General features: G+C 39.6%; 1 protein-coding gene and 3 non-coding genes across 15 annotated transcripts; all 4 read left to right on the top strand.

The window, feature by feature from the left end:
* The first annotated feature begins 23,747 nt into the window (after positions 1-23,747).
* PUM1 (pumilio RNA binding family member 1) lies at positions 23,748-138,799 on the top strand. Of its 12 annotated transcripts, none has more exons than XM_037498692.2 (22): positions 23,750-23,956; positions 28,115-28,488; positions 56,263-56,331; positions 75,096-75,204; positions 76,173-76,351; positions 85,413-85,579; positions 87,564-87,834; positions 98,245-98,338; positions 99,369-99,470; positions 103,147-103,298; positions 108,461-108,599; positions 110,274-110,417; positions 111,225-111,521; positions 112,591-112,827; positions 122,453-122,720; positions 124,003-124,132; positions 125,968-126,096; positions 129,237-129,374; positions 132,326-132,451; positions 133,559-133,680; positions 135,632-135,824; positions 138,290-138,799. In XM_037498692.2, the coding sequence occupies exons 2-22, from the start codon at positions 28,126-28,128 to the stop codon at positions 138,419-138,421; spliced, it is 3,561 nt and encodes a 1,186-aa protein (XP_037354589.1). In that variant the 5' UTR covers positions 23,750-23,956; positions 28,115-28,125; the 3' UTR covers positions 138,422-138,799. The 12 variants fall into 12 exon arrangements, with proteins under 12 accessions (XP_037354593.1, XP_054547320.1, XP_037354594.1 ...); XM_037498691.2 differs by having other exon boundaries at positions 125,968-126,102; XM_037498698.2 differs by having other exon boundaries at positions 99,366-99,470; positions 111,306-111,521; positions 125,968-126,102.
* On the top strand, positions 108,714-108,790 carry LOC119237339 (small nucleolar RNA SNORD103/SNORD85). Its single transcript, XR_005123277.1, has one exon. It is a non-coding gene; the product is annotated as a small nucleolar RNA SNORD103/SNORD85 (small nucleolar RNA).
* LOC119237338 (small nucleolar RNA SNORD103/SNORD85) lies at positions 127,099-127,175 on the top strand. The gene has a single exon (XR_005123276.1). It is a non-coding gene; the product is annotated as a small nucleolar RNA SNORD103/SNORD85 (small nucleolar RNA).
* Positions 136,632-136,708, top strand: LOC119237337 (small nucleolar RNA SNORD103/SNORD85). The gene has a single exon (XR_005123275.1). It is a non-coding gene; the product is annotated as a small nucleolar RNA SNORD103/SNORD85 (small nucleolar RNA).
* Positions 138,800-144,179: the final 5,380 nt, after the last annotated feature.

Here is a 144,179-nt window from a genome sequence, read left to right as displayed (position 1 = left end):
ATGGGCCTGACTAACCACGGATGGCTCTGTCCTAAATCACGTTGGACGCCAAATCTGTTATAGGACAGGGAGAGGGGCAGCCCAAACCCCGCAAACCTGCCTATTTTACATGGGTTCTGCCATCCACCACATCAACACAAAATATATGAGACTTTAATGGGAAGGATCTTTAATAAAACTAGGAAACAATACAGGAAAGGCAAAGAGTCTAGTTTCTAAGTGAAGCACCCAAAGTTACCCGTCCCCTCGTGGGTAAAAGTCCATCCATATGGGATTGGCCCAGAGCAAGGCCCCAAAGCCTGCCACAAGTCTAAAGCATCTTCCAGTGGGGACCCACAGAAAAGAGTCAGAAACAACCAAACAAGCCCAGAAGGAAAAGAGCAAAATCAACATCAAGATAAAAGCTGCCATGGTCACCTCCCCACGGGTCTCACCCACATCTGTGTCACCCAGTCCACGACCAAAAGACAAGCACAATTTCTTCACGTGTCTCTAGGCTCCATGCGCCTCCTCCAGGTCTCCTGGCTCCATCCTGCTTCCTTCCTCAGTCTCTTCTGCAGCTTCTCCTCTTCCTGCTCAGCTCCACCCTCCCTTGGGTGGGGCAGGGAACCTCCCCCTTTCCTGGGGACCACCCTGTTACACCCACACCTCTGGCCTACACCCCAGTTCTTCTATAAATAAATAAACAAATCTTTAAAAAAAAACCCACATATTTATGTGCCCCTATTGTTAGGGGGAAATGATGTCCTGAGCTAATTCCATACAGGCTTTGTGGACCCCACCCCCACTCCAGACTAAAGCCATCAAGACATTGGGAAAGACAAATCCTGTCACCACCAAAGGGAGGGTGGCTGGGACCTGAGGGTGGAGTTGGGTAGCCAGGTTGGATATAAAAACCAAATACGTGGGCCTTGGGCTCTCTCTCTGGCTTGCTATCGCTCGCCTCCTGGCTTCACGGCTCCTGGCTCGCGGCCAGCTCTCAGAGCGCCATTTTGGGATTCCTAATCAGCGGATCAGGTAGTGTAACAGGGTGGTCCCCAGGAAAGGGGGAGGTTCCCTGCCCCACCCAAGGGAGGGTGGAGCTGAGCAGGAAGAGGAGAAGCTGCAGTAGAGACTGAGGAAAGAAGCAGGATGGAGCCAGGAGACCTGGAGGAGGCGCATGGAGCCTAGAGACATGTGAAGAAACTGCGCTTGTCTTTTGGTCGTGGACTGGGTGACACAGTTGTGGGTGAGACCCGTGGGGAGGTGACAATGGCAGCTTTTATCTTGATGTTGATTTTGCTCTTTTCCTTCTGGGCTTGTCTGATTGTTTCTGACCCTTTGCTGTGGGTCCCCACTGGAAGGTGCTTTAGACTCATGGCAGGCTTTGGGGCCTTGCTCTGGGCCAATCCCATTTGGATGGAGTTTTACCCACGAGGGGACGGGTCACTTTGGGTGCTTCACTTAGAAACTAGACTCTTTGCCTTACCTGTATTGTTTCCTAGTTTTATTTTTTTTTTTTTTTTTTTTTTTTTATTTATTTATTTTTTTTTTAATAGAGGCATGCTTTATTTATTTGTTTGCTGGTTTGTTTGTTTGTTTGTTTTGTTTATACATGCACTGGGTACAGTCAGAAGTGCGGGAGGGTGAGAGAATTCACCAGAGCCAGAGCGGGGAGCAGAGCAGGCAGAGGGACCGAAGTACACTGCTGAGGGGAGCAGCGGGCGGCAGGAGAGGTCTGCGCACCATGTGGGACCCTCCTCCGGTGGCCGGGGAGCAGCCGGGGATCGAACCGGCGCCGCAGAGGCTGCGGGCAGCCTCGCAACCCAGCGCTCAACCGCTGCGCCACCGGGGAGGCCCTGTTTCCTAGTTTTATTAAAGTTCCTTCCCATTAAAGTCTCATATGTTTTGTGTTGATGCGGCGGATGGCAGAACCCATTCAGAGCAGGCAGGTTTGCGGGGTTTGGGCTGCCCCTCTCCCTGTCCTATAACAGTAGGACTCATTTAAAACTTTGTCTCCCACTTTTCTCCCTGAGCTGTACATTTCCTCATTTCCCCTTCCCTTGTAAATAAACCTTTTATTAACCTTTCGTGCGTGCCTGCAGTAGAGCATTGATAAGTCCTTTTAAGCGCACGGGTGAGGACCCACAGTCAGGCACCCCGTTTTGTATCGGGGCTGCCCTGTAATACTATGACCATAGCAGCATTTTTTACAATAGCCAAGACTCAGAATCAACCTAAATGCCCATCAGCAGTGAAAGGTTCGGCGCGGTAAAGGAGAGGAGAGCCAGGCTACATTTCTCAAAGGGAGGGAAAGTTTATTGCGCCCCGGGCGGACCTCACAGACCCAAGGCGGGGGTCAGTGGAGTCGCGCACGTTGTTAGGGGGAAGCAGGGTTTTATAGGGTGAGGAGAGGTCAGGTGGGTAGTTGGGCTCGTACAGCGGGAAAAGTTTGTGGGGCAGGTAGAGGTTCTTTGTCTGAGATGAGACTCATAAGGGGAGGGGGGAGGCTCATTGTCTGAGTCCCCCAGGCAGGTATCCGCATTCCTGCCCCCCAGGTGGGCTTCCTGGTAGGCTTTTGCATTCTGGCCTGCTGCATGGACCTTTCAAGCAGATGATTGGATAAAGAAGTTTTGAGCTATATACTCAATGGAATACTACTCAGCTTTTAAAAAAGACAAAATATTGCCTTTTGTGACAACATGAATGGAACATGAGGTGATTATGTTAAGTGAAATAAGCTGAAAGACTTTGGTTCCACTCCTGTACCCAATATAATAACCAAAGCGAACAAATTGGCAAAACACAACAAAAATAACTTTTAGACTCTGGCAAATATGGTGGTTACCAGAGGGGAAGTGAAAGGGGGTGGTTTAAGGGGCAGAAGGATCAATTTGATAAGTGGGAGGGCACAAGAATTTTGATGGTTGGTGAAAAAAGCAAATGGTTAATCAATAAAATTTGATTTAAAATGTGTTCAATTGGGCCTCCCCGGTAGCACAGCGGTTGAGCGCTGGGTTGCGAAGCTGCCCGCAGCCTCTGCAGCGCCGGTTTGATCCCCGGCTGCTCCCCGGCTGCTCCCCGGCCACCGGAGGAGGGTCCCGCATGGCGCGCAGACCTCTCCTGCGCCCGCTGCTCCCCTCAGCAGTGTACTTCCGTCCTTCTGTTAGGGGGAAGTGATGTCCTGAGTTAATCCCATACAGGATTAACTGTGGACTCCACCCCCACTCCAGACTAAAGCCATCAAGACTCTGGGAAAGACAAATCCCATCACCACCAAGGGAGGGTGGCTGGGACCTGAGGGTGGAGTTGGGCAGCCAGGTTGGATATAAAAAAACCAAACACGTGGGCCTTGGTCTCTCTGGCTCGTGATCGCTCGCCTCCTGGCTTCACCGCTCCTGGCTGGCGGCCAGCTCTCAGAGCGCCATTTTGGGATTCTTGATCGGCGGATCGGGTAGGACTCATTTAAAACTTTGTCCCCCACTTTTCTAACTGTTGTAGAGCAACCCCGATACAAAACGGGGTGCCTGACTGTGGGTCCTCACCCGTGCGCTTAAAAGGACTTATCAATGCTCTACTGCAGGCACACGCGAAAGGTTAATAAAAGGTTTATTTACAAGGGAAGGGGAAATGAGGAAATGTACAGCTCAGGGAGAAAAATGGGGGACAAAGTTTTAAATGAGTCCTACCCGATCCGCCGATCAAGAATCCCAAAATGGCGCTCTGAGAGCTGGCCGCCAGCCAGGAGCGGTGAAGCCAGGAGGCGAGCGATCACGAGCCAGAGAGACCAAGGCCCACGTGTTTGGTTTTTTATATCCAACCTGGCTGCCCAACTCCACCCTCAGGTCCCAGCCACCCTCCCTTGGTGGTGATGGGATTTGTCTTTCCCAGAGTCTTGATGGCTTTAGTCTGGAGTGGGGGTGGAGTCCACAAAGTTAATCCTGTATGGGATTAACTCAGGACATCACTTCCCCCTAACACTTCTGCCTGCTCTGCTCCCCGCTCTGGCTCTGGTGAATTCTCTCACCCTCCCGAGCTTCTGACTGTACCCAGTGCATGTATAAACCAAACAAACAAACAAGCAAATAAATAAATAAATAAGACATGCCTCTAGAAAATTTAAATAAATAAATAAATAAAATGTGTTCAATTGCTTATTCATGAGAAACTGCCCGACCTCCTCCCTGGGCAGGCCCCGAGGCCTCCAGGTGTGGAGGCCCAGGTTCTGGCCCTTCTGGAGCCCTCAGCCGTGAGGAGACGTGGAGCAGAATCTCTGCAATGTGGTGTGCTTGACCCCTTTGAAAAAGAACACTATATCATAGCATTTTTATTTAGAAAATACAAAATAAACCTTTTTTTTTTCTTAATACTTACTGTGGAAAGTAAAATGGGGAAAAATCTGGTCAAGAAATCTGGTCTGGGCTTATCTAAATTTCATCTTATCAGTGATTCCAAACCTGTCAGAGAAGGAGGCAGGGCTTTGCCCTTTTCCAAAGTCAGTCAGGAATGGGTTGTTTTTATTTACCAGAGTGTGAATGTGTTGAAAAGGCTGACATCTAAAAGACAGGGAAGGCAGATGTATAGAAGGGAGAAGTAGGGCATGCCTGAATAGGAAACAGAGCATCGGGCCCTGGAGTCAAAGGGAGAGATTAGCAAATTCAGGACCACACAAGGAGCTAGAGCAGGGAGGTGGCCAGAGGGTCAGCAGCAAGAGATGAAGCTGAGAGACTGGCAAGGACAGGGATTCCCATTACACAGGTGAGGATCTGGAGACCTGGGACAGTTGTGTGACTTGTTTAAATTTAGTGAGTGGTGGAGCCAAAATTCGAACATAAGCAGCATGGCTCCAGAACTCACACCCAGAAGCCCTGCCTTATGAAGCTGGTTCTCATACCAATTGGTCCAGCATTTATTTCTTTTCTTCTTTTTTAAAAATTTATTTTTTAATTTATTCATGCATTCAAGAACTGGGGTGTAAGCCAGAGTTGTAGGGGGTGAGAGGATTCACCAGAGACAGAGTGAGGAGCAGAACAGGAGGATCTACTGAAATACACTGCTGAGGGGAACAGCGGGTAAGACAGGAGAGGTCTGCTGCACCATGTGGGTAGCTCCCTGGCTGGGGATCAAATTCATGCTGCAGTTGCTGGTGATAGCTTCATAGTGCTGAGACTTAACCCCTTGCACCTCCAGGGAGGCCCAATCCGGCATTTATTTCTTTATATCTTCTCTCAAGATTAAAATTCCTTAGAGACAGAGCTTGACTAGTCCAAGATGGGACACGTGCCTACCTGGGGGTGATTGGCAGGGCCTACTGTTGGGATTGTAGATCCCATTACAGCCTAGAGGGAAGATGACACTGAGACCAGAAGAGCTCATGAGTAGACAAAGCACCTAGATCCCTGCCATGCAGGGGAGAGGGAAGGAGGGAACTGATGGCATTAGATTTGGATTCAAGGAAGACCACTCTGGCTACCTGGTGGAGGTTGCATTAAAGGGTCCAAGACTGGGGCCCAGGATCCCCTCTCAGAAGCCTGGGCCAGTCATCCTGCAGCAGATGTTGATGACTTTAGTGAGGATGGTGCCAGGAGGTATGTGGAGAAGGGGATGGATTTGGAAGATACAGAAGAGATGACTAATGTGAAGGAGGAGCAGGGAAGTTCAAGTGGAGAGGAATCAAGAATAACTTTAAAACTCACACTTGAGCAACTGGGTTGATGGGGTGCCAGAAGGAGCAGGTATGGGGGAGGTGATGTGTCGTGCTGAATTCAAGATGTCTGAGGCCACCAAGGTGAGAGGCTTGGGAGGCAGTGAGGTGCTTGCTCTGGAGATCTGGAAGGAACTTGGACTCCAGTCTCTGCAGGACTGCCCTGAGCTCAGAGAGCTCCTTTTATAGCAAGGGGTTGGCAATTTTTCCATAAAGGGCCAGATAATACTTAATTTAGGCTTTGTAGACCATATGGTCTCTGTGAAACTATTCAACTCTGCTGTTGAAGCATGAGCACAGTCACAGACAATACTTGAACAAATGGGTGTGACTGTGTTCCAACAAAATTTTATTTATGGACTTTGAAATTTGAATTTCATATCACTCTTACATGTGAAGAAATAGTATTCTTCTTTTGATTTTTTTTAAAGCTATGTAAAAATGTTAAAAAACATTCTTAACTTTCAGGATCCTATAAAAACAGGAAACAGGGCCTCCCCGGTGGCGCAGCGGTTGAGCGCTGGGTTGCGAAGGTGCCCGCGGCCTCTGCAGCGCCGGTTCGATCCCCGGCTGCTCCCTGGCCACCGGAGGAGGGTCCCACATGGCGCGCAGACCTCTCCTGCCGCCCGCTGCTCCCCTCAGCAGTGTACTTCGGTCCTTCTGCCTGCTCTGCTCCCCGCTCTGGCTCTGGTGAATTCTCTCACCCTCCTGCGCTTCTGACTGTACCCAGTGCTTGTATAAATAAATAAATAAATAAATAAATAATAAATGAATAAATAAATCTTTAAAAAAATAAATAAATAAAAAAATAAAAACAGGAAACAGGTTGAAAATTTGACCCTGGGCTGCACTTTGCTGATCCCTGTTTTGGAGAATTTGAAAAAGTTGTCCCATCCTCCAGTAAGACATTATACAGGTCAGTTCATTGTTTCTCAATAATAGAAGTATGAGAAATACGAAGTCATTCTGTAAAAATTATACAAATCAAATATTGAACATAAAATAACAGAAAGTTATCGTCCTTGCAAATATACTTCTTCAGGGTTAGTCATACCAGGTTTTTGAAAGAGACAGGGTTTTGGTTCTAGATATAGTCATGTGCCATGAAAATCACTTCTCTGTAGCCAGTTGATTTCAACTGTAAATTTTACAGAATGTCTACTATGTTGACCATAGTTCTTTAAATGACACATGTTTTCTGGATCAGAACACTTTGAAAAGGTCATGATAGCCTCCAATATCATACATCTTTCTTTGGAGACCCCTATCTTTGGGTCCAGTAGAGAAAAATAAAGTAAATAATACTAAAAATTAATTTTGGATCTTGGAAATCACAATGAATTGAATTTTCCTCTTTTTTATTTTCATTTTCTACAGAGGTTATAGTAGCAACATTGAAATTCTAATATTTGGCTACATGAACTTATTTTTCATAAATTTTCTTCTTTTTAAACAGAGCAGCTTAATTTTTTCAATATTTTTGAAGTCTTTATAGATAATGAATTTTGGTTCCTATACGATTTATTAATGATTTTACCTAAACACTATTTCATAATAGCTGTGAGCAAATGCATTTAAAAGTTCAACTTTGCTAGTGTATCCTTTGCATTCTAGGATCTATTTCTTTACTAATATAATTATCAGTTCCTAAAATGGGCTTTGCAGCCTGTCTTTTGAGATTTTAGTAACATGATGGCATCACTCACTTGACTTTGTCTTTGTGGGTTCAACACTAACTTACAACTTTTGACATTTGAAAATTTATGTTTGAAAACATGTTCAGAACACTCCCACACTCAAACATTTCAACATTTAATGAAACTTTGCTGGGTAGTTCCTAGAAAATATTAAAAAAATTCAGTGATCTCAAAATAATTTTTCACCATATCACTCATTATCAAGTTTAAAGACTACACAAAGCAAAGAAAACATATTTCCTAAAAATTATTTTTTAAGGATCTTCTGTTGTAGTACATTGCAGTTTTCCAATTTTTTTTTTTTTTTTGTATTATCATATTCCCAGCCCTTGGGGTTATTTTTGTCTAGATTCAGTTTTCCAAAGTAGTCTATTGAGAATGTAAAATCCTTCCTTAGTCTAGTCATCTGCTAAACAAAATTGCCCAAGATGTTCACATATAGATAGATTTGCATTTTGGAAATCAAGAAAACTAAAATAATTATGTATTCTACATAGCTTATTTCTGGAGTTATATCTAAAATAATAGAGTAATGTATAACATTTCTTGCTTTATTCAACATTATCTTACTCATTGCTTCTATGCTCTTAATTATTTAGTTTTGTCTTATTCCCTAAACAATGTGTAATATTATTTTGTGTCAATGTTTATGTTCTGCGTAAATGTTCTGTCATAATTTTATCAAATGTTGTGATGATTCCTGCCAAATAAAGAACGTTTCCCATTATCACACTCATTAACTTTCTTGGATGGGCTTAGATATTCCCTCACCAAAAAGTGAATCATAAGTATCATATGTTCGACAACAACATCAATTTTCCCCTCATTTTCACATGGATATAACATATTTTTGGAATCAGATTTCAGTTTGGTTGGTGTGCATTTTAGTTTCTTCATGTTTGTTAGGAACAGGCAGTAAAGACTGCCAGTCTTTGTATTCATTCTCATTCTAGTGTTGATTGGATTTTTTTCCTCCCCAAAGACTTTACAAAGTAGACAAAATATATAATCCTTTCTTTTTCTTCTTTTTTAAAAACTGGGGTACAGGCCAGAGGTGCAGGGGGTGAGAGCATTCACCAGAGACAGAGCGGGGAGCAAACAAGCAGACTGACTGAAATACACTGCTGAGGGGAGCAGCAGGCGAGACAGGAGAGGTCTGCTGCGCCATGTGGGTCAGCCCTCTGGCCGGGGATTGAACTCATGCTTCAGTGGCTGTGGATAGCTTCATAGTGCTGAGACTTATCTCCTTGTGCCATCAGGGAGGACCCACAGGTTAACTTTTTAATTCTTTGCCACACACTTAATGGTGGATTAGAGGGTGGGTAACCTGAGGTTTCTAGAATGAATGGATGAAAAGGGGAGAAGTCTAATGTAATTTCTTCTTGGCAAATGGATGAAGAGTGGTGCCACTTATAGACATGGGGATAACCAGTAGGTTTAGGGAGGAGGAGCAAGATGATGTATGAAAGTCTAGACAAACTAGGTTTTTAATATCTGGGATATCCATGTAGAAGAGTCTAATAAACCATTGATGGCTATGGAAAACTGTATAGCACCAAACATTAAACTTGAGCATAATCTGCATGTAAGTTGTAGTTGCCTGGGTAGAATCACCCAATTTATCAAGAAAAGAGAATCCAGGATTTAAAACATAGATAACAGCAACATATAAAATACAGCCCACATCTCCTAAAATTCTTTTAATTGTAAATACTAGGGAACATAAATGAAATTGAATTTAAGCAAAATCAAAACAAAAAAAGAATGTTCTGTCTCAGAGGGAAGGACTAATTTTGGGATATGATTAGAGCCATGGCCTCAGTGAGTCAGGTCACTGTACCTTGGCTTTGTTTTCCTCTGGGCTAACTTTCTTAGAAGACAGCAAAGAAGGCAACCAGCAGCTCCACATTGATCTCTGTTTCTTAGTAGTTCTAACAATAACTCCGGGATGATGTTCAGTGGTCTTTGTTGAGTCATTAGACTCTCTGAACTATGAACAGTTGACCAGGCCTGGTTCATAAGTGTATCCCTGAATTTGGGGTGAGATTGGCATCCTCTGAACCATGATGGGTGGTAGGAAATAGAGCTGCTCTTAGTGTTGGAAGAGAGTGGAAGCTGGATATGCAAAATATGCCATGTCCATTACATAGATGTTGACATAAGCCCAGCAAGGAGGTTTAAAATAAGGGGGGGAGTGACTCAAGGGTTAGAAAGCATACCCCAAAAGAGAGTGTTGTAACTGGAAGCAAGGAAAGCGAGAGTTTCAAGTAGGGCATAGTCATCAGGATCAAATGAAAGATCAGGGAAAAAGAGGACAGAGTCATGTTTATGGGGTTTAGCATTAAGAGGTTTATTTTTTTTTTAAAGATTTATTTATGCATACAAGAGCTGGGGTATAGGCCAGAGATGTGGGGGGTGAGAGGATTCACCAGAGACAGAGTGGGGAACAGAACAGGCAGACTGACGGAAGTACACTGCTGAGGGGAGCAGCGGGCGAGACAGGAGAGGTCTGCTGCGCCATATGGGTTTCTTCCTGGCCGGCCGGGGATCGAACTTGTGCTGCAGAGGCTGCGGATTGCTTCATAGTGCGGTGCTTAACCCCTTGCGCCACCAGGGAGGCCCAGCATTAAGAGGTTTTAGCTGGACTGGTGAGAGTGAAGCAAGATTTCACTTGAAGAGTGAAGGAAGGCAAAGAAGTAAAATCTTTGTGTTTATGTAGACAACTGCTTTATGCACTTAGGCAATGAAGAGGAAGAGAGAGAGAGGCTGCAGGCTAATGGGGAGAGGATTGAGCCTTTTGAAAATAAAGATCTAGAAATAAAATTATTAGATTATTGAGCACTTACTAAGTGTCCAACATTTTGCTATGTTTGAACGTAGAGGTTTGGACCATAAGTTTCAAAAATGGAGATTTGGTCAAGAAATAATCAAGCAAACGATGAGAACTTTAAGATCTGCACCCATATATATATGCCTTCCCACCCAGCTACCTAAATGAACTGTCTTTGTTTCTATCTGAAGCCGATCTCTCTTTGGAGCCACCAGACTCAAGGACAGTGACATCCTCTCTGTCCTAGGTCATCAAGTTTTGCTCCCTACTGGGTCATTTATACCCATTTGCAAACATTCTATTTCTCCCATTTTTCAATTAAATTATTTATTTATGCATATAAGAACTGGGGTGTAGGCCAGACGTGTGGGGTGTGAGAGGACACACCAGAGACAGAGCAGGGAGCAGAGAGGAGCAGCAAGTGAAACAGAAGAGGTCTGCCATGCCATGTGGGGTGGCTCACTGGCAGGGGATTGAACTCATGCCACAGTGGCTGGCAATAGTTTGACAGCACTGACTTTAACCCCTGCGCCACCAGGGAGGCCCCTATTTCTCCCATGTTAAACGAAAACTAGCTTCACTCCACTGTCCCCCCAGTTATAGCTTCTTTGAAGACAATCTCCTCCACAGAGTTGTGTCTATTCACTATCTCTAATTCCTCTTCTTTCGGTCTCTTTTAATCCTATTCCAATCTGGTTCTCCCTCTCCTCTGCCCCCCAGCATTCCCTTGGCGCTGCTATGGCCAAGGTCACCAATGACCTCAACTATGTTAAATGCAGTGGTTTATTCTTGCTCTTCCTCTATTTTGATACATTGCTCACACCTCCGTGATGCACTTTCTTTTCTCAGTTTCCAGGACACCGTCATCTACCTGTTTCCTTGCCTTCTCCCAGTCCTTTTTTTTTTTTTTTTTAATAGAGGCATGTTTTATTTATTTAATTTTTTTTTTTTTATTTATTTTTTTTTTTTGTTTATACATGCACTGGGTACAGTCAGAAGCACGGGAGGGTGAGAGAATTCACCAGAGCCAGAGCGGGGGGGCAGAGCAGGCAGAAGGACCGAAGTACACTGCTGAGGGGAGCAGCGGGCGGCAGGAGAGGTCTGCGCGCCATGTGGGACCCTCCTCCGGTGGCCGGGGAGCAGCCGGGGATCGAACCGGCGCCGCAGAGGCTGCGGGCTGCTTCGCAACCCAGCGCTCAACCGCTGCGTCACCGGGGAGGCCCTCTCCCAGTCCTTTTAATGTAGGAGTACTTCATGGTTTGAGTTTTGATGTTATTCTCTTGTCTGTCTACCTTCACTCCCTTGTTAATCCCACCCAGTCTCATAGTTTAACTTTCATTGGTATGCCAGGAACTTTCAAATTTATATTTTTTGCCAGACTTCTTTCCTGAACTCAGACTTGTTTTGTCTGTAATATTGCTTGACTCTCCTTGAATATTGAATAGCTATTTCAAATTTAAAGTATTTAAAAGTGAACTCCTAGGGCCTCCCCGGTGACACAGCGGTTGAGCGCTGGGTTGCGAAGCTGCCCGCGGCCTCTGCGGCGCCGGTTCGATCTCCGGCTGCTCCCCGGCCACCGGAGGAGGGTCCCACATGGCGCGCAGACCTCTCCTGCCACCCGCTGCTCCCCTCAGCAGTGTACTTTGGTCCTTCTGCCTGCTCTGCTCCCTGCTCTGGCTCTGGTGAATTCTCTCACCCTCCTGTGCTTCTGACTGTACCCAGTGCATGTATTAACAAACAAACAAATAAATAAATGAATAAAATACATGCCTCTTAAAATAAATAAATAAATAAAAGTGAACTCCTAATCTCTCCTTCTCCACCATCACCCCCAGACTTTGTCCCTCTGTAACCTTCAACAAAATTGAGGACAATTTTCTAGGACTCAGGCCCTCAAATCCTCGAGTCAGCTTAGTGACATACCAAGACTGGAAGTGGTCTGCCAACATGGGGAACAAGCTCTTATAACTTTTTAGACATTATTTGAAATGGTGGTGCATGATAACAACCCAACCCAACACCCAGTCCATTTTATTATCCTTTTAAAATTCTCTGCAGATGGTGCGCATCCTATTCCTTGCTGACTAAACCCAGAGAGAACCATCATATCACCATGACCACCCCTTTTGTATGCTCCTAATTTCTCTTTTATTTTACCCTCCTCTATCCCATTTTATCATTTAAGAAACCCTATTAGCTCTGTCTTCAAAAAACATCCATTATCCAGTCTCTTCCTACCTCCTCCACTGATGCCATTTGTGTCTGAGTTGCCATCATATCAGAGGCTCATTCTTAAGGTTTATTGTAAAAGGCCTCACCTTCCCACCCCAGAGCCTATTTCTTTTTTGTGTTTTTTTAAGATTTATTTATTTATACAAGAACTGGGGTACAGGCCAGAGGCTCGGAGGGTGAGAGAATTTACCAGAGACAGAGTAGGGAGCAGAACAGACAGACGGACTGAAAATACTGCTGAGGGGAGCAGCGGGTGAGGCAGGAGAAGTCTGCTGTGCCATGAGGCAGGAGAGATCTGTGGGTATCTCCCTGGCCAGCCAGGAATCGAACCCACGCTGCAGAGGCTGCAGACAGCTTTACAGCGCTGCACTCAACCCACTCTGCCACCGGGGAGGCCCAGAGATTTTTTTATTTATGCATACAAGAACTGGGGTACAGGCAGAGGTGCGGGGGGTGGTGGTGAGAGGATTCACCAGAGACAGAGTGGGGAGCAGAACAGGTGGGTCTCCTGAAATACACTGCTGAGGGGAGCAGTGGGCAAGGCAGGAGAGATCTGCTGTGCCATGCGGGTCAGCTCCCTGGCTGGGGATCCTAACTCGTGCTACAGAGGCAGCAGATAGCTTCCTAGTGCTGTGCTTAACCCTTTGCGCCACCAGGGAGGCCCCAGAGCCTATTTCTGACACAACAGCCAAAGCTATTTTTTAGAAACATAAGTCATATTGTGTGAAGTCTTGTTTTTTCTTTTCTTTAGCCCATTTGTTCTCTAATGTACTACATAATTTACTAATATGCTTACAATTTATTTTCTTTCTCTCCAGACTCCAAAAGAACCTCCTTGAGGGCCAGGATCTTGGTTCATTCACTGATGTATTCTGGAGGTATGTGACCATGTGTTTATCCTCCCTACTAGGAGTGAAAGGAGATGCTATTTTCTGGAATAAGTTTTCTTTTGTAAAAGATTTATTTTGTGCCTCCCCGGTGGCGCAGCAGGTTGAGCGCAGCACAGTGAAGCTGTCCGTAGCCTCTGCAGCACAGGTTCTACTCCTGGCTGGCCAGGGAGATACCCTGTATAAAATTAAAATAAATCCTAAAAAAAAAGATTTATTTTATTTATTTATGCATACAAGGACTGGGGTGTAGGCCAGAGGTGCGGGGGGTGAGAGACTCACCAGAGATGAGTGGGGAAGCAGAACAGATAGATCTACTGAAACATACTGCTAAAGGGAGCAGCGGGTGAGACAAGAGAGGTCTGCTGCACCATGTGGGTTAGCTCACTGGTATTAATAGCTTGATAGCACTGAGACTAACCCCTATGCCACTAGGGAAGCCCAGAAGCCAAGACTTTTCCCCAGCAAACTGTCATGTAGTCATTCTACCCAATGAAATTGTCATTATATTTTTTTTAAAAAGATTTTATTTGATTTATTTATACAAGCACTAGGTACAATCAGAAGCGCGGGAGGGTGAGAGGATTCACCAGAGCCAGAGTGGAGAGCAGAGCAGAGCAGGCAGACTGACGAAGTACACTGCTGAGGGGAGCAGCGGGCGGCAGGAGAGGTCTGCATGCCATGTGGGACCCTCACCCAGTGACCGGGGATCGAACCGGAGTGCAGAGGCTGCGGGCAGCTTCGCAACCCAGCGCTAAACTGCTGCGCCTCTGGGGAGGCCTGAAATTGTCGTTATACTTTGATGATATCATTATTTTTGTAAAATATCTTAAGCAGTAAAAAACACAAAAGAATGTACAGACAAGTTATTAGGGTAACAGAAGTACAGCAATGTGGCTGGCTATAAGGTCAGTATATAAAAGTTAATTACAATCTATACATCAGGGGCCTCCCCGGTGGCGCAGAGGTTGAGCGCTGGGTTGCCAAGCTGCCTGCAGCCTCCGCAGCGCAGGTTCAATCCCCGGCTGCTCCCCGGCCCTCAGCGAGGGTCCCACATGGCGCGCAGACCTCTCCTGCCGCCCGCTGCTCCCCTCAGCAGTGTACTTCGGTCCTTCTGCCTGCTCTGCTCCCTGCTCTGGCTCTGGTGAATTCTCTCACCCTCCCGCGCTTCTGACTGTACCCAGTGCATGTATAAACAAAGCAAACAAACAAACAAATAAATAAAAACATGCCTCTATTAAAAAAAAAAACAATCTATACATCAGTAACGATCACATAATGTAGTTATACAAGGAAGGCATTCAAATGGCAGCAAAATTGTAACATACTCAGGAATAAATCTAACCAAAGAGGTGTAAGATTGATACATGGGAAACTGAAAACTTTATTCAAAGATATCAAATAAAACCTTCCACATTATGAAGACAATATCAGAAAAATATAATACTCTGTAAATTGATCTATAGATTCAATGCATTTTCAATGAAAATCAGATAATATTGGATTACAAATCTGATTCTGAAATGTATATAACCAAAATTAAATTTTATCATATTATTTTTTATTATTCAAGAATTAATTTTATTTTTCTTTCTGATGAGGAACTCTTTTTTTAATTGAGGTGAGATTGATTGATACATTTTTATTTTCTAACTTATGTATATTTGAAAATTTCTACAATAAAAGGATTTTTAAAATGCTCGTGTTGGTCTTTTAGTTTTACTATAGCACAATAAAATTCCCATATATTTGTGACTCTAGTTCAGTAATTATCAGTTTCTGTATAATTTTGCTTCTTCATTTATACCCTCTTCCACACACCCCACCCCACATTATTTTGAATCCTCTTCCAGACATTACATCATTTCATCCCCAAAAGGGAACTTGCTTTAAATGTTTTGACAACACAGCTGCAAGAGGAGTGTTTTGTTCTCCAATTAAGTCACTCATGCATCATAATATAATAAACAGAAGTGGAAGTTCCCCTTAAATACATTTTCAAATTTCTTTTTTTATTATTTATTTATTTTTTTGAGAACAGAAAATGTTGATTGTTAATATACCCTGCAAGGGAACAAGACCAGAAGGTCTATGCCCAAATTTCTTCCTTTCTTCTTTTTTTTTTTTTTGACAAAAGTTTATAACAAGTTTAATAACACAAATAAAATTTACAAATAAATGCAAAGAAAGATGGCATTAGGTGCTTTGCTTACAAACAATCCAGAAGAAAATGGTTAACTGAGATACCTCAGGCAAATGGATTGTGGGAGTGATTGATATTTTTTCAGACATATGTGTTGGATACTAGCCTCAAATTTTGCTAAATGCTAAGTCATAGAAGATTTTTATGAATTTTCAACTCCTGGACATGTTAGATTTTGTTACAATGCATGTAGATTATTCTTCATTTACAAAATGACACACACACACCAAATGTAATTTAGCATACAATGTTAGGTTTTCCTAAGCACTATCTACACCAAGTAGTCAGGGATGGGTCACCTAAAATGATACTGGGTTGGGCCTCCCTGGTGGTGCAAGGGGTTAAATCTCAGCATTATCAAGCTATCGCCAGCCACTGCAGTATGAGTTCCACCCCTGGCCAGGGCGCTGAAATACATGGCACAGCACACCTCTCCAGTCTTGCCCGCTGCTCACCTCACCAGTGTATTTCACTAGATCTACCTGTTCTGCTCCCCACTCAGTCTGTGGTAAATTTTTTCACACCCCCTTCCCCGCACCTCTGGCCTACACCCCAGTTTTTATATGCATAAATAAAAAAAATAAATAAATAAAATGATACTGGGTACTAGGTCAAATTAAAGGAAGACTTGAAAGTTTCGTCACTTCCATGGTAGCAACTTTATTCCTGTGATGATGATGATAGAAGTCATTGGAAATTCTGAGAGTGCAGGCCATGTTTTAATAGTGACACCAGTCATTTCCTTCCAGTTGATGACCATAAGCCAGCAGTGTGGGGCCACTGACAAAGTTAATGGTCTCGGAAATGTCTCGTCCAAATGTGTGATCAAATGGAGAAATATTCTACTTTAATTTTTAAGCCTACACATTAGCAAATAGAGCCCTAAATATATATATATATATATATATATATTTTTTTTTGCTTAGAAGAACTGGGGTATAGGCCAGAAGTGGAGGGGATGGGAGGATTCACTAGAGACAAAGTGGGGAGCAAAATAGGAAGATTTACTGAAATTCACTGCTAAGGGGGGCAGCAGGCGAGAGAGGAGAGGTCTGCTGCACCATATGTGGGTCAGTTCCCGGGCCAGGGATCAAACTCAGGAACTCAGGCCAGCAGTGATAGTGTTGAGACTTAACCCCAAAGGCCACCTGGGAGGCACTTCACTGAAACTTTCGTAAGTCCTGATTTGACCCCGTGTCTTTTGAGAATGGGTAAAAGGAGAATCGCTACCCCTTCAACCCTCACCCACATACTGGCCTTAATTTTCCTGAGATTTCTTGCTTAGATTTCAGTTTCTTGGATCTGTGTCTTTATGTTTTCATTAGTTTTGGAAAATTAGCCCGTTCAAATACTTCTTCTGTCTCATTCTCTGCTTCCTGACTTCCAGTTTTCCAACTACCTGTATGTTGAACTGTGTCACTATAACTCCTATAACTCTTTTACTTTCTCTCTTTTTAATCATTTTGCCTCTTTATGTTTCACTCTGGATATTTTCTTCCAACTCTAAACTTACAAATTCTCCCTTCAACAGTGTTTAACCTGCTGTTAATTCTAATCCATTGGCATTAATTTCTGTTATATTTTTCAGTTATAGAATTTCCATTTGGTTATTTTGCATACTTTTTACTTTCCCATCAAGAATGTTGCAGTTGTCTTTTTGAACATAACAAATAAGTTGATGGTTATAACATCTGGGGTTCTTTTGGTCTTTTTCAGTTGTCTTTTGTTTCTGCTGTTTTTGTTCATGTTATTTTGTCTTATTTTTGTTTGTGGACTGATTACTGTATTTGCGTAATTATTCATAGGGCTAATATGAGGCCTAGAAGGATGATATCTTCAACCAGAAAGGAGTCACTGTTTTCTGCTAGGTACTTAAAGGGACTAACACTCTGAGATCAACTTAACATGATTTAAAAGTTTAAGACGGTTTGAAGCTGAGTTTGATCCCTGAAAGGGTGTGTCTACTCTATTCACCTTTTCCCCCCAATACAGTTCTTTGGGATCTCAATCCACAGTGGCAGTTGTTTATTAGGAGCTTTCTCTCTGAGCAGGTTCTGCAATCAGTCTCCCTTTCCCTAACTAGTCCATTAAAAACATCATCTAGTTTCTTACTTACCTCTCAGGAAATGCTCCCCCTGGAAAAATAGTCCTAAGTGTGGGGCATACAGTCCCTCACTTCTCTCCTTTCCTACATCCTGGCTTAGGAATTCTTTACTAAGTTGAGTTTCCAATGACTTCTAGAAGAGATTTTAGACTTTTCCAGTTTTGCTAGTTTTCTTCAATGAAAGACTTGGTGAGAACAACCTGGTCATCAGTATTGGATGCCCAAGCCCTCCCTTACTTGTACCTTCCTGTGGGAAAAGCACTTAGATAACCCATATTTGCTAAGAAACAAAATGACAATGGAAAGGCTAACATAACTATTATTCAAGCAGCAAAACAATCAACAAAGGTGGCATCCAAGGGGGAATCTGCAAATAAAATAACACAAGTGCAACACAGTTAAAAACAAACAAACTCAAATGGACACTGTTAATAAAATATCTTCTCCCCCTAAGTGGAAGAACCAGACTTGTTCAAGATTGCTTTACTTTCCATTTACCAATAGCATGTAACAGTAAAGTTTACTAGCCAATAGCAATTGACTGTAAAGAGAATGAAAGTCTGTGGAATGGAATAGGATTTGTCTATTTTGGGGTTTATTCTCAGCTGTCAACATGGCTAGGCTGGTTGGCTTGCCAGTGAGCCTTGGATCATACTTTGAAAAACACTACTCTATGCAAGAAGAGATAACATTAGAAATTCTTGAACTAAGACTTTCTGGAATGGCACTAAATGCTTCGGTCTTGAGATCACTGTCTTTCTCCGATTAGGTTACAATGGGATGGATGGGGATTTCTCCTGATTAAATGAAAAATATCCTTTACAAATCTGCCCTAATCCTCACTACAAGGTAGCTTGATTAGATTTTTGGCTTATGAAAACACTCAAAGATTGTTTATATTATCTATTCTGTATGGGTGAGTGTGTTGAACTGTGAAGATTTCCAAGTTTTAGGGATGATTTTGGCATCCTTCTCATGGGGTTACTTTTAGCAAGTAGCCTTAGACAACATATATGGGTAAATGCTAATCTGGTTTCTTAACCTCTCCAACTCTTAGTTTTCTCATTTTAAAATGGGAATAATAATTTTGTTCATGTCATAGGTACGTGGGGGAGTTTCATATAAAAATGAAGACAAAATTAGCACAGGGCATGGCACACAGATGAACATTTGATAACAGGATTTCTTATGAGTTTGTTGGAGGCAAAACTCTGATAGGGTTATTTTGGGATTAGGCAAGGGGATCAGGTCTCTTGAGAGCATTTCCTTACAGGAAACTAGGGATGAGTGACAAGTATTTCCCTGGGATTGCAGCATTTGACTGGGGAGGGGTGTGAATGAGGTGTGCTACCACTGGCTGTGGCAAAACTGACATTAAAACCTCTCTATGCTTGAGTAATAAAAGCTAAAGCTTTAACTAAGGAGTTAGTCATAGTGGCAGTGAAATCTGCAGAGTAAACTCCTAGAACATAGAGCCCTGTAAGATCTGGAAACTTTGTAACTTTCTCATGTCTGCTGTGTTTCCTCTTGCATGTTTTCTTTCCCATTATGGCTACTCAGCACTTTCCAGTGTTCTGGCCTCACTGGGCAAAATACTTTATCTGCAGGGCTAAATGCCTTATATCATTTAGTGCTGTTATGAAGTTATGTTCCATGGGAGAAAATGGAGGCTCAGAGAAGTTAAATAATTTCTAGTGTGACCTAAGAACTGGGTCTCTCTCTCTCTCTTTAAAGATTTATTTATTTATTTATTTTTTTAAAGATCTATTTGTTTATTTATACAAGCACAGGGTACAGTGAGAAGCAGGGAGGGTGAGAGAATTCACCAGAGCCAGAGCGGGGAGCAGAACAGGCAGAAGGACCGAAGTACACTGCTGAGGGGAGCAGCGGGCGGGCAGCAGGAGAGGTCTGCACGCCATGTGGGACCCTCGCTGGTGGCAGGGGATTGAACCGGCGCTGCAGAGGCTGCGGACTGCTTCGCAGCCCAGCGCTCAACAGCTGCGCCACCAGGGGAGGCCCGATTTATTTATTTTTGTACACAAGAACTGGGTACAGGCCAGAGGTGCGGGAGGGTGAGAGGATTCACCAGAGACAGAATGGGAGCAAAACAGGCAGACTGACCAAAAACGCTGCTGAGGGGAGCATCAAGCGATACAGGAGAGGTCTGCGGCACCATGTGGGCATCTCCCTGGAGGGCTGGGAATCAAACCTGCGCTGCAGAGTCTGTGGACAGCTTCACAGCACTGTGCTCAACCTGCTGCGCCACCAGAGAAGCCCAAGAACTGGATTTCTTGATACAACATATCACTTTTAGGGTTGTCGAATTTGAGAGTTGATACTGTAAATGAGTGTTGAATTCATTCATTTAAAAAGCAATTGTAGGGTCTCCCTGGTGGCGCAGCGGTTGAGCGCTGGGTTGCGAAGCTGCCCGCGGCCTCTGCAGCGCCGGTTCGATCCCCGGCTGCTCCCCGGCCACTGGAGGAGGGTCCCACATGGCGCGCAGACCTCTCCTACCGCCCGCTGCTCCCCTCAGCAGTGTACTTCGGTCCTTCTGCCTGTTCTGCTCCCTGCTCTGGCTCTGGTGAATTCTCTCACCCTCCCGCGCTTCTGACTGTACTCAGTGCTTGTATAAATAAATAAATAAATCTTAAAAAAAAAATAAAATAAAAAGCAATTGTAGTATGTCCTGCACTGTATAGGTCTCTGGGGATTTAGAAATGCATACAAGACCACAACTACAACAAAACAGCTACATTTATTAAGTGTTAATTCTCTGCCTGAAACTTTGTATGTATTAGTTCATTTAACACGTGTAACTCTCTGGTGAGAAGAGTGTTCCTATCTTTATTTTACAGAGGAGGGAGTTGAGACTCTGGCACTTACCAAGATCATATAGTCAGCAAAGAGCAGAGTTCAGGACCATTAGCTTCCAAGTCTCCTCTTCTTTTTCAGAAATGAAAATCTAACTTTTTCATTTTTAAAATAAAAAATATTCTTTACAATATAAATATATATATATATACTCAAGAAATACACTGAAAGAATTTAAGCACTAGACTTGCTGGTTTTCTCACAAAACTTGCCAAAATAGGGTTAATAATCATTAACATTTTTGTCAGTAATTAACAGATGAAAATAATATTGCAAAGTTGCTCTTGTTTTCTCACTTTGCGCAGCTTTATTGACATACAGTTCATATATCATAACATTCATCTATTTATAGTTAAATGGTTTTTAGTATATTTTCAGTTGTGCAACCATTTTTACAATTTAATTTTAAAACTTTTCAACATTCCTCCCCCCAAAAAAAACCCCCATGCTCAGTAGCAGCCCTCATTTCCCCAGGTTCCTTCCCAGAGCCCCAAGTATCTATCTTTTGTCTGTTTATTGGTCATCAGTGATTTTATGTGTCTATTTTGAACTACTTATTTTTTTATTTATTTATTTTTTTTTTTTAATTTTCTAGAGGCATGTCTTATTTATTTATTTATTTATTGTTTGTTTGTTTGATACATGCACTGGGTACAGTCAGAAGCGTGGGAGGGTGAGAGAATTCACCAGAGCCAGAGCGGGGAGCAGAGCAGGCAGAAGGACCGAAGTACACTGCTGAGGGGAGCAGCGGGCGGCAGGAGAGGTCTGCGCGCCATGTGGGACCCTCCTCTGGTGGCCGGGGAGCAGCCGGGGATCGAACCGGCTGCAGAGGCTGCAGGCAGCTTCGCAACCCAGCGCTCAACCGCTGCGCCACCGGGGAGGCCCTACTTATTTTTTTAAAGCATAGAACAGATTTCTTTACTTACAATCAAGTTGGGCAACATATTTAAATAAATAAAAGATGTCCCCAGGCCTGTGAATTCCACCTTCCTTTAACCTTAAACCCCTAGTCAAGAAGGCAGCCCTGGAAGGGAGATGAGGCCAGGGGAGGAGAGGCAGCCTCTCATTGGGAAAAGTGCACTTCGTCCCCTTCTCCTGCGCTGGCACTCACACCCACAACCATATAGGAGGAAGTTAAGAAAGAAAAAAAAAAGTACAAATCAAAAAGTGATAAAAACATTGCTGTTTCAGTCACTCAAATAATTAAAAATTTAAACACAGGTATAACTACGTGTAGGGTAAATAATTTTCAGGCTTTTCTGCCCGCCAGCCATTAGGATTGCCTTGCCTGATGGGGCACCTGCATTTGTTCCATTGTTGTAAGCTCTGTTGTTTACTTCTGTGGGCCTTGGCTCAGTATTGAGATACTGGCCAGGAGAAGCAAAGGCAGAAGAGAGGCAGGAGGAAGAACGCCAGAGAAGCCCAGAGTAGCCCAGAGTGAAGACTTGCCCCGGGCTGGGAGGTCTGTTGGCCTCCTGCCCACACCTCCATCCTTGTCTGCCCTGTACCTGGTTGCTGCACTCACTACATGTAAAAGTTCAATAAAAGCCTGAGAAAGCCACCGAGGGCTCCAGGACTCTCCTTTACCTAGTCTGCTCAAATCATAGAGAACCAGCCCTGTGCCCATCCTGCCCCTACACTATGTTTATAAAATCACTAATAAACACAGGTAAAGCTAAATGTTAAAAAAAAAAAAAACACAACAAAAAAACACAGGCCAGTTTCCCCTGCCTTGACCACAAGCCCTGAAATCTAAATGTGATAGACATCCTCAGCTTCCTGGAACAAGTGGGTGTCTGGAACTGAAGCACGGAGGGCCACTGAGCGCAGGCTGGGCGGGGACATGACCGCAGTTCCCACTCCAGGGCAGTCAGGCCTCGAACCCCTTGTCACTGCAGCAGAGATTTAGACACAAGTCTGGAAAGTAGGTGTCCTGACCCCACCCTGGGACTTGGGGTCGGGGTGGAGGGCCAGGGAGGGAACAGCCTTTCCACTCCTGCAGCTCTCCCAAGCTTTTGCGCTCCTTCCTCAAAAAAATGTTTTTATACCAAATTGAGACTCTATTTTTCTTTTTGTGGGACCCTCGCCGGCGGCCGGGGAACGAACCGGCGCTGCAGCCTCGCAGCCCAGCGCTCAACTACTGTGCCACCAGGGAAGGCCCCCAAATTGAGATTTTAAAAGAAACAGATGTATAGACCTGTTGGCGAAAGGGAGCAGGAATGCTGAAGAATGGCTATTGTCCCAAGCACCGTGAGGAGAGCTAAGGAGTCCCCGCATGGAATTTTTAAATTGAATCGTGAAATTCAGTATTTATCATGACGCTTAAGCATGTGTCTACCATGCATATCGCAATATTTTTAGCAATTCTTTCATTTGTTCTACTTTATGAACGGCATATATTTTTAATCTTTAAAAAACGACAGACGGATACATACTTATAAACTCCCCTAGGGCCCATCTTCATTTGGTCTTTTATAGTATTGTGATTTGCCTAATTTTTCTACCTCTCTTGGGCTTAATTTTTGATAGAATATATCTTATCAAACGCTACTGCTTTGAAAACTTACTCTATTCAGACAGCCACATTTCTATTCATTTTCAAAACTGGACAGAATGACAACATCTACTTATTGATTCCAAGCAGAGTGGACTTCATGCTTTTGGTTTAAAGTTCTGCCATCACCGCCTTGAAATTCAAAGCCACTGGGATCAAGGGGTCCCGCGCTTACACCTCGCAAATCTGTAGGGGTCCTGCTTACAAGTCCCAGGCTCGGTGTACAGAACACTTCATCCTGATCCTCACGGCGAATCTGCCTAGTGATTCTTCTCCTTTCCCCTCCATTTTACGAATGGCCCAGTGGGGGCAGGAACATGAAACAAGGCCACAGGGCCAGGAAGCTTCAGCAGCGGGCTTTGAACTCAGCACCTGTTACGCCAGAGGCCCCCGAGTAAGCGTCCACTTCTACTGTAGGCTCTTCCAATCTGGGGGTGAAACCGGGAGGGGGTGCAGGGAGGCGCCCCGAGTATGGTCCTCACGCACGTCGCCGGCGTCAGCGCCCCAGCCGGGCGCGCCCAGCCGGGGTGCCGCGCGCCTCTCGGGCGCCCCACTGCCGGCTCGCGGGCCTCCGCTTTCTGTCGGCGGCGGCGCGCGCTCGCCTAGCGGGCGCGCACTCGCGCGCGCAGCGGTTGTGTCGCTTGTGAGTTTCCCAAGTTCACACAGGCCCTGGGTTGGCATGGCAACCAGGCAACCTGTTCCAGAGCCGCCTGCTTTCTCGGCACATGCTGCTGCCACCGCCGAGGCCGGGGCCAGAGCCTATCCCATGATGCACCGCGCCAGCCTAGTCCCCAGTGGGCCGCCATGTTGTCGGAGTGAAAGGTAAGGGGGAGCGAGAGCGCCGGAGAGAGAAGATCGGGGCGCTAAAATCCATCTTCATCCTACCGCTCCGCCCGTGAGTATCCGCACCCCGCTGCCCCCAAACGCTGCTCCGGACCCCTAGCGAGCAGATTGTCCCTTTGTATTGGTGTTTGAGAGCGGTTGGGGGGGTGAGAAGGGCTTTGGAAAAGCCGCCGGGGCCCTAGCTGAGGCTTCTCACTCGCTGTTCTCGTACATGTTTTGGAGTCAGCAGCAAGGCCCCTATTGTTATCAAAGGAGGGAGGGGGTGGGGAGCGGGGTCGAAACGAGGAAAATGCCGGGGGTTTAGGCCCAGGCTCAGGGCATAGACATGCCTCTACATTTCTGCTCGGCCCTGTTGGAGCCCCCGAAGATTGATGTTGCCATTCGGGTTGCTTTTTTTCATGGATTTGCGAAGCCCCGAGTCTTCTGTGGCCATGAAGTGTAATTTTGAGCCTTTCTGGATTTCTTCGACTTCTTGGGCTTCCGTGGCAGCGCCGAAGGAGGAGGAACAATAAATCGCTTTAGAAGCAGCGGTGGCCCTTGTCTGCAGGCGAACCCACTGTGGGGGAACTTTGGGAACCTTAAATGTGGAGAAGTGGCGATCAGGAAGTTTCAGATCGCTTTTAGGCTCCTGGGTGTTTGTGGCCTTTTGTTTCCGAGTGAGCTTGTGTTTTGGGGTTCTTGCTCTTTGAGCCTCTTTCTATAGGTGCGTGTCTGTCTGAACTGAAAGAGGGGTTCACTCCTTGGTAGTAGGAAACCACATACACAATACTAGGTAGTTTTAGTATCACAAACGTTCCTGGTAAACATCATTTGTTAGACTTGTCGGCACCACTCCCACGTCAAGTGGGGAACACGCTCCTCTGACTCCCCCTCTCAGTACTTTCCCCCTCCCGCGAAGGAATCCCTCCCCCCCCCCCCGCCTTTCCCGTCGGTACCAGGGAAGGTTTTTTAATCATCCCCATAACTTGAGGTTTTGGTACTCTTCATTGTCTAGTAAAGAAAACTGTTCTTAGCTGTCGATCTCAATTCGTTCACTTCCTACTCTCCCTGGGATTAGTAGTTTATAAGGCTTTATTGTTATTATTTTGTTATGTCTTATTAAAGTCAGTTACTTCTGAAACAATGGGTTTGTAGCTTTAGCTTTTTTGTTTTATTTTATGAGAACTGGAACAAGACAAGCTTCCTAGGTATGTGGCTCCCGACGCAGTTTTAGTCAGCATGTAATTATTATGACCCACTGCTCATTTTTTAACTTTATAAAGACACGACTGGGGGCTGTTGATTCTTTGTCTGGATTTTTGGGAAATACTCGGTTTTGAAGTTTGAGTTAATATTTTGCCTTAGCCACAATTGAATTAATTTTGTCCAAGGCCACAGCTTTTTGAAGTTGGGTTTGAAGTTTAGTTTGGGTTTGAGATAAGCGGCTTTAAAATTTATGACCACGTAATTTTTTTTCCAGTGTGGTAAAAATAAACACCTTTTAAAATAAGCAGTTTGGTAAAAAGTGAGCCATGGAGATGGATTAAACCATCTTTCTTTGTTTGAAATGAAATCTATTAGTGATTAAAAAAAAAAAAAACCCTTGATGTAAGCAGTTTGAGAACTGGAAGAGTAACCAGAATCTACTTATTTCTAATATAAGACACTTATTTTTATAATGTGTCATTTGTAAAAGTCACATTTCAAATGCTGCACATAAATTTTAGTGAGCATTACAAGTTCTTTAAAAGGCATCAGCAATTCAGATGTTTTCTAATATTTGGGTGACTTATTTCTTAATTTTTGTGCTGTAGTTGCCAAGATATTACAAAACTACCCTAGACACATGTTAATTGCTCAGGTATTTGCTCACTTTCAAACTGTTTCTTTCTGCCAGGTTTTCTCTTGTTGGAGAAACTGCCTTGCCTCATTAGGTAGAAAAGCAGGAAGTCTCAGGGCGTACAGATAGCTTTACAAAAAGCCAATTGTTTTGGTTGAATATTTTTCTGGGAATCTCCCTGCCCCTCCCCCATTCCTTGTTGGAAGTTGTGTTTCAATGGTAAACACCTTTTTCATATGGAGATTTTTTCTTAGGTAAGTGTTTTGGCAAATGCTTTATTTCAGCAAATTTCAAGATTGCATTTGCTACTTTAAAACACCCCTTAGGGACTAACTGGTGGTAACTGAATTTTTTGGGTCTTAACATGGTGACATTAAATTTACCCAAAAGTTTTACATCTATTGTTTATTTTAATTAAAAAAAATTTGTTAAGAATAAAGGATTTCTTCCATTTTCTAGATGAGGAAACACTCAGAGGTTGCTAATTCAGTGGTAAAACTTGGAATTTGGAATTTCTTGCTTGCTCTAGAATGATGACTTATATTTACAATCCCTTGTAGAAGAAAGTGGGATTATTCAGTATTGGTGATAAGAGGGCAATGAGTTGAAAAGCACATGAGGATGGCATTAAGTTGCTTAGCACTTTGCTAAGGCTCATGGTAAACATAGCTAAGACTTTTTGATTTTGGTACATAAATATGAACATTAGAAAGCAGAAACTGAAGTCCTTAAGAAAGTTAGACTATCCCATTACACTGGTAAGGTTCTGATGCATTGGGATTGTTAACAGAATAGCATTTCCAAATTAGGCTTTGAACAAATTCCATTTATCTTCATACTTCTGACAAAAATGTGAATTGTGAGAAGCAGATGCTTCTTTACCAGGAGATGTAATTCTATGAAGAGAAATAGTCTAAGTTTTCTTAAATCTTGTGAGTTTGTTTTTGAAATGACACAGTAGGGCTAGGGACAAAAAAATAGGCATGAAATTAGACTTTAATGGCTGTGGACAGGTGTGTTCTAATCGGTAAGTGCTTAGTTACTTTGTAGCAATTTTTAACTTTCTCCCAGACTGGCAAGTGTTCTAGTTGTTGCACAGAGGTGGTTTTTTATTTAAGCACCTCATGTAGTGATGTTTCATGGTAACACTTTGGAGATTCTTTGTTGATCCTTCCAGAGGAGAGTAGCAGATACAAGTGAGAAAAGTGTTTCCTGTATTGATTTACTGGGGAGAGTAGCAAGGGGTTGATAGAACTAGGTTTGGGTGCAAACAGATTTGCATTGAAATCTGCTCCTTTGTTACTGGGCCAAATGGCCTTGGGCATATGTAACCTTTCTGTACCTTAGCATTTCATCTGTGAAATAGGGGTAATAATCCTGCCTTTTAGTGCTTCTGTGATGATTAGATAATGTCTGAAGTATATTTGCCCACACAATCATTGTGTTGAGGCATTTTTTAAAAAGACTTATTTATGCATACAAAGAGCTGGGGGGTGTAAACCTGGGGGGGGGCACAGCAGGATTCACCAGAGACAGATTGGGGAGCAGAACAGGCAGATTGACTGAAATACACTACTGAGGGGAGCAGCGGGAGAGATGTGCTGTACCTTGTGGGTCAGCTCCCTGACCAGGATCGAACTCATGCTGCAGGGACTGGTGATAGCTTGATAGTGCTAAGGTCTAACCCCTGCGCCACCAGGGAGTCCCAGCAACCTTTTTTTTTTTTTTTTTTAAAAACAGTGAGACTTTCCCCACCAGTAAAGTGTTTGAATTTGGTTTCTTGTCCTGTTGATAGGGGTTGAAGTACTAACATAGCAATGGTGATATTGCAATTATTATTGTAAATTATTAATAAAAATTAAAAATTTTTCTTTTATCAGTAGCAAGTGAGACGGTTCAGGCTAAGAACATTTCTGTTGCTGTTTTTGTTCAGGGGCTTTATTGATTCTTCAAGGAGCACACTATGAATATGTTGTACATTTTAAAGAGTCCTTTCATGTTTTAGACAATCTAGAAGTTTTTGCTAATTGTGTATGGGGCTTGAATTTTTGTCTAATTTGCTCCAGCGATAAAGTGATATTTTATAAAGCTCTTCTTCAGAAGGGTCTGCCACAGTTCATGTTAAGGTGTAAATAAATTGGTTAGAGAAACTATTGATTGAAGCCTAATTCTATTGATACATTGTTACCACATGAGTTTCCCTGAAGTTGCCTTAAGAATGAAGTTTCAGATTAGAAAATTGTGTATATGTTATAAAACATTCAGCTATTTCATAGAAAGTGGTTGTAGTAAATGATGTATTGCAAAAGACACAGGGCTTTTTATCTTGGTGTATATCAAGTTATGTTTAAAATAACAAATTTTAAATAGTTGTAACCTGTTTGTCCTTAGGTGTTGGTGGAATGAGCGTTGCATGTGTCTTGAAGAGAAAAGCAGTGCTTTGGCAGGACTCTTTCAGCCCCCACCTGAAACATCACCCTCAAGAACCAGCTAATCCCAACATGCCTGTTGTTTTGACATCTGGAACAGGGTCGCAAGCGCAGCCACAACCAGCTGCAAATCAGGCTCTTGCAGCTGGGACACACTCCAGCCCTGTCCCAGGATCCATAGGAGTTGCAGGCCGTTCCCAGGACGACGCAATGGTGGACTACTTCTTTCAGAGGCAGCATGGTGAGCAGCTTGGGGGAGGAGGAAGTGGTGGAGGCGGCTATAATAATAGCAAACATCGATGGCCTACTGGGGATAACATTCATGCAGAACATCAGGTAAAAAAAGTTCACTATTTCAGCTTTGAAACTCTTTATAATCGCTGTCCACTTAGGATTTCTGCTCTCAGTGAATGTTTTTAAAAACCTAATTTTTAATTTCAGTTGGTCTTAAGTCAGTCATTTGTTTTAAAAGGATGATTGTTGCAATATTGTCTGTCACTGAGTCTTTTATCATTCTGGCACTAAGTAGTAAATGACCATTTAAAAAAATTAAGATTGTTTTAATGTGCTGATTGCATTTCTGGGTATACTTTTTTTTTAAACAATGCATAATTTCCCCCTTTTGACATAATCTTTAAAGAACTATTTGGGCTGTTTATAGGCCAATAATATTTTAGAGTCTTTGGGTGTGGTAACTTGTTTTTAAGATGATATACTTGAATGTAGTAGGAAGTTGATAACAAATCAGTTCAAATGATATTTATTTGAAATGGAACGAATATATCTAATATTTTGTGGCAAAGGAGTGGTTGTGGCTACCTTTGTTCTCCTGTTCTAAGCATGTTTAATTTGGCTAATTTTAATATACCTATCACAACAAAATCCTTGCTGGGATGATAGTGTGTATATTTTACTGAGAAGAGAGTTTACCCATATCTCTGCTTCCTAACTTCCTAATGGTGATGAAAGGATTAGAAAGGTTTAATCAGGTTCTTTGAAATTGAGTATACACTGAATTTGTAAAGTCTCATTTTACATTGCCACTCTCTAGACTGCTGATTAGAAAAAACGGTACATCTTTCACTAGACTTCAGTGCTTCTGGTTTGGACACAAGGTAATTAAGGTCGGCAGTGTGCATGTTGAGTTTGAGATATTAGTAGCTGTATATGTAGAGAGACACCAAGGTAGATGTTTGATTTGTTTAGTATCTGTAGAGGGCAAACGGGGGAAGACTTATTTGGCCAGTAAACTTTAAGAATCGGAAACATCTTTTTTATAATGTATATTATAGATCTAGAAAATCTTGTGTTGGCTTCCCTAATGATGGGCTGATGGGTGAAAACTGAAGGTGAATCAGAGTGCTCTTGCTCAGTGGGCAAATCAAACTCTGGGTCACTTCCTGACAGAACTCTAGTAACTAATATTTGGTTGTGCTGTGCAAGTCATCGTGTTTATTGAAGCCTTACTCTGGACTCTTCTTATGCTGAGCCCTATCATGAGGAATCACATCAGACTTACTGAACAGTTTTATCCAGGTCAGTTAGCAAACAAGAGTTAACATTAAATGGCAAAACTTATTCCATACCCAGGGCACCAAACCAGTGGCCCAACTCTAATTGGCATGCATCACAATACAATTTTGTTTGGCCAGACACATAATCTGATGAACAGCATTTGGGAACTTGGGGCAGTTGCTGTGTTGCAGATCTGGGCTACCCACAAATTACTTCTTTCAGCATTATAGTGTAATTTACTGTTTGGTGTTGATCTCGCCTGGTGGACTGCACTTAGGGCAGAGACTGTTGTGTTTTTCATGCCTCTTTCCCAGACGGTGTCTGAATATTTTTGAGTTGATTGAATGCGGGAAGATCATTAGTGCACTCAGATAAAGCAGCGCATCTTTGTTTAACATGGAGGCATATGGCCACAGGGAGAGGCCACTTGAACAGGAAGTGGTAGTCTGTAGTTTATTGATGACTGGAGCTGCTTATCTTTAGGTGGAGAGTCTGTTCTCTACTACTGTTACTGTGGAAGTAAGAGAGAGGGTCACTGATCTGTCAGGTGGGAGGAGGACAGAAGAAGTTGAGAATCACTGCTGTCAGTAGAAATACTTACTACCAAGCCACTGATGTTCTAAGCACGGGGCTATATATTTTCTGTATTTTATCCTCAGAACAATCCCGTAAGGGAGGTAATACACTCTTCGAGATGTGAGAAGTGGAAGCTTCATTATCAGGGAGAACCTGGTTTTGAAACAGGTGTTGGTGATTCTGTTGTCCATTCTCTGTATCTGCTTTTGCCTCCCTGGGAATAACCTTAGCCCTAAAAACAAAACCAAAGAAATGACACCATTGTAACAAGTGGCACACTCCAAGGTCAAAATTATTTTGCCATATTTTGCTTGAATTTTAGAGATGATAAACTTGATTTTAAGGAGATGAATACAAATGTTGACTTTTTCCTACTATAATTGCAAGTTATTTTATTTTCCACAAGAGTAGTGATGCTGAAGTCCTTTTTTTTCACTTTTGTTTTTATTCCATGTGTATTTTAAGTGGTAATTGTGGGAAACTTTGTTGAGACAGAATGACTCAATATAAAGTGATTCTACTGCGATTACCTTCTGCCATTCTATTGGGCTATAATTCCTGTTTGGAGGGCCTATGCTTTTGCCCTGGTGTCCCTTTCCACCCCCACCCCCTACCCCCCAGGCCTTTTAGCATAATGGAACTAAATTTAAGATCAACTTGGCAGAGAGCTTTCACTAGTGAGCTGGTGAAGTAAAGAAATCACAAGATGTGATGCCAGCCAAAAGCGTTGAAGGGAAGAGAGCTATTGTGCCAGGTCCTTTACACCCTTTTCTCTAATTATTACTCCAGTTTATGAGCAATCATTCTTTTAAACATGAAAACTTATTATTTTTTTAACCCTTTATAGTTTGGAATTTCGTGCCTGCTATGGTAAATTCTCTAGAGTCTGAGTTTCCCACCCTTTTGATGGTGAGCTCTTTAAGCTGTGCTTAAATATATATGTATGGCTGATATTTTCAGTATTCAAGTTTTCTAAGTATGAAATTTGAACATAATTAGCATGAGACCTTTAAAGTAAAAGGCTAAAGCATTAAGAACTTGAGAATGTGTTAAGGTAATTACTATATTACTTAAGAAATATGCAAGCTGAGGTGTTTAAAATTAGGTGAAATTTAGAAACCATAAAATAAATTTTCAGGTAAGGAGAGGTTCAGATTTGTAAGTTTATTTTAAAAAAGTTGTAACATGCAAACTTTATTGCCTTTCTGTATTTGTTTTTTCTATTTTAATTTACACATTAAGTATCACTTATTTTAATACATAAAATTATTGCATTTGGTGTAGACACTTTGAAGCCGCCATTGGCTAAATTGAGGCCTTTGGAGGGGAATGAGGGAAAGAAGTCCCATGGAAATTTTCCTTTACCAGTAAAATTTACTCATAGGAAACAAGGTGAACATGGATCAAGATACTAGAATACACATCTTCCTACCTGCAAAAAGTTGCATATTTAAGAGTAATTAAAAATTTTTTTCAATAGCATTCATGTTTTCATTATGCATAGTGCAAGGTTCCAAGGTCAAGTCTTTGACTTGTTGTGATTTATTTTCTTATTGTGAAATGTTTTCTCTGTAAACTGTTGTGAGATAGAGTGGGTGATGAAATAGGGAAATAGGGAAAATAAATTAAGTTTGATCAGTTGAACTGTGGCCTCTGTACTGGGTTTTCAGGGACAGGTTGGTAGAAGCTCTGCTATGCGAGAAAGGAAATTCAGGAAGAATTCTACAGAGCTTTCTTACTTTTTACTAGTAGTCTTTTGCACTACAATGTATCAGTATCCACTATAGATTGGCAGCTAGTGGGAGGTAATTCTAGATACCAGGCAGAATTGAGAGGATGAATTTCCTCTTTGATTGTTTTTGACCCCCTTTATTTTCACTTGGTGTTCTCATCTTCAAGTGTATCCTGCACCCACCCCTGACATGTTTATTCTTACTCTTTCGTCAGTGTTAGTCTTTATAGCTTATGATTAATAAATAGTACATTAAACTGGGTGGGAGCCCAAGTATACTCCACACGAAGAGTCTCATCATTTTCTGGAGATTCTTTCCTGTTTCCTTGCTGAATGAGTCTGTTAGATCATGAATCTTACCTTCCTGGGTAGATTGCTTAGATAACACAGCATTTGGGCCATTGGCATTTTGTTAGCATGTGCTTTCATTTTTTTCCCTCTTGCACCTTTATCTTAGAGCATTTTTCATTTCATTTGGAATTCACAAAAGCTTAGTGTTACATAGTTGCTCAAAAGGATCATTAACAGTTCTTTGACTGTATCTTTAACAATTTCCAGTTTTAAGAATCACGTTACTATTAAGAGTTATGTTCTAGTGTAAATAAAAGGTATTCAGGAGGGTCCCACATGGCGCACAGACCTCTCCTGCAGCCCGCTGCTCCCCTCAGCAGTGTGCTTCGGTCCTTCTGCCTGCTCTGCTCCCCGCTCTGGCTCTGGTGATTTCTCTCGCTTCTGACTGTACCCAGTGCATGTATAAACAAAACAAACAAACAAATAAATATAAATTAAAAAAAAAAGCATGCCTCTATAAAAAAAAAAATTAAAAAAAAATTAAAAAAAAATTAAAAAAAAAAAAAAGGTATTCAGTGAGCGGCCCTGCATCTAACTGTATCAAGTTGTAATGCATTTGGTAATTAGACACAAAAGTATCTTAATTGTATCAAGTAGTTCATGATTGTATGTGCCTTCTGGGTAGTAACTTGCAGAGGTTTATAATATGTCTCCTTTGTTAAGAAAAGTTTTTGCTGGGGACGGCCTCTTTGGTACCTGAGGGGTTAAGCCTCAGCGCTATGAAGCTGTTTGCAGCAGCTCCAGCCAGAGAGCTAACCCACATGGTGCAGTAAACCTCTCCTCTCAGTCAGTGCTGCTCCCCTCAGCAGTGTATTTCAGTCAGTGCGCCTTTTCTGCTCCCCGCTCTGTCTCTGGTGAATCCACCTCTGGCCTACACCCCAGGTAGGACATAAGTAAACAAAATAAACCTTTTTTTAAAAGTTTTTGCTGTGGAGTTAGGAAACAATTATAGGATAGATGGTAATATAATGAGTACTTCAGGAAAATGAAGTGGGGTAAATTTAGTAATACATACCAGACTGGTTGGTTATAGAATTTGCAAAAACAAAACTCTATTCTTTGTTTACGATCTGTCTATTCACACTCGGGAAATGGCTTAATACTCATAAGCAGAATGAACATAGGACTGACAACACTACGCCAAGAGATTAGTTGAAGATAGTGCTGAAGATAGTGGAGTAAGTAATAGTTTGTTGTTTTGGCTCCCTTTTTCTGTTTTTTTTTACAGTTCATTTGTCTTCTGGATACAGTACGGAGCCATAATGAACTGTGATTTAAGCTCAGTGCTCTACTCTGGTGTTTTAGTTTCTGCTGTGAATGTTGTGAGAAGTGTTATTCAGTGATTGGCAATAGGTTGGATGAGTTTAGTATTTGGGAATTTGATTAAAGAACTTGAACCCGATGGGTGTGCATGGCATTGGTGATACATTTGAAGAATTAGTGGACCTTCTCCAGAGGAATGTTCCTCATATTTTTTTCATGCGGTATTCTTTGAGAACTCATTATTTTAAAGTGCTTTATTAATGGTTTCAAAAGATTTAGCAGACTTGGGTTTGTCTATTTATTACCGTCGGCAAGTCCTCTTTTACGGTTAAAGTATTTCCCTTAGTATTTTTATGAATCTCCTCAGGAAAACAATTTTAGGTTTATGAAAAATGGGGGCTTTAGGGGCTTTTTAAATAGCTGCTTTATTGATACATAATTCACCCATTTAAAGTGTACAATTCTTTTTTTAGTATATTCACAAAGTTGTGCAACCATCAACGTAGTAGAGTTTAGAATATTTTCATCATCCAAAAAACCCCTGTGCCCATTAGTAATCATGCCCCGACTGCAGGCAACCATCAATCTGTATTCACTGTCTATGGAGTCTGTATATTTCCTCTAAGTGGAATCACACATTGTGTATTTTTGACTGATTTCTTTCACTTAGCATAATGCTGTAAAGGCTGATCCAGTACTCTGAGACCCTGGTGGCACAAGGGGTTGAGACACAGTGCTGTGAAGCTGTTCGCAGCCACTGCAGCACGAGTTCAACCCCTGGCCAGGGAGGTGACCCACATTGTACAGCAGACCTCTCCTGTCTCGCTTGCTGCTCCCCTTAGCAGTGTGTTTCGTTGGATCTGCCTTTTCTGCTCCCCACTCTGTCTTTGGTGAATCCTTTTACCTCCTGCATCTCTGGCCTGCACCCTAGCTCTTGTATGCATAAATAAATAAATCTTTAAAAATAAATAAAGGTTTATCCATGTAGTGTATATCAGTACATTTTTCTTTTTTAAAGATTTATTTATTTATACCAGCACTGGGTACAGTCAGAAGTGCGGGAGGGTGAGAGAATTCACCAGAGCCAGTGCGGGGAACAGAGCAGGCAGACTGACGAAGTACACTGCTGAGGGGAGCAGCGGGCGTGGCAGGAGAGGTCTGCATGCCATGTGGGACCCTCGCCCGCGGCCGGGGATTGAACTGGCACTGCAGAGGCTGCGGGCAGCTTCTCAGCCCAGTGCTCAACCGCTGCGCCACCAGGGGAGGCCCAGTACATTTTTCTTTGTTGCTGAGTAAGTTTTACAGGTATATACTGCGTTTTATTTATTCATTTCTCAGTTGATGAACCTTTGGGTTTTTTCCACTTTTTGGCAATTAGAATTAATACTGCTTTGAACATTGTGTACAGGTTTTTGGACACATGCTTTCATTTCCCCTGGGTACTTCAAGATGTTTAAAGGTACATAAGTCTAATGTACAGATTGAAAAGTAATAGATGGCGCAGTGGTTGAGCGCTGGGCTGCGAAGCTGCCCGCAGCCTCTACGGCACCGGTTCAGTCCCCAGCTGCTCCCCGGCCACCGGAGGAGGGTCCCACATGGCGCGCAGACCTCTCCTGCCACCCGCTGCTCCCCTCAGCAGTGTACTTTGGTCCTTCTGCCTGCTCTGCTCCCTGCTCTGGCTCTGGTGAATTCTCTCACCCTCCCGCGCTTCTGACTGTACCCAGTGCTTGTATAAACAGACAAACAAACAAACAAATAAATAAATCTTTAAAAAAAAAAAAAGACACTCAAGATCTGACATTTTTAAAAAAAAAGAAAAATAATGGAGCGTTCACTGGTGTCAGTACTTTGTAGAGATACAGGTGGGGAGGGTTGGTTTATCTTTAACATCATTCCATGGATTTGGACTTTTTCCTTGATAAGTTTCACTGGGGCTAATGGCAACTTTTCTATCAACGAGGGGAGAATTTTCAGATTAACAGCATACATAAACTTGTTTATAATCATGGCAAGAGGAATGCTTAAATTAGAAAGAACAGGTGTATTCAGGAAGCTGTGTTCTTTATATGTCATGACTGTAATTTTCATATGTCATGAGTCAGTTGATCAGCAAATGACAGTTTTTTCAGAGTTAAGGAAAGTTCCCTAAGGACTGTAACAAGGGAACAGTTCATTAACCTATTTCTCTTGTAAGTATTTAAAAGTGGCAAACCTGCTGTTAATTAAAAAATGTTCTTTAATTTGCTAAAAAATTATTGATTCAAAATTTTCCCCAAGTTGGCCAAATTAGGGATATATACTTATTCATGGACCAGAAGCTTAGTAAAAAGCTAAACAATGAAGTTAATATAACACTTTTTTTCCCTCTGAGGCAGCAGATTCAAGAAGAGAGGAGGGTATAAAGGGAGTTGTTTCAAAATGAGAATTTCAATGAGTTGTCTATATTGAAATAAGTGCTGAGAGGAGACTGAAGTGTGTTTGAGTCTTCCAGACAAATCATTTGAGAATAATTTTATATTAGATACACTTCTTCATTAATTATGTAGAAAGTGGGCTTGAAGCTCTAGGGATCCATTGAAAGGAATGTCTAGCAGGTCTTTGAGTAACAGTATTTCTTTATAACCTTGATAAGAAAAAATCTTACTGATGGTGAAAGAAATGATATTAATACTATACGTTCACTTTAAAAGTTACAGTTTTCAAGAACTTAGGATGTTAAGTGAGGACTTAACTATACATGGGAAAAGACTGGAAGAAAACATAGCCAAATTTTGCTTTTGTTTGTGTGGGTGGGTAGACTCAGGTGATTTTGGTTTCTTATTCTTGTACATTTTGAATTTTCCATATTTAAATCTTGAAATTTTTATAGTTTCCAAAAGAGAAGAAAAAGACAAACTTTATGCCTTCGAATAAGCTTGGTTTAACCGTATTGGATGATGGCAAATGGTTGATATAATTTCAGTGAAATGTTGGTGTCCGAAATGATCTTTGAGATCATCCAGCTGCTTTTTCTAATATAGTAATTATTACATTAATTATCTCTTGTATTTTATTTTTTTAACCGGTGTAGAAGAAATGGGGTGCAGGCCAGAGGGGTGTGTGTGTGTGTGGGGGGACAGGATTCAGCAGGGGCAGAGTGGGGAACAGAACAGGTGGTCCACCTGAATAGACTATGTAGGGGAGCAGCAGGTGAGACAGAAGAAGCCTGCTGCATCATAGGGTTAGCTCCCTGGCTGGGGATCGAACTCAGCCAGTAGGGGTAATAGCGCTGAATCATCTCTTTTAATAAAAAATGTTAACATTTTCATAAATTGTTAACAATTTCATAGCCAAGACATGGAATCAGTGTAAATGCCCATCGACAGGTAACTGGATAAGGAAATTAGTAAATAATACTCAATGGAATACTATCTATTAAAAAAGATGAAATCATGTCTTTTGCGACAATATGGTTGGATCTTGAGATGATTATGCTAAGTGAAATAAGTCAGATCTGGAAATTATCGGACAGTTTCACTCATTTGTAGAATATAAATAACCAAAGAAAACAAGCTGAAAAAACCTAACAAAAATAACTTTTAGACTCTGAAAAATATGGTGGTTGCCAGAGGGGAGATGGGGAGATAGTGATGAATGTGATCATCTAGTGCTTTGGTGGTGGTCAAGTGAAGCATGTGCAGTGTGGAGACGTGAAGCTTCATCTCCCCCCCCCCATTATATAGGTATGTAAACAAATGGTAGATCAATAAAATGTGATTAAAAAAAGATGTTAGTGTGTTAAGAACAGAAGTTGCTATTATAGGTTGAGTGTATTCAGTGAAATCTATTGAAAATACTTTGCAGAATAACACAGACTCTGTAAAATGGGACCTATTCTAGCTTTTTACATGGATTTTGGACTTGCAGTAAATGTTGATTTTTATCATTTTGATTTTTATGAATGAGAATATAGAGGGTTATTAAAATGAGGTGCATGTGTTAAGGTCTCATAGATGATATATGTTGAAGGTGATTAGCTTTGTACCAGATCAGTCTGTTTGAGACTTCCTAATTTTCATTGTGGAGTTGTTAACTTTTCCCTAACACACACACACACACACACACGCACGCGTGCTTCTACTTGTCACACATTTGAAGACCTACTTGCTGCTCATATAATTTAGAGACACCAATAAGAGCTTAGTTTGCATGTGGAATATAGGAACCCAGTACTTGATGTGCAGCGAATGTTGTGATCTTTAAAACTCGTCTCTTTAGTTAACTTATTCCATATATTGTTTTTATGGATGGCATTTCTGGGTGATTAGGAATCTTGAATTTTTGCCTCCTGCTTCAGACAACTCCGAGGTTATAACCATTTTTCCTTATTTATTGTGTGGGCATTTTAGTAGTCTTTTTTAAAATTTTTTTAAAAATTTATTTATTTATACAAGCACTGGGTAGAGTCAGAAGTGTGGGAGGTTGAGAGAATTCACCAGAGCTAGAATGGAGAGCAGAGCAGGCAGACTGACAGTGCACTGCTGAGGGGAGCACTGGGCGGCAGGAGAGGTCTGCGCACCAAGTGGGACCCTCGCTCGGCGTCCGGGGATAGAACCGGTGCTGCAGAGGCCGTGGACAGCTTCGCAACCCCGCGCTCAACTGCTGTGCCACCGGGGAGGCCCCATTTTAGTAGTCTTCTCATTGTTTTTTTGTGCCTCCCTGCCTCACCTTTTCTGGCTGTTTTCTAGCCAGATATTTCCAAAGACACAAATCTGCTTATGTTCACCCTTGCCTTAATATTTACTGCTTTTCAGTTGCCTTTAGGATAACTTAAGCTCCTCTCTATAACATAATATAGCCCTTACTGTTTAGAACCAGCTTACTTCCAGTCTTTGCTTCAGCTGTCCTGAAGTATTTGTAACTCTCAAACAAATGCAGTTTTTGTAGTTTGTGTACATCCACATAGTTGTGCAGTTTTTATTCATGTAGTTTTCTCCGCTTAGAATCCCCTATCCTCCTTATCCACCTAGCCATTTTCTACCTTTCAAAATTAAACTGAAATATCGTCATTGCTGATTACCTCTCCTTTATTCCCTTTTTTCTTAAAAGTTTGGATGTCCTGTTCTGTAGCCACCATCATGCTACATTATTGAAACATTCACTGCTCACATTGGACTTTTTCCTTTATCTTTGGAATGCTAGGAAGCTGTTTTAATAAAAAGATTCTTGGGCTTAAGTATAGACTACTGAATGAAAATTTCCAGTGATGAGATGTAGTTCATACATCTTTTAGAAATATCAAAACACTTCTTGATAATCATATGCGCCTTGGTTAAGAATTAGACTCTTGGGCCTCCCTGGTGGTGCAGCAGATTGAGCACAGCGCTGTGAAGCTGTCCGCAGCCTCTGCAGCACAGGTTCGATTCCCAGCTGGCCAGGGAGAGATACTCACATAGCGTGGCAGATCTCTCCTGTCTTGCCCACTGCTCCCTCAGCAGTGCTTTCGGTCCGTCTGCCTGTTCTGCTCCCCATTCTGTCTCTGGTGAATCCTCTCACCCTCCTGTGCCTCTGGCCTGTACCCCAGCTATTGTATAAATAAAATAAATCTTAAAAAAAAAAAAAATAATTAGACTTTCTACCTTCTATCTCTAACACCTGGCAAATAGTATGCACTTCATAAATCATGATACATCAGGGCATATGGAAGAGATTTATTGGGTAGAATGTTTTATTTTGGAGAGTATTAACATGTCATTTTGAATTGATAAAGATGTAGAATATAGGGTTTTAAATACTGAGAGGATTTTGGGACCTGAAGATGAGGCAGTAAGCATTTATGAAGGGCTGCGTTAAAGAACTTTTAAAATAGTTCTGTTGTTAACTCTGGTTTTATGTATCTTTAGTTTTGCCTTTTAAAATATTTTTTAAGATTCCTTGAAAACATATCAGAGATTTTTGGCAGAAGGGGGCTGTAGGAACAAGGTTTAATTTCCTTAATTTTTAAAACACTGAAATTGTTTCTGTCCTCAGCCACATCATATAATAGGAAGCCATGCCATATTGTTTCAACCTAGTACTTTTTTTTTTTTTTAAAGATTTACTTTATTTATGCAAACAAGAGCTGGAGTGTAGGCCAGAGGTGTGGTGGTGGGGTGGTGTGTGAGAGGAGTCACCAGAGACAGAGTGGGGAGTAGAACAGGTGGAACTACTGAGATACACTGCTGAGGGGAGCAGCGGGCGAGACAGGAGAGGTCTGCTGCGCCATGTGTGTCAGCTCCCTGGCCGGGGATTGAACTCGTGCTGCAGTGGATGCTGGTAGTTTCATAGTGCTGAGACGAACTCCTTGAGCCACCTGGGAGGCCCTCAGTCTAATACATTTTTAAGGTTCGTTTCTGTTCCCAGAAGTGAATATTATCTACTAGAATAGTTCGAGAAGATATATCCCTGTGAAGATGGAATGAAGATTATAATTTATTGTCCTAGGTTGACTGCTTTCGTGTAAGACTCATGGCTCATTTTTCCCATTTGAAAGTTTTTGAAGAGATACTCTTTGGATTTAGGATTTCTTTTGGGATGTGGTATAAAGTGTAGCCATTGTGAATATCAAAATGCAAAAATTTTGTTCTGTCTTATGGTGTGGATTTTGTATTATAATGGAATTTTAAGAATAGTTTTATTGCTATAATTCACATACCATATAATACACCTATTTAAAATGTACTGTTCAGTTGTTTTTAGTATATTCAGAGATGTACAGCCATCACAATAATCACATTTTAAAACATTCCATTGCCTCCTGAAACCCTGTATCCATTATAACTCACCCTTTACTTAATCCACTCCCTTTCCCCTAGGCAAGCACTGATCTACTTTCTGTTTAAAACAAATTTATTTTGATAGTACATGGTGGTTCTAAAAAAAACCTCTACTTTTAGCAGTTTGGTTTATTTTCTTCCAGACTTTTCCTGTGCATATATGAACATAGATTCATGAGTGTGTGTGTATTTTTAAGCCAAACGAGATTATTCTTTGCCTCAGCATATTACCTGCGTGTGTACACACTATATGGTAGTCTTTTCCCCTTTACATGTGGCTATCCTTTTAGATCAGTAAATACCCATATATCCTTTTTAAGGGTGATGGTTCATGAAATTGTAAAAATTCACTTTGTTTGATTTATCCCAGATTGATGGACTTTCAGGTTGTTTTCAGCTTTTGATTTTCTATACAAAGCCATACTAAACAATATTGTAGTTATATTTTTTGCATCCTGGAGTCATCTCTTTAAAACATAGTCATAGAATTGACATTTATAGTTCAAACAAGAATGCATTTGAAATTTTATTACCTATTTCCAGATCTTTAGGTAGGTTGCTCCATTTTAAAGTCCCATCAACATTGTATGTGTTCTTCCTTCCCCCTTTTTTTCTTTTGCTATCTCTTATTATTTTCCTAAATTTATAAGATTGTTTTTATAGGTCTTTAAACTTGTTTATTCTGTCTTTTGCAATTCAGAGTTTTAAAATGTATTAATCAAATACTTTGGCCTTTGCTTTTGACTTTAAAAAAATTTTTTTCCCCTTGAAGATGCATTGGTCTATATATCATAATTTAAGTTTTGGGTATTCAGCTTTGTACTTCAGCACATACTACATTATGATCATCACCAAAGTCTGGTTTTCATCTACCACCATAGAGTTGATCCCCTTTACTCCTTTCACCTACCCCCCTTACCTACCCCTCTGGTAACCACCAAAAAGCTCTCCACATCTACTAGGTTTTTTTTTTTTTTGTTCCATATAAGGTATTTGTCTGACTTTCTCTGATTTACTGCATGTAGCATAATACCCTCAAGGTCCATCCATGTTGTCCCAAATGTAAGATTTCATCTTTAAAAATAACTGAGTTGCAGTCTATTGTGTAGATCTACCAGATCATCTTTATCCATTCATCTGTCTGGTGAGCATTTAGGTTGTTTCCATAGCTCTTTTTTTTTTTTTTTTTTTATAGAGGCATGTTTTTATTTATTTATTTATTATATTTGTTTGTTTTGTTTATACATGCACTGGGTACAGTCAGAAGCGCGGGAGGGTGAGAGAATTCACCAGAGCCAGAGAGGGGAGCAGAGCAGGCAGAAGGGCCGAAGTACACTGCTGAGGGGAGCAGCGGGTGGCAGGAGAGGTCTGCGCACCATGTGGGATCCTCCTCCAGTGGCCGGGGAGCAGCCGGGGATCGAACCGGCGCCGCAGAGGCCGCGGGCAGCTTCACAACCCAGCGTTCAACCGCTGCGCCACCGGGGAGGCCCTTCCATAGCTCTTGTAAATAAAGTTGGCAATGAATACAGTTACATATGAAATTAGTGTTTTGTATTTTTGGGATAAATACCTTGGAGTGAAATAGCTGTATCACATATTATTATTATTATTTTTTTTTAAAGACTTTATTTGTTTTTATTTTTTTATTTTTAAAGATTTATTTTTATTTATTTATACAAGCACTGTGTACAGTCAGAAGCGCGGGAGGGTGGGAGAATTCAACAGAGCCAGAGCGGGGAGCAGAGCAGGCAGAAGGACCGAAGTACACTGCTGAGGGGAGCAGCGGGCGGCAGGAGAGGTCTGCGCGCCATGTGGGACCCTCCTCTGGTGGCCGGGGAGCAGCCGGGAATCGAACCAGTGCTGCAGAGGCTGCGGGCAGCTTGGCAACCCAGCGCTCAACCACTGCGCCACCAGGGAGGCCCCACATATTATTTTTATCCCCAGTATTTTGAGGAACGCCATATTGTTTTCCACAGTGACTGCGTCAGTTTACATTTCCACCAAAGTGTATGATGGTTCCTATTTCTCCACTTCCTCACCAGCAATTGTTTGTATTTTTGATAATAGCTGTTCTAACAGCTGTGAGGTTATATCTCAATATGGTTTTGATGTGCATTTCCCTAATAATAAATGATGATGAACATCTTTTCAGGTGCCTGGTGGCTATGTCTTTGATGAAATATCTGTTTAGATCATCTGTCCATTCTTTGAGTTGTTTGTTTTTCATTGTTGGGTTGTTTGAACTCAGTATATTTTTTTTTTCAAAATCATTTATTGTGCGCACAAGAACTGGGGTGTGGGCCAGAGGTGTAGGGGGTGAGAGGGTTCACCAGGGACAGAGTGGTGAGCAGAACAAGTAGATTTTACTGAAATACACTGTTGAGGGGAGCAGCGAGTGAGACAGGAGAGGTCTGCTGCGCCGTGTGGGTTATCTCCCTGGCCAGGGATTCAACTCATGTTGCAATGGCTGGTGATAGCTTGATAGTGCTGTCTTTAACCCCTGTGCCATCAGGGAGGCCCCTGAACTCAGTATATTTTGGATATTGGCCCCTTATTGGATGTATGATTTGCAACTACCTTCTCCCATTCAGGTTGCTTTTTTTTTCTTTTTAAGATTTATTTATTTTTATACAAGAAGTGGGATACAGGTCAGAGGTGCGGGAGGGCGAGAGGATTCACCAGAGATAGAGTGGGGAGCAGACCCAGGCAGACAGACAGAAATACACTGCTGAGGGGAGCGGCAGGCGAGACAGGAGAGGTCTGCTGTGCCATGTGGGAATCGAAACTGTGCTGCAGAGGCTGTGGACAGCTTCACAGTGCTGCACTCAACCCGCTGCACCATTGAGGAGGCCCACTTTTTTGTTTTGATAATGATGCTGTGCAGAAATATTTTAGTTTGTATAGTCCCATTGGTTTATTTTTTCTTTTGTTACCTTTGCTGTTGGAGTTGAATACACAAAGATGAAGAAGCTAAGGCAAATTAGATTTCTTTAACTTCATGCTCTTAGGTCATACCTCATCTAGTTTCCTGTAAAATTTTCATATTTAATTCATCTGGCATTTCTTTCTGTGTGTTGTATGGGCAGGAAATAGTGGTGTAATTTTCATTTTCTCAAATAGGTAACTAGTGATCATAGCACCATCTATTGATTTGAAAGATCTCCTTTATAGTAAGTGAAGTTTCCCTATATATGTATATATGTAGATCTGTTTCGAGTGACCTTTTTTTTTTTTTTTAAAGATTCATTTATTTATTCATACAAGAGTTGGGGTGTATGCCAGAGGTGCCCGGGGTGAGGGGGGAGGAGAGGTGAGAGGATTCACCAGAGACAGGGTGGGGAGCAGAACAGGTGGATCTACTGAAATATACTGCTGAAGGGAGCAGTGGGTGAGACAGGAGAGGTCTGCTGTGCCATGTGGGTAGCTTCCTGGCTGGGGATCAAACTCATGCTGTGGTAGCTGGTGATAGCTCATACTTAATCCCTGCGCCACCAGGGAGGCCCTAATAAAATATTTTCTTATGCCTGTATTTCCAGAGGCAATTTTAAGGTTATATAATATTTCACTATTATTTAATGGTCTTATTCATTTCATTAATATTTTCTAATATTGATCATTTAGATTGCTAAATTTTTACTATTGTAGGTGGTACTCTAATGAATATTTTTGTTTGTTAATACTTTATCAAGCTATCAAACACTTGTAGTTTGAATTATTTCCTTCACTTACTTTCTTAGAATAGGAAACAAGCTGTTAGTCTTTGTAGTAAAGTTCGCCATTACTTTAGTATATACTTTTTGTAGATTTTGTATGTATTTTGTCACCTCTACAGTAAGATATAAGAGTTTTGACAACTCCCACATACCCTGGTGCCCCTTTGTAGTCAGATTTTCCCTCATTCCCACCTGCTGGTAACCTTCTGCTCTTATGTTTTTGCCTTTCCTAAAATGTCATATATTAGTGCTTTGTTTTTGAGTCTGGTTTCTTTCACTTAGCATAATTCATTTGAGAATATGTTGTGTATAATGATAGATTGGTCCTTTTTATTGTCAAGTAGTACTCCATTATGTGGTTGTGTGGCAGTTTATTTTGTGTGCATAATTTTAATTCTTTTGGTTGACTGGAGTGTTTGCTACAGTTACTACTTGAAAGATGGCAAGTGGATGGCACATTTTACTACCTTATATATCATATATTTCTGTGTTCTTAATAGATGAAAAATGTGTCAGAACATAAATAATCTTTGGGTTGTATGGGTCATAGATTGTAGCTCTTTGTTTTCTTTGGCATGTGATATTTTAGAGTACTGTGTGTATTCTAGGTAATCTATATATTTTTCCTCCTTTTTTGGATACTTAGGAAATTCTCCAACTTTTAAGATAGTCTGATCAGGATGTGATTTTTGAGTACTCTATGGGTGAAGGCCTTTTCATCTGCATAATTTTGTAGCTTGGAAAAGGGTCCTTTGTTTATGTATTGGAGTATTTTAGTTTTTGGCTTAGAAATTATTTTAAAGTTATGTCTTGCTCATAGCAATTGTTTTGTAAAAATGTTGAAATGTCAATTCACAGTATTGTGCATCCATCCCTGTTAACCCTTGAACATTTTTAGCATTCCCAAAAGAAACTCTGAAATCAGGGCCTCCCCGGTGGCGCAGCGGTTGAGCGCTGGGTTGTGAAGCTGCCCGCAGCCTCTGCAGCGCCGGTTCAATCCCCGGCTGCTCCCCGGCCACCAGAGGAGGGTCCCACATGGCGCGCAGACCTCTCCTGCCGCCCGCTGCTCCCCTCAGCAGTGTACTTTGGTCCTTCTGCCTGCTCTGCTCCCCACTCTGGCTCTGGTGAATTCTCTCACCCTCCCGTGCTTCTGACTGTACCCAGTGCTTGTATAAATAAATAAATAAATCTTAAAAAAAAAAAAAAAAAAAAAAACTCTGAAATCATGTGAAGTTGTAACAACCTAGTAGCCATGCTAGTCATTGCTTATTCCCCCCTCCTTTCTCAAATTCCTGGCTATCACTAACCTATTCTCTGTTTCTGTGGACTTGTTTATTATGGACGTTTAGTATATGGGAGTCATAACATGTGACCTTTGTATCTGGCTTCTGTCATTTAGCACAGTGATTTCAAGGTTCATGAGTGTTGTAGCATGTATCGGTGCTTTGTTCTTACCATGGCCAAATAATATTCCTCTGTAAAGATATACTTTTTTTTTTTTAAAAAAAGGATTTATTTATTTGTGCATACAAGAAATGGGGTACAGGCCAGAGGTGTGGGGGCGGGTGAGAGGATTCACCAGAGACTGTGGGGAACAGAACAGGCAGGCAGACTGAAATACACTGCTGAGGGGAGCAGCAGGTGAGACAGGAGAGGTCTGCTGTGCCATGTGGGTAGCTCCCTGGCTGGCGGGGATCCAATTTGTGCTACAGAGGCTTCGGACAGCCCCACAGTGCTGTGCTTAACCTCTTGTGCCACCAGGGAGACACTGGATATACTTTTTTGTTCATCTGTTCATCAGTGGATGTACATTTGGGCTTCTTTTTTTTCACTTATCTTTTAATCTGTGTCGTTTTCTTCCATATTGAGTTCTTACCAGTTTTGTTCTCATTCTTATTTGGTTTATTCCTTTTTACTGCCTTGTGGGTTTTAATTTTGCTATGACTTTTTGTCTATCTGAACTCTCTCTTCCAATAGGTCAACTATCTTCAGAAGCCTTGTTTTTTATATCTCCAGGGTGAGATTGCCTTTCCTTAAGTTCAGTAATTTTTTACACATAGTCCCATGATGATTTATTTCCTTTTGATAATCCTTGAATTAACAGAGAAGAATTGTAGTGTTTGGTCACAGATTGGCTACTGGGTTGTTACAGCTTCACATGTGCAGCTGGGCAACAGAGTAATGGACACATTACTACACAAGCTCCTTCTCCATTTGGGGTTTCTAGCAGTCTTTCAATTTAGTGTTCTTTTAGTGGATCTGGATGTGTTTTGCTCCCTCTTTTATTTTTTTTAAAAGATGTTTTTTAATGTTTTTCTATCAGTTTAGCAATCAGCTTTTCAATGTATTTCTTTATCACTAGCCTTTGCTTGTATTTTTAAAGATTTATTCATTTATACAAGAACTGGGGTACAGTCAGAGGCGTGGGAAGGTGAGAGAATTCACCAGAGACAGAGTGGGAAGCAGAACAGGCAGATGGACTGAAGGCACTGCTGAGGGGAGCAGCGGGCAAAGCAGGAGAGGTCTGCCGCGCCATGTGGGTTTCTCCCTGGCTGGTGGGGAATCAAACCGGGGCTGCAGAGGCTGCAGACAGCTTCACAGCACAGCGCTCAACCCACTGCACCAACGGGGAGGCCCATGCTCCCCGCTTTTATTGCCTAAACAGTTGGAGTGCCCCAAACACTATTTGATTTCCAATATAGGTCACTAGTTAAGCGTCAGACTTTGGAGTGCAGCCTGCCTGTGTATATTTGGGCATGTTTTTTTAAACTTTCTTTGCCTCAGTTTCCTCCTCTATTAGAAAATGGCGTGGAGGATAATTAGAAACTATTTCATAGTTTGAGAATTATATATGGCACATTGCTACCCAGGATGTAGTCAGATACCAGCTTTTATAACAATTATTAGTTCGGGCATAGGAAATATACCCTCTTTTTATACTTTTTCACAGTACTATCCTTATGGAAACTGCTCTTGGATATATCACAACTAACCTTTTTTTTTTACCTGTTGGCTATCCTACCCTTCCCATTTTTTTTTTACTGTTAAAAATAGCTGCCTCAAAACCTTATTCTTTATTTTTGTTATTTAAGATCTATTTCTGAAAAACGTTTATTGGTTTGTAAGTTAGTAATATTTTAAAGACTTCACAAATGTCAAATTTAATTTCAGAAGATTCTGATTTTTTTCATAGATGTTATAGAAAATGTAGAAAATATTGAAGAGATTTCAAGTTGACATTTGAGTATTTTGCCTTTCCTATTTTATTCTCTTTATGAAAATTTTCTTTTTTGGACTACTCTTTTTTTTTTTTTTTTAAAGATTTTATTTATTTGTTTATACAAGCACTGGGTACAGTCAGAAGTGCGGGAGGGCTAGAGAATTCACCAGGGTCAGTCAGAGTGGAAAGCAGAGCAGGCAGACTGATGAAGTACATGCTGAGGGGAGCAGTGGGCTGCAGGAGAGGTCTGCGTGCCATGTGGGACCCTCATCGGGTGGCTGGCCATCGAACCGGCGCTGCAGAGGCTGGGAGCAGCTTCGCAACCCAGTGCTCAACTGCTGTGCCACTGGGGAGGCTTTTTTAGACTCTGTAAGCTTGCATTTACAAGTTTGTTAGTGAGCACAAGGGATGACAAAGTGAATCTCAAAATATTTAACATTAGCAAAACTTGGGAAAAGCCAATTCTTTGGACACATATTTGTTCACATAGTTCACACAGATTAACATATTTAGATTAACATAGATGAACACAATTAACATAGTTAACACATTAGTTAATATAGATTCTTATACTCTACTAGTAACATTGTTCCTGATTCCAATGATGCCAAATATGTTAAATTAAATTTTTTGAAAATACCCTTACGTTTAGAGATTTGACACAGCCTGAGGTTTAAGAAATTTTAGTTAAATATTCTTTTTTTTTTTTTTTTTTAAAGATTTATTTTATTTATTTATACAAGCACTGGGTACAGTCAGAAGCACGGGAGGGTGAGAGAATTCACCAGAGCCAGAGCGGGGAGCAGAGCAGGCAGAAAGACCCAAGTACACTGCTGAGGGAAGCAGCGGGTGGCAGGAGAGGTCTGCGCGCCATGTGGGACCCTCCTCTGGTGGCCGGGGAGCAGCCGGGGATCGAACCGGCGCTGCAGAGGCAGCGGGCAGCTTCGCAACCCAGCGTTCAACCGCTGCGCCACCAGGGAGGCCCTAAATATTCTTGATTTGCCTTTTTTGCTTTTTCCACGTCATCTCTTGAGATAGTTATTTCAAAATGAAACTACTGTTAATGAATACCCTTTGATATGTTCTCTATTTGCATATACCATTTCCTGATATAAATATGATCTCCCATAGTTTACCTTTGGAAGTCAGGAATATGCCTTTCAGATAGGTGGCTACAGACAGTAGTTTCCAAACAAGCAGAGATAAAATTTATTTTTATCTTAAATTTTATATTTTATTAGGTTCTTCCATACCAGTTAAACAGTTTGTCTCATTAAAATGGCTTTGCCCCCTTATTGATTTCAACTTGACTGTGATTGGTGAAATAAAGAAGAAAAAGGAGGGCCTCCCTGGTGGCTTAGGCGGTTTAACGCTGCACTGTGAAGCTATCCGCAGCCTCTGCAGCACCCATTTGATCCCTGCTGGCCGGGGAGCAACCCATATGGCACAGACCTCTCCTGTCTCACCCACTGTTTCTCTCAGCAGTGTATTTCATCAGTCTGCCTGTTCTGTTCCCTGCTCTGTCTCTGGTGAATCCTCTCACACTCCTGCACATCTAGCCTGTACCCCAGTTCTTGTATAAATAAATAAATCTTTAAAAAAAAAAAAGGAAAAAAAGGAGTGGAACCAGCAATCGTGAGGTTTTGTATTTAGAAGTTACCCAATATTGTATTAACTGGCCTTGAAAATATACTTATTTTCAAAAGTAAAATTTCTAAGTGATTTTCTTAAATAACTAGGAAGTGCTGACATTTACATGAGGTGTATAAATTCTGGTAGCAAACAGTTCCCATAATTATAGTTTATCATATGCCTTGGCATGTTAGGTAATTTTAATAGCATTTAATTGCTAAAGGTAGCTATTTTTAATGATAAAGAGTAATTAAAAAAATGGAAGTTCTGGGACCTCCCTGGTGGCTCAAGGGGTTAAGCACCACAGTATGAAGCAATCAGCAGCGTCTGCAGCACAAATTTGATCCCCGGCCAGCCAGAGAGCTACCCCCATGGTGCAGCAGACCTCTCCAGTCTCGCCCACTGCTCCCCTCAGCAGTGTATTTCAGTCAGTCTACCTGTTCTGTTCTCCATTCTGTCTCTGGTGAATCCTCTCACTCCCCCTTTCCCCCCCGCATCTCTGGCCTATACCCTAACTCTTGTATGCATAAATAAATGTTTAAAAAAAAAAAAAAAAGAAAGGGCCTCCCCAGTGGCTCAGTGGGATGAGCGCAGCGCGCTGTGAAGCTGTCTGCAGCTTCTGCAGTGCTGGTTTGATCCCGGCCAGCCGACGAGAATCCCACATGGCGCAGCAGACCTCTCCTGTCTCACCCGCTGCTCCCCTTAGCAATGTATTTCTGTCGTCCACCTGTTCTGCTCCCTGCTCTGCCTCTGGTGAATCCTCTCACCCTCCCGCGCCTCTGGCCTGTACCCCAGTTCTTGTATGCATAAATAAATAAATCTTTTTTTAAAAAAAAGGAAGTTCCGCCTAATCCTTGCTGCTGCAGTGATTTCATTTACTCTCAGTTTCATGGAGGAGAGTATAAAAATAGTGTAGTAATGTTTGCTGGAGCCAGAACTGTTTAATCTGGTGCGCTGAAGCTTGTTTTTTTTTTTTTTTTTTTTTTAAAGATTTATTTATTTATGCTACAAGAACTGGGGTACAGGCCAGAGGTGGTGGTGGTGGTGAGAGGATTCACCAGAGACAGAGTGGGGGACATAACAGGTGGATGTACTGAGATACACTGCTGAGGGGAACAGTGGGCGAGACAGGAGAGGTCCACTGCACCATGTGGATCAGCTCCCTGTCAGGGATTGAACTCCTGCTGCAGTGGCTCCTGATAGCTTCATAGTGCTGAGACTTAACCCCTTGTGCCACCAGGGAGGCCTTAGAGCTTACTTTGATGAGCAATGGGTAGAGCGGCCTAAATTTGAATTTTTCTTCTGATTTTCATCAGATGTGAGACTTTGGACATACTCTCTGAACCTTGGCTTCCTCATGTATAAAATCAAATAATGTCTTTTTTGCAATTCATTGTCTTGTAACCTAGCAAATGCTGGTCTATAATGTCTTTGAAAGTGAGTAAGAAAGAATGGAAACATAAATAAGATGACATAATAGGGTTTGCAATCACTTGGGTCAAAAGAGAAGTATATTGTTTTCTTATCCCTCATTAATTGGGGAAATTCTTGATTTATGTATATTTTGAGGGATGTAAAGCCTTTTTGCGTGTCTTAGAAAATGGGGCTATTTTCACATCGTTGTGACTATTAACAGGAGCATAAAGCTTTTAAGTTATTTATGGACAGGGCCTGGCACAAAGTCAGTTTTAGTAAATATTAGTTATTAATAATGCAAATATATATTGGAGCAGAAAATGCTGTAGAACAGATTTACAAGATTTTCTTCCTTAATGATTAAATTCATATTAGATCAGTTCTCATTCCATTTCCTCTTCTCATTGCTCAAGTTGCTCCTACCTTTTTGCTCACTGATTATCTCCTCCCTGTATTGGTTCTTGGCACCAGTTCTGCTTATATTGTTCTGGACCTGTGTTAGTGAAGAGGAACCTTCATATTCAGGATTGCTTTTGCAGCCCTCCCCCCGCAAAGATATCTGCCCTGAGAACAAAGGTGGTGGGTGTGGAGGAGGAGAAAAGCACCTGACAAATTTAGATCAGTGGTTGAAGAAATAAATATTGTAAAGACAGTTTTAATAAAGGTATAACAATCTGTTGTAGTTAGCCACTATTCAGGGCATGAAAGGAAAGATGACCAGAGATTTTTTTCTGATCACAACAGGAAATATATAATGTGGGCCTCCTGGACACTGGGAGGCTTTCTGTATCCACAGAGTAGTTTTATAGTCTTTTGCTTCTGCTTTTTCCTGCATATTTTTTCTCTTCTTTATGTTGACCATAATTGTCAAGTCTGTAGGAGATTTCAGTTTATATCTCCTGTAGCTATCTGACCTAAGAGAGAAGTTTCATTAGGTCAGTTTATTATTTCTCACTAATATTAGGGGTTTGGCCATTTAGGGAAATACTTTTGGAGTAGTTGTGGCCAGAGGTAGTAGATATCAGAAAATTACTCTTTCTAGGCAGGTGTATAGAAACATATTTGTTACAGAAAATATTCAAAAAGTGGTTAATTTGTTGACTTATTTATCCACATGCCATATATAGCTAGCTCTGAGCTAGTGTTTTAAAATACAAATATCCATTATGGTTTTAACAAAATACCAATTCATTGATACCCTTGTCTGAGTTTATTAGTTCTGTGCAGGTAACAGAACTCATAAACCGGTTCAAGTGAAGACATTGTAGACACACTGAGCAGGTAAGGGACAACAGTCCAAGGACAGCAGTGCTAGCAAGAGCAAAGACAAGAACTGAACCAGGCTATCAACACTTGCTTCTTTAAAAACAAACAAACAAACAAACAAAAAACAACAACAACAACAAAAACAAAAAATACCCAGTGAAAATACAAAGCTTGCTTCTTTTTTTAGGTCTTATTCTGGACTGATCTACTATGGAATCTACTTTATTATGTTCTTTGAGGTTTAATGTTCATGCAGGAAATATTTGAGAAACCAATAAATTATAATTCATAGAGTAGTTGGATCATTAACTTTCTTACATTTGAGTTCCTTTGTGCCTAGGTTGAATTCTCTTAGTCATCAGTGTTGGCTGGCAAAGTAAGAGACAAAAATCTAAGTAGAGTTGAGGAGAATCAAGAAGTCACAATGGTGTGGAAGTCAAGGAATGAAGGAATTTTAGAAGGTGTCCTTACTGAAGTTTTTTTTTTTAAAGATTTATTTATTTATTTATACAAGCAGTGGGTACAGTCAGAAGCGCAGGAGGGTGAGAGAATTCACCAGAGCCAGAGCGGAGAACAGAACAGGCAGACCGACGAAGTACACTGCTGAGGGGAGCAGCGGGTGGCAGGAGAGGCCTGCCTGCCATGTGGGACCCTCCCCTGGTGGCCGGGAATCGAACCAGCACTGTAGAGGCTGCGGGCAGCTTCGCAACCCAGCGCTCAACCACTGCGCCACCGTGGAGGCCCCTGAAGTTTTTTTTTTAAGATTTATTTTTATTGATTTATGCATACAAGAACTAGGGTGTAGGCCAGAGGTGTGGAGGGCCGTGGGTGAGAGGATTCACCAGAGACTGAATGGGGAGTGAACAGGTGGATCTACTGAGACACTGCTGAGGGGAACAGCGGGCGAGACAGGAGAGGTCTGCTGTGTCATGTTGGGTTATCTCCCTGGCCAGGAATGGGAAATCATGCTACAGTGGCTGGGAATAGCTTGATAGCCCTGAGACTTTACTGCACCACCAGGGAGTCCTCTTGAAGTTTTTTTTTAAATGAGAACTGAAAGAACATGGACTTGAATCAGTGATCAACTTTTTCCCCCTGGAACTTTCTGAATGGATGACCGAGAAAGTTTTTCTGAATTGATATTTTAACTGCGAAATAAGGGAGTAAATGAATGTACTTTGAAATGCTGTGTTTCAGAAAGCCACACATTTGCATGATCTTGGTACTTACATAGATTATGAAATGCTGAAAGAAACTTGGCTCTCTACTGAGTTGGGAGGAATGTTGAATATGTGAAGTATTGGCTCATTTAATCATTATAACAAACGTATAGGTTTGTTACCTTAGTTTTACAGATGAGGAAATAGTGAAAGTGTAGTATTCCTTGATGAATCTGATAAGTAATTATATGAGAAGTTGGGTAAGGTAAATAGAGCTTCCCAAGGGATGATGAATAGGGCAGGCTCTTTAGCATAGTATTCACTTTTTTAAGAGAAAAAAAGCTATAGAGAAATTTACTAACTTATATACCTCCTGTATACATGGAGACCCAGCATAACTGAGTACTCATTCATGCACTTTAGATAGCATTTTAAATAGCTTAGCTAGGACAGTGGAGGTTGGGAGAAGGGAAGTCAGTTGAGGCCATTTACTGGGGAAAACAAAGGCACTTCTGCTTTCTTCACTGGAAAGAGATAAGGGGATTGGGTCTCCCTGGACTGCCTAGGCCTTACCTGCAGAACTTAGATCTAAAAATCAAAAGCAGCTTCCACCCAGCCTGCAGCGCTTCTTCCATAGGTAATAAACCTCTTGCCGAAGACTAGCTTTGGGATGGCAGATTTTTGCTCCCCTGCCATTGGAATGTTTCAAGAAGTCCCATAATTCAGAAGTTGAGTTGTTCAGTTATTTCATGGAACTTTTCTCTCAGTCCTGAGAATAGATACGTCCAGTTTTGTCCACTTTCTGGACACCTTCTTTCATAGATACAAAGTTAAGCCTATACTGTGCAAGCAGTATCCTTTAGTTTGTCAGATATCCAGGATCAATTTCATAGTAGCTTTCAGAAGCAAGGAGTGTTCAGTCCGCAAAGGTTCTCAGCGTTGGCTCACAAATTGCGGGGATGCAAAGGAAATCACACTGTTCCCTTTTGGGTTCACCTAGGCTCCTTGTATACATGGGAGAGACCCAGCATGATTGAATAACTTGCCTAGAATATGATTCTTCAAATACAGATTTGAAAAGTCATGCTTTTGTTTAACTTTTCATTTTCCAAATGTGTATAGTTCTGGGTTTATTTGTTTTGATATCATAACTTTCTTTAAAACACCAACTTAATTTGCAAAGTTAATGGTTTTTGTTAGAAGGCAGGTGTTGATACTTTACAAAAGAAAGTTGGGGCTCTGGGAAGTGGAAGGAAAACTCAGAGGTATAGCCTCATCTTTTGGGTGGCATGAGGAGACGAATATAGTGATAGATGAGGCACAGAGTAAGTGGGAACTTCCTGTGGCTGCCATGGAGGTGATGTGGTGTTGATAGGACATTGCACTTTAATTCGGGTGACCTGAATTTAGATACTGGCACTGCCATTTATGTTAGCTGCTTAACAGTGGTTCTAGAGACTTTATTTTTTTATCTCTTACATTGGGGAATTACTGAGATGTTGTGATGATTACAGAATTAATATATTGCATGATGTCTTTATTCCCTTATTACTTCTTTCTCCTTGGGAAATGTAAATATTACAGAATTTCCAACATTCTTACTTAACACTATTTTAGATTTTTGAATTTTCAAAATGCTTATCTCTAGTTTAAATGCATAATTACATTCATAGAGTTTGGTCTTTGTGCATCTGATTTACATGCTTTTCTAAATGTTAATAACTCTGGCCTGAAGGTTCAAAATGATTTCCTCTAACATTTATAATTTCAAGGTAACAGTATGTCTGCATCCCTTCTCACCTTTATTTTTCCTGCCTGTTACTTAGATGTTTATTCAGTGTGCTTACCTAAATAATGTAAACCCCTTATAACTTCAGTTTCTTTGAAGTTATTTTGCCACAATAATAAATCTTGTCTCTATGTTTCTGTTTTCATATGACTGAATTTCCGTTTAGAATTTTATGAATTTACAGCTTTTTTAATATATATTTTTAAAGATTTATTTATTTATGCATACCAGAGCAGGGGTACAGGCCAGAGGGGGGTGTGTGTGTGGGGGGGAGTGAATTCACCAGAGACAGAGCTGGGAACAGAACAGGCTGAGGGGAGCAGCAGGTGCGTCAGGAGTGGTCTCCTGTGCCATGTGGGTTGATCCCTGGCCAGCTAGGACAGCTTCACAGGCTGTGTCTTAACCCCTTGCGCCACCAGGGAGGCCTGAATTTACAGTTTTTAACAGGCACCCCGAAACTGTTAAATCTTGTTAATACAGTGTGTCGTTTGTAGTATAGAAACAGTATCTGTGTTTTGGAAATAATGTGATTTAAAACAGTAATGTAATTGTATTTTTATGTCACTTTAGTCAAAGGAAGACTATTTGGTGACTTACAAGCAGCGCATTAATAAAATCCTTAACGTGGACCTACCAGCTGTATTCTGGTTTGTGCTTTACCCTGCTTGGCTTGACCTTTGCATTTACCCGCCGTGAGAGGTAGCGATGATCAGATGAGACAGGGGATAATAGACAGACTCTTGCTTCAGTTACCCAACAGTCTTGCTCAGGTGACAGAAGGGCCTTTCTCTTTAATAAACAAGGAATGTACTCTACCTTCAGGAAGCAGAGATGGCTTGGTCAAAACTGAACTCAGAGACCAACGGTAGAACATTGAACAACTAAGGGTTTCTGAATTATGATTGTTCAGAATATTGATTTCACACTTCATCTTTGATTTTAATATTACCTTGTTGTAATGACCTGAGAGATGAGCTAATTGAAGCTTAGAGAAATGGTTATGTTATTGAAGCTTAAAGAGATGGTTATGTTATGGGTAGTACCTTTAATGATAGGTCAAGTTTAGAGGGTTTCTTCTGAGATGTGCTGTTTCTTTTTTTTTTTTTTTTTTTTTCTCTTGGTTTTAAGATTTAATGTTCAGGAGCTCCCAGAGATCTTCTGATAATGGAGTGTTACATAGTCTGTTGAGTGTTTCATAGTCTGTAGTGCCTTTCCCAGAGGTTTGCCAAAGAAATTCTTTGGGTTGGACCAAATGAGACCCCTAAATTACACCTAATGTATATGTTTGGGAATAAACATTATGCTCCCTGATGCTGTAGTCAGGTTTAGGTCATACAGTCATCTTTTTATGTCATTGCTGTATAGTCATTTGGTTTTCACTTAATAAATTAAAGTGTATGAAAAAAATAGCTGATGTAACTTGTGTGATGGAATTTGCTTTTTCTTTTTGGAATATGTGTTTTTTGTGTTTTGAAAACCAAAGGGAATGGGAGGGGAGAAAGCAGGGGTCATTGCTGAACCCTGATATTAAGGTAAGTGAATATTTAATCTCAATCACTTGGTTATTCTATGACCTTTGTCAATATATGAAAATGATCTTACAAAAGCTTTTCAGTTGTGTTTAATGTATATGTAAAGTTTAAGATGCTTACTTGAAACTTTTTCCTCTATTCTGAACAACAGGTACGTTCTATGGATGAACTGAATCATGATTTTCAAGCACTTGCTCTGGAGGGAAGAGCGATGGGAGAGGTAAGTAAACTGGTGTATCAGAAGAGCGGGTTTGTTTTTAAGGGGAAGTTGGAGCTGTCTTTCATCAAATATGTCTGAATCCAGTCTCCAGAAGTATGTGCTTGCTTTTCCTTGTTGCCATCCTCATGATAGGAATGGGGCATCTGCACATGTTTGCCAAACAATCTTATTCGAAGAAATATGTCAACTGTAGCATAATGTTTTGAAACAAAACAAACAATATTGGATATCCCACTCATTTGTAAGTTGAGGTGTTAAACTTTTAAAAAGTACTTTTACATACATCATAGCAAATGTCCTTATTTTTGCCTCATTTTCCAATTGCTAGGTTCTTTTGAAGTGCAGGGAGTCACAGATTGGCTGCTAATCAGAAAATGTCAATAACTTATTTATAGAGTATTGCCGTTTTTTAAGAAGCTGTTTAAAGCTCCATTGTCAAAGAAAATTGTTAGGTTTCTGGTGAAATCATTCCAAAAGGTAGAGGTCTGAGCCAGTCATCCCTTATATAGAGTTCAGAATGTTTCTAATGTTAACAGAGTGTTTATAATGTTTAAAATTTGCAGAAAACAAAATTTACCATCCATTATATAACTAGGGAAGATTTCCGTAATTCTGAAAGAAAGGGATGTATAGATAAAGTACAGCCAACTTGTGGTGATTCTAGTTGTTGACGATAGGAATGTATTGGTAATTAGGTAGAATGTACACTTTGAATTAATTGCTGAAAATGTCACTGGTTTACATGGGGTTGGGGTGGCATTTGCTTATGATTCTCTTGGAAAGTAACCTTAGGTTTTTTCCTTCAGTTTAAGTTTTGTATAGCTAATATTTAAAAACACTCACTTCTATTTTAATGTTCTAAAGGAGTTAAATTCTGAATTTTCATCGATAACCATTCATTAAATACACTGGTTCCTTGGTTTGAGCCAGGCACTGTGCTAGGTTCTGAGGATTTAAAATTAAGTCAATACTAATTTTGATTTATAACAAATATTGACTGCCTTTGTGATTAGGCATTAAATTTTTTTGGTGTTTTGGTCCTGAGATTCTTGCTTCTGTTGTAAGATTGTGTTTCCAACTTCTCTGAATTGTCTTGTGGTCAGTCTAGTGTCCTATCATCTTTGGGTTCATGGGTCTGCTTTTTTCTTTTTCTTTTTTTCCCCTCCCCTTAAAGCTTTAAGAGAAGATTGGTAGGTGTCCTTGTGGTTCCTGTGCCTCCCTAATATTGAAGCAGTACACATTGATGATCATTATATGGCTGTTGGGTTTTTCTACTTAGGGAGCAGTTTGAACAGAAAGTTTACAGATGTGTCTGATACTATGTATAGGTGGGAAATCATATTGATCTTCTGTGATCCTCTCCTGTGATTCCAACTTTAGGGTCCATTCCACCAAAAGCTAATCTCAGGTTAAAAAAATTACAAAATAAAAATAATGTTCAGTTTTGTAAACAACACTTCATAATCTCTAGACTTAATTCTGATTAAAGAATCGTGAACAGAATTGAATAGAAAGTGAATTTTATTTAAATGACAATATCCAGATATAGAAAAAGCCCAAGAGAGAGGAATTAATTTACCCAGAGTCACAGAGTGATAGAGCTGATATTCTGGCCTGGTTTCTCTTCTTCATGGCATGTGCACATAGAGTAAATGAAGCCAATAAAATAACTGATAATAAAAATCTTACTTTAGTAAACTATATAAAAATTGATATTTTATTGTAGGGTTTAAAAAAATGTCTTGTAATACCCCCTCCCAAAATGCAGAAAACTACTGAAATTGTTTTTGAACGCATAACCTAGTATCTAGGTACAAAGGGGACAGACAGACTAAGTAAGTATGGAGTAGGGTTTCTGTGCTCAAGGAAATATGATCTAGTTGAGGCGCAGTGAATACATCTGATAGTAGAAAAAGTGAGTAGTTTTTTATGATGTGTGGTTGATTTTAGTGAAAGGAGGCATCAGTATTGGTAGGAGAAGTTTAAGATTGCTTGAATAGTAGAGGAGGTTATAAACTTTGAGAAATGTCTTTTAGTTTTAGAAATGTCTTAAAGTTGGGACTTGGATAGATGCAGGTTGGGAGAATCCCCCCCCCCCAATATAGGGAGATGGCACAAAAGAAAAATGAAACAAACAAGCTTTTATAGTAAAATAAAAGTACAACTTCAAATGAGTTTGACTTCATTAAATTTCCTTCCCTTTAATAAAACATCTCTGGGTGAGGATGTATAGTATTTACCCATACAAACACTAAAATTTTAAGTAAATTGCAATGACTATATATTTGCTGCTATTATTTTGTGGTATGTGTGTGCATGCATGCCTGTGAATCCTCATGTTAATCAATACCTGTATTCAAGACAGTATGAATCTTTACAATCTTTAGAATTCAAAGAGAATTGACTCCATCCAAAATAATTGATCTCTAGCAAATTTAGAGCTTATGTGGTTCTTGTTACATTTTTTTCATCAAAACCACTAATGAACTCTTGTTACTTTGGAAAATTTAGAGCATTTATTTATACAAATCTTGACAAGAAGTGGTTACTTAAAATAGCACTTTCAAACCTTACTGGTAGTCTGAAGTACAGTTATTAGCTCAAAGACTCACAATACTAAGTGCCTTACTTGCTTTGTATTCTAAAAAGTCAACACAAAAAGGAAGATAGAAAAAAAATGTTTTAGGAGAGGTCCACAAATTATTGTCAAGTATTTAATCCACTCTCTTCGTAGCTTTTTTTATTCAATTAAAGTATAGTCCTGAAAAGTTTAGTTTATTTCCATATGAAGAGCTTGGTCTGTTAGTTGAGTATTCAAGAATGTATCTTTGTAGTATTGAGGAATGCCACTGACCTTGGGTTTCTGGGTTCTTTTCTGCTTTGCTTTGTGATATTGCATGACTTATTTGCTCTATCTGTAGGAGGACAGTATGATTATTGTTCATGTCCTAAAAAGGGTGGATATGCAAAAAAAGATTAGTGGTTCTAATTGGAAATTGCCTTGAGAGCCTTTGACAGAAAAAATCACCTTATTTTGCACACTTGGTCTTCTAACTTAAAAGCAAGGTATCTTTTTCTCTTTAAGATTCTGTAATAGTTATACATGTAGTAAACATCACAACTTTTAGGGACATTAAGAGATCAGCAATTATTTTTGGAATAATGGAGTGTTTTTAGATATGTAGCTCTTCATTCATATTGGAAAACTGAAGTCTAGAAAAGTTATCCTTGGTAATAGACAATGTTTGTAAATTTGAGGAAGGAAATCTGGAAAGTGGTACTATATACAGAGTAATGCTGCATCCTACTAACCAATAACGTGAGATATGTTTAAAATATACCTGGAGAGATTCTCATTAGGCATTACATAGGAATTCTCCATAAGTGTGAGGTGGTAGAATGGTTTTTAGATGGAGAGATTGGATAGTGATTTGGTAAGCTGTTAACCGAAAGGAAGGTGTAACTTGGTGGGATAGAGAAAGACAAGAATCCTGAAGCCACAACTTCCGGCCTTGGTGCAGACATTCATCTTCTTTGGACTTTGCTTTTTTCTATCTGTAAAACAAAGATGTTGAACTAGGTAGTTTCCCAGGATGCTTTCAAGTCTTAAGATTCTTGGAGTTTGCCCTTATCTCTTTAAAAAAGATAAAAGAGGAATAGTTAAGCCTTTTCTTGATATGCCAGAAGACATCTAAATGATGCCCTTTTAAAATTTAATTTTTTTTTTCTTGCATCATTGTTCATTTTTGTGCAATATTTGATCTCTCCCCTCAGGTGTAGTCCCTCTAAGTGATGCTTTTGTAAGAGTGACTTTCCCTTTGTGGTATAAAGATTCCATAACTCTTTCTTGGATTCTCTAAGTGGCTGATTCACTCGTCTATAGCTGCCTAACACATTTGAAGTCTGTTCATCAATTTGAAGTCTGAAATTCAATTCTGATATCAGAGTAAGTGGGAGCCTAATGTGGAGACTAAGTCTGTTAAATTCTTTTCTGCATCTTTCCTTCATGGCTAACTGAATATCTCATGGAATTGGAAGCTTTCAGAAGTACTTCTAGGATCTATAGCACTAGAAGGAATTCTTCACAGTTGGCGATTCCTTGCAATTTAGAATCCCCAAAGAGTAACCCAGTTAGCCTCAAAGTGTATTGAAATTTGGAAAGGAGATTTATTGTTTGTCAGCAAGCTCATATGATCTTTTTCCAGAAGGGAGGAAAATTTAAGCCTTGAGAAATATCTGAACAAGTGGTGATGCAAAAATCCCATTTCCAAAAAATGTAGCTTTTGAGTCCAGATTAAAATGGTAAAACTGTCTAGTTCCATTAACAGTGAATTAATACCACTTGGATGTTGGGCAGTTTTGACATCTTGCTATTAAAACAATGTTTCGAGAGACCTCTCTGGTGGTGCAGCGGTTGAGTGCTGGGTTGTGAGGCTGCCTGCAGCCTCTGCAGCACCGGTTTGATCCCTGGCTGCTCCCCAGCCACCGGAGGAGGGTCCCACATGGCGCGCAGACCTTTCCTGCCGCCCACTGCTCCCCTCAGCAGTGTGCTTCGGTTCTTCTGCCTGCTCTGCTCCCCACTCTGGCTCTGGTGAATTCTCTCACCCTCCTGCGTTTCTGACTGTACCCAGTGCTTGCAGAAATTAAATAAATAAATAAATAAATCTATTAAAAAAAAAAAAAAACCAAACAATGTTTCGAGAAAACAGCTAGGCAGGCCAAGTGACCTGGAGGAACAAGATCTTAGTTTAATGGCTTTCTTGTTTTAGGTTAATGAGTATGTGTTATAGTACCCTCTTCATGAGGTTTGGAGAAGTCCCTGGGAATCTCAATAGTTTTGGGATTGGAATTAGGCCTTTTGAAGAGTAAGATAAGAACGTGTCTTCTAACCCTGATACTGTACATGAATCTAACACTTGGAACCTAGTTCCCAATTCTGTCACTTTGGGACCTGTGTGGAGCCCCACTTATTCCACTATCTACCATCTATCCTGCACTAGGAAGACTAGGCAGATCTATCACTGTGTAAGTTTAGCTGTATCACTGTGTAAGTTTAGCTGTGTTGAAATGTTTGAATGCAGTAAAACATGCTCCTTTGCAGGTGGATATAGATGGTCCACATAATGTTTAATCTATCTTTGTTAAATTTCTCCTCCTTTGGCTAAAATGTAATTTTTTCCCCATCCACAACATTTTCTAATTTGAGGATAAGCCAGCTAATTTTTAACCTGCAATAAATACATCAACACTTTTCAAGACACACTGTCATTGATTTCATTACCTATATGAACCCTCAACTGATTTTTTGAGCAGTATTAGTATAATTTTTTTTTTTTTTAATAGAGGCATGTTTGTTTATTTATTTATTTGTTTGTTTTTTTTTTTTGTTTTTGTTTATACATGCACTGGGTACAGTCAGAAGCGCGGGAGGGTGAGAGAATTCACCAGAGCCAGAGTGGGGAGCAGAGCAGGCAGGCAGAAGGACCGAAGTACACTGCTGAGGGGAGCAGCGGGCGGCAGGAGAGGTCTGCGCGCCATGTGGGACCCTCCTCCGGTGGCTGGGGAGCAGCCGGGGATCGAACCGGCGCCGCAGAGGCTGCGGGCAGCTTTGCAACCCAGCGCTCAACCGCTGCGCCACCGGGGAGGCCCATAATTTTTTTAAATATGAGGAAGATGAGTTCTAAGGTCAAGTGATTTCAGCTAAGGCCATAGGTATCAAGATGTGGATTTTCAGTTGTTAAGCTTGGAAATCAAAATATCTGCAATACATTGAGTATATATGATTTTCCAGGTGGTGCGCTGCTTAATTCATGGACATGACAGTCTCTACAGTGGTCCTGTAATAATACTATGCCCTGTCATTGATGAGGCAAGTAGGGTTTAGAGAAGTTAATGAAGCAAGCTATAATGACTTTATGAACCCAGATCTGTAGCCCTCCAAATCCTGGTCTTTCTGCTGTTCATTTCTACACATCCAGCATCTACCGTTTATTCAAAACCCAGCTCACTTACTAGTTCCTCTGCGAAAACTTTAAAGTACTTACTAACCAAATTTTATAAAAGGAAATTCATGTAGCAAGTTAATTGTATCATTTTTGTGATCTTAATTTATTTTATATATGGTGGTTTGTGTAAATATTTTCTATTTCCTCATACTTAAATTTTGAGGTTAGGGACTCCAGCTAATGAAGTATTTTGTATCCAAGTGGTTATTGTTTCTGTATATTGTGTTAAATGAATCATACAGTAACTTTTAAAGCATGGGTTCTTTATTTTCTCTTTTACTTCAGAAGTAGATACTACTTTTTTCCAAGGGACCTCAGTTTAGTTGACTAGATTTCTGTTGAGATTACTTTTCTATGCTCAGGGATGTAGGAATGTAGGGTTGTGAAAGAGGATGAGAAACAGTCAAAACTAGCATTCTCTAAATTTTTGCATTTTGAACTATTCGGTAATTTTGCTGAAGAGTACATAAGATGATAGTAAATCAAAATTGCTGTTAATCCAAGTGGAATCTGCTGTAAGACATTTATTATAAAGGGTTTTTATTTAATAGAGTTATTACCAGAGCCATAGGACACTTTCTCTAGACCATCAACTGGGACATGGAAATATCCTCATATATATACACACAACCAGACACAGAAATATTTAGAAAACTGGAATTACTTTTGCTGGGGAATGGGAGGTTCTAGGTCCCCTACCCAACCCCAAAGAAGAGTGGAGCTGGGCTAGGAGGTGAAGCTAGAAGACTGAGGGAAGGACAGAGAAAACAACTGGCTGAGGAGGAGGAGAGAAAGATGGAGAAGGGAAAAGACTGGAGGAGGCACGTGGAGCAGAGAGACATGTGAAGGAGAAGTCAAACTTGCCTCTTGGCCTTGGACTTTTACCAGGAACTTGAGGATCAAGGAAGGAGACACTTGAAAGAAAGATGTGGGTGAGATATCTTTGGGGAGGCTGACAATGGCAGCCTTTATCTTGAATTGGATTTTCATTTTGCTCCTTTGTCCCAGACTTGCCTGGCTCCTTCTCCCCCTCTCTTGTGGTTCCCCACTAGAAGATGCCTCCAGACTTGTGGCAAGCTTTTGGATCTCAGTGGTGCTGCTTTTGTCCAACCCTGTTTGGCTGGGCATTTACCCATGAGGGGATGGGTGGCTTTGGGTGTTTGATTTGGGAACCATATTCTTTCTCTTTTTCTTCCCTGTCACACACTGATTCTATTAAAGGTCCTTTCCACTGTGGGTCTTATGCACCACAGTGTGTTTTGTCTTGATGCGGCTGATGGCAGAACCCATTTAGAGGGTAGCCCCTCACCTTGCCCCTGTAACAATATCACTTGTTCAAGTTTGTAGTAAACTATTTTGTGTAATTCTTTTGAGTTGCTGAAGAGGAACCAGAGCACCAAATAATTCATTGTTTCTTAATTAATGCAGTTAGAATGAGCAGTTTATTCTTTGTATTGTTCCCTGGTATACATAGTATCCATAGCTATGACATGTTCATCTTCTGGAATGAATGAAAAGGGAACTTGTCCATATCAGACATACTGAAATCCCTGTCAGTTTAATAATTAAAAATATTTTGAGGGGCCGCCCTGGTGGTGCAAAGGGTTAGTCCCAGCACTATGAAGCTATCAGCAGCCACTGCAGCATGAATTTGATTCCCTCTCCACCCCCCCCCCCCAGGAAGCTAACCCACCTGGCAGCAGACCTCTCCTGTCTCATCCGCTGCTCCCTTCAGCAGCGTATTTCTGTCAGTCCACCTGTTCTGCTCCCCACTGTCTCTGGTGAATCCCCCCCCCCAGCTTGCACCCCAGCTCTTGTGTGCATAAATTAATAAATCTTTAAAAAATTTATTTAGAAAAATACCTTGAGGTTGTGACTGGATGTGATGGCTGGATTTGAGTATTTGATCCCATATTGAGGCAAAGGATTCTTTATTTATTTATTTATTTATTTTTTTTTTATTTTTTATTTTATAGAGGCATGTTTTATTTATTTATTTTGTTTGTTTGTTTGTTTTGTTTATACATGCACTGGGTACAGTCAGAAGCACGGGAGGGTGAGAGAATTCACCAGAGCCAGAGCGGGGAGCAGAGCAGGCAGAAGGACCGAAGTACACTGCTGAGGGGAGCAGCGGGTGGCAGGAGAGGTCTGCGCACCATGTGGGATCCTCCGCCGGTGGCCGGGGAGCAGCCGGGGATCGAACCGGCGCCGCAGAGGCCGCGGGCAGCTTCGCAACCCAGCGCTCAACCGCTGCGCCACCGGGGAGGCCCAGGATTCTTTATTTAGCTTTTTGCTTTGGGGGATTTGAGGGTGTAGGTCATGAAGCAGTCTTGATTTCATGGCATTGTTGATGAACTTCACAGGTTTCCTAAACCATCTGGAGGCTTTTGCACACTGGACTTTTATGCACTATTGCACGAGTGTTTTATATGATCATTGATGTCTACACTAATATAAACTAGATTATTAAGGATCTATAACATAAATGTGGTTGTTACAGATGTAACTGTATAATTTATACATATATAACAACAAATGATCTTATTTATACATAACTTATAGATAGTTGTGATAACATAGTCTTCTGAATTCCTTACATGCTATCCCTATGTCATGCAAAAAAGCCTTGTTCATCCAGGCCATTTTTCATTTTCTTAACATAATTTACAGTCAACCTATCAAGTTTTATGAAGATAGCAGAGAAGAGTTTCTTTTGGCTGTGTTCAAATAATGTGAGGTGGGAAGATATAAATAAAACTGCTTTCAGTGAATTCAGAAGGGATGTGCAGTGGATAAAGGACTAGTTAGCGTGCAGGTTGCCCCAGGTTAATTTCTCACAAATTACCATGGAGATTAACAGTGCTTAACAGTGTCTCTCAATTTTCTTTGAAGTGCATGCTTTATGAAAATACAGTGTCTTTTGTGTGTTTCCTTCCAAGGATAAAGTTTTGACAGTGATTGTGTTGTGTGGTAAAGAACATGGGTAATTTGCCTCTGTGCTTCTTTGAGTGCATTTGAAGTTATAACTCTTGTCATCAATTGAAGAGCCGACTGCTTGCAATTTCCTCTTAATTTGTGATCATTCTGAAATTTAAGAACTACCAAGATATTATTGATACTGGATTGCTCTTTTGGCTCTTACTTGCCCCAGTAGTCCACAGTGGACCTACACAGGGTAGCCTGAAAACTTGACCCACTGCACTTGTTTAATAAACTTGTACAATATTATATTCTTGGATCCTTTTCTCATTGAGACTGCGCACTCAGTTGATGCTACAGAATAGATTCTTAATTAAAAGAACTTTAGTGATAGACTGGCTTATGTGTACTTATTACTTCATTATTGATCATCATAGTGGGTGATGAATCTTCTTTTGAAATTATACAGCTTTTTAAAAAAAATGCTGTGACATCTGAGAGGCATTCTGAGTAGCAGTTTATACCTTCCTTGCTCCCATTCCACAGTTCCCTTGTTTCACTCAACGCTGCAACAGTTTCTTTATTCAGCCTCTCAGCATTTGTTCACTTGCTTCCCCTCACCTCATTTTGTGGAGGAATGCCAGCTTAATCTTTTAAAATTAATTTTCATGATGTTATTCCTTGTTGCTGTCTGTTGGATTAAAGCTCAGCTCCTCATTGCTTCATAAAAGCTCACTTGACAGCTGGGTTGGTTGTGCTTTCCCCCCTTTCCTTCCTTCTCTTCTGTGTCAGTGGCTGTCTCTTTTCTTTTAAGGGCCACTTTCCCCACTTGCTTTTGTGTTCTACCTTTGCTCTTTGTGTAAAGCCCTTTGCATTGTCTTGCCTCCTCTGAATTCTCCCCTACTTTGAAAGCAGTCCATGACCATGTCTAACCCAGGTTATTCTCTCTTTCCTATAGTGGGTTGTGAAGTTTAACAGTCTATATCACGCTATTAGTCTACTTATTCAAAATGCCTTATAACTGTGTCAATTTGATTACCGGTAAGTTTTTGTTTCTAAACTTTGACGTACTTTCAGGGCCAAGACTGTCTTTCACTACTACTTTTTATTTCTAGTGGTGACTAATGCAGTCTGTGCATTTCAGGTTATGTTCAAGTAGTACTTTACTTTCTGAAATCAGTTAAGTACAGATGTTGAATTTAAAATATTTTTTCATTAGTCAGAAAAACAATATTGATTTTCCAGACATGGGAGAGATCAGATCACCTCATCTTGGCCAGGTCTGTGTAATTTGTATGATTTCATCCTTAGTGGTGGAAATGTTATTAAAGGGTATCAGATATTGTGCTTATGAAAAGTACTTAAAAAGCTAGGGAAATATTTTTAAAATCTTTTAAATTTATATATTGCATAATTATACCAAAAATTAAACTTTTCCTTTTTTAAAGGGGGTATATTAGATTTCAGTCAAAAGAGATATTTACTTAACAGACTATTAAGTGGAAATTTTGTTTTCAGTAGTAACTATTTTGTCACATAGTCTAAAAATTTTATGCAGTAATTATTAGATGCCAGATTGGGAATGGCTACTAGAGAAATGTGAAAGAAATTATTGCAAATGTTGATTCTTAGATTGTTCTCTTTTTGATTTTAATTAAATGAAATAGAACAGAAATGTTTAACATTTTGAAATCTTTACACATAAACACTGAGTACCAATTAACTGATTAATAATTCCTTAATAAATAGATGTATAAATGGGAATTGAGAGTTTAAAAAGATCATGTTCCTTAAACTGAAAGAGAAGATGAAAACTAACATATCATTTTTGTTTATTAATACACTTAAAAAGTCACTGGCTTGTGATTAAAGCATCACTTTGAACATTATCTATTTAAACTAGTTTTCAAAGTGTTTTATATTATCTGCTTCAACTTGTTTTAAAAACATTCTAAATAAAGGATTTGAGTTCTATAAAATTACCACTAATACTCGTCATTTTGAAATTATGTTGAGGGTGGCACAGGAGGTTAAGCACAGCACTGTGAAGTTATCTGCAGCCTCTGCAGCATGAGTTCGATCCCTGGCGGACCAGGGAGCTACCCACATTGCCCAGCAGACCTCTCCTTTCTTGCTGTTGTTCCCCTCAGCTGTATTTCAGTCAGTCTGCCTGTTCTGTTCCCCACTCTGTCTCTGGTGAATCCTCTCATCCCCCACACCTCTGGCCTGTACCTCAGCTCTTGTATGCATAAATGGATAAATCTTTAAAAAAAAAAAAAAAAGAGAAGAAATTATATTGAAGTGAAATGTGTCTGCTTCAAAGAAAACACCTTATTTGGGGCCTCCCTGGTGGTGCAGTGGGTTGAATGCAGCGTTGTGAAGCTGTCTGTAGCCTCCGCAGTGTGGGTTCGATTCCCGGCCAGCCAGGGAGAAACCCACATCGCGTGGCAGACCTCTCCCGTCTTGCCTGCTGCTCCCCTCAGCAGTGTATTTCGGTCAGGTGTGCCAGTTCTGCTCCCCACTCTGTCTCTGGTGAATTCTCTCACCCTCCCCTGCCTCTGGCCTGTGCCCCAGTACTTGTATAAATAAAAATAAATCTTAAACAAAAAAAGAAAGAAAATACCTTATTTGTAGTGAATTCCATGCCACCATAATTTCAATTTTTATGTATTAGAAAATCAGTTCTAAATCATAACAAAAGCATATTTAAATATGTTACCCATAATCCCATCCTACTGACTAAAGAATCTGTTTCACTTTTTATTTTTCTTTTCAATTTGATCCAAAAGGGAAGGGTTATGTGAAGAAATGTCTTTAACATGTGTATTTTTTTGTTTTTACTTTATACATAGCATATATAGTCGTGGCTTACATTATGCATTTGTATTACAGCTACTTTGTGAACATTGTTTTCTCCAATTTTTTTGCTCTTTAACTTTGATTATAGTTTTGTTGAGATAAATTCTCAGGAATGTACATGACCTGATGTTTATATTTTCTGAATCTTTCCAGAAGAATTGTCATAACAAGGAATGGATTTACTTTTTTTTTAAGGACTTGTAAAGGATATTGATTTACATGTTTACATTTAAACTGGTCCTTGATAAAACATAATTTATGTGATAATTTATGTGAGTATAGTTCATTATGTTGGCATTTTGTATACTATGTCACTTGGCTTCACAACACCTCTTTACAGAACAGAAGGCTAGGTAAATCTAGGGCATTATGATTTTTTGAGAAGGGATTTCTGAAAATTATGGAATATTTATAGGTCAGTTCTGACTAGAATTTGACTATCACTGGTTAGTAGTAATCTTTTTGAGTGATCCTTTCTCTGAATTGCTGTCATGTATTTTTACTGTAATGGGAATATATGATAAGAGGAACTGTAGGTTACTAGCTAGTTAAAATAAAAATAGCAGGTTTTTTTTTTTTTTTTTAATACTTCGTGTGTTGGCTATATTCCAGTGAGGCTAAGCTTGTGTTGGAAGTTTTCACTGCCAGATAGATAATATGATCAAGCCTGACCATGCCTGCAGGTTTGTAGCATCCTTGTAAATAAGTACTCCTTAAGAGGCCAGCTTTCTAATCTGAGAGACAACTCTGTGCAGCCTATGTTGAGGGTAAAAGGAATTACCTAATGTTACATTCTTCTTCCGCTTTTGGAGTATTAAATGTTGAGGTCATCATTGGTATTTCCCCATGTAAATATTTGTGGTGGTATGGTCAAACAAATCCGGTCTTTAATATTCATTTTGCCTCTTAGTTTTTGCAAAACTGTAATCATGGTGGTTCTTGGAGTGTTTCGTTAGGGCTCTGAGTTAGGGAATTTATACTGAACTGGTTGGGTGATGCTGTGCTTCACAGTCTGCTTCTTGAGTACACTGGAACATTTAATTGGTTAGTGTAAAGTCTTTTGGATACTACTTTGTTTTTAATACTAGCAGCTAATTCTTTTAGTGGTTACTTTGATTTCAGCATTATTACACCTTTACATACTATCTCATTGAATGTTCATAACAGTTCATTTTATAGGTGAGAGAATTGAGAATAGGTTGATTAAATTCACACAGTTGGGATTAAAAAGTTTTTTTTTAATGATTTGAGAACATCATGTGCTTTACCTCTGTATCTGAATAAAACAAGAAACCTAGAGACTCAACATTCTCAGTCCTTTATTTTTCCCATCTCTGTTTAAAGGACTCTTGGAAATTAATTATGCAAGTGTGATTTTGTGTATTGTCTTTTTTTTGGTTAGATAATGAGAGGAAAAAAATGTGTTTTCTAACAAAACATAGAGGTTTCTTCCCAAGTGACTAACCTTGCTTGTATACCATTGCTTGATTTCTCTTTTGTTTTCCAGAAGCCTCATGAATAAGTTTACTGGTTACTTAAGTAAGGCTTTTATTTTACAAGCCTATGATTCAAGCTGGGATAAATAGCATGTCTTTTTCTCCCGAAGAATTTTGAGAACACCATTTTTGAAGGGGCTATTTAATATGACAATGCAATATTTAATGAGAAGAGTACAAAATCTGTTGTATTGCTAGGGAGGAAGGTAGTGAAATTGTAATTTCAGGTTTTCAGGTCTAGTTTCCCAGCCAGGAATGGATTCCATACTGCAGGGGCAGTGCTGAATCCCAGCTACTAGACCACCATAGGTTGGTGTCTCATGAAGCCGCAGCAAGAACTTCGCTGACTCAGGCAAGCAAGTGAAAAGAGGCAGATTTGTTTAGAGAAAGAAATTTAAGGAGAAAAGGTACAGAAATAAGTGGGACTTCCCAACTGGTGGAACCAGGCCAGGGAGGGGCAAGGAAGGTGTCTCAGGGAATATATACCTTCTTTCCCTCATTATTCTAAAGTTCCATTAGTCTCTCTGTGATTGGCCTTCATGTCTCTGTGCCCAGAATTAAGACTGTGCATCCCAGCCCTTATCTTAGCATACTTTTTTTTTCCTCTTCATCATCTTTATTCCATACTGCCCTGTTATCCCTAGTCCTGGGGTGTTTGATTAGTTCCCTTTGGAATTTGTTGCCCTTATTTCTGGAGCTTCCTTAACTCTCCTGAAGTCCCTGCCTGCACTGTCCCTGAAACTGCCTAATTATCCCTAACTTGCCCTAGGACTCAGTAGGACTTTCCAGGCCTGATTCTCGGTTTGTAGGTCTTGTAAAAGACCCTGACTACTAATTCTGAGATGTTTGGATTAAGGGATTGACCCATACTGACCAGAACCACAGAGACTAAATTATAAAAGAAAACTCAGTTTATCATTTTATAAGGCTAAATAACTCTCAAATGGACTGTATAATTGTCCAGTGATCACTCTTGGCCATAGGAGGAAGTCAAGTTCTCATAAGAAGGTTGCTTGGTAAGCAAAGTCTAAGCCAGGGAAGGTACTTGAATGTTTTTTAGTGGCTATTGTAATCAAGCTACTCTCTAGCCTGATACATAAATTGCTTTTATAAAGATAGATTTGTTTGTGCATCATGTGCCTCTCCCCAAACATGCCAACTGGATAATCCTGCAGACTTGTAAATTCCTGGGTCTCCTGTGCTCTTGTACCCATTCCCAATTCCTGTTATCTTCCTTTAGAATTGTCAAATCTTTTAATCTTTTCATACCCTGTCTTTAAAGTGAATTTTTGTAAACCTCTACTGTCACCTATTTTTGTGCTGCTTGAGAACAGTCATTATTTCCAAATTCTTGATGGGGCAGGCAGGAACTTTGTTTCATGTACTAGTTGCATTTAACTTTTTGTTGATTGAATTTAGGTGTGGCTTAATTGAAGATTTGGCCATTCCTGGTGTTTATGCCAATGGGTTTGCAAACCACGATGTTTTAACCAATGCTGTAGATGATGATAACTCCAGAGGATTGCTTTTGAGTTTGAAATAACAATTGCAAACTCTATCAGTTTGTTTTAGTTCAGTAGATTATAGCTCTCTTTAATATCAGATTTGAATTGTTAACCCTTTGCACTCCGCTGTCCCCTCTCAGGGGACATCGGAATTCTAGCATATCACTCGGATGTCCCCTCTCAGGGGACATTGCAATTTATTAGTGATTACGGGGAATTGAGGATATTTCAACGCAACTTTTTGAGACATGCATGTTTCCCTGAAGTTTTATCTTGAAATGGTACAAGAAATTAAATCAAAATATCGTAAAATGGTTCGGAGTGCAAAGGGTTAATATCTTTATTTTAGTTGACTCTTGAATATGTGATTGTTGCTAAATCACAGTAAGCTTAATGTGTTTGACTTTTTAAATTTTGTAACATTTAAAAAGTCAGTCATTTTTAATACAGAAGGGCAATAAGCAAGGCTGTTTCTAGGCTAAATTCTCTTAAAAGGAGATAACAGTACAGCAAACATGTAGCAGGGGAGAGCATGAAACGGAACAGACTCAATTTTTTCCAAATTGAAAAGCACATGGATTTTGAATATTAGAAATGGAACAAGTATTTCTTGAAAATACTGTTAAATGTTTGAATGGAAGAAAACAACACCTCCACATTCATACCTATTAATTACCCATTTATTGCTATTTAACAAATTACCCCCAAATTTAATGGCTTAAGACAACACAGGGGTTTAAGCTTTATAGGTTTTTTCAGGTCAGGAACCCAATGATAACTTCCCAAGGTCTTCTATTTCAGGGTCCCTACAAAGCATCAGTCAAGATTTCACTTGGATTGCAGTGATCTCAGAAGTTCATTTGGGAAAAGATCTGCTTCTAGGCTCACTCTCCTCATTAATGTCAGGATTAAGGTGCACCTGGTTGTTGAACTGATTTCCTAGTGAATTATTTGTTGTCCAGAGACCTCTTTTGGTTCCTCGCCATGTGGACTTCTCTATAGGGCAGTGCACAACTTAGTTAGATTCATCAAAGTGAGCAAGGAAGAGAGCAGGATAGATGACAGCAAACAGGCAAAAGAAGAGTAGAAGCACTAATGAGGTTAGCCTTTTGTAACATGATCTTGAAAGTTTGTGTTACTCCTTAGAAGCAAGTTGGGATCCAGCCCTACAGGTAGGGAAAAGGGGTTATATAGGGGCATTAGCACTGGGAGGCAGAGGTCATTAGATTTATTGAGTAATTACGTCTGAGGAGGTGGCATGAGTATGTTTTGGAGGAAAGAGAAGTGCTAGGTTCAATATAAGTAAGGTCCAGAGACTGAGAGCATTGCTAAATTTGTTTTTATCTTTGCCCAAGTACCTTGGTTTTAGTGTTTTACTTTCCTTCCCATTTGCAGAACACTCTTGCAGCTCATAGGTTCCACCTTTTTTCTCCTCCCATAATCAACATGCTGCCACCCTCTTTGCCCATCTTTGTCTTTATCTCTAACAAACTTGCCTTTTTAGCCTCTGCTGTTATCATTGATAATACTTAGTTCTTCTCAGCACACTTTGCCAAAGCACATTGAGTTCTTCTACTGTTTGGGCTGTTTGTAGCATCTATTTAGGATTTTTATTTAAGCTGTTAATAGTGGGAGCTATGGCTGGTGTTTGGCAAGGCTCTGGACTTTTTGGGTGTATTTTTTGAAACTTGTTGAGTCTGTTACTACATTGAAGTAAGATAGCCATTTCTTAGCACCTTGCTACATGTTTGCTGTATTGTTACTTCCTTGTAAGAAAGTTTCATCTCAAACAGCCTTGCTTGTATATTCACCTGCTTTGGCTGGCTTTGCATGTTATGACAACCTAGCAAGCTACCGTGGAAGAGGACAGACTCCCAACAGTCATTTTGAAAACCTTGAGTTCAAGGGCTGCCGCTTTCAGTAAGCAGTTTGACAAATTAGGGACAGACTATGTTTGCACATGGAGGCTGTTACTTATAGAAACTCATCCCTGGATTTTGAATAAAGATTTCCAAATTTGTGTAGAGAGGGTTGAACACTGTGATGAATATTTTTGATCATCTTTACTCTTTTCACCATTATGTGGAGAGTAAAATTAACCAAGTGAGGTGTCTCTTGTGCTTATATTTTAATGGTACATACAAGAAAAGTTTGTCTAGGTTACTGTTTGCTCGCACTGCCTACAGAATACGGGAGAAAAATGAAAATGTTAGTCGGAAAGAGTATTATCAAGGAAAAATTTTATTTGTAATACTGTGAGAGGGCATTTTGAGACTAAATAGGAAGAAAATAAGTAAAAAAAAAAAAAAGAATTGTTGAATTGAACTTGTAGTACATATTAATTTTCTCTGTCCCTTTTGTAATTTGCAGCTTCTTTGCCCTGATGTGCTGTCACTGAATATATTCATTGAAATCCTACTATGTGGTAGGCATTGTGCTGGGCATTTATCTCTGTTGTTACAACCTGAAAAATACTTCCTTCAAAGAGAATGAGGCCTAAGGGAGTACAGCACTTTGTCCTAGGACACACCAAAGTTGTCTAGTCCAGGGCTTCCTGATTGCACTGCTTATTTAAGGTCTGGGCTTTTGCTCCCATCCTGTCCCCTCCATCTGCCTTCAGGTGAACAGACCGGCTTGTCCTTATTTCCATCAAAGAGTACACTTGAGGGGCACATTAGGAATTGACTGCTTATAACTACTCATCTTCAAGTAAATCTAAGGGACTGGGCAATTAAATGTCAGATCAGAATATATCTTCTCTCATGATCTTGTGGAATTACAAAACAGCAGACATCCTGAAGAGAAAAATATATGGGAAACTGCTTGGTGCAGGTAGTAGCCCATATCACCAGACAGGTTTATAGAGCTAGATTAAAATTATGCTGAGAAACCCAGACTATGAGGGCAAAGTTGAGTTGCTCCTCCTTTGTCATTGGGTTATAAATTGGAAAGATAAATCTTTATTGTCAAGGAGGAGAGCAAATGTTTTGTGCTTTGGTTTTGTTCTGTTCCTCCGCTCTCTGGGTGAGCTTTTTTATGCTCAAAAGCAGTGATTAAGTGCAATCTCAAACTTAAAAGTTTGTTTTCAGAGTAACAGCTGAAAGGAAAATATAATCACAGGAAGAAATATGAAGGACAATTTAGTGAGTAAAACTGGTGACTACCATGAAGAATGATTGAAAATCTAATGAGGGTTTACCTTGTAACCCTATCACTAGATCTTTGATCTTGTACTTGTTTTGTATGAAGGGTACTTTGAATTTCTTTAGTTGAAACTAGTTTAAAGTTCACATATTGGTACAGCCCAGCGCGATCCCTACATTTCCTTGAAATGTAGACTGTCTTGTGAAATCACTTTAATGACATAACTTGGTATTGTTTAAATGAACTGAGGTTAGGAGATTTTATTTCCCTTCCAGAAATGAGAATAATTGTCCTGTCTTTCCAAAATCTTGCACCAGGTTAATATTGTGGTTGGGAAGTTTTTTTTTTTTTTTTTTTTTTCTTTCTGGTCATGAGAGCGTTTTAGTTAACAGAATCTCTGTGTATGAAGGATGGGGGGGTCGCCTCTAGCATTCCATAGCTGGGGTCTGAGTTCATGGTCCAGGTTGAATAACTGTGGTCAGTTAGAATACATACATGTAGGCAGGCAGAAGCGTTTTGGTAATCGTAGATACTTCTTCTTATCAAGCAGTAGTTAATAGATCTAATATTGTTCTCCTTTCCCATTTAAAAATCTTGGCATGGTTTAAGTGAATAATTTTAGATATTTAAGCTGAGACCCCCTGCCTTAGGACTTTGTGTCTTTTACCAAATACATAGTAGTGCTCTGGCCACAGTCTGTGTAGTCAGAACACTGTAATTAAAGACCTTCAGGGCACGTGAGCATCTTCAGTACCCGTGTCTAAAAGAAAGTGTTGACTGCTGTACTTTCATCCTTTATGAATTCTTTAAAAGCATCTATTATTTTTAATTTGCAGCAGCTCTTGCCAGGTAAAAAGTTTTGGGAAACAGATGAATCCAGCAAAGATGGACCAAAAGGAATATTCCTGGGTGATCAATGGCGAGACAGTGCCTGGGGAACATCAGGTAATCTAGATCTAGCAATCTGTACTGTGATTTATGCCTGTCTTAGAGCTCCTTTCCTCAGCAATTGGCAAGTCATGAATTTTACTTCAGTGACACAAGCATGTCAAGCAATGTCCTGTCTTGTAGTATAATTGCCATGAAGGAGCTTATATGATGTAATTTATTAAAATACAATTAACACAAAATCAAGTCTTCCAGTATTTTATTGAAGTGCTAGCCACAGGGAAATGGTCTTATTTGAAATGACCATAATTTCAGGTATAACTTCTTGTTCTGTATTGTTGTCAGCATACTTGGAATTAGAAAATCCATGCCTGCCATTTGAAGTTGATGTTTCTTTTACCTCCCTTTACCCCCGTGTACTTTGTATGGGATGACCAATCCATAAATGTGGTTGGGCCAATTAAAGTCACTGGGCACAGGTGCTTTTCTGACAGACTACCTTTGAGATGGGAGGGGAAGAATTTTAGAGGTAGAAACACTGACAGCAGACAGAAATGACAGGTGATAAGGAAGGAAGGGGACAGAAAATCCCAAAGCTGATGTGCTGTTACAGCGCAATGTAAGAATGGAATCTCAGATGACACTGAGTCATCAGAAAAGATCAAATTATGTTGTTGATTCTAAAAAGGGCAGTAAAACCACATTTTGTTATAGTAATATTACTAATAAAGTATATTAAAAAGAAATTCTTGAAAAGGGTAATTGTTAATTTTATCCACTAAACTAGATTAAACCAGTTACATGAACTGCTGTATTGCTCTGCTATCCTGGATATAAGAGGGTGTGTTTAGTTTCCTTACCTCATGTAGAATATTATACTTTGGGGAAAACGCAAAAGGAGGTTTTGGCTCAACTGACCATGTAGGTTTCCTGATTCCTAGTCATTGGTTTATCCATGAGACATCACTCATAATTTGTTTGAGCCTCTGGCTGCACTGTATCATGCTTGTGTATCTTTTTTGTAGATCATTCAGTTTCCCAGCCAATCATGGTGCAGAGAAGACCTGGTCAGAGTTTCCATGTGAACAGTGAGGTCAATTCTGTACTGTCCCCACGGTCGGAGAGTGGGGGACTAGGCGTTAGCATGGTGGAGTATGTGTTGAGCTCATCCCCGGGCGATTCCTGTCTAAGAAAAGGAGGATTTGTAAGTTGGCTCGAGGAACTTGTTCCTATATCTCTCTCTTTTTACCCCCATAAAGCAAGACATGCCTGTTTAGTTTCCTTAGATATTTATAGCAATAATTAGAGGGTATTTTAAACTACTTTATTGTAATCAGATCTCAGTAAATACAGTAGGAGATGTAAACTAAACTTTTTAAAAATAGAGAAATGATTTTTGGGGACATTGAGTAATGTGATTAAGAAATGAAGACTAGATCTCTGTTCATTGATCAACCAGAAAACACCATTTTAATTTGGCAAAAAAAAAGAAGGAAGAAAGAAAAAGAAATAGTAAAAACAAGAGGAATACAAATAAGAAAGCAACAACTAGGATATCAGATATCAGGAGGGATTTCAGACCTCTGAGAGCATTTGCCCAAGAATCCTTAAAAAGGATCAAATATGTAGGATCATTCTTGTTTCTCTGGGTAGGTTTTAACTATGGAAAAATCTTTGACCCTCCTTGAATAACTTTGCTTCTCACACCCAAGCAGGAAATTAGATGGTATGTTAACTCTTTATCTGCCCTTTTTTGGATTCATCATTATTCTGTCTCTACCTTATTACCTCTTAAGTTTCTGAGATTTGTATAAAAATGCAGTCTTCCTAATGCATCTTTGATACTTGATAGCATTTTTCAAAACTAGTTCTTTCTTATATCACTGGCTTTCTAGACCTAGAGGTCTTGACATGCATTTCCACTTGAATCTTCCTTATTCTGTGACTGGTTTATATATATTCCTGTCACAGCCAGGAAGGTCTGGAGAGGCATCCTGAATCTGCTTTTCCTCTTTTACCTCCTGATTCAACTTGTTTTGTCACTTACCAAACCCCTTCTCCCTGAAGTCTTTTTGGGCTAATATTACCTGTTGGGAGTCATTTGTGGGACCTTCTTCCTCCCAAATGATATTGATAGCCTCTGTAACTGTCTTATTATCTTTATTTTATAACATTTGGTGTTGATTCTTTTTTTTTGGGGGGGGTCATTCATCTGTTGCTAGGTATCCTTCTACTTTAAACTTCCTTTAGTTCATTTTTCAGTGCAGCTTCCTCAAGTGTCAGTTGCAGTTACTTGATAATGTTAGTAGACATTATTAAAAGAATGTTATTGGCTTGATTGGATGAGGACAGGTGACTTGTCACTAGAAGTTACATGGCATTTAGCTTTACTTTAGGCATGTCAAGATGACGCTTCACCTAACAGTGACACTTGATAAGTGGTTAGAGCATTTAATTCCACAGAAAAACTGAACAAAGTAAAGTGAAATGAACTTGAATTCAGGAGACTGGATTTTTCCCAGTTCCACACCTAGAAGGTTGAGGAATTTAGTCAGAAGAGCATTTATTTTTATAACAATTAGTAAGATTAGGGGATTAAACTGGGACTTTGTCTTAAGTCTTTAGTATTACTAATCATTCCAATGATGACCTGAATGCTTCTGTGTCTTTTGATCCTGCAAGGAAGGACATAGGTCAGATTTAGTGGATCATAAAGGAAAAGGGTTCTTTTTACTGAACCTTCCAAGAGGCTGCTTGGAAAGAACATGATCTCCCCTTTGGGTGTGATGAACAGCATCATGCCAAATGAGTATTCGTCCATTGTGTCACGGGAAGATTATACTTTATACTTCTATTCTTTGACTGTATCTCCAAACATACCTCCTTTTCTGTCCTCATTTTCTTCATCTCATGAGTGCAGATTCATTAGAGGAAGTGTTGCCTTCTGGTTACTGTTTATTACTTTCAGCTACTATGGGAGAAAAGTTTGCATCATTCATAGGTAAGTTCTTAGTGTGGGGAAATGGAACCTGTATCACTCTTGCTGTGAATTCTCTGTCTTGTGTGACTGATTTCAAATTCTTGTACATTAGCCAGGAGGCAAGTACCTCAGTTACTCTGAAGTTTGTGGAGGCAGAAAAATAATTGGAATTAGGAGAAAGATAAAATGCTGAGATGAATTACTATTACTGCTTCTTTTTCTTTTTTTAAAAGTTATTTTATTAGACTTATTTTTATGACAAAACTACCTTTTACATTCTGTGTCTTGCATTCATTCATTTAGTAAAAGTGGCTTTCATCTATAGTGTCCATGGAGACTGATTTTTAACTCTTTTACTTAATTGTGACCAGAGGGAGTTAAAGCTTAAGGCTAGAGGTCAGAAAATGAAACTAACAGGTTATTTGTTGAGTTTCTGAGATTTGTATAAAAATAAAGGCGAAGTCTCCAAGTCTGTGTTTCAGCTTCCAGGTTGTGGGTAATGAAGTATATTTTGAGTTGCATCTAGAGGATAATACAGGAAGACTGTTCATATTGGTGTCTCCAGTCTTTTGGCGGATGCAGGCCTGATTATTGGTGAACTATTTTTCAGCTCTGTGGTTGTATCCTGCTGTTCTTATGACTCTGGCTTTCCTCTGCCTGTTGGTTAGGATGACAGTTGAGCAAAACTGTGGTCAGGGACACATGAATCACTTAATGCTTATCATAATATTGTATGCATCTTCTTGGAAAAGGTGAGATTTCCCCCCCCTTTTTTCCAGATCTACTCTGTTATTCAGAGAGTTGAGTTCAGAGTCCAAACAAGAGAAAATATCTGCTCTTTCTGAAGAGTAGTACTTGTTGATTTATGGGTCAGAGCATCCAGATGTTTTTACTTTTTGATTGTACCAACACTTCCCTTTAGTAAGCCATGGAACAGCTCTATTTTATTCTCCTGAGACCTGAAAGCAAGCACTAACGGGTCATTCTCAGATACTGACCACTGGTAATCCAGACTCCGATTAACTTTTTCAGTTGAAGGTGGTTTAGAACTAAAGTAATCTACCGTTCTAAATGGGTTTCCATTTTCAGTAAGGCTGTTTCCTAGTTACAGCTTGAATGAGGATATTTAACTCTTTGTTCAGCTTTCCTGGATTTTCTTTAGTTTACTTTGATTGTACAAATCTTCTCAGTTTAGTAGTTTCGGCCTCTATGATAAGATTACTTTCAGGCTTAGCATCCATGGTTAAGTTTTGGTTGTATTTTACATGCAAATCACATACTTAAGGGCAGAAGTTTTCAAAATAATAGGAAAACTCAGAATAGCACTTACACCAGAATCAAGTCTTTAATTTTGTTTTCATTTTGTATTCCCCCCTTTCACCTGGAATAAGACAGCCCCCCCCCCAACTCCAAGCATGGTTTAAAGGAGTTGTAAAATCACATATTACTACTGTATTTTTAGATCCATTATGTAAATTAGCCATTGAAGGACTTTGCTGTAGGTCCTCAAATAGATTGAAGCCTTGCTACAAGAGAAGTGCATCATACTTTCTGCCATTTTTGTTTGTTATGCCTAGGGAAATGAGAATACCACCCTAGACTTTGATTGGGTAAAGACCTCTCTAACCCTTTGAAAGAGCAATTAAAAAAAAAAAAAGATATCATGGGATAGCCTTTCTACTTGTCTGTAAAGACTGGTTGCATTATGACCACTCAGAACAATTGTTTGAGTCACAAAACTTGACTTTGCTAGTCTTCACTGCATTTGTTTTTTTTGTTTTTTTTTTTTTTAAATATTAAATTTTATTTTTATATTCCCCCATACAATTGCAAACGCCCCATTCTGACCCCAATCCTTCCCCTCCCGCCCCCCACCCCCCCACTGCATTTGTTTTAGATAGCAATTACTACGTAACTGATTTTATATAAGAACTTTTTGCAGTGTGATGCAGGCAGATGTTGGGGGCTTGAATCTCAGTTGGGCATTAATTTCATCATCTGAAAAATGAGTAATTACAACTCACAAAGTCTGATTCATATGGCTATTGTGTGTGTGTGTGTGTGTGTGTGTGTGTGTAAATAAATGGTTTGTAAACCTTATAAAATCTTTCTCCACAGAGTCCGTGGAACAATAACATTACAATCACCTGAGAGCTTATTAGAAATGCAGAATCTCAGATCTTACCCAGACTTATTGAATCAAAATCTGCATTTTGACAAGACCCTCAGGTGATTTGTATACACATTAAGGTTTGGTAAATAGTGCTATAAAACAATTTTGTTGGAAGATAAAATCACCAGGATGCTATGGATCAAATTCAGAAATGTTCATTACAGGAATCTTTCAGATTTGAGCTTCCCTTGAGCAAGAAATCTATAAGCTCTGCTTGGTGGCATTGAGCTTTTAGACACTGACTAGATACAAAGATTACAATAATTCAGAAAATCTTATCTTTTCGCTTCCATCTCTGTAATAACAAAAAACACCATTCTACACATTTAAGATTTCTTGTTTTTTTTTCCTGAATCTGATGGTTCACAGCAAAGGAGAACACTTTCTTTACCTTTCTGCATACCAGAAATCGAGTGATTATATGTACAGTGCTTGACATGTCCCATGTTTCACTGTTTCTGAAATGCACATTTCCCCACTTTCATCATTTTAAATTGGGATGCATTTTAAGGTCATAGTATGTCATAGTTTAATTGCCAGGCCAGTCATTTCCTTTTTAACAGCATATAAAATAATGTGTCTTATAAAGTGATGTCAGATTCAATGAAATGTGTTAGTCTACAGCTTGATTTATTACTTACATCTTAGAAAAACCAGAGGAAAAGAAACCTAATGATTAGAGCCTTAATTTCTTTCTTGGGGGAAACAAAGGATGTCTAGCGATTTCGAAGCTTTGGGGGAATGTGGGCGGTGTGGGTGTGTCTGAAAAAAGGCTTGGAGTGGGGTGTGAAAACTGGATAAAGTAGTTTTAACAATTTAAAAAAAATGCACTTTCATAATTTACCTTATTTAATGCTTAAAACAATCCTTTGAGGTAGATAGTTTGTCTCTGAATTTATAGATGAGAAAAAAATGAGGATTAGAAGGGAAGTGCTGGGACTTGAATTTGAACTTTGTTCTATTGACTGTTTTAGATCTTAGCTATATTGCTTTCTACTATGCTTTACTGGCCTGTTTACTAGTTGAGTGCCTCACAGTAAGATAAATTTAAAAAGTATAATTCATATGACTAGTCATTTTAAACTTTTACTCAGTGTTAATATAAGAAATTTTTTATTGCCAGTGGAGCTGTAAGGTGATCTTTAAAGGAAATCGACATTTTAGTTTTTTAGCATTTTGTGAAAAACAGGCAAGTGCACATAGGAGAGACCATTATTGTAATTTGTGTTAAGGTTTTTGGATGCAGTATGTAAAGCAGATAGGCAAAATAATTCCTTTTTGGAAAGAAGGGAGGAAAATCTCATTAAATGTCACTTCTGCCATCTGGTAAAATCACTATAATAAGAGGAGAAATTAAATTCTCATTTCTCTGTCTTCATTCAGAATTAATAGGTATTCCCTATTATATGAGGCTTTTGAGGAAGTTGAGCCAAAAATGGATGGACTCTTGTCTTTGCAATCTGTCTTCTGTCCATCTATTCACTCAGTTTTTTTTGATGTCTAGTAGTGGAACAGATTTCTCCATCTATATAGATGTGGCATTTCTCAGAAACCTTCTTGACCTCACTCTTGAGATTTTTATTGAGCCACCTGCATTGTGAGCACTTTCTGAAGCTGAAGCCTGTGTTTGAGTACTGCAACTTTGGGTTAACATTCACCTGTAGAAATCCACAATGAAACCATGCTTTTAATCCCTTTTTTTCTCCTTTCATTTAGCTAGTAGACTTTTTTCAGTACTGTTGTGTTCTAGGTAATGTGACAAAAAAGCATAACATAAAGTCTACTTTTATGAGCCTTATGTTAGATTCAGCCATAGGATTTCTCAATCGTGAGTGCTTATTGGAGTTACTGGAGAAGCTTTTTGTAATGTTTATGGGAGCCACTATGGGCCAATTAAATCAGATTGCAATGTTTGATGCCAAACAGTCAAGCATTTTGTATTGTGAAAACTGACAGTGTCCTTGGGAGAGTCCCTGACTATACATTTACTTGCGTTAAACCACCTAAGTAGGGGATTTAAGATGAATAAACTTGATGTCCTAGGTAAGGTTACGAAAATACTATCCAATGCATCTATAGAAAGCTATAGCTTTTACTAATATATTTGTATAAGATGATTTATGCTTTATAAAAAATGATTATGCACATGCATCATTTCGTTGATGTTCATAACTACTCTGTTGTAAACAAAATTATTCCTGCTTTATAGAGGAGAAAACTAAGACTCAGGTTTAATGACCTGTCCAATGTCCTGTTAACTAGAAGTGTTAGTAGTTGACATAGTATGTAGGTTCTCCTTGGTCTGGATTAGTATTTCTTAAAGACCACATAGCTGTGAATACTTAAATGTTAAAGACATTTAAAAACCCTGTAAGAATTACCAGCTCATAGTCTCTATTCTTCTCTGTCCAGGTTCTTTACATTTCTTTCTATGGTCACAAACCCTTGTATTCTCTTTTAATAACAGACTTGGGAGAATGGCTTCCCACTGTGCTCTTGGTGTCATTCAGAAATCTGACTCTTTAGGGTTGTGGTTGATTGACTGAAATTTTTTCCTTAAGGTAAACTTTATATTGAACTATTAGCTGTGTACAGAAATCTTCATGAATTTCTGCAAAATAAAGCCATGTAGCCCAACTGGATCAAGAAATAAAAGCATCCCTTTGGTCCCCCTCTTTTGAATAGAAGGAGCCTACTATTCTGCTGAGGCATTAATTGCTTATTCAGAGTAGAAAACCAGGTAGCAATTTTATATGAATGTTCTACATAGTATTGATGAAAAATAGCTCATCCCATGGGCATCTTTAAAAATGTAGCCCTTGGAATTATAATTAGAAACATAAATATCAGTGCCTAAGATTTCCTGCCGGAGCATTGGCTTAGAGATGGGCTAAGCAGCTTTCAAGGAAGTCCTTATAAAGGGTCACTGAGGAAAGATATCAGTGTTAATTTGATGAGTCAAATAACTATTCCTGTCAGCCAGATTTCTTGCTTGTTGGTGAAACTTCTTACTGCTTCTTCATCCCATTTCCTTCTAATTTGTCCAGTAGATCTTTGAACAAATTTTTGTGAATTAGAACTGAACTGCTCTAGTGACTTGATTTTTTTTTTTCTCCCCCCCTTTCATTTAGCTAAGATTATATAGGTGTTTAGTGGAATGATCCTTGTAATACTCTTATTATTGATATAAATGATGTCTAAATCAGGTGGAATTGTCATCTAAACCGTATCACAGCCTCTTGTACTGTTATCTGATACCAATAATGGATAGATCCTTCTTCTTTTTAGCAGTTTGGTTTTGCAGGATTTTTTAAAAATCATTTTTTCCTTTCATATACTCTGAGCTAATGCCAGGCATTTGAGTTCAGTGGTGGGGCTATGACAGTGAATACACAACTTCTCTCAGTTTTACGTTGCAGTAGGAGGGAGCTGCTGTCTCTGGAGAGCTTAAATAAGATCTTTTCTGTCATATTTCCATCTCTGTTTTGATACCTCAATGTGGTGCTTAATTTGCTATCATTCTCTCCTTTTGAACCAATAACAACCTTAAATTTTGAAGACACTTTGAAGATTCTGCTTTGAAAGTCATATTTTAATGGCTACCCAAACCATAATTTATCATTTTGATGCCACTTGAAACTGAGTTGTGTATTTTTTCTAAGTTCCTTCTCACATGTGGTCCTTTGTACACATTAGCCGTGAAATCTTTGCTTTTCTGTTTCATTTGAACAGAAAATGAATGTGAAACCAAAATGGGCTCTGTACTGGTAGTTGAAAGGATTCATGAATTACCTTTGTAGAGCAGTGATCTCTAAGAATTACCCTGAGAGCATCTGTTTATTTTACATCTGCAGGCCTACATACTTGCTTGCCATGTAAGTGTTGCTCTGCCTCCAATGTTGCTTTTTCCCCAGTGAAATGTGGTTTTGGTGCCTGGAAATGCAGTACGACAGCTCTCATCATCTTCTGATTCCATCTTGCCTTTTACTAGGAACTTTAACTTGGTCCAGGTGTACTTGTTTCTTCGTTAAACCAGGAGCCAGTGGTGCCTCTCTCTAGTTTTAGATAAGTAAAAGTTACTTATCCTTTGGTAAGATTCTGCAGAGCTCTCTGTACAGGTCAAGACACTATACCAAACTTCTTTTCCTTTTGGAAATAAGACACTATACTAAATCTTCTTTTCCTTTTGGAAATAAGAAAACATTTGTTTTCTATGTTCAAGTCTTAACTTTAGATGTTGATAAGAGAACATAGATATAATTTCCTTAGAAGACAGCACATCAGCATAAATGACAAAATATAAATTCTTTTAGCCCAGTTTTTCGACCTTTGCAGTTTGAAACACATCAGAGCTAAATCCTGTTGAATCACTTCCAACTCAACATTCTCCCATGTACTCAAGATAATCTGGCATGGGACAGTAAATAATGAAAGACAACAGATAAATATCTTAGAGTACTTTCAGTAAAAGAATTTCAGTTAGATTAACATGATTTGAAGGATTAAAAAAATTAAAGGATGTTTGGTGAATTTTTGATGGAATAAAGCATGAGATATAGGGGTAGCGGTGGTGTAAATTGGCAGGTCATATATTCCAAGATAAACTGTAAAATAATTGAATTGGAATGATGTCATCTCACATGTAGCTCAATGGAAGTATGGGAGGAATTTACATAGGACAGTGGTGAAGTAGGAAATTATTTTAGTAGGTTTAACACTTTCCCCTCTATGCTACTAGCTGCCATACCTGGGTCTTATTAGGAGTCATGCTAGTGTATAGAGATAGATTTGAGAATAGAGAAGTAGAGCTTAGAGATAAAAAGTTGTAGCTGGGCATTTGGTAGAAAGGGAAAAATGGGGTGGTGGGACATTGGGTATGTTAAGACTGTCTTAAACTTTGTAACATAAATGTATGTCTGTCTTCCCCCATTTGGCAAGACTTTCTGCAGTGTTTCTGCCTCTGTGTTGTTTGTTGACTAGATTGTAATGTCTTGAAAGGGTACAGACACTGTCCTGTTTTAATTAGCATTTAGAGTAGTTTGGTGTCCATAGTGGTTGCCCACTATTACTAGTTAATGATGATTAGTGAAGCTGAAGCTATTTTTTAAACAGGGCCCAAGGGATGCAGACAGTGATGAAAACGACAAAGGTGAAAAGAAGAACAAGGGTACGTTTGATGGAGATAAGCTAGGAGATTTGAAGGAGGAGGGTGATGTGATGGACAAGACCAATGGTTTGCCAGTGCAGAATGGGATTGATGCAGACGTCAAAGATTTTAGGTTTGTATGTTTTACACTTCTGATTTTTAAATGGGGTCTATGGGGTTTTTGTTTTAATTTAGTTTTATTTTAATTTTAATTTTTCTTCCCCTCCTTGTGTGTCCATTTTAATAATTGTTTCTAATGGAGGCCATCCCCAAAAAAATTATAAATTAACTGATAATGTGAAATATTCTAAGAGCTACCAGTGCTTGGTGCTTTGACAAAATGATAGATTTTGCATTTGTATAGGGCTATATACTTGGCAGGATGATTCCATAAAGATATTTTCAGTGTTTCTCAAATATCCTGGAATTGGGTGTCTTGGGACTTTCCCCAAGTTTCTCTCAAATCACCATCTTAGAGAATCATAGTAGTGGCAGTACATCATAACCCTTTGGGGTATTAGAGTAGAGGGAAAATCAGTTAAGGACTTACGTATTATTTCGGTTGCCACTCTTAAGCTCCCTTTGAGGTAGATGGGTCAGGTATCATTTTCCCGACTTGAAGAACCAGGAAAGCCTCTCATTCCATCTCTCTGGTTATGATTGATAAGCAGGTTTACCCTCTAAATTAATATACACAGCATAAAATAATATTGTACAGTTGTCACTCACATTTGGCAAATATTCATTTATATAGGTAACATTTAGTGGTGGTATATAACTTTAAAAATATAAAAATCTTTGGTCAGTGATATATAGGTTAAAATTTAATGTTGGATAATTTGTGTTATTCTAAAATTAATGTGTCTGTGTACATACAGATGGGAATATAAATTCCCATCTTAACCCTAATATAAACCCCAAAATAAAAATTAAAATGTATTTTAGATTAGATTACCATTTGTAGAACATTCAGTTGCTTAGCATTTCACATCTAATTTTTGTGTTTTGTGGGTGTATACAGTTAGTCTGTGGAACACTGTGAGGTAGTGATTAATGAACATGAACCCCTAAGGTCTTTCAGATGAGTTTGGGTGGTGCTTCCACCCTAAATCTCGAGCATGGAGCATTATGGTATTTGATTTTGGGTCCACATGGTGGTGGTGATGGCGGTGGTGGTGATGTTGCTAGTGATGATGTGGTGGGTGTCTGTCTTTGTGTGCGTATGTGTGAGAAGGAACATGACAATCGCTTTAATTTGTACCCAATACAGAATTTCTTTTAGGCATGAAGAATGTAGTCATTAGGCTGAACTCTCCTGAGACTAGGATAGTCTCCATTTGTCTGACATGGGATCTTATAATCCTATAGTCCTTTCACATAGGGTGATAATGTGTTCTGGATTACCCAGGACAGTACTTGTTTTATACCTGTGTCCCAGAATATTTATTAATAGTGTCCCCTTTCTTTTTAAAAGTATTGTGGTTTGGATATACTATATCCTCACATAAGTTTTAATTCTTGGAATTATCTCTTTAGCAGGGGCATATCCTAGATAATTAATTTATTTTGTACTATTTTGTAATGGTCTTCTGGTTTCTTAGGAAGGTTGTAGGGGAGACAGTTTTAGCATTGGTCAGTAGTATCTCAATAATACATAAAAGTTTTTTAAATAGATTTAGTCTCAGATGTGGAATTTCTTAGAAATTATGTTTTCTATTGGCTCTGTTTAAGGAGTAGATAGATGTTGCCTTTAGGGGGAATATTTTACTGTTTGTGTTTTGGGATCTCTGTTGTCATGGATGCCATAGGTGGTGATTTTTCCAGTTCATCCAATGTTTCTCTAATCTGGATCTCTTGGATAAAGGGACTATAAATTAATCAGTTAATAGAAATATAATGGGTGGGTTGTGGTGGGAAGGCAAGCAATAGAAGAGTCATTTTACAGGTTATAGCATGAAAAGCACCATAAAGAATTTGGTTATTTTGTAGAAACAGACTTAAGTACTATTACTATTGATAATGAACTATGTCTAGGGAATTGTCCTTAAACTTGGGTTGCTGTAGTGTCCCTCCCCCACACAAAAAAAGGTTTAATGCCCTTTACTTTCTCTGTTTAGCCGTACCCCTGGTAATTGCCAGAACTCTGCTAATGAAGTGGATCTTCTGGGTCCAAACCAGAATGGTTCTGAGGGCTTAGCCCAGCTGACCAGCACCAATGGTGCCAAGCCTGTGGAGGATTTCTCCAACATGGAGTCCCAGAGTGTCCCCTTGGACCCCATGGAACATGTGGGCATGGAGCCTCTTCAATTTGATTATTCAGGCACGCAGGTACCTGTGGACTCAGCAGCAGCAACTGTGGGACTTTTTGACTACAATTCTCAACAACAGGTACTGTGTGTGTCTCTGTCACTCTCTCTACTCTCCCTTCCAACCAGTGCATTAATCAAGTAACTAAGAATGGGGAATGGGAGGAGGGTGGCTTCAGTGTAGGCTATCACTAGCTTGCCCAACTGTGAAGTGGGTTTATAAAGCCTTTGTATCTTCCCCTCAAGAAGCTGGTTTTTGTCTAACTTACCAGCAAGAGTTCATCCTGCTCTACATGTTCTTTAGCTTTTCTGTCACTCCAGGTCTCAGGGAATGGGTGCAAAATTCTTTTGGATGTTTAATTAAGCTTATCTGAAGATTAATGTGATTGCGATGCTGTTGGTTTGTTTTGCTTTTAAAATAGTAAATTCTGTTATCTACCTGTGTAAGGAGTCCAGTGCCAGGTCTTATTGGTCATGTCTTTTAATTGAGTTACTACAGAATAAAATGTACCTCATACTTTCAAAAGATTTAGAATGTGATTGGGGAAAATACATTCAAATCACTCAACATAAAATCTACAGTGAAATTTCTTGGCTCTTTTATTTATAAGTCCTAGAAAATTTTTTATCTGTACCTTATGGTTTTGAAGGCATAGTATGACTGTAGGGTTTACGGAGTCTTCTTTTTATTTCTTTTCTTGCCCCCCCCCCTTTTTTTTAAGGAAAATCAGCTGTCAATTAAATTACAGAAAGGAGGCAGGTAGCTATCCTATCTGGTTAAGCACCACATGCTATCTCTCATGATTGGAAAGCTGTTTGATGGGCTATGAATTTCTGATACTACTTAATTTTAGACTAGAACATAAATGTAAATTCCCAGTTTTAAAAAGCTAAAATTTCATTTCAAAGCTTAGAAATTTCTATATCTATGGGGGAAATTGATGTTTACTCTTTGAAGACCAGTTGTACCATACCGTAACATCCCTTTACTAGTTGTCATAAATAGTTGATGTTAATAAAATTTTGACTGATAGATGCTGGATAACAAAATTGATCATGTAGAGCTTTCAGAAAGAAAAATATGAACATTCTGTGGCTACCTGATGTTTAATTAGCAAATTCACTTTCCAGAGAGGTGTGGCTTTGCCCACTTCGTAAGAATTGGTTTCCTGTTCTTTTCCTGTTCCTTATAAGAAACACGCTTGTTTTACTATTGTGTCCTTTCACATTGAATCCTCAAAATATCTGGCATGATGCCACAAATTTCTTCAGGTGCTGAATATGCATTATATTTCAAAATATTTTGTTACCCCATCAGCAAACTCTCCGGGAAAAATTATTTTTATGTATACTTCAACTTGTCCTTTTTAGACTATTAATTTGATAATTTCTGTATGTAAATTGAGATGTGTGAATATAGGCTATTCCTAATCAGTTTCATCTAACCTAGTTGTATCAAGAAGTTTTATTTGAATTCTTTCTTTTAATTTTCTTTGGTCTAAACTTTCATGACAACCCTTAGAACTCTGGGTTCTAAGCTTCCATTCCAGTCTAACCCAGTCTAACTCTGATTATTTTAAGAAGTGCTTCTGTCTCCAGTCTCTAACAAAAATCTGATTCTCTTTCGTTTACTTTTTCTTTATTTCATTATCAGAGTTGGGATTCTCTTTTGATTTATTCATTCCTGATTTCAAAATTTTATCCTTTTTTGGGATGCGGAATAATACAACTTGAACAGAAACAAAACATATCTTTCCTTTTCTTTTCTTTTCTTTTTTTTTTTTTGGGCAAACTCACAAGTACTTAACAGTTACATCAAAGACACCACAGTTTTATAAACCTATCCCATTTCAGCAATTTTTGAAAGCAAAGTTAAGTTACTATATTATAGCTTCCCATATACAACTGGACTGCAACATTAGGTATATTGCTGTGTGTGTGTGTGTGTGTGTGTGTGTGTGTGTGTGTATCACTGTTGTGTGATGTGATTTTTGGTTTTTATTTATTTATTTTTAATCCCATGCACCCTGATAGTATGCCCGGAAACCATTGGCCCAAGACTTCTAAGTAGCTTCAAGGCCCTTAAATTTGCAAGGGCTCCTGCATAGAATCCATTTCTTAAGAAGGAAGGATGCTTTTCATGGGAAATTGGTGTTCTTATATTTTATCCTTTCAGTCTTTGCTACCCTTGATTTTCATCACATTTCACCCACCTTTCCATTTCTACTAATTTAAATCCTTCTCATTCTTCAGTGTCTAGTACAGTTGCCTTTCTTCATCTCCAGATCAAAAAGTTGTCATGTCTCTCTCTTTGAACTTAAAAGAAGTTGTGACTACCTTCTGCCTTGTTGTAATTACTTGTGTAATAGCCCTTGGTAGATTTTAAGTTCTTTGAGGGTAAGATCTGGGCCTTTTCCCCCTCTATGTCCTCTGCTTTGCTTTAGCAGACCAAGTTTCTCGGTACCTTTATGTAGCTTTATTCTAATTACTCAGACCATTCCGTATATTTTAGTATGCTTTAAAAAATAAAAATTTGAAACTTTTAAGAGGTCTGGAGGCCACTCACAGATTATCTAGTTAGGTATTTTGACATGTAGTTCATTAGATATAACCCATCAGCTGTGCCTCATAGCCAAATAATTAGACCTGGATGATAATCTGGGAAATTTACTGCCTGGACCAGTAGCCAACATTTTTGGGGTCACAGCCCAATATTGCCATCTGGTCAAAAGCCCTGGTCCTATCATCAGAATAATGTACATAATTCTTTTGCCACCAGTGTTTTGGATAACCTCAGGGTTATCATAGATTTGTGAACTGTAAATTATAACCTTATATTTGCATTTTTTGTTCACAACTATAGTCGAGCATATCTTTCATGATTGGAACAGCTTTACTCCCCTCCCTGTGGTTTTTAGTTATTGTGATTTATTTAATCACTCAAATGTACTCCATGACAAGTGATGAGACCATTTTTGCCTTTGTCTTGGAAACGTTAAATTAGGGAGAGTGTAATCTTATTCTCTGGGGAAAGGAAGGTTTTATGGAAGGGGTGGATCTTGAACTGTGCCTTGAAAAACTTACGTATATGGGGAAAAGAATGGAAATTCCAGTGAAGGAAAATAGTAAAACTAATGTCTTGAAATTAGGAATTAACAGGTAATATGTCAATTGATAATGTAGAATCACTCACCCTGGGTGGTGGTTAAAATTGGGAAAAAAGTGACTTGTGTGGTTGAATAGCATTGTGTATTTTACTTTGCTTTTCTGCCTTACAGGCAAATGACAAGACATTTCTAAGAAGAAATGACTTCATTATCATGGTTTGACTTTTTGAGTTGCATGTTAGTTTAGTAGCAGTTTTAGATATTCTCTTACCCATATTAACCAGTTAGCTTTTGACTTCGTGTTCTTTAATCAACTTTAGGTTCTGCCCTTAGTGAACAGTAAGACTTTTGAAAAATATAACAGTTATGGAGCCATTGAGGAACTGAGTACTAACTTGGTTGGTCAGGAAAGCTATGAGACCAGGGGAGGGGAATGAGAACCAAGGTTGCATAGATATAACTTGAGGGCAGGTGGAATGTATGTTGCTCCATATAAGAAAGTGGAGGTATGTATGGAGATGGAAACAACTGTGGTGTGATAATAGGCTGACAAGAGTCTTAGGGAAAGGAAATCTGTGCATTGTCAGGTCATGCAGGCCTTGGAGGCCAGACTTGAATCCCAGATAATACTAATGATTATGAAGATTGAATCAGAGATCTAGTGTTGGCACAAATTTTTCTGTACATTTTGCGCTTTTATCTTGGCTTTTTCAAATAGGCAACAGATAACACTTTTCTTGGTTTTGAGTTATTTGCTAAAACTTGTAGCATTATTTATGATTTCATGAGGGAATCTGGTTTGGAAATTAATAATTACTTCTTGAGTCCTATATCCTTTTAATTATGGCTTTGAGTTGGTATAATAAGTTGGTTTCATAAAATTGTTAATATCAGCTATATTGAGATATTGATACATAATAAAGAGCAGCCTGAAATATGAAAAAGGTCATTATTATTTACTTCATCGCAAACTTAATGGTCCCTAGGGCTACTTCGGGTTTTGGATAGTTAAATTGCTTATCTAATCACTATAAATCATTTTAAACTTAACCCTTCTAAGATTTATAGCAGGTTTAGAACAAGGATTTGTAACCTTTTTTGTGCCATGTACTTCCTAGTTGTTAGGTGTGAGATCTATGGGTGGAATTCTCAGAACAATGTTTTACCCTGCCGAGTGTAAGTAGGATTACAAAGGAAACTGATCATATAAAAACAGATATCAAAATACTTAACAAATTTAATGTCTTTGCTTCTTTAATGATGTGATACATAAAATAGGTGTACATAAAATAGAAACATAAAGTCATGTTCATAATGAACATGACCCAGATTTTGACATGCCTAATTGTAAACTAACATGAAAATTCGTATTTGCTGGTGGCAAGGTCACATATGTACTGCTTATGTTAATGTAATTTGGGGGCCCTAAAATGTTAATTGAAGCACCTACTTTAGGTAGATGTTCTTGAAAATAATTTTACCTGTTTCAAGTATAAAAATCTTGAATTAAGAACCTTATTTAGGGTAGGTTGAAATGCTCATTGATGTATCTGGTGTATTTCCCTCTTCCTTGCTTTATCCTAGAAAACAGTAAACATATAATGTGTTCATACCAGGGTGCTTTATGAAGTTTAAGTAATCTTTATTTTCATAAATGTCTAAACAATTATTGATATATGTTTCCCTAAGTATATTTTAGAAAATCAAACTAGATTTCATTATAACATAGTTATATCTAGCAAACCAAATCTTGTCCTTACAAATGAATCAGGTTTTTGTTAGGATTTTTTATTTAGAATTCAGTTAATCTAAAAACAGCATAATGTAGCCTGTTTTACAAACTTGTATATGGAGGTACAGAAACTCTTCACCTATGCCTGTTTTAACAAAGAAACAGTGTTCTGAAAATTATAATTGAACCACTAAATTCATTCCTCCCCAGTCTTTATTATATGGTAGAGGGAAATGATGCATTTTTTAAATTTTTTTAAAGATTTATTTATTTATGCATACAAGAGCTGGGGTACAGGCCAGAGGTGTGGGGGTTGAGAAGATTCACCACGGACAGAGTGGGGAACAAAACAGGCAGATTGACCAAAGTACACTGCTGAGGAGAGCAGCGGGTGAGTCAGGAGAGGTCTGCTGCACCATGTGGGTTGTTCCTTGGCCGGCTGGGGGATCGAACTTGTGCTGCAGAGGCTGTGGACAGCTTCATAGGTTGCGTCAACCCCTTGTGCCACCAGGAAGGCCCAATATGCATTGTTTTTAAAGTATGGTAATGGGGCCTGCCCTGGTGGCCCAGCGGTTGAGCGCTGGGCTGCAAAGCTTCCCGTAGCCTCTGCAGCGCCGGTTCGATCCCCGGCCACCAGTAAGGGTCCCACATGGCGCGCAGACCTCTCCTGGCGTGTCCCTCTGCCTGTTCTGTTCCCCGCTCTGGCTCTGGTGAATTCCCTCACCCTCCCGCGCTTCTGACTGTACCCAGTGCTTGTATAAATAAATAAATAAATCTTTAAAAAAAAAAAAATAAAGTATGGTAATGGTTAAATGTCACTTAAATGCCAAGTGTATGCATAGTTTTAATATAGGTATTTAATGTTCTCAGCTTTCTTTGCAATTTTCAAGCATGGGGGAAGATTATTCCATCAGTGTCACATCTATAGTCACTATTAAAATGCTGATTTTTGTCAACAATTTGGACATTTGGCCTTTAGTGGTTGATTTTGTTGAAATTTTATATTTTCCTCAAAAGATATTATTTGGTGGAAGGAATTTTTTTTTAAAAAAGATTTATTTATGCATAAAAGAGCTGGGGTACAGGCCAGAGGTGTGGGTGGTGAGAGGATTCACCAGAGACTGTAGGGAACAGAAGAGGCAGATTGACCGAAGTACTCTGCTGAGGGGAGCAGTGGGCAAATCAGGAGAGATCTGCTGCTCCATGTGGGTTGCCTCCCTGGCTGCAGTGGCTGCGGATTGCTTCATAGGTTGAGTCTTAACCCTTGCGCCACCAGGAAGGCCCCAAGATTTTTTTTTAAAGATTTGTTTATTCATGCATACAAGAACCGGGGTACAGGCCAAATGCACGGGAGGGTGAGAGAACTCACCAGAGACAGAGCGGGGAGCAGAACAGGCAGAGTGACTGAAATATACTGCTGAGGGGAGCAGCGGGCGAGACAGGAGAGGTCTGCTGCACCATAGGGATTCTTGCGGGCCGGCTGGGATTGAACAGGCACTGCAGAGGCTGCAGAGAGCTTCACAGCGCTGTGCTCAACTGCCTGCGCTACCAGGGGAGTCCCTGGAAGGATTTTTTTTTGTTTTTCCCACCAGCTACAAATTACTTATTTTGAAATCAGATTCTTCATCTGATAAAGAAATGTGAAATGTGAAGAAATTTTTTCTTTTAAAAATTCGGCAGTTTGGATTATAGGTAGTTGTTAAACCAAAAGTCATTACTGTCATTTGTTGGTCATTGCAACTATTCCGATAACTTGGTCAGAAATGGGCTTTGATCTGGAAGCTTCAAACAATAGCAAGCTTTCTCAAATTTCATGTTCTGAGAACTGGCTTCAAGACAAACTTCTTTTTTCTCAAAAAATTTTAGTTCCACCATTGATGTAATCCTTGTAATGTTTTGAAGGGCTTTCCCACCAACCCCGTTTCCTGAATCTTGACAGTAGCACCATGAGTTAGGATAACTGTTATTTTTATATGAAAGAAAATTAAGACATCATGAAGCTAAGAGACGTAATGCAGGCTGTATATAGAAGCTATTCAATTTTCTGTTTTGGCCTATAGCTTCAGACTTTCTGCTTTGGACCGTGTACTAGAAACACAGAGCTTTTTGACTTGTGGAAATATCTTACTTTACAATTCCATAGCATTTGTAGCTTTTTCCTCAAGGAGTATATTGTCAAAAGCACTCATCAACAACATAAACAAAAGGTTTTTCTTTCTTCCCTGTGAACTGCTGACAGTAGTTGTGGGATTTTTAAGTCTGACACTGGTCCTGCTTTTCTATGTTCTGGGCTGTTTTTAAGGAGGAGCTGTGAAGTGGTGACTCCCAAAAGGGTGGGGTCTCTGTGGGAGCGCTCTCCCCCTTCATTATTAGAAAGTACTTCACACATAAAGGACTGTTTATGGGTATTAATTTAAATAGCCACAACAACCTTTTTGAATTAGGCATAACTTTATTTTCCCTGTTAGAGAGAAGGGGAAGGGTGTGACACAGATTCTCTTGCCCAGTGTCTCATAGCAAGTGAGTGATGGCACTGAGATATGAAGCCAGGCTTTCTGGTTCCAGAGTTTGTGCTCTTATCCTATCTTCTATGTATGTTGCCTTAAACTGGTTAAAAAACAGACAACCCAAAAACCAGGACAGGTAGTACATTTTATTGGGGGAGGGGGCAGTATTTCACATTTGCTAACTCCATATTTAGCTATTGCTACTCCACTTTAAGAAAACTCAACAGTAAAGTTTTTATGTCAATAATTATTGATAACAACAATAATAGTAGCTATCTTTTATAAGATGCTTACTGCATGTCAGTCACTGTGGTAGATGATTTGATTGTTCAAATTCCTTTCTGTAATGGGAACCCTGTTGTATCTTTTGAAGGCGATACAGTCATAGAGAAGGGAGTCAGAGCAGCTTGCTTGTGTCATCCCTAGATTATGCCTTCAATATTTCTTATTGGGAACCTTGACAAGCTTGAAATAGTTGACATTTTCCCCCCAGCATTCAATCTCTTGAACAATTGATGAGTTCTGCCAAGTAAATTGTGAGCAGTAGTAGCATATTTATCATTATACCAACCTTAAATTTAAGCATTTTTTCCAAGTTATGATTATCTTGCTTTGTGAAAATCATGAAAATGTTAACATAGCTCAATGCTTTGCTCAGCAGATGGCGTATCTATAAAATTTTTGAGGATCCTTTGGAATCAGTCACTAGCCAATGATTAAGTCTTATTTTGGAATATCCTATATTTCTAGTTAATATTGAATCATTTACCTGAAGATAATGTGCCAGAATTGCTGTCATCTATGCTGTTATAATCAAATCTACCTGCTATAGATGCAGACTTTATTTTTGTTAATTGTTTACTGCTAAGTGCTTTAAAGAAAAATAATTCCTTCTTTTTTGGTTATAATCGCTAAGAAAATAAAGTTGCAAGCACAGGCTATGTGGGACCTCTTGGAGAGTAAGGCCTGCATGTTTTTAGTTTAAAGTCTTACTCCCTGCTCTTAAGGTGTGGTAACATGGTAGTGAGAGTCACAGACTATTAACTATGTGAACTGATTACTTTTTGCTCTCATACTATGTATTTTTTATGTTATGTTTACAGGTACAGTGCAAACATAATGATTAGTTATATGCAATATTAAAATCATATGAAGTAAAGATAAGATTTAGGGAAGAGCACGGTGGCACTGGTTTTTGTTAGCAAATCAACATGACATCGAGTCATATTCTGAACACACCATATTTTTATTTCTCTAGCTTCATGTCATAGCATCTAACTAATAATAGGTGCTTTAAGAAGATGTTTGTTGCTTGAAATGAATAATTTTGTTTGCAACACAACAGAGGGGGCTAGAGGGAAGACACTAGAATGAAAATGTCAGAAATGTTAAATGTTTCAAAAGGTTTTAGACTAGGAAAATTCCAGAGACCTATTAAAGAGACAGTAGATACATAGTTGAATCATCAGGCACTCTTATACCTTGGAAAAAAATGTGAAAACAATTTCCCATCATTTTACTTGTTTTCTGCCACCTGGCTGTGCCTCCTGTTATAGGACTACTATAAGACATGTCCTTTAAGGTAAAACAGAAGTGTTGTTAAACAAAGTTGCAACAATCACAAGATCACAGTTACTAAAGAGTACTACTTGGCTTCCTTCCTGGAGTGAACAAGTGTTGATATGTAGATGCCAGTATTTCCTTGGAAGACATATTTTATGAAAAGCCTAATATGAATTTTTTCCCTTTTTTAACCTTTGAAAATAAAACTGTGAAGTATTTTTGGAATCTTTTACAGGGTTAATTTTGGCATTCATACTGTAAAAGGCAAAGGCTTATTTAACACTGGTTTTTAGAAAAATGAATATATAGAAATAAGGTGAGGATGACCAGTATGTGAAAATATTCACCTTTCTTGTTATTTAAAATTAGTCTACTCATATATTGGAGACATAGAAGTAACCAAAATTATAGGATAAAGTCTCTCTACCGCCCAGGATAACAATAAAAGTCCAATTGTAAGATGGATTGATGTTATCGCCTAATAGCTGAAACTGTCAGGTCTCTTTATGAAAGTGCCTGTAACTCCTATCTGTAGTGTCTGATCATCCAGTGATGTCAGCTGAACTGTTGAAAAATTCTATTGAAAGAGCATTTAGATTGATGGTCTTATCCAGGAATTTCCTTACAGTAAGCTCTTTTGGTCTGATTTCAGCAAATAGAGAAGTGTTCAGTGTGACTCTTTGGTAGGAGATTCATCACGGCAGTCCAATATCAGGCTGTCAGCACACAGTAGTGTCATTTGTACTAAAATGTAGAAACATTTTATTCAATGTTGTACCCCAAGTTCCTTGCACAGTGCCTCTTAGGTATTGTTTCATAAATATTTGTTGAAAAAATAAATGATTGACTTATGTATTAACATATCCTTAATGTCAAGGCCTTAGAACTTTTTCCCTTTTCTTGACAACTAGAAAGTGTGCTCAATCTGAGCGCACAGTCCAAGTTTTGTTAGTAGTAGCTATACTTCTGCTGTTTTATCCCCTCCATATAAAGAATAGGTACCCTAAGAAACTCTGGAGCCCCCAGATTTGGACTGTGTCTAATTTCCTCATTAGGACATATTGCTAGTTTTAAGGGATCCAATATCATTTCTCCAGGAGGAGGCAGCCAGAGAACAAAATGAATACTTTACATACTCCTTTTCAAAATGTGAGTAGGTGAGGCTTAATTCAAAATGTTTGTGGGCTTTCAAAAGAACTGAAGGAAGACAACTTGAATGATATGGCAAGTCATTTTGTAGTACATTTTGTGTAATTTTTAATTGTGCTTTGGACTAGGCAGAACTGTCATCACTGTTGATATGTATTGGGGCATTTGTGTGTATGTTTGTGGTTCAGGGAACATAGTAATCTGCAAAGTAGTCAGCACTTGGGAACTAGGTACACAAAATTGAGGTAAAGAAAGAGGAAAGAGAACCAGGCATCTCAACATCATGGGAATGGAGTAAGGCGGGAGAACATTTTTGTTTAAATTAATGTGCCTAAATAAGGGTTTTTAAAAAAAAAATTTGTATTCAGAGAGCTCTTAAAATTATTTCATGAGACAGATTCTCTAACTTCACCATGTCTTTTTTCTTACCTCAGCTATTCCAAAGACCGAATGCACTTGCTGTCCAGCAATTGACAGCTGCTCAGCAACAGCAATATGCACTAGCAGCTGCGCATCAACCTCATATTGGTAAGTTCCTAAGTCTATAGTTCCCTTATTATAGGTGTTGCCGCTATGTTATGATAGCTGGCTATTGTGAAATCTATTGGCGTACACTGATGATGCAAGTTTGGACAAATCCCTCAAAGTAAATGACCTCGTCTTCTCATCCAGTGGTCTCTAGCCACATTTCTTATTTTGTCTATACCGTCTAGACCTCAACTCATGATTTCTTAGTATCCAGGTATTGCTCTACCACCATCGTTTCAATATTTACAGTGCTGACTAGTAGTGATTAGTAGAAACTCTTGTGGTAAGATTAGATGAAATTGGTTAAGTAACGGTTTTGACCTTGGGCTTGAATAGGCTAATATATCAACGTTTCATTTTATTAAGTAGCAAGTAGCACTATAAATCCATTTCCAAGCAGTTTATGTATTGATATTTTTTGAAAGTGTGTTCATACAATTAAAGTAGCTCTGCCCATTTCCTAGAGCAGTTAAGTTTTGACTAAATTGTTATTTTTTTGTTTGTTTTATTGCCGCCTCCCGCCTTGAAACAAAGCATTCCAAGTGTAAACGAGTACAACCAGAATTTTTTTTTTAAATGTGTCAAAGCATCAACAGAAAGGAGAGTGCCAGTCATAGATTGTGGTATCCTATGGAAGAAAAGACTGCTTCCAACATAGATTAATTAAGGCCTGGGATATATTGTCTGTGGTCTGGTATTTTATAATTGTAGATGGTAGCCTTTATAAACAGCATGTATTTTCTTTGAGGGAAACTGTTCGTAAAATCTTTTAGAAATTTTGCTGTATCACAAGCCATATAAGCAATTTTAATTCTTTAGTAAAGTTTAATAAAAGATCATAGGTAAGTAATACCATAATCTTTAGTTACAGGGATTATGTTATCTTTTAAAAATTTCTCTTTACTCTCAACCTATACTAGCTTGTCTGTTTTCTTTATAGCCCAGAATGTAGAGCTAAACTGTGCAGGTATTTGGTAGGGGCTGCAGTTTTAGTCAAGTTTGTTTTTACTGACAGGTATGTTTTCAGCAGGTATAGCTCCCGCTGCATTTGTCCCCAATCCATACATCATCAGCGCTGCTCCCCCAGGGACGGACCCCTACACAGCTGGATTGGCTGCAGCAGCGACACTAGGTGAGATATTTTGCTTTATGAAGGATTTTTTCACCTGCTAAAAGGTGGTTTGAGATTGGCACACATTCTATATTACTCTTTCCCTAATCTTTGTCTCTAGTGGAAATTTTGCTCCTGATTTCCAGTGTCATCTACCTGCCAACTGAATATCTCTGCTTAACTATAACCTCAGACCTGAACATGTCCAAAGGCAAATTAATCAGCTACCTCGTATATAGGTATTTTTGATCTATGGAGCCACCATTTGCGCGCTTATTTATTCATACATTCATTTATGCATTCATTCATTCATTCATTCATTCATTCATTTTAAGGATTTATTCATTTATTTATACAAGTACTGGGTACAGTCAGAAGCGCGGGAGGGTGAGAGCATTCTCCAGAGCCAGAGCAGGGAACAGAACAGGCAGACTGACGAAAAAATACACTGCTGAGGGGAGCAGCGGGCATGGCAGGAGAGGTCTGTCGTGCCATGTGGGACCCTTGACGGTGGCCGGGGATCGAACCAGCGCTGCAGAGGCTGCGGGCACCTTTGCAGCCCAGCGCTCAGCCGCTGCACCACCAGGGGAGGCTCTGCTCATGTATTTATTTTGGACCTTTCTTCCCTTGCTCATGTCTTTCTGCTACCTTTTATCTACCACAGCCTAGATCCTTATACTCGATATCTAGAATTTTGCAGCTGTTCTCCCATACATATATCTGATTTGCTTGGTTCGATCTCCTGCTGTGCTCCCTTAAATTGTTCAAGAAAATGATTTCAAACAAAAATCTTACCCTTCTGTTTAAACCCTTTATTGATGTCCGACTTACCCATTTAAATATAGTATACTGCCTTTATTATCAGACATGGGTTAACTCTTACAGCTTATTTGGGTAGTGGGTATGATGTATTCCTCAAAATTGGTATTTTTTTTAGGACCTGCCATGTTCCAAGGATTAGTGAGGATTAGTACTCACTTATCTCTCCATAGTTTGTACATAGTCTACATTTGCACCATTTTCCCTCCAGATTGACTGCTATTGGCTTTTCTTATATATTCTAACAATATTAAACTGATTTTTTTTTAGCTTGCTGCAGATTAAATGCTGGCTTAGGCCTCTTTTTCTTTGGGCATTTTATCTGCTTAGTCTTCTGTAGTAAGTTCTTTCCGTTCTGTGTCTGGGAATCTCCTTAGCTGGCATAGTCACCTCTAAAAAGCCTTCTTTGCTGACCCTCTTTCTCTATTATTTTTATTGGTTTGTGTTAATTTGCTTGTGGATGTATGCATATTTTATTTCTTCCCCTTGAGATTGAACTTTAAAGATAAGCATTTTGTTATTTGACTCTGTGTGGCTGTAGCACAGTTGCTTTCACCATGGTGGGGTCATAAATGTAGGTTGAATTCAGCATTAGAACAAACTAAATGTCTTCAAATATACATATATTGTTTGGGGAAGATCCTTTTAAGTCATGTTAATAATCACTAAATATTGTGAGAAGTCAGTTCTTATTATATAGCATACAGTTTGCAGTTTTGAACTCAAATGATGCAGTATAGAACTTCTTACTATTTCCATAGACTTGTTCACCTTTTGGTGTGTATTGTGATGGGAACATATGTAGTATATAGTTCCTTGCTCTCCTCACCTTTGCAGGAAATAGCTATTCTAGCAGAATGAACATTGCTAACTACCATTAGTAATTTATTAAACTTTTTTAACTGTTTACTAGGCATTGTGCTGAGGACTTTATTTTTTCCCCCATGTGAATTGTTGGGTGATGAAAGTAAGGATTAGGGATTGGGGAAGGGGATCTGAGAACTCTCTTGTTTGAGGTCACACAATTCAGATTTGGGGTTTGAGCCATGTCTAACTCAAAGCCTATAGATGCACCTCACACGCTGTAATGTATAGTTTACCTTGAATCATCTTTTCTATATTTTCTTTTCTCTGCTAACTTATTGCATGTCTGAAATAAAGAGGTAGTCTTAGGCATGACACACTTGTCCTTAATGAGATCATAGTTTGGAGATGAGAATCTTGGGTTTTGTAATCATTAGGTGAACCAGACTGAAAATGACTTAAGAGCTTTCAAACAGAACAGGAAATGTTAACTATCTAAACTATGAGACTGTTCTTATGGGGTGTTAGTAACACAGAAATTGAAGTAGACATCCTGATGAGCCAAGTTCAAGTAATGATGCATCTTTTGAGTATTTTCCTAAACTCAGTCATAGGCCTTGTGAACCGAGTAAAGTAGTGGAAATGCCATTGAGAAAATATAAAGGGTACTATAAATGGTGGTGGTAAGAGTAGTCTGCCCAGTAGAGGTTGCTTTATTGTCTTTCTGGAGCCTTGGGACTATCACTGGAGGTTGTAACGCCACCTTTCAAGGTAGATGGTAACCCCTTAACAGCTGTTACATCCATTTTGCAGAGTCTTCATTGTGTTGTTTTCTCTTTCACTCTTTGCTTTAACTGTTCATGACCATTCCACTTTATAAACATTGGTCAGATGAGTTTGGGGACCCATTTTCATTTTGAAGGTATGTCTTTTAGAATATTAACTAACAATTTTTCTAAGCAGCACTTCATTTCCCACCCAGATAGCAGGAACGCTTATAAATAGCTTCTAATCTTCGTTAAGTCTACAGGCACAGAAAATAGAATATGTTTTTATTGTCATTGTTAGGTTCTTGGGAACTGACCTAAAACACCATTTTGACTATAGACTAATTGATATGAGTAAGAGTCAGGTTCCTACAGCATGTTTTTGGTCACAAAAACATCATCAGACTTCTAAGTAAGGATCCAAACATTTTTAGTATTTAACAATAATTTGTATTCATTCATTTTCCAAGCCACTTATTGAAGGTCAGGGTCACCCCTTCTTGCAAGGTGGGAATCAACCCTGTACACAATAGCCTTTCTATCACAGGTCACAGGGCAAACACCCCCTCTTAGGATATTCAGGAAATCAAAGTGTTAGGTTTTTTGTTTCTCTCTTTTCAACTTTGGCTTTAATTTAAAATTTCATGTCAGTGTCCAAATGTGGTTCTGGTGAATGACTTTTTCAACCTCAAAAATAGATACAGGAAGACCAAGCCTCTTGAAAATTGAACAATAGAGTGCCTGGATTTTGTTTTCAGAAGACTTGATTGATTTTCATCTTTCTAGAGTTAAAGAATCACTAGGATTCCTGTCCCTGTGAATCACATTAGGTGCCATCTTTACTATTGAAAGCAGGGTACAACTGAATCTTTTGTTCTGTTCTATCACTTAGAGCACACAAACTCTCCATTTATTTCCTTCTAACAACACGCTTTGTCTACATCTGTCCTTTCTTTCTCAGGGAAAAAATATATCTTCCTTTCTGTCCAAGGCCAGTTCTGCCTTCTGTTCTTAAACCCACCCTTTCCAATTTCTGTCTGTTAATCTACATCTGAATATCTGTGAGTTTGGTCTTTCACTAGCTGCTTTGCCTATTCCTGCTGGTGTTAATGACTTTGGAAGACTTTAGTATGGGGATCTTATATTTTCTGTTTTCCAAAAAGAATTAATGATTATCTAAAATGAATCAATATATCCTTAAGTTAATGTTTTGCATTAAGATCTGTTGAGTCAGATGTAGTTTTGGGAAACCCTAAGATTATTCTTACTAGTTTAAACTTTTCTTAATCTTCTCTTGCTGTTTTTAGGCCCTGCTGTGGTCCCTCACCAGTATTATGGAGTTACTCCCTGGGGAGTCTACCCTGCCAGTCTTTTTCAGCAGCAAGCTGCCGCTGCTGCAGCAGCAACTAATTCTGCTAATCAGCAGACCACCCCACAGGCTCAGCAAGGGCAACAGCAGGTAAATGTAAAGAATTTATCACCATCTAAGTGTGAATTTTAGTTGTTGTATACAATTTAAAAGTATGATTGCTTCTAGTAGAAAACATTGCAAAAAAGGGTGAGTTCTTTCTCCAATGTTTGTATCTGAGTTCAGACTTAGACTTATTAAACTGTGCTTACTGAATACCTTTTATGTGTCAAGTCCTTTGTCAGTGTAACTACTTAAGGCAATGCAGTAAACAATTTGCATATGAAAAACTGCTTTGAGAATTGTCCTATGTAGGGCATGTAGCTATTAGCAAGTGGCAAAGTGAGTATTCAAAGTGATAGAAAAATTTTTTTCTGCCATGCTCTAGTTACCTGCTAAGCACCATTCTCAGATCATGTCTAACTCTGTTACAAGTAGCTTGCCACCATAGGAGACATGGCAGTTCTCAGATTGCTTATTAAAACATTGAATAGGTGGGATAGAAATCTTATACCTTTTACAAACTTAGAGTAATAAGAGCTTTTTAATTGAGTTGGGAAAGGAGCAAAACTAAGTATGTATTTTTTATTTTTATTAAGGTGAAGTTTTTTCTTCATTGTATTTTTCAGGTTTAAACCTCTATAATGTATGTTTTCACACCATGCCTACTACCATAACCCCAGTAATCTTCATCGTGGTCCTTAGGGCCCATCCCTGTCCTGCTTCCACCCCACCGCCCTTTCCTTCTGGTTGCCTCCGTTTTGCAGTTAGCTGTCAGGGGGTTATTTTGGTTTGGTTTTGTCTGACTGTTAGTATTTCTCTGTTGTGTTTTATTTTAAATAAGCCATTTTTTTCCTGCCTACTAGAATTAATTCCTATTTATTGATTAAAATTGTGATAATTTGGAAACTTAAAAAAAAATCATCTTTAAGTCCTCATGTCGGGAGAAAACAAAAATGTTTCTAATCTGTCATTCTATCCATATTAATTAATTCTTGTTGGGATTATTCTGCCCACTTAGTGTAGCATCTTTTTTTCCTCTTTCCTATGTTATTTAAAGTTCTTTTAAAAGACATTTTCTAGCTATATTTCATTCCATTCAAGAGCATCCCATACTTTTCTTTGACTAGTTCGTTGTTATATGACATTTAACTTAGCAATATTTTGGTGCTATAAATAAAACTAATTAATATCCTTTGCATAAGTCCATAATTATTTCCATGGAATAAATTCCTAGAGATGCAAATAAAATGTAACATTTACACTTGTTATACATCATCAGATAAAAGTTGTCTCTTGAGACAAACTCATATATGCACATATGATGTGATTCAAGCAGGAATCCTTTGCTTTTTCATCAGTCTCCTTAAGAAGAGAATGTATGTTTAATTTTTTTAGATTCCACAAAATCATAGGAAAAACACAGGTCTAACTAATTTATTCTCGTTCAGTATTTTTATTGTACGATTTTATTTTAGAAGCTAATACGCACTTTTATTTTTGTAGTAGATAGAGTTCTATTGCCATGTATGTAAGAGAATTCAGGAAATAATTTATTGACAGAATCAATAATTCTTGTTAGTAAATTTCTTAGTAGTTACTCTGGATAGTCTGTATTTATTTGTGTGATGATTTTTATTTTTAAATGGCTGCCTGCCAATTCATTGTGGATTTGGGCAACTAAAGTAGTTGCCATGTTTTGAAAGAAGCTGTGATAAAGTGAACAAGGAAAATAGTAATAAGTATGTCCTATCAAAATCTGTTTAAATCTAAGTGCTTTGCCTATTTTTTTCCCTTACACTAATTTTGATAGATTTGGAAATGAAATGAAAGTTGTATGCATAATGCATAGGTTCACATAAATTAGAAGATTTGAACACAAGTATATAATCTCACAATTTATGCTGCCTTCCTTCCTTCCTTCCTTCCTTCCTTCCTTCCTTCCTTCCTTCCTTCCTTCTTCCTTCCTTCCTTCCTTCCTTCCTCCTCCTCCTCCCTCCCTCCCTCCTCCCTCCCTCCTCCTCCCTCCCTCCTCCCTCCCTCCCTCCCTCCCTCCCTCCCTCCCTCCCTCCCTCCCACTAGGGCATGATGCATATCTTGTAAGTGCAGATTCCTTAGGGGTAGTATGATGATCATTTGTATTTGTGAGTGTTCCATCATCACAATTACAAACCCTACTATAAAAATGGATAGTTTTTCCTGGATCAACTCCTTTGTCATAGTCATTTTATCACAAAGCGTTTGTTCTAGGTGTGTTAACTATATTCTAGTTGCTGGAACAATTAGTGGAGTCACTGACATTCCCACCACCTCATCTTCTCATTTCTGTTTCAGCCTTCTCCAGGGCCCCTTTAACATCTGATAAAAATTTCATTCTTTTCTGTTTCAAAATGACTAGGGAAAAGGGAAAGAAAAAAAAATGTCCTGAGTACTGGGTTTAAGCTTCGTCATAATTTGGTATTGGATAATACATTTTGAGAGATGAGAGTTTACAATGGCTCCTGAGCTTTCTACATGATGGTGAACTGTAGAGAACTATAGAGCATGATGAACTATAGAGAAATGAATGACTATTAAATTAAAATAATCAATTAAAAGATTGGTTGCTTTCAAATTCTGCATGTAAATAAGTGCTTTTTTTTTTTTTAAAGATTTATTTATTTATGCATACAAGAACCGTGGTATAGGGCCTCCCCTGGTGGTGCAGGTGGTGCAGCACCACGCTTTGGAGCTGTCCGCAGCCTCTGCAGTGCCGGTTCTATCCCGGCCAGCCAGCGAGGGTCCCACATGGCACAGCAGACCTCTCCTGTTGCGCCCTCTACTCCCCTCAGCAGTGTATTTCGTCAGTCTGCCTGTTCTGTTCTGGTAAATCTGTCTCTGGTGAATCTGCTCACTCTCCTGCGCATCTGGACTATACCCCAGTTCTTGTATGTATGTATAAATCAATCAATAAATCAATCAATCTTTTCTTTAAAAAAAAAAAACAAAAAAAAAACAGGCAGACTGACCGAAATACACTGCTAGGGGAGCAATGGGTGAGCCAGGAGAGGTCTGCTGCGTCATGTGGGTGTCTCCCTGGCCTGGCATTGAACTCGTGCTGCAGTGGCTGCGGAAGCCTCATAGGTTGTGTCTCAACCCCTTGTGCCACCAGGGAGGCCCCTGCTTTTGAGAAGAAATGTGAATTTAACAGTTCCTGCATTGTGAAGATAGGTGGATTAGTGCTTTGCAAATAGATGCTTGGTCTGTTTTTGTTGATTTTACTAGATTTTAAGATGTTACATGGGAAATTTTATATATTTATTTCCATAAAATCCAGACTTGACAACTATTGACGAAATTAAAATTTGTGAATACTAGTGACTAAACCTAAGATCTTGGATTTATACTCAAGGTGCACCCCACAGATTTTTAGAGAACAGATAAAATGGAGGTATCCTGCTTACTCATTTATTAAAATGGGACTCAGTAACTCTCTTGATGCCGCATTCTTTAGACACGTTGCCCACTCCCCTGCCTCCTGTCCTTTCACATAGTTCTTAAATAGCAATTTTGAACAATTGATGTTTGCCATATGTCTATACATGCTATTTACATTTCCTGGAGAGCTCTTCTGGGATATTGTTGTGCATCTTCTAAGTCTTGGCACAGACACTCACCTGTGCAGCTCCCTTGACTCTTCTGAGTAGATTGAAGTACTTCTCATTTTCTTTTGTTTAGATTCTTTAGAAATAAGTTGTCTAATATTTTGATATTAGTAGTAGTTGTTGGTTATTAATTTCTGCTCGGTACCATATATTGCACATTAGAGGCATTAATTCTGATACTCCCAACAAATCTGTAAGATCAGTTATTTCTGTAACTGCTTTTACAGATAAGGAAATAAGAGATTTTGGGTAAGTTAATGTTCACAAATCTTATCTTGCAAATATGGTGTTGTTCACCTTATGCTCATTTAATAAATATTTAATTGATTGTTAGTTGGTGGTGTTTTTATTCTACATTTTTAACCAAGTGCTAATAATATGTACTAGGTTTCTGACCATGTCATCCATAAATGAGAGTGCTAGTGAAGAGAATTTGATAAGAACTTTGCCTTACAAAAATTGCAAAGTGCATTGTTTATAAACTTTGGTAATTTTAGCCTTGGGCTGTGGATTTTGCATTTTCCCGTGCTAGAATATATCGATTTTATAAAATAGATTCTTCAGAGCTTATGGAATAAGAACGGTTACCAGCATCTTGATGCCTTTGTTTTATTAATAAATGTAAATAAAATTTATTAGTAATATTTTTTATTTATTTAAATAAATAAAACAATAAATCAATAAATAAATTTCTATAAATGTATCACAGGGGCAGAACTGGTATTCTGCACTGAAGTGTCAATGTTCTTGACAAATACTCATCTCTATTTAGATTGCTTTATATTTATGGAATTTATGAATGGAGAAATAGAAACATCAAGACCCAGACGAGCTTACCAGAAACAACCTAAATAAAATCTGGTGACCTCATTTGGGCCTTGATGAATGGGAATAGTATTATAGGTAGAGAGAATGTTCTCATATTCCATTAAGAGAATATAGCTTCTTTTGTATCCTTTTTTTTTAAGTGACACAGATGTTTTGACTTAATCACGCAGCCAAATTACCCCTATTAGTCCTATCTAAGTACCCTCTCCCCTCCATCATATTGTTCTTAATCCACTTTATGACAGAGTGCTGATATTATAGAGTTACCATTTATTATCTGTCTTATTCATAGGAAAAAAGGCTGCAAGAGGGCAGGGACTGTGTCTTGGTCTTGCTTTATTCTAGTACTTGGCAGATAGTGAGAATTGAGTGTTTAATGAGTGACTCATCATTTTTATATTCTTTTGAATGCTTACAGAGATAATGTGTTAAAACTAAGAATGGTAGGATGAAACTTTACTATTTGAAATGTTCTCCCATCGAAATACTAGCCAGGTCTGACCATGTTTAGTTGCTGAGATAAGACCAGATTGGGCATGTTCAAGGTGGTATGGACGTAGACTTCACTATTTGAAATGTTAATTGAATTTTTCTCCTATCAGCCATGTCATATAAAACCATAATAGGAAAAATGATTTTTAACCTTTGATTTTTAAAAGCTTGCTAGACTTTAGCACATGGTGGTCAATCTTAGATATTTCCAATGAGAAGAAAAGTACTTGATATATTTTTGTCTCCCAGGTTCTTCGCGGAGGAGCCAACCAGCGTCCTTTGACCCCAAATCAGAACCAGCAGGGACAGCAAACAGATCCACTTGTGGCAGCTGCAGCAGTGAATTCTGCCCTTGCTTTTGGACAAGGACTGGCTGCAGGCATGCCAGGTGAGACCGCATTGTTGTTCTTGATACTTGAAGGAAGAAAATGTCTGCTTGTTGGGGGGGATTCAAAGGAGAAATGGGTAGTGCTTTTAGCTTGTTTAGGCTTATGATGACTTGACTGGCAAGGATGACATTTACTTGCCCTCACTGAGATCATAGTTCACTGATGAGAGCACTAATTGTTCTGAGCCAGTCTTAATCTTTTATGTTGGAGATATTTGAATCTCCACACATTCTACACGGAATGTGCTGTTTCCCTTTGACACATCATCTGTTATCTCCTTCTAGATAAGGGGTAGTCAGGGTACCTAGCATCACTCTAAAGACTTTAGTCTTTACACTGATCCCCCCCCAGGGTCGGACGATCTTCCTTTAATACAAAGTCGATATATCTACATACACAGAGGTGGGAAACCGCCGGCTGCTTCCACTCGAATCAACATTTACACTGATTTTTTTAAAGATTGATTTATTTATGCTTCCAAAAACTGGAGTACAGGCCAGAGATGCAGGGGGTGAGAGGACTCATCAGAAACAGAGTGGGGAACAGAACAGCCAGACTGACTGAAATACACTGCTGAGGGGAGCAGTGGGCAAGTCAGGAGAGGTCTGCCTTGCCATGTGGGTTGCTCCCTGGCTGGCCAGGGATCGAACTCGTGCTGCAGAGGCTGCAGATTGCTTCATAGTGCGGTGCTTAACCCCTTGTGCCACCAGGGAGGCCCTTACACTGATTTTTTTTAAACAGTATATTAGGTAGAAATTTCCTGATATTCTTGTATAGTCATCCCTTACATATCTAGGATTTCTCCTGAACCAGTAGTAAGGGGTCTTTGTAGCTACCTACATATGATTGATATGTATTTTGACATACTGTCACTTGATCCTGTTCTTTGCATGGATTGGATGTAGTTTGAGAGTCTTGCTTTGAAATAGGTCCTCAGCATAAGTTAATGGATCCTTACTGACTGGAGCATAGCCAAATTAACTGATCCATTTATGAGTTCAGTGAGTAACATCATTTATTTTGATAGTTATAACATGTACATTTAATTGGGAAGTCGCTTGTGATTTCTCACTATTCAATAGGATCTCGAAATGGCATCTCATAAGATATTTAAAAGATCCTACTAACTGAAACCTGTCTACGTTTTTCCTGCTAAGTTGTAGATGTTTGTGCTTAGGTTATGTGACATGGAAGATCTGTGATTTTAATTATTTGTATTCTCTTTTACTTGTGTAGTCAAGAAAACAACACAAGAATTTCTGTGTATGATGACTGGTGATAACCTTGATTAGCACTTTCAAGAGCATAGGTATTCCCTATCTTGCCAAATTTCCTTTCTCACACTGTGGATGATACACTGTCTTTTGTTTTGCACTTACTGTGTGCCAGATGTCAGGCCAGCTCTTTCATATTCATCTTTTAACTTAATCTTCACAGAACTTTGTAAGCAGGTATTGGTTGGTTGGTTTGTTTTCTTATTTTACAGATGAGGAAACAGCTAACTAGAGATTCAGGGTCTTATTACTATTCTCTAAGTGGTGAATTCAGGATCTAAATCTTGGTCTGTCTAGCCCCAAAATTGAGTTTGTGACTATTTATAATATTCTGGTGCCCAGAAGACCATTGTTAGTTTCAAATATATATATTCTCACATGTTGGCTTGATATTCCCAGGTTATCCGGTGCTGGCTCCTGCTGCTTACTATGACCAAACAGGTGCACTTGTGGTGAATGCAGGAGCAAGAAATGGTCTAGGAGCTCCTGTTCGACTTGTGGCTCCTGCCCCAGTCATCATTAGTTCCTCAGCTGCACAAGCAGGTGAGTGTACACCTTAATGGACTCACATCAGAGATATAAAAGGAGCAACAGGTGATGTTCTTAAAATAGGTTGAAATAGACTTCACCTGGCAATTCTCAATATAGCAATTCTGCCCTGTAATAACTTCAAAGAGAACCAGAGCAACCACAATGGATTCTAATTCTGTTGGTTGCAAGTATCAGCTGACTAGTAGCAAGGAACCATTCCACTGAAAACATAGGAAGTTGGACTACTCACATAAGTGGCACTCTTGCCAGAAATCTCTGCTATTCTTTTCAGATAATGTATGCTTTTATTTTTATTTTTTTTGGCGGGGCTAGGGGCAGGTAGACATGGAGGAAGTGAGAGGGAGTGGTGAAAAGTGCCAGAGTAATAAATTGTTTGGGGAGATAATAGGTTTTTATTTTAAGCTTTATATACTTCTGTCTATTTTTAATGAGGAACAATAGTGCGAACATCTAGAACAGAGCAGCATTACTGCACAGTCTTAGGAATTTGAGATTTTAAGAAGTAGTCATATTTAAACTTGAATGCATTTGATATCTATAGCTGTTTTAAACTGTAAACTCTTTAAAAGCAGCTAACATAGAAACTTGCTCCAGTGGTATTTTGACTTCAAATTGAAAGTAGAAATAGAACGTAGAAGCTTCTATAAAGGAATCAAAGATAGATTTGTCCTGTTTACAAGGTTTGTATCTGCTTTCAAAAAACATGGCAGCTTTAAAAGATTTTCATAAAAGGATAGCAATATAGCTTGTAAATGTGGCCAGTTCCCTTCATAGCCAATTGGTTTGCTTTCTTCATAGCTGTTGCAGCGGCCGCAGCTTCAGCAAATGGAGCAGCTGGTGGTCTTGCTGGAACAACAAATGGACCATTTCGCCCTTTAGGAACCCAGCAGCCTCAGCCCCAACCCCAGCAGCAGCCCAATAACAACCTGGCATCCAGCTCTTTCTATGGCAACAACTCTCTGAGCAGCAATTCGCAGAGCAGCTCCCTCTTCTCCCAGGGCTCTGCCCAGCCTGCCAACACATCCTTGGGATTTGGAAGTAGCAGTTCTCTCGGCGCTACCCTGGGATCAGCCCTTGGAGGGTTTGGAACAGCAGGTAGAAATCAGACTGATGTGCTCTTAAAACTGAATTTTAATTGTTTTTGCAATCTTTATGGAACACTGACAATGCATGGAACCTTGAACAGATACCACAGACAGATCTGGACTGAGCCCCATGGGAATGCAGCCATCCCACAGATCTTTGAGATGGTGGACTATTGAAATCAGTGACATAGTTGGGGCCTATTTCAGGTTTACGCTCATGTTGCTATTTGTTTACACTTTCATAGTTTGATTGAAGGAATGGAAAACCTGGGGAGGCTTTTGCAGGCATTGGGAAGAACACAGAGGGAAATATAGAAATGTGGATGCTAAAAATAGAGGGAAGTGAGCAAAGATAACAGCATAGTGTACTCCACATCCAGGACTGAGTTGAGTGGGTGCCTTAAAGAATCAGTTTTCTCCAGTCTTTTGAAAAGAATTAAGGTGAATCTGGTGGAAAAGTGGAGAAAGGATATTGGAACAAGATATATTTAATGTTTCGATGGGGGAAAAGAGCAGGAAAGTAGTGAGGTGAGCATTAGGATAATTGCTTTTTTGTAAAACAATGTGATCGCAAAATAGAAGGGCATGTTTGAAAGTATCAAATTGGAATTGGGTACTAGTAATACTTCTGAATTGAATCCATTGAGGCTTTCATATTTAAGTCTTGTGGAGTCTGCAGGCCAGTTAACCCATTTACAAATCTTTTTTTTTCTCTACTCCATTTTCCACTGGAACCTTTGGGTTGATGAAAGGCATTCTTTCTAGCCCATTTTCTTTCACCTTTTCCATAGCTTATGTGACTGTCGGCTTTTGAACCTTCCCCTACACTGTAATATATGACACAAAAGGAAGGTAAATTTAGCAAGTGATGTTTTGAGCTAAAATTTCATGTTAACCTGAGCCATGTCCTCTTTATTACTTTCCCTGTCCATAGAACTGCCACATGAACAGTTAGGCTGTCTCTGCTGACAAATTTGCGGTGGTAAGGAGTCTGGATCAAAGTGTTAGGAACAGGTCACTGGGCTTGTTCTTCGAAGAACAGGCCTGTTCTTATCTGCATTGTTTTAATTCCATTTTAGTTGCAAACTCCAACACTGGCAGTGGCTCCCGCCGTGACTCCCTGACTGGCAGCAGTGACCTTTATAAGAGGACATCGAGCAGCTTGACCCCCATTGGACACAGTTTTTATAACGGCCTTAGCTTTTCCTCCTCTCCTGGACCCGTGGGCATGCCTCTCCCTAGTCAGGGACCAGGACATTCACAGACACCACCTCCTTCCCTCTCTTCACATGGATCCTCTTCAAGCTTAAACCTGGGTAAGAACCATTACTCTAACACCACCTTGAACTCAAGTCTCTTGCCACTGATGACATTAGAAGCACTTTGCATAAGCAAAGGACAATCCCTTTATCCTAGAAGTATCCTGTACCTTCCTAAAAGTAATTCATGTTACTTAGGTTGTACCTTAGATAGCAAAGAAATTTTGGATTTATTGAAATTTGGGTGCAGTCCCTGTATATCCACTTCAGATTTAGTATGACCATCTTGTTCTTTGGCTACTTGTGAGGGTCTTTCATTATAAACAAAGCACAGGTTCATTTTAAATAAAGCTGCGAGATACCAACAGATAAAGAACATAGTATCACTGAAATACCACAATTAATATTTTTGCCTCATTTTTCAGACTCCTCGTCCCCATGTATACGTTGAGTATCTTTTACACATAATGCATCTGATCTTGTCAGCTTCTTTAAAAAAGTTTGTATGTACATTCTTAGACTACATCAATAGTTTGCTAATGAATAGACAGGTGTTTCCCACTTATACATTTAGGTTGTTAAAGATACAGGATATTTAAACATTGTCATCAAGATCTTTGAAAATGAGGAGGGAAGAGAGGATTCTAGATTAGATTATTAGATCCTAACCAGTAGATGAGAATGAAAAACTTGTAATAGCACTTTGGGTGGCAAAATTCCTGTCTTTCAAGATATGGGAGATATTTTCTTATCTCAGAAACTTGGTATACACTCCCTTTTCCCAATTGCTTATTGAGTTTGGATTTGAATATTGATTTATTTCATAGTTGGGAAAATTTGAGGCAAAGAAGTAGTGATATAAAATTTATGCAAGCTGGGACACTTTTAAGAGTAAGTGGTAGAGTCATTAATAATAACGCTGTGATCACAGACCTAGATCAAGATTTTCCTAGGAAAAATCATGCATGGCTGCTTGATCTAGAATAATCAGGGTATTTAAATCCTGCATATTAAAAATATTTCTAATTAAAACAAATTTTGGAGTAGCTTTAGATTCAGAGCAATATTTGGGAGCAGGTATAGAGATTTCTTCTTAACATCTGCCCCATACACACATAGCCTACCTAGTTACCAGAATTCCTTACCTGAGTGGTCCATTCATTACAGTTGCTGAGTCTTCACTGACACATGATTATCAGCTGAAGTCAGTAGTTTACATGGACTTATGTCACTTAACAATCAAAATTAAAAATGAATTTATGGTTTTAGGAATGAGAACTTACTTAAAGACAAATGCCATGCTTTCATTTAGAAAGACAAAAAATGGGAAATTATTTTTAAAATTAAAAGTCTTGCTGCTGGATAGGTAATATATTCTAGAACTAAGAATTTTGTCTGCGTTTGAATGACATGAGTTTTAAGGCAAAACATTGTGTGTGTATATAGACATTTATGTGTGTATAGCCTAAAATTTCACATGGTAAGAACGTAGTAGTAGAATTCATTGTCTCAGTTTACATATGGACATTGCTTTAGAAAAGTTGTAGGGACTCTACATAATGATGGAAAGGAAAATGGGATACTTTGTACTGCAGTGCTTTCTAGTGACAGAGTACCTGACTTTACACACTGAGGATTAATGGAAAACTTGAAGGGATTAGAGAAAAGTTTCAATGTAGTATGTATTGATAGATGGGAGGAATTAATATTTGTTGTGTAGTTATTACCTGCTACTGTTAATGGTTTTGGGGGCTGTACATACACACCAGGAAGGTGTAAGTATTGTGCGAAAGTGAGGAAACTGACTTAAATACCTTATCTGGGTTTTCTCATTTCTGTACAGATTTATAATCAGTCCTCTTTTACTCTAGAACACGTGGTATCAGCATATAGCCTATCACATGATATGCCTGGAATATTGCTTAAACTAGTACATTATCAGATCCAGAAATCTTACCTTTTAATTGTTTAAACATTTGTGTCATCTTACACTGAATACTTAACAAACAAGCTCTGCAAAAATTCTTTTTGTAAATAGTCAGATAGTACATATTTAACTTTGATAGTCAGGATGGTCTTTGTAGAGAATGTTCAACTCTGCTGTTGAAGTGCAAACAGCAACAGGCAAGATGTAAATGAATGAATGAAGCTATTTTCCAATGAAACATTGATTTATAAAAATAGGTGGCAGGCCAGATTTGTCCTGTGGGCTGTAGCTTGTCTACCTCACAATTTTAATAAATGCTGTGGTTCTTGGTGTTTGAAAATGGAGCTGGAAACATTTGCATGCATGGTGCCTTTCCTCTTTCCAATATATCAACCATTCAATGAAATATTTCCTTCTTAATTCATGTTTCCACTATGAAGTAGGAAATAACTATTGATGTGAGTTACTTATTTTAATGACTTGCTGTCTGCCTAGTTTTATTCCTAACATACCTTTCCTTTAAAGAAAAATTACCTTCTTCAGCAATTTACATGTGTGTATTTACATTGGCCTCCTGTCACTGCATGCACTCCTTAAGCCATACAACTATCCAGAGGAGGAATTTTGTGTTATGAGCAGTAGCTTTGCCTCACTGCCTCACTTCCCTCTGTTTCCTTGGGCGGTGGGTTCTTGTTTTAGTCTTTTGTTTTAATTGAGAAGCTTTAATCTTAACTTAGATTAAATAGATATGTGGTACTTGGTTTGTAATAGTGTTTATAGAAAGACCCTAAAGACATTTTGGTGCAAGTAACCTATTACTTCTTTGTCAGATATTTATTAGACCACGTAATAACGGCTGCTTCTGTTAACATTGCTTCACTACCAATACCAGCCATCAGTTTTTTTTTTTTTTTTTTAAATCAGGTTTTATTTACTCAACATTCATTTCCATAATTACATAATTTCTGGAGTATAGCTTTAGAGTAAGAGGATACTAAAGACAACACTGATTCAATTAAATTGTTTAGGTGATTGTTTGCCTTTTTTTTTTTTTTTTAATTTTATTGTTATATTCCCCATACAATTGCAGCCCCCCCATTCTGACCCCAATCCCTCCCCTCCCACCCCCGCCCCCCTAAAAGTGTCTCTGGTTCATAGTTTTTTGTTGATTTTGATTTTCACTTTCTTATAGTTATTCATTTTCCTGGTCCCTTATTTAAGTTTTCTAGATTCCTGCTATGAGTGAGACCATCCGATATTTTTCTTTTTCTTTTTGGCTTATTTCGCTGAGCATGATCCCTTCCAGCGCCATCCATGTTGCTGCAAATTGCATGTGTTTATCTTTTTTGAATGCTGAGTAATATTCCATGGTATATATGTACCACATCTTCTTGATCCAGTCATCTATTTTTGGGCATTTGGGTTGTTTCCAAAGCTTAGCTATTGTAAACAGTGCTGCTATAAACATAGGGGTGCAGGTGTTCTTTGGAATTGATGTTTCTGTGTCCTTTGGGTAAATACCTAGGAGTGGAATTGCTGGATCATATGGAAGCTCTATGTTTAGTAGGTCCAGAAATCTCCATACAGCTTTCCACAGTGGTTGGACCAGTTTGCACTCCCACCAACAGTGCAGAAGAGTTCCTTTTTCTCCACACCCTCGCCAACATTTGTTGTTGCTAGTTTTTTTAATATGTGCCATTCTCACTGGTGTAAGATGGTATCTCATGGTAGTTTTGATTTGCATTTCCCTGATGACAAGTGATGTTGAACATTTTTTCATATGCCTGTTGGCCATTTGCATTTCCTCTTCAGAGAAGTTTCTTTTAAGCTCTTCTGCCCATTTTTTGACTGGATTATTTTCTTTGTTGTTGTTGAGTCTCATCAGCTCTTTGCAGATTTTTGTGATCAGTCCTTTATCATTAGTGTTGGGTGCAAAAATGTTCTCCCAGTTCAGCCATCAGTTTTTGAGTCACTAAAAGCCATCCTTACAGCATAAAACAGTAGCATTCATTATGTTACATAGTCAAATAATTTTACACACTCAGTGTGGTTTAATGACTTTCATAATATGACATGGCCAGTGAATGCCTGAACGCACATTCCAGTTTCTATCTCTGTTATCTGTATGTGGATCTTTTCTCCATATCATTTTCACACACTCTTTCAGTAGTCACACATGTATGTTAGGATACTCTGGAGGAAAAAAAATATCAGTGACTTCATTTTTAATTCAGCGGTTACATGTTTGAGTTCCTACCTAAAATTTTTCAATGCTTTTTTCATTACCCATTGTTTAAAGACCAAATTTCTTTAAAACAAAACCCCAAAATTTTATTGAGTTATATCTTATATGTCATAAAATTCACCTATTTTAAGTGTATAGTTCAGTGACTTTTAGTTTTCTAATTTGTGCAATTATCAAATCAATTGTAGAATCTTTACATCCCCTGATCAGGTAAAATATCTCTTGACTATTTACAGTTAATCTCCATTTCTACCCATGGCCCCATTTGGCCACTAGTTTATTTTCTGTTTTAAATTTGCCTCTTCTGGACATTTCATGTCATGGAACCTTGTAATATGTGGCCTTTTTCATTGGGCTTCTGTACTTAACGCATGGTTTTGAAATTATCCATTATGTAATGTGTGTCAGTGGTTTGTTCTTTTCTGCTTCTGAACAGTGTTCCGTTTTATTGATATACCACATTTTCCTAACCACTCACGATATGAGCATCTTTTGGTGATAGTGTTTGTCTGTTAGAAATAACAAACATTTGCATGCATGTCTTTCTACATGTTTTCATTTCTTTAAGAAATACAGTTGCTGAGTTGTACATTAGTTTTATGTTAAACTTCTTGAGAAACTGCAAACCTGTTTAAGTTGGTGCTTCATTTTATATTCCCACCACTAATGTGTAAGGATTCCGGTTTCTCTACCATCACCCATTTTGTTTTTTAAATTGAGGTATAATTGACATTATTTTCAGGTGTATAACATTTGTATGTATTACCAACATTTGTTTATATATGCCAAGTGATCACTAGAGTTAAGTCCAGTTAATAACTTATTCTGAGGTACAGCATTTTTTTGAGTGTGGCATGACATGAGATCTCTTAAAGTTTTCTCTTAGCAACTTTCAAATATGGATTACAGTTATCTGTAGTTGCCATATTGTACTTTAGACTTTGTGAATCACTTTATTTGTAGCTTTTTATTCTCTTTATTCATTGTACCCAGGGTGCACCCATGTGCAAATCTCACCCCCGCAAAAAAAAAAAAAAAAAAAAAAAAAAAGGTAAACCATGAATCTATTCTCCAAATCTAAAAGCTTGGTTGGGTGGTAGTGTTTTTTTTAAATGATTCTACATGTAGGTGAGTCATATGGTATTTTGTTTTTCTCTGACTTAGCATTTGTTCTTATATGGCTTATTTAATATAGCTGTTTTGGTAGACTTGAAATACAACATCATTATGGTTTTAATTTCCACTTGTGGCTAGTGATGTTGGGCATCTTTTCATGTGCTTATTAACCATTTGTGTAACTTGGTGAGATGGCTACTCATTTTTTGCTCATATTTCCATTGTGATATTTGTTGTCTTACAGAGCTGTAAGAGTTTGTTATATATTCTGTATACTAGTAGCTAATTAAATATGTGTTTTGCATATATCTGCTGGTCTTTCACGTCTTTGCATTTTTTAAATAATGTCTTTTGAAATACATTAGTTACTCATTTTGGTGAGATCCAGTTTATCACTTTTGGTATAGAAATTCTTTGTCCAACTCACATCTTAATTTTTCTTCAATGTTTTAAAATTTTTATTGTTCTAGATCTTACAGCTAAGCTTATGATCCAGTTTGAGTTAATTTTTGTACATTATATGAGGTGATGAATCATCTCATTTTGCTCCAGCAAAGTTTTGGTATTTTCAGTCAAAAACTAAACTTTCTGAGTTTCATACATCTTTTAATTTGTTCCTACATACTTTTACTATGTTACTGTGAATAAAAATGTATTTTATTTTTGGGTTGTTTGTTTATAGATATATAATTGATTTTTGCATATTGATTTTACATTCTACAAGTAAACTGTACTTACATATTCTAATAGTTTTGGATGGATTCCTTAGAATTTTTTGTATATATAGGATCATGTCATCTGTAAATAAAGAGGGTTTTTATATTTCATATTCATACAGTATATGTTTTGGGATGTTAATCCAATCTGACATTGGAGGGGTAAGTCGCTTGGTTTGCTAATTCTTTTTTTAAAAAAATTATTATGCATACAAGAACTGGGGTACAGGCCAGAGGTGTAGGGGGTGACAGGATTCACCAGAGACAGAGTGGGAAACAGAACAGGCAGATCTACTGAGATACACTGCTGAGGGTAGCAGTGGCAAGACAGGAGAGGTCTGCTGAACCATGTGGGTCACCTCCCTGCCTGGGGATCAAACTCGTGCTGCAATGGCTGCAGATAGCTTCATAATGCTGCATCTTAACCCAGTGCGTCACCAGGGAGGCCCCATTTCTTGAGGAATTTTTTTTATCTCTGTTCAAAGTCAGTTTCCTTTCTTGTGATGTCTTTGAATTATTATCAAGGTGAAATATTGCTCTTATAATGCATGTTGGAAAATGTACAACTCCTCTGTTTTCTGAAAGAGTTTATGGAGTGTTGTATTATTTCTTTAAATGTATGATAAAATTTAGCAAAAGCCATCCTGATCCAGCTGTTTACATGTGAGATTTTTTTTTTTACTTACATCAAGTTCTTTATGTCTTACAGTTCCATATCCTCCTTTTCTTTTTTCTTTCTTTCTTTCTTTTTTTTTTTAACGATTTATTCATTTACACAAGCACTGGGTACAGTCAGAAGCGTGAGAGGGCGAGAGAATTCACCGGAGCCAGAGCAGGGAACAGAACAGGCAGACCCATGAAATACACTGCTGAGGGGAGCAGCGGGCACGGCAGGAGAGGTCTGCACACCTCGTGGGACCCTCACTGGCGGGTGGGGCTTAGCTGCTGCGTCACTGGGGAGGCCCCCTCCTTTTTTTTTTAATCAAGGCTCATCATTTTGTCACTTTATAGGAATTTGTCCATTTCCTCTTAAGTTGTCAAACTTGTTGGCATATAACAGTATTTTTTTTTTCCTTCAAAATATGGTATCTTCTTTCTTTCCTCTGTCAAATCTCCTCATTTCATCCATAAATATATATATACACATCCATATGCATGTTTAGTAGTATAAATAAAATTTCTTATGGCGCCAAGCAAGGCAAATTTTACAAATATTTATTTTGTTTGGCTTAAGTGTGTTATATTTTTCATATAGCAGTATTAATATAATCATGTGATTATTATTAACAACTAGATCCGTAATCCTCACTTGTGGCTTACGTAGGCTATCCACTTTCAAATATAACACACTTAACTCTCTTACTGCTCTCTCGTCTTGCTTGCATATTTTTTGAGAGTTTGGATGCAATTTTTGTCTTGTTCTTCTGTTCTTTCTCTGTTCTTTCCTTGGTATTCTATATTTGAAAATGACATGTGGAGGTGTAGGTTTATGGGCATTTATCCTTCTTGATGTCCTCTGAGCTTCCTGGATCCATGGTTTGGTGCCTGGCATTAATTTGGGGAAATTTTTTGGTCATTGTTTCACGCTTTTTTTGGGTACTCCCATTGTGTGTATTTTATACCTTTTATACTTGCTTGCAGTCCTTGGATAATCTGTTCTGATTTTTCTGAGTTATTGTTCTTTTTCCGTTTTGGTGTTTGTGCATTCCGTCAGTGTATCCTCTGTCTCAGAGATTCTTCACTCAGCCATGTGCAGTCTGCTAATAAGCACATCACAGGCATTCTCCCTTGAAGGTTTTTTCTCTGTAGTATTTCTAGTTGGTTCTTAGGATTTCCATCTCTCTCCACTTACAATCTCTATTGTGTGCTGTTTACTTAGCATATTAATCATAGTTGGTTTAAACTTTTGATCTGATAGTTAAGCATCCCTGGCGTGTATATTTCTGATGCTTGCTCTTCAAAGGTGTAGTATTTGCTCTTTTGGATATACCTTGTAATTACTTTTTAATGGTTAGATTTGATGTATCAGGTTAAAGAAATGGCTGTAAATAGACTTTTATAGTAAGTTGGTGAGAGCGGGGGAGGGGGTGAGAAACATTCTCTGGTCCTATGATTAGGTTTCAGTCTTAGAGCTTATTCTTCTGGACTTTCAATTTCACAAGTGTTTCTCTTTCCATGGGACAGGGTGGTTTGAGTGGTTTGCTTAAAATATAATTTAAGAAAATTATATTTTAAGCAAAATTCTACTGTAAGTAGTGGTTTAAACCTGATCTCTTTCCTTAAAGAAATATTTTCCATTTGGATTAAGAAATACGTTGTAATTTCACAAGAACAGCAATAACCTTTAGAATCAGAAAAATTGATTTAACTGGGTATGAAAATGAATCTTCTGTAGTATGAAGGCACTGATTCTTGTGTCAAGAATCGTGTGACAAATATTGGTCATGATAATTTTGGATTTCATATCTCTGGACAAGAATGTCATCTTTTTGGACCTTAATTTCCTTTTACATAAATAAATTTTCATTTTTAAAAAATGCCAGTGAGAATTCAGTAGGAAGTGTATGTGAAATACATAGAGCTTTGGTATAGGCCAAGTGCTTAGTAAATGTTTTCCAAATTTTAACAATGAGTCATTTCCTTCTGGTTCTGTCTCTCTCATTGAGACTTAGACAACTGAAGCTGGGCCCTAGAATTCTGTGGAGAAATTCAAACTAGGTATCTTTTTGTATTACCATTAAGCTGCAACCCAGACATTCATTCAGACTCATGAGTTTCCTTATGGATTCTGAGTTGTTGTTATTCATCTGTGCTGTGGTTTATGGGGTGCTTCTTACCTCCTTGTTGGGGGAATAAAACCCACACAATAAAGGCTTTCTATTCTTTTTATAGTATAATTTAATTTTTTTAAAAAATGTTTGGTAAAAAATAAGAATATTGAAAATATATACTCATAATTTATTACTCTGTTTTATATTTAGATAAGCCTTTTGGTTTTATGTCTATAATTATACTTCACAATTCATATTTCCTTATTATCAGTTAAAACAGCAATATCCAGTGGCATGAAAGTTGTTTGCAGTCATTTTAGACACTGCCCTGATGAAGTACTTGAAATGTTCCATTTTAAAGCTTATCTTCTTTTTTTCCTACCTCTTAATTGCCTCCATTCTAAATTAGTAAACAAGCCATTCCTTCAAAGATAGTGTTTTGGAGGGGGGAGGAGTTCACTGTATAAATCTAGACTAATTTGGGCACCTGAATTTTTTTTTAGAGTTTTAATGGAAATGGGGATTATTTTCGAGTGGCGAAAATATTCACAGAGCTCGGAATGGAAAACCATTGAAATCTCTGTGCATTTCATGTTTTCTGATACCTGGTGCTTAAGTGCTGGTTCACATGCCAGACATTTTCCTCATCATTTTATTTACTGAAGGCTACACTGTTGCTCCACTGTTATTAGCTGTCTCCTACTAGTGGTTAAAAGCATTTCCCTCTCAATTTTTGTGCAAAAGTTTCCTTTAAGTTTGGTGAGTTGGCCTTGTGAAGATTGTGACACAAATAGAATTGACTTAACACAAAGCAACAGAATTGAAAAGAAATCAGAGGTGATGCCGGCTTTCATGTGTGGGGGATGCTATTGCCTCTGTTAAGACACTGCTGTTGTGTAATCAACAGGAGGACTCACAAATGGCAGTGGAAGATACATCTCTGCTGCCCCAGGTGCTGAAGCCAAGTACCGCAGCGCGAGCAGTGCCTCCAGCCTCTTCAGCCCCAGCAGCACCCTCTTTTCTTCCTCTCGCTTGCGATACGGAATGTCTGATGTTATGCCCTCTGGCAGGAGCAGGCTTTTGGAAGATTTTCGAAATAATCGGTACCCCAATTTACAACTGCGGGAGATTGCCGGGCATATAATGGAATTTTCCCAAGACCAGCATGGGTCCAGGTGAGGACTTAGCTTTGGCATTTAAGGTAACTGAAAATTTAATGCTTTAATTTCTGTACCTCAGATAAGGTAAACACTAAGTGAATTGCCATGTGATAACTGAAGCACAGCTTGTCTTTTAATATGATGCCGACAGAGGGCTGTAGATATGAGGGCTACCAGATATATAAGTAATTGAAACAAGCTATCTAATAGTCTGGATCACATGGTTAAAACAAAGCTTTTACCTTACTGAAGTCTGGTGCTCCTGATTCATGAGAATTTCTCAGGATGCCCACAAATTAAGAAACAGAAACACAAAGAGACATAAATTTTTGCCACTTTAATCATTATTGAGAATCTTGCTCTCAGAGACACTGAGCAAATAAGTGTTTGGATTTCTGGTGCTCAGGAGTAAGAAAACTCCACAGCTTTTCTTATTCTGTTCTGTAGAAGGGAGAGTCTGAATAGAGGTGAGAGAAGTGGCTACTACAAGAGACAGAATTGAACCTTCCCTGTTATAGTGCTCCAGTGGGCTTCACAAAAAGGAATCCTGGTCCTGGGGAAAAGGCACAATTGTGGTTGAATCATTCATTCTTTCCTATTTGTCTCTACTTCTCTCTCTCTCTCTCTCTCTCTCTCTCTCCACAAACAGCTCCTTTATGTTCCTCTTTATGTTCTGCCCGCTTGCTAATTGGGCAAGGATTTCTTACACTTGCATCCTACAGACCAGATTCAGAAATAACAGTTTTTTCAGTATATTCATCTGCACTGAAAAGAGGCAGATTGAGTAGCTGCTGCCTCAAAAGATGATACAAACATTTATAACATGGAGTTTCGTTTCACATCATTAATGAGGAGTGCTTCATAAGAATATGAGTTCAAAATTATAGTAAGGGCCCTGAACTTGGAGTTTATAGATGTGGTACTTAGTTTCTTAAAAACAGAAGTCAGGTTTTCCCTGTGTCATGTTTACCTTCATTCCCTCCTCTTTTCCTGACCCTTTTCCTTTTCCCTTTTTATGCCTCATGTAATGCATTTGTGTACACGTATCCTATGTAATGAAAAAGCCTAAACTTTAAATTTATGTTTAAAAGCTCAGTTAGGTTAAGGGATACTTCACACTATGGAAGTTTTTTCCTTTTTAGAAATTCTTCAATTAAGTGAGCCAGTGATTCAGTTAAACAACATATACACAGAGAGACTGAGTTTCAAAACTGATACATTATATGAATAGAGCTAACTAACCTTTATTCCCGTTTTCCTAAAATGCTATGATTGTCCCTTTTGATTTGTACTTCAGATTCATTCAGCTGAAACTCGAGCGTGCCACACCAGCTGAGCGCCAGCTTGTTTTCAATGAGATCCTCCAGGCGGCTTACCAGCTAATGGTGGATGTATTTGGAAATTATGTCATTCAGAAATTCTTTGAAGTAAGACTTTATACTTTCTATCCTTTCACTATAGAGAATCTCCAGAGCATTTTAATTTTTGTTAACTTTTTAGAATTTCGGTGCCTTTCCAGTCCTAGAATGAAGTGTGTGTGGTGTTTTTAAATAAGTTTTTGATGTTTCCCTAATTCATTAGCAGCAGTATATCATTTAAATACCCAAGTAGATAAGTCCATCATTTTGGAAATGTGTTTGGAGAACTACTTAGGATCTAGCACATTATTTCTGATTGTTAACAATAGTTTCACTAATATGTCAATTTTGGAGGAAATAATTCTTATAAGGTAATTTTAGTAGGAAGGATCACAATAAAATGTTTTGGAAATGAATTATTTTGAGACAGGGTGGGGGAGGGTTTTGGGGCGGGAGAGGGTTCCTAGAAAATTATCTTAAACACCAACTCAAGTAGTTTTCATCATAAACTGTAGTGATGAGCATTGCTAAATACTTCTTGGGTGATCCTTTATACTTGGTTCCTTATTTTACCTCTGTTAATTTGAATAGTTGTCTGGTCCTTGTCTTTGGAACGGATTAATGAAATTGTTCTATTAATGTCTTTTGCCCTATTAAAGTAAATGTCAGAAAGATAAGATTTTTTTTTGTTTTGTTTTGTTTACCATTGTTGACCCTATGTACTGGTGTCAACCACCCCAAATTATAAGTCCAGAAAGGAATGAAGCATTGAGAGGAAGAATCTGAAAAAGGAGGAAATGCTGTAACTCTGTACATTACCTGCTGCCAAACAAAAGATATTTGTGTGAATATAGAGTATGGTATAGTGTAGTGTAATATAGTATAATATGGTTTACTATAATACAATATAAAAATAAAAATGGCTCACTAGTAACCTTCCTCTTCTCAGTTTTTTGCATGAAGACTTGAATCATTTGAATTCTCCATCTACAGATTAAGAAACTAACCTAAATATGATTCTTGTATTGTTGATCTTACAATGTCTTTTTCACTGTGATTTTGTTGGAGATGTAAAAATACAGAAATGCCCAGCTTCAGGGGTTAACAGAGCTAGGGTGGCAGAATGAAGAGTAAATTACAGCCATGTGAATGGAGACAAGCTAGAGAACTTGCCTGATTTAGGGAACGTCCCTGGACCTTAATCCCTTAGGTCAGAAATGAATAGGTTGGGAAAGCTGATTATTCATAAAGTCTCCTCCAGTCCAGGATTAAGCTGTTCAAATGAAAATATAAAAGCCAGGCATAGAAAACTGGTCTATGGAGGTTTTTAACATTATCATAGTTAACATTATCTCCTGATTTTCATTCTGCTAACTTTCCCCCCTGGTTCTGTTGTCTGATATGAAGAGACAATATCACATTGTTGGAATGATGTAGGACACTAATTTATGTGCTTCAGCTTAAACTTCATATAGATATAAGAACTTTTTAACCCATGGCCTCAGATACCTGAAGTGCTATAGATTTGCTGCAACAAGTTCCTGAAACCGCTAAACATTTTCCAAAACCTTCATAATGTCTCCCGCATGTATTACTAATTTTAGAATAAATATAAATGTTCTTGTAATTAACGGAGAATAAATTCATTTACTATTATTAATGACTTGATGGCAGCTTTGTGATACTTCATGTTTATTGAACAAATATTTACTACCGATGTTGGATTTCAAGGCGGAGAATATTGGCTTGAAGAAAAAAAACAGGCTTTTTACTCAAGAAATTTAGTTAAATCACAGGTGACAAGGGCTAAAGGAGACTATACCAGTGATTGATAAAGAATAATGAATGTGTGCATTCTTTGGTTTCTTTCTACCTAATGGTGTTCACCCATATATTATGTCTAGTTTGGCAGCCTTGAACAGAAGCTGGCTTTGGCAGAACGGATTCGGGGCCATGTCCTGTCATTGGCACTGCAGATGTATGGCTGTCGTGTTATCCAGAAAGCTCTTGAATTTATCCCCTCAGACCAGCAGGTAATTGTAAGTTTCCCTTTAACTTTTCTCTTGGTGTTTGATGTCTCTCCATGGTATGTGTAGTGAGCCCTGTGAATTTGTCAGTCTGGTTTTCTTTGGTGCTTGTTGGCTGCTTTTCTGTGCATGGCAAGCATGAAATGTGTGGTTAGTTTTGTAAATACATAGTGGATTGGATGCCTTTCGTTAAACCAGTACTTTCAAATACTTCTGTTTGACAGAATTTAGTTTTTTTTAGTAGGTGCAATTCTATAGGTGGTTTTTGTTTGGCAAGAATTGGAGCAGGTTGGTGGTAGGTGCAGTGAGGCATATCCACATAGTAAGATCTGAAGTTCCACTCCCCAAACTTACATAGCATAAAAACAATGGGATATCAAGAATTGAAGCAAGTGAATGAAATACTAGTAAATTGTCATTTCTTTAACCTGAACTGACCATGCTAACAAACCAACGTTTTATCCAACCTATCTTCTGGTTTCCTTCACTTCCTCTCTTCAGTTCGTTCATTCCACCACCGTTCACCGAAGGCCTACCCCACAATGCAGTGCCTAGCCTGGCACATTGACCTTATTATGTCCACTCTGTGCCAGACAGCAACACAGAAATGAGAAGACTGAGCCCTGTCCACAGCACAGGGTGAGGAAGGGGGTGGATAGCAGTGGTGAGCATGTGCCCAAGTCTGTGAGGGGAGGCTTTGCAGGAGTAGGAGTTCAGGCTAAAGAGTTGGGAGGAAGGGACAGAAGTCTGAGCTGGTAGTGCTGTGAGTAGGAGTGGACACTGAGCTCACCTGAAGAAGTCCACGGCTTCAGGAGCAGTTGCGAAGCAGGTCCACCCAGGCCTACACAGGCTACAGGCCCAGGAAGCAAAGCCAGCCTATGGGCAGGTGTGCTGCAGCTGTGTTTGTACTGGGCACAGTGCTGCGAGCCTCGGGTCCTTCTGCTCCTGAACCTCAGCCTTTGGGCTCTGGGCTCGCTCACCCCTTCTCAGTGGAAGGCATGGCCACTGTCTGGCGATGATGAACTACTTGCCCTCACTGAGAACAAAGTTCGGTAATGAGAGTCTTTGTTACGTTCTGAGCCAGACGAGGCAGCTACCACCTCCACTGCAAAAGAAGACTACTTGGAAAGAACGCTGTGTGGGTGTTGGCAATGGAGTTGAAGGCTGGGGGAATCCAGAGTTCTTGAAGTTGTGGAGATCCAGGTGAAGGCAGAGGGGATGTTGGAGACACAGTAGGTTTGGAGTTCATTCACTTAGTACTGCTCAGTAGTGGAGATGGAGTGGTGATAAAGGAGTGTTCTGTATAAAGAATTGTAAGTAGGGGAATATAAAAATAAAATTCATTATTTAAAAAAAAAAGAATTGTAAGTAGGGGTGAAGCTACTACTCATAGTTTTCTTCTAATGTATATATCATCATTACTTTTCAATTTCCCTGGATAAAAATTTCCAGTATTCCTGTTTTTTTTGAATGTGGAAGTTTCTTCCTCCCTTTTGACCATCGTATCCACTTGTTGAAAAATAGCAGGTATATTACAATTTCCCAGCTGCTTTTCCCATCTTTGCCCTCTCCCAAGATTGCGATTGTTGATTTTGTCTCCTGTTTTCAGATTGTGCTGTTTTTGTTGTTTTTTTTTAATTGGATGACTATGTTGCACTACTTTTTCATCTCCTTTCCCCCAAACTGTTGTTCTTTCTACCCTGTTTTTCTGTGTATTTTCTGATCTGGTTTCTCTGATATCTTTTATGGGACTGACCTGCTCTTTCTGCTATGAATAATTGAGTCCTTTAAATGCAAGTTTATTATTTTAGATGAAATTGCCCATGATAGCATTTTTACCTCTTTGGTCTCAGGAAAACATTCAGGAAAGCCACTACCCCTTCAATTTCATTATAAGTGTTCCCTTCCTTTATTTTCATATAGGCCTCATTCTCAACTTATTCTTGTATTTATACTTCCAGAGCAAGTTATTCTTTACTGACACTGATTCATTGCTTTAAGAAACCTTCTTGAGTCTACTTCCCTTTCCCTTTTGCTTGTCCCTAGCATTGTAATCTTAAGTCTCTTGGTTGCTTTGACATAGTTGACATCTCTGGGCTTTGCGTTAAGGTAATGGATCCAGAAACTGGCTTGTCTTTTACCATAAATAGCGCCAACACAGGGGAACTACTTCACAGAGAATTGACGCTTTAAGGAAATTGACCAGCAGGAAACAGGGCCTGGTCATGGTGTAGGTACTTGACTCTCAAGTACCAAAGACCTGAGATAGTCTTGGGGAATGTGCTTCAGTCTTTCCATGCCTTTGTCCCTCCACCGTTACCCTGCATATGCCATAGTGTCTGTCCTTCTCCTTCAGCCCCTTTGGACTGCTCGCTCATTCATTGAGAACCACACTCACTGTTTCCTGGTCTAAAGATCATGTTGGAGTCCTAGACCTGGGCAAGAATTCTGATTCTTTCTTTTTATCTAAAGTCTTATATATGTTACTAAACCTTCTTAGACTCTATTCATATATATGGCTGGGGGGCCAGTGGTGCAGGACAGTGTGTAATTGACAGGTTGTTTATTGACAAATACTTTTCCCAAAAGTAGGACACAGATTGCTTGGGTTTGAATCATGGCAGTTTAGGTCTGATTTTATTAAGTCATTTAATTTGTTTGTGTCTTGGTTCCCTCATATATAATAGTGTTAAGTGCATAGAATTGTTACAAGAGTCAAACCGTGTTAAACATTTAGAGGCATTCCTAGCTTAGAGTAAACTGTACACTACTATCATGATTAATAATTGGAGCCTTACAGGGTTGTCATTATAAAGGCATGATGAATTATGCGTGAAATTCTCTAATAACAGTGTACTTAATCTAGGCGCCTTTCTATTTGAAGATGTCTGCATTTTTAAATGTTTCAGAGGCCTTTTGCAAGTTAGAGAAACTTTTGAGACTGGTTATGTTACCAGAAGTTTACTAACTTGTGTGAGGATCCCCCACTTGTCAACAGGTTGTCATAGTGCTATAGCTGAGTTGTCACTCTTTCATTACCCTAGATTCTCTGCTCCATGCTTTTGTGTTTGGTAAGGAGAACATTGATTATCCAAGTGTTTGCTTGCTGTGATTCTGGTGGTACTTTCTTTCCCTGTCTCCAATAGAATGAGATGGTTCGGGAACTGGATGGCCACGTCCTGAAGTGTGTAAAAGACCAGAACGGCAACCATGTGGTTCAGAAATGCATTGAATGTGTGCAGCCCCAGTCTTTGCAGTTTATCATCGATGCGTTTAAGGGACAGGTAAGTGACTTTGCAAATAAAAGGAAAGTACTTGATTGGTGTTTCCACTTCACGTGAGCAAAGAACCAGGTAGGGTAAGTGCAGTGTTCTTAAGTACTTGGTTGGTGTGTTTTAGATCGCATCAGTTGGCAAAGCTGTTTCAGTGGTATCAGGTTCCTAGCTCTGTCTGTGTCCCCAGGTCTCTCCCCTTAACTATCCATGTCTCCTCATGTTGGATTCAGATCAAATGAGAGTTGTTAAGGTTAAATCTCATACAGAGCATTTTAAAAAAATTTAAAATATCATTTATAGAACTAATCTTGTAGGTGATGTGTGAGTGTATCTTTTAAGTAATAAAGTGCTTCATTGTCAGTATGGTTTGAATCTAAAGTGGTCACATGACCACTTCTAATTTCACCTATGCACCTGTAGGTCATAAGAACCTGTATGGTCTAAGCAGAGTTGATAGTGTGGTTTTTCCAGAGTTGCCCTTTCATTGGCTGTCATTTTTTTTCTAGCAACTAAGGTTCTCTCATGTTCTGGACCTGGGTGGGAGAAAACGAGCACACATCCTCTTGGGTGTATGAAGTTGCTTTCTTGTTTTTAAGGAAATGGAAAAGAGAATGGGAACTACCACGATGATTTTTAGGTGTACTTTTTTTTTTTTTTTTTTAGAAAGAACAAGTTTACTGAGAAAGGAACAGAAATAAAGTCTAGGTACTCTTAATATGTACTGTTAAGCCTAAATCAAAGTGGGATTTTAGAGTTGTTTTTTAAGTTGGGGGTGTTCTCACGGCAGTGGTTAAGTAGGTTATTGGTAATGATTACTGAGATTTTCTGAACTAATGACAAAAAGGTAGATCTGTTGAAGATTTTATGTTTATCACTTTATTCAATATGGTAAGTAAAAGGATTAGGCCACCAAATGGGAGGGGGTATTTTCAAGGTGAAACTGCCAAAGAATTAATAACCAGAAAGATAAAGAATCTCTGTAATAAAAGAGAAAAAATACAATGTAAAAATGGGCCCAAAACATGAGTTATTTCACAGAAACAAATAAAAATTGCCAGTGGACATAAGAAAAATAATTTGTTAGTAATCAGGGAAATGCAAAATAAGTCCATAAATGGTAGGGCATTTTCTGTCCACCAGTTGCTGTGTGCTGGCAGGGTTGTGGGATCTGCTAAACCCTGGCAGGACTAGATGTTGGCACAGCCATTTTGGAAAGTTATTTAGTATCATCTTTCAAAGCTCAGCATTTACATTTCCTGTTATCTAGCCCTCCTGGGCGAGGTGTATGCCTGGGAAGACATTCGCCCATATACACCACAAGACATTAAAGCAGCATTTTTCTTCTAGTGGGAAAAGACTAAATATTCCAAATGTTCATCAGTAGAGGTTTGGACAAAACAATCCTCATAGACCTACATAACAGTATATAGCCACACCGAATAAGCTACAGAAACATGGTATTGAAAGTAAATATTTGAGGGCCTCCCCAGTGGCGCAGCGGTTGAGCGCTGGGTTGCGAGGCTGCCCGCGGCCTCTGTGGCGCCGGTTCGATCCCCGGCTGCTCCCCGGCCACCGGAGGAGGGTCCCACATGGTGTGCAGACCTCTCCTGCCGCCCGCTGCTTCCCTCAGCAGTGTACTTCAGTCCTTCTGCCTGCTCTGCTCCCCGCTCTGGCTCTGGTGAATTCTCTCACCCTCCCGCACTTCTGACTGTACCCAGTGCATGTGTAAACAAAACAAACAAATAAATAAATAGATAAAAACATGCCTCTATTTAAAAAAAAGAAAGAAAGTAAATATTTGAATCGTATTGTTGAGTAAAATAAATCAAGTTCTTTCAGACCGTGGGCTTTTTAAGCATATTTCATAAATGTAAAATTGAACATTATCATGAAGTATGTTGTTTTACATTTTCACACATAAAGCTACATAATATATTTAAAATTATATCTAAAGCACTTGGTGTAGTTGCTCACACTTGGTGGTAAACATTCAGTAAGAGTTATTGTTAATTGTTCTTATATTGTCACTGTTATCCATAATAGACCTGAGGTACAAGCCATCCCATGTCACTCAGATGGGAAGAGCAAAATTGTGATAGGGTGGTCTGATTCTTTACTTTTGCGTAGAAGAACTGGGGTATAGGCCGGAGGTGGGGGTGTGTGTGAGAGGATTCACCAGAGACAGACTTGGGAGTAGAACAGGTGATGTACTGAGGTACACTGCTGAGGGAAGCAGCAGGAGAGACAGGAGAGGTGTGCTGTACCATGTGGGTCACCTCCCTGGCAGCGGGATTAAAGTTAGGTGTTGTGGTGGGAGTGCTGAGACTTAACCCCTTGGCTACCTACTGGGGAGGCACCCTGGGTGGTCTGATTCTAAAGGCCTTGTGCTCATCCATTGTTCCAGACCAGCAAGGACGAAATTTTTCTTATTGCTCGAAAACCCCCAAGTAAATTTAGAATATTGCAGTGTGGTTATGTGAAAGCATTCAGGATTTGATCCCAGACCTTTCTTTCTCAGAGGAACTGTTGATTGACACTGGCTTTTACCTGAGTTTGTTTTTCATGGCCACGACTAATTCTGTTTCTGTTTAGGCGTCTTGGAAATGTCCTTTTCAACTCTGAATTTATGCATATCTGTGAATTCCTAGAATAGTAAAAAATGAGTTTATATACATATACACCTTATTATCTGTAGAAAGAACTGAAATGCCATATTTATAATTTGAACTTTGAGTCAGACTAGATGTTTAAAGCCTGGCTCTGTCATTTTACTATCTGTTTGACTATAGGTACATTATGTAAACTTCCAGGAAGTTCAGTTTTCTCATATGTATGCTGAAAATAACTATGACTGTCTTTCAGGGTCACTGTGAATATTAATGGAATAATGTACACAAAATAATACTCTAGTATTGAAAGTGGCAACTGTCATTTTTGGCTTTCTTATTTGTCTGCCCTAGGTATTTGCTTTGTCCACGCATCCTTATGGCTGCCGAGTGATTCAGAGGATCCTTGAGCACTGTCTCCCTGACCAGACACTCCCTATTTTAGAGGAGCTTCACCAGCACACAGAGCAACTTGTACAGGTAGTGGAGTTGCCAGTAGAGTAACTGCAGACACCTGTGGGCCCTTTCAGGCCCTGAGCTTGTGTGTTTTCTCAGCACAGGTATTCATTCCAGAAGAGGTTAATGTGTGAATGTGTTTATTAAGCTCCTAGAATATTTTTGAGAAGTTTTTGTTTCCACCAACCTGGTTTGTGTTTTATGATTTTCCATAATGAGTAGAACCCTGGGCCTAGAGTCGGGAGATCTACCTCCCACACCTCTGTTGTGGACTAGCTGCTACCTTTGTCATCTTAGGCATCTCACTGCGGCTGAATTTTATCATGTCAATTGGGCTAGTTGTGAATTTGTTGATTTCCAGAGCTTTGATATTTTGTCTTCCACCACTAAAAATGTCCCCCATGTCAGACTAACTATTTGAATACCTTCTACTGTAGCATGTTGGACTGAAGCAATTTTTGTGCTAGTGTTTGTTGTTTGATTTGTCAGGAGGTGTGAGATTATAGAAAAAATGGAAAGTTTAGAAAGTAGCAACAGAACAAATCATCCATAATCCTATTTCTAGAAGCAAACACATAGGACATTGGCACTTTTTTTTTTCTTAAAGTATTATTTTTGTAGGCTGTTAATTTTTATTTGTTTAAATATTTGTGCCTCTCATTTATACACATTCTCTCAAAATATTTTCAATTTACATGAATGAGTTATGTTTGTATTGATGTTTAACTAGATGTTGTCACTATTGTCAGATGTAAACATTGTTTAAAGTTTTGTTACAGATAAGTATAGTGAACCATTTGTACATTTCTCTTGGAGAGAAAAATAGCTTTTTCCCACCTATTCCACTACTTTCCCATCTTTGTTTTGTTTTTTAAATAGGAAGTCTGGGGTTATGTATGTGGTTCAGACATTAATAGAGAAATATTCCATTGTCTGGTGATAATCTTGTTTTGTAACGATAAGAGAAAAGTTATCACTCCTATCCCTTTTTTCAAATTCTTATGTGTTCATTAATATTCCAGTAAGCAATCGTGGTGCTACAGGAGGATGGGTATTGATCAGATGTAAGGATTTAGGTAACCCGCAGAACTCATTGTTACATCAATTTTATTTCTGTTGCTTCTCAAACAGGATCAATATGGAAATTATGTGATCCAACATGTATTGGAGCATGGTCGTCCAGAGGATAAAAGTAAAATTGTAGCAGAAATCCGAGGCAATGTACTTGTATTAAGTCAGCACAAATTTGCAAGGTAAGTGCTTTGAATTGTACAGACACTTTGAAATCTGGGGACTGTGTTTCTACTTTGTACTTAGGTAAAATGTACATTTCATTAACTTATTTGTTTGAAATTATGAAATTCATTTTCCTCTTTGGCACCTGAATTAAGAGGTAGTTTACCATATATATGTTTAGGACTTACTATTCTTAGAATTTCTTTTCCATTCTTCCTATTATGCCAGTTTAAGAGCAAAATGCAACAGTTTTTTTCAGGTGGTGAAAGGGTGTTTTAGCTAAACTTACAAGCAGCAGAGTTGGGAGGTGAAATTGATAGCAGGTTAGTGTTACAACCCAGCCAAGCAGTGTGAAGAGTAATGGGTTCTTTGCCAACATGTGGATATCATGACTGGCTTCATGCTCTCTGAACCAGATCAGTCATATCTTACCTTTCCCTTTCTCCAAGTGGCTAATCAGAAATCACTTCCAAGTCCCACGCCTGTGAGACTTCAGCCTATGCTAAAATTGCAGAGTAGTAGAGAAGGAAGGTAGCTCTCCCCTATGATGATGTCAGAGGAATGGTTGCTCTATAGAGGAGACTTGATGGACTTGCTCACGTGATTTGATGTATTCTGTACATTTTAGGAAGAAAGATTAAAGAAATGTCTGGTAGGGTGGAAGTTCTTGAACATGTTAGCTTGAGAATTTTGTTTTCTATATTCAAGCATATGTATGAACCCAATATACAAAACCAGGTGACCCTTCCAAGCCCCAGGAACCAACATCCTCTTACGGTTAAAAACCTCTGAAGTAGAGGGATCAGACGGAGGGAGGGAGGAGCACAGGGGAAACGAACAATGATGTAAAAAATAAAAAAAAATTTATTAAAAAATTTTAAAAATTAAAAAAAAAACTCTGAAATAGGGAATGATTCTGGATACGGCTATTAGACATGAGTGTTAAATAATGCTGGCCTTTGGAAGATAGGTCGGCAAGAGAGCTTAACAATTTTGGAAGTTAACAGAGCTATTCACCAGCATGGTAGGTTGCCCTAGAAAGTAATTACTTTTAAATCGTTGGAAATTCCCACGCAAAGGCAAAATGGCCATCTTACTGGATTGTTGGAAAAGAATTTTTTCCATTAGCTAGTTCCTTTTCTACTTGAGTGTTCTTTGATCCACAGCAATTCTCTTTACAAAGCCTTCAGTTGCTCGCCCACCAAATGGTCTCAGCCAGTTTTTTACTCCGGTAATACAGATAAAACAATGTGTGTCATGTAACTTCCTCATTCACACCGAACCACAGATAGAAGGTAGTGTTGACTTGTAAAACCAAACATTAACGTTTAATCAATCATCCTGGATGGTAAAACACCTGTGAGTGTGATTTAACCAGCCCCACAGTACCTCAGGATTGTAAAAAAAAACCTCTGATTTAATGGAACCACTTTCCCAACGTGATATAATCGTGAAGTATTTAGACATGTGGACAGACCTGTGAGACCCTTTCTGATCTTAGGCTCTTCAGAAGCAGCATAAAGTAGTTAACCAAATACTTAGTTCCTACTTGTGTATCCTTCACTTGGTAAGTGGGCAGGGCTCTGTGCTTGGGATGTAAGCTTGTTTGGGGCGTCAGTAAGCCCACAGAGGTGAAGAAAGAACTCCTAGGTTTTGATACATGTTGAAATGCTCCTTAACCACTTTGGCCCCTCTGCAGTCATGTGACTCTTGTTTAAGCCCTTCACCTGCCTGAGCTTCTTGCCCTTCCCAGTTAGACGACTGGGTCTGGTGTCCTGCAGGACCTGGTCTCAGCCGTGGTTCACATTAGAAGCCCCAGATAGTGAGGTTGGAGCATCTCATAGAGCCACACAGTTGATGGTTTCATCTTCCAAAAAACGTTAGCTCTCTTGCTGCTATCCCTGAGGTCAGGGTAGAGACCAGACAAACTCAGCTTAAGGGTTGTCCTTGGATTTGTTTCATTTATAGCAACGTCGTGGAAAAATGTGTCACACATGCCTCCCGTACGGAGCGTGCTGTGCTTATTGATGAGGTGTGTACCATGAATGACGGTCCCCACAGTGCCTTATACACCATGATGAAGGACCAGTATGCCAACTACGTAGTCCAGAAGATGATTGATGTGGCAGAGCCTGCCCAGCGGAAGATCGTCATGCATAAGGTAAGCCAGGTTGGGCAGGCGCTTGATCAGAGAAGGTGTGTAGGCCTTGGTTCTTCATACTTCTGAAAGGCAGAAGAGAATGGATATCTGTCTTTTTGAGGAGTTTGTCATTGACTGGACTATGTCTCATGATGTAGACCCTTTTCCTTTTGCTGGAGTGGACACATCCCCATGTTTCCCTCCACTCTTCTGTAGTAACTCACCAGTGATCTTCAGGCTGTACTTCCTGCCCTCTGCTCTAGAGACCAGTTTATCAATCCAGCAAACCAACCTACTTGTCTTCTTTTTCTCCCACCATCTCATATTCATTCCACCACCGTTCACCAAAGGGCTACCCCACAATGCAGTGCCTAGCCTGGCACACTGACCTTATTATGTCCACTCTGTGTCAGACAGCAGCACAGAAATGAAAAGACTGAGCCCTGTCCACAGCACAGGGTGAGGAAGGGGGTGGATAGCAGTGGTGAGCATGTGCCCAAGTCTGTGAGGGGAGGCTTTGCAGGAGTAGGAGTTCAGGCTAAAGAGTTGGGAGGAAGGGACAGAAGTCTGAGCTGGTAGTGCTGTGAGTAGGAGTGGACACTGAGCTCACCTGAAGAAGTCCACGGCTTCAGGAGCAGTTGCGAAGCAGGTCCACCCAGGCCTACACAGGCTACAGGCCCAGGAAGCAAAGCCAGCCTATGGGCAGATGTGCTGCAGCTGTGTTTGTACTGGGCACAGTGCTGCGAGCCTCGGGTCCTTCTGCTCCTGAACCTCAGCCTTTGGGCTCTGGGCTCGCTCACCCCTTCTCAGTGGAAGGCATGGCCACTGTCTGGCGATGATGAACTACTTGCCCTCACTGAGAACAAAGTTCGGTAATGAGAGTCTTTGTTACGTTCTGAGCCAGACGAGGCAGCTACCACCTCCACTGCAAAAGAAGACTACTTGGAAAGAACGCTGTGTGGGTGTTGGCAATGGAGTTGAAGGCTGGGGGAATCCAGAGTTCTTGAAGTTGTGGAGATCCAGGTGAAGGCAGAGGGGAGAGGAGATAAGAGCGGGTGTTTGAAGAAGTAAAGCAAATTAGTAAGGCAGAACTTTGATGTCAAAATCCCATTTGCATTTCTAATCATTTCCTGGCTAATGAAGAGGCGATCTGATGGGGACTGTTAAAATAGTTCAGCTAAGAGATGGTGGTGGCTTTGGGATTGAAGAAAAATGGACAGACTAGGTTTTCACAGTTGGTTGAGGGAACTGAGAGAGGAAAAATCTTCCCAAGAATATAGAACACTAAAATCGTTCAGCTTTCCCACCAGAAAATGTTAGCCACGAGTGTTACACAGTTTTCGCCACAGCCTAGCTGATGGAGCCCTGTTGCATCCCTTTTTGCGGATGGGTTTAGGGAGGCCAGACAACATGGCTGCGTCACAGGGCTCAGCTGCAGCCGAGGACTGCCAATAGTTGTCTCTTGGGTAAGGCTGTAGGGGGCAACATTGGTCTTTGTCCTTTCTTTTTGAGATGCAGAAGTGGTTTCTAGAGGTAGTTGATGCTTCATTGCTTTGAGGACACAGGCAAGTGTTGTTCATGTGGCGCTCTCTAGAGAGTGGCCCCTCTGGAGGGATGTGCCCAGTGTGTGTGAGTGTGCAGCCGTTGTCCTTTGGTGTCCGTGTGGAGTGAATGTGGGTTAAACACATGTGTGCTGCATACTCTCACTGGCCAGAGAGCTCTGAACTCACAGGAGAGGAGAGCTGGTTCCAGAGAGGAAGCACCTCTCACTGTTGGGGTACACGGGCCACCTCTAAGTGAAGGAGAGAACAGAAGAGAATGCTCAGAGAGCTGACCTAAACTTGGGTTGAAAAGGGTGCAGGATGGGTCTGGGGCAGGAAGAGGTGCTGTGAGAGTACAGTGGGTGCTGTGAGAATACAAGTAGATAACTTGGGCAGGAGCCAGATAGTTGGTCTCCAAACCCTGGCTCTCCCTTGTTAGTTATTTGACTTTGGATGAGTTACTTAACTGTCCTTTCTTCATTTGGGAGATGCTTTATGAACCTTGTAGGAACATTGGCCTGCTTGTGTCAGTCATTTTTATTGTCGCCACTGGCCTCGCGTGAGCTCTGTGAAGTGGAAGACAGGGCCAGAAAGAAACCTCCCACTGATCAGGAGCGCAGAGGTGCCGTGTGCAGTGCCAGGGAATGACTGTGCTCTGGGCAGGTGCTGTGATGGTCCGTGAGGATGTACTTTCTCCACGCTCTGTCTGCTTGCTGTCCTCACATTGGCTTGTGGTTGTCCAGCCTTCACAACCCTCTCATCCGATGTCAGCATTCAGGATAGGAGCTGCTCTCCTCTGATGGCTCATAGAGTTCTAGAACTTGGGCACCTTGGCTGATCTGTTTCAGGCATCTCTGTGGGATGTGCAGGTGTCTGGCAGGGTACCTGGAGCTTGCCCAAGTGTATATCCAGGTCATTGTAACGCAGACTGTGCTTCCTCTCCAGATCCGGCCCCACATCGCGACTCTTCGCAAGTACACCTACGGCAAGCACATTCTGGCCAAGCTGGAGAAATACTACATGAAGAATGGCGTTGACTTAGGGCCCATCTGTGGCCCCCCTAATGGTATTATCTGAGGCAGTGTCACCCCGTCCCCTCATGCCCACTGACCTCACTGGCCCATTGGTGAATCCAGCCAGCAACCAGAAATATTCTAGTATAGAATCTGAAATGGGTAAATGGTTGCTCCAGGATACCCTCACCTCCAAAAAAAGGAATCAAATCCACAAGTGGAAAAGCCTTTGTAAATTTGTTTAATTTTATTACGCATAACATGTACTAATTATTTTTTTTAATTGACTAATTGCCCTGTTGTTTTACTGGTGTATAGGATACTTGTACATAGGTAACCAGTGTACATGGGAGGCCACATATTTTGTTCAATGTTGTATCTATATTCCACGTGCGGAAACTTTCAGGGTGGTTGGTTCAACAAAAAGTTTAAAAAAAGTTTTTAACTCATTTGCCTTAATGGCAACTTTTGCAAATAGCTCTTCCCCACCTCCTCATTTTAGTAAAAAACAAAAACAAACAAAAAAACCTGAGGAAAGTTTGAATTTTAGTTAAATGACTCCAAACTGGCATTTAACACTGTTTATAAAAAGTATATATATATATACACACACACACACATGCACACACACATATATAAAATAAAAATTGTTTCAGAGTTGCTAAAGCTTCAGTTTATATCACTAAGTTTATGAAACTTCTCAAAATTGCCTTTTTTGGAGACTATTATGCTGGGGAAGGTCGTGAGTTTGTTTTGTGAGGAGATGTGAGCGCCCAGAATGTCTTTCAAGGCCAGGCGGGTGTAATTGTTTACTGCCTACTGGATTTTTTTCTGTTGATATTGAAAGGTAAAATCTGATTATTTAGCATGAGAAAAAAAATCCAACTCTGCTTTTGGTCTTGCTTCTATAAATATATAGTGTATACTTGGTGTAGACTTTGCATATATACAAATTTGTAGTATTTTCTTGTTTTGATGTCTAATCTGTATCTATAATGTACCCTAGTAGTCGGACATACTTTTGATTGTACAATTGTACATTTGTATACCTGTAATGTAAATGTGGAGAAGTTTGAATCAACATAAACACGTTTTTTGGTAAGAAAAGAGAATTAGCCAGCCCTGTGCATTCAGTGTATATTCACACCTTTTATGGTCGTAGCATATAGTGTTGTATATTGTAAATTGTAATTTCAACCAGAAGTAAATTTTTTTCTTTTGAAGGAATAAATGTTCTTTATACAGCCTAGTTAAAATTTAAAAAGAAAAAAATAGCTTGTTTTTATTTGTCACCTAGTCAAACAGTAGCGAGATCCTTTCTAAATGTTATTCAAGATGATTCAGTTCACACTAGTGTTTTTTTATCCTAAACAAGTAATGTTTTGCTTATTTTGTGACAGTCAAAAGGACGTGCAAAGTTCAGCCCTGCCCTAGCTTTCCTTACAATCAGAGCCCCTCTCACCTTGTAAAGTGTGAATTGCCCTTCCTTTTTGTACAGAAGATGAACTGTATTTTGCATTTTGTCTACTTGTAAGTGAATGTAACATACTGTCAATTTTCCTCGTTTGAATATAGAATTGTAACACTACACGTGTACATTTCCAGAGCCTTGTGTATATTTCCAATGAACTTTTTTGCAAGCACACTTGTAACCATATGTGTATAATTAACAAACCTGTGTATGCTTATGCCTGGGCAACTATTTTTTGTAACTCTTGTGTAGATTGTCTCTAAACAATGTGTGATCTTTATTTTGAAAAATACAGAACTTTGGAATCTGAATTTGTGCTTTAACGCCTCCCAGTGTGTCCTCCACCCTGCCCCTCAGTGTCCCAGGACAGCCCTTTTCCTGATTTGTGCCGTTTCCTCTCTGCCTGATTTTGGAGTAGTGTGAGCAGGAAGGAATTGGAATAGGACCAGTGTGTTAGACTGATGACTCTTTTTTTCCTGTTTTTAAAAGATTGATTTATTTATGCATACAAGAGCTGGGGTACAGGCCAAAAGTGCAGGGGGTGAGAGGATTCACCAGAGACAGAGTGGGGAACAGAACAGGCAGACTGACTGAAATACACTGCTGACGGGAGCAGCGGGCGAGACGGGAGAGGTCTGCTGTGCCATGTGGGTCAGCTCCCTGGCCGACCGGGCATCAAGCTCATGCTGCAGTGGCTGGCAATAGCTTGATAGTGTGGTCTTGAACCCCATTGCCACCAGGGAGGCCCTACATGGATGACTCTTGAGCCCAGTTTGACCCAGAGGTGTAAGGTTTAGCCTGTCCAATGCTTTCAAAACCGAGGCACTCCATACTAATCCACGTTTCCAGCTTCTATTAAAAATCAGAATATTCACTATCTTGGACCCCGGGGTTGCACCCCAAAGCAGGGGTAGCATCCTAAAGCAGCACTCTGCCCTTGGACCTGTTCTCTCCCTGTGTTCACTCTTACTGCTCTGCAGCATTTGTGAGCCCAAGGTCTAGGTTGGAATCTAGTCAACTGTGACTCCCAATTGAGTGCACTGTTACTTCTGAGGGGCATCTTGTTTCTGAGGTGGGCGTTGGTTAAGGCATCGCTTGCTTGGGCCGCTGCCTTTCCTCAGCTCCTGTCCTCACAGGCTGCCCCACTGTCCTCACTTGCTCATCTTCAGATCAGGCACCTCTTCCAGCTTTTGGGACCAGAGGGTGTAGCTCACTCAAGTCCCTATTACCTATGCCCAAAGATACCCACTTCCGGGCCTCCCCAGTGGCGCAGCGGTTGAGCGCTGGGTTGCGGGCCTGCCCGCGGCCTCTGCGGCGCCGGTTCGATCCCCGGCTGCTCCCCGGCCACCGGAGGAGGGTCCCGCATGGCGCGCGGACCTCTCCTGCCGCCCGCTGCTCCCCTCAGCAGTGTACTTCGGTCCTTCTGCCTGCTCTGCTCCCCGCTCTGGCTCTGGTGAATTCTCTCACCCTCCCGCGCTTCTGACTGTACCCAGTGCATGTATAAACAAAAATGAACAAATAAATAAATAAATAACATGCCTCTATTTAAAAAAAAAAAAAAAGAAAGATACCCACTTCCCCTTCACCATCTTTGCTCCAGAAGCAGCATTGGCAAGAACAGCCCCCGAAACTTGGGTCAGTGTTGGCCATTGCCGTATGGGCAGCCAGGGTGGCTGGGCCAGAGACACTAGCTCCTGGTTGGAACCTCAGTGTAGGTGCAGAAGACACTTGGCATGGACCCCTCCCAAGCGTAAGGGATGTCCACTAGCAAGGCCTGCAAGGTTTGAGTGAAGGGAAGAAAAGGAAGCTGAGCTGATGGAAGTTTCCTGTCCGACACCTGGTTTGCCTTCCATAGATGTAGCCAAACCCTCCCTCGACATCCTGTTCCCTGTGCTGTTCTGGGTCCTGTGGATGGGCTCAAATGTGGGTCCCCTTACTCGCTATGTGCCCTTAGTGGTTGGTTCCCTCACTGGCAATTGATTGAAGGTGGTCATGCAGATGTGAAGTGGTTCTCAGAGCCAGTCAGGGCAAGCATGGGCTACGGGCAACACGCAAGGTGGGAGACCTGGCTTGCCCGCCCACCTGTCTGTCTGCCGTCTTTGTGACTGGGAAAGTAATTTAGCTGCTTGAGTCCGTTTTCTTCCTCATACGATTGGAGTAATACCTCAGAGACCTGTAGACTGGGTAGGTAATAAACATGGCGGGTGCCTGGCACACACCACTCTTGGTTTTCTTTCCCATCCAGACTTTTTCTAATTCCTGTGCTTAGAGTCTTTTTCTCCTATTACTCTCAGCACTTAGTGTAGAATGTTTTGCTTTTGTCTGTTTTACTTGGTAACAAAATATGCTGTGTCAGAAATGTGATTATCCCCTCCTCCACCTTTTTGTTTTTAAAGGTTTATTTATTTATACAAGAACTGGGGCACAGGCCAGATGCGCGGTAGGGTGAGAGGATTCACCAGAGACAGAGCGGGGAACAGAACAGGCAGACTGACTGAAATACACTGCTAAGGAGAGCAGCGGGCGCGGCAGGAGAGGTCTGCTGCGCCATGTGGGATTCTCACCAGCTGACCGGGATGGAACCTGCGCTGCAGAGGCTGCAGACAGCTTCACAGCACGGCGCTCAACCGCCTCGCCACCAGGGGAGGCCCCCCTCCTCCACCTTTGCTTTTCTCAAGCTCGTGTCTCCAAGGGCTGGGGAGTCTTTTCGGTCACAAGGGGTTTGAGTCCAGCTGTCATTTTATTACATGGGTGATCTCTCTGAGGCCAAGTTTCCTTCTCTGTGAAATAAGGGAAATACCATGTTGTGAGGACTAAATTGAGCTTAGCGTGTGGCTGGCACCTGGGTACATTAATGGCAACGATCATTCTCCCCTTGAACACCACTCATTTAATATCTGTACACAGGTTTCGGCAAGCAAAAGTCATTGTTATATAAAGAAGTTTACATAAAGTCATTTATTGTGAACTGCCAGGCACCCAAGGAATAGATGTGACATGGTTTCTCACACCAGCCGGTGAGGAGTGATTAACGCTTTCCCTGGCTGCATGAGACTGGGTGGGGCTGGGGATGACACCTCTGCCCTCTGCAGGATTGAACTCGGCTGGTCCACTTCATTTGCCCAGCTGCTTTTGCCCGCTGCTACCAAGTGCCCCAAGGGTGTGGTGTCTTGGGCTATACAGATCAAACGCCTGCCTTCTTGGTCTTAAGAGTTCCTCCAAGATGAATGCCTCCCACATTTCATCTAACCCAGTACCTGCCCGCCTGCTCTACAGCTCAGCCTTGGGTTTCAGAAGGGCCAGGCCGGGGAGACGGAAACCACCTTGGGAGTAGTTACCAGCAGCCACCACATGAGGGCGCTGCTGCCTCGAGAAAGTGTCACAGAGGCTCCAGGCTCCAAGAGCAGGACCAGGTGGATGATTTCCCCTGGCTTGTGGGGCTCAAGAGCCTGGCACTTGCCCTAAGACTAAGCACCTCTTCCCTCCCGACCCCCTTCTCAGCATCTTTGGGCATAGGGCTAGTCATTCTTATTTGGGATTTTTGAGGGTGGCCACACATTTGCCTCACAGGCCGCCTTGTGCCGGCTTCACTGTTACCTGTGGCAAATCACTGACTTCTCTGAGCCTCAGTTTCCCTTACTGTCCAGGCTGCCACCCTTATCAGGCTGGTATGAGGTCTGTTACGAGAACAGAGAAAGAAAAACAAGAGGCTGCCACGGAAGTTATTCTTATTGAGCAGCAGCAAGACTTAACTGCAGTGCCAGGCCCTCCCCAGGGTGCACATTTAAACTAATCACCCACAGTTCCTGGTCCTCAGCGAGGTGATCCACACCCGAGGGCTAAGAGAGGGCGACTTTGCTGAAATCACCTTCCTCCTTTTTGTTTGCCCTTTTGTCTAAAATCCCTGCATTCCGTGCACCCCTCACCGCCCTTCCTACTTCCAGATGAGACTCCGCTCAACTCCCAATGGTTGAATAAAGCTAGTTAGATCTTTAAAACGAAGTCAGTTGGGTTTTTATTATTTAACAGCTCGCAGGTGGAGGCCGAGGAGGGCGGCCTCAGGCCTCTGCAAGGCCCCTGCCTCTTTCTGGGACCGCATCCCTGGCGGACATGCCATGCTCTCAACAACTGAAACTTCCACGCCTTCATGACCAAAAGCTGCCTAGTGCCCGAGCTCAGCGCCGCCAGCCCTCTGTGACCTGTGCAAGTCATTCCCCACCCCCCTTCCCTCATGCAGGAAATGGGGATAATAATAATCCTATTTCCTAGAGTACATTCACTGGGAGCCCTTGGTTTAGGACTGCGCGAGTAGCAGACCATAAATAGGAGTTGTTGCCCCTGATTTTCCCCC

This window comes from Talpa occidentalis, unplaced genomic scaffold, assembly GCF_014898055.3.
Source record: "Talpa occidentalis isolate TD23 unplaced genomic scaffold, MPIMG_talOcc4v2.1 talOcc4.9, whole genome shotgun sequence".
NCBI classification, from domain to species: domain Eukaryota; kingdom Metazoa; phylum Chordata; class Mammalia; order Eulipotyphla; family Talpidae; genus Talpa; species Talpa occidentalis.
The sequence above is the reverse complement of the archived record's forward strand: the minus strand, read 5'-3'. Positions and strand labels throughout refer to the sequence as shown.

Coding starts and splice junctions, on each gene's coding strand:
- PUM1 (XM_037498688.2), top strand. CDS start 28,126: ATGAGCGTTGCATGTGTCTTGAAGAGAAAAGCAGTGCTTTGGCAGGAC. Junction 28,489..56,262: donor ACATTCATGCAGAACATCAG/GTAAAAAAAGTT, acceptor TCTGAACAACAG/GTACGTTCTATGGATGAACT. Junction 56,332..75,095: donor AGGGAAGAGCGATGGGAGAG/GTAAGTAAACTG, acceptor TTTAATTTGCAG/CAGCTCTTGCCAGGTAAAAA.